We start from the raw sequence: 144,179 nt of genomic DNA, 5'->3' as shown, positions 1-144,179 counted from the left end.
CAAAAGTAATAACAACTAGCGTGTGATTCTTCCCGTGGTGCAAGGTTTGTTCACCAAGTATAATAAGGCCTGATGGTCCACAAAGAACACAAATTTGTGCCAATAGGTAATGTCGATACTTCTTGACTGCATAAACCATGGCCAACCCTTCTCGTTCTATGGTAGTATAATTCACCTACGCATCATTCAATTGGCAACTAGTGAAGTAGACTGGGTAGTCCAATTTAAACTCACCAGGCCATGCCAATATGCATCCAATAGCAAAGCTCGATGCATCGATGTACACATAAAATATAAGGTCCCAATTAGGTGGTCTTAGAATTGGTGCGCTAGCCAACGCTTGCTTCAATCTATCATACACTTCCTGGTATTCTTCAGTCCATTCAAAGAAAATGAGCAACTTATATAATAGCCTAGCAATTTCAGCATAGAATATTATGAAGCCACGGTAATACCCAACGTGGCCCATAAATCTTTGCACACCTTTGTAATTAGTGGGTGGTGGCAGTTCCAAGATCAACCTAACCTTGCTATCATCTGTGGATATACCATTCTTAGAGATAATGTGTCCCAATATCACATCGTGCTTGACCCAAAATTGGCATTTTAAAGGCTTTAAGGATATACGATACAATCGACATCGCTCAAATACCTTTCTCAAGCAAGCCAAATGGTCTGTCCATCAAGAGTGTGCACACAGATCATCAATGAATACCTACAAGTAGTCTTTGAAGGCTGTGCACATTAATCGTTGAAATGTTGCTGTAGCATTGGTGAGACCGAAAGGCATGACTTTATAAGCAAACGTCCCCCACATTGTATTGAAGGTTGTCTTATGCTGATCTTTGGGTGCTATAGACACCTGATTGTAGCCTGAAAATCTATCCAAGAAGCTGTAAGCTTCTTCACCAGCTACTCTCTCCAAAAAGTGTTCTGTAAAGGCAATGGGTAATGGTCCTTCCTAGTAGCTACGTTGACCTTTTTAAGATCGACACATATCCTAAGTTTTCCATTATTCTTTGGCACTATTACGATTGGTGACAACCAGTCCATATGTTCTATCTTGTAGATAAAATCAATGAGTTTATCAATTTCCTCCTTTATAGTTGTCGTATATTTAGGATTCATCTGGTATGGCTTTTGCCTAGCTGGTCTTGATCTATCCATGATTAGGATCGTATGTTGCACCACTTCAGGTGGTACACCCTTCATCTCTTTGTAGTTCCAGGTGAAAAAATCCTTAAACTCTTTAAGGAGAGCAACAAGCTCATTTTCTTCAACCGGAGTCAAGTCCTAAGCGATATAAACAGGTTTGGTTTCCTCCCTTAGTTCTGTAATATTAACTTCCTTGACTTTAGCTGGGCCATCATATGATGTGGACAACCCATCTTTCTTAACTCTTTTTGCCGTCAATTAGACCACCTTTCGTTCATCGATTGTGAAGGTTTTGAAATGGTCTAGTACTGAAAAGTAGGTCTCGTATCCTCATTCTCACTTTTTGTTTTAGCCATAGCTTTCCTGACCTCTTGCTCAACTTCTACCAAAGCTTTGTTTTGTTTTCGACACCTAGCTTTCATAAGCTTAGGCATTTCCAGTTCTCGTGTGTGGAACAAATTAAAGCCTGTAGTAGTATTTGTTGATCTCATGATCAATGGTTTTAATGGGTTGGTGTGGAAACTAATCAAAGATCATAGCATAGTTTAGGGGAAAGCTCAACTTCCAAGGAGGGAAAGAGCAATCGGGATGCAAACTCCTCAGAGGATGAGCAAGAGGAAGACGCTTCGGATGATGACTTAGATGAGGAGTCGGTTTTAGAAAGAATCGGAAGAAGAAAAGCCAAAAGTCAGATACGGTTGAAGAATGATAGGTGGCAACATGGGCTGGTGAACATCTTGGCGATGCTATTAGGGAAGTGCCTTTACTTAGGACTCCCTTGATATACGTTATGTTTGGAGTATTGATATAGTCTAAATGAAGTGTAAATCCACTGGTTTAACATTTGTTATTGTTTTTTTATGCTTTATTTTTCTCACCCTTGATGCAATGGAGCATGGAGCAACCCTTTAAGCTCGATTTGTAATTACAAAGTAAGTGTTCGATTTGTAATTACAAGTGAGAGTTCTATTCAATGTCCTTTGATGTTAGTTTCTTGATGCAATGGAGCATGGAGAAACCCTTCAAGCTCGATTTGTAATTACAAGTAAGTGTTTGATTCAATTTCCTTTGATTTTGGCTAGTTCCTTGATGTGCACAATGAAGCATAGAGCAACCCTTTAGGCTCGATTTGTAATTACAAGTAAGTGTTCGATTCAATTTCCTTTGATTTTAGATAGTTTCTTCTTGCATTTATGATTTTTTAAGTTTTTGTTCACTTTAAGACTTAATCCTATCATTAATCTTTGTAGAACAACCATTAGGTTGCATTGTGCATATCATTAAATAGGTTAGGGAAAGCTAAAGCATTATGCATATCATTAAATAGGTTAGGGAAAGCTAAAGCATGCTATCAAATTAAAAATCTAAAAATATGCACCATTAAGGAGAAATCACAGGGAAAAATATGGATTTTTAGACCAAAACACAGAAAACTGCTCTTTGGTTTATGTGTGTATGTGCTCAACAAGGCATACTTCACAAGTAGAAATGCATGTCCCTAAGTCTGACAGGGAAGATTTGCACAATATTCTCATAAAGGGATGGTCAAATAATATTCTTCCCAATAAATACTCATAATGATTAAAATGGTTGAAAACTGGCCATCACATGACCTTGACTTCCACCACTACAAGTGTGTGTGGCAGACCCGTCAAAATTTTGTACATACATGTCAAAGTGGGAACACATGTTCTCATGTATAAATGTACATCTGTAAGCCCTAGCCACATGCACATTCTTAAGTTTCCTAGACATGCACGTGCACATTCACAAGTTTATTGATTTCACTCAGCCACGCACATTCTCAATTCCCCACACACGTCCCTAATGTTGTGAATGTACGTTTGCAAGTCTAACAAGGACCTAGCCATGCGTGTTTCCAACTCACTTAGCCGCACATGTACTTACTAAGAACACACATAGTTAACTTGTGAACGCACATAGTTAACACACATGTACTTACTAGGAACACACATAGTTAACTTTTGAACGCATGTTCACATGTTTGATTCGCTCCTACCTTTGTTTAATGTAGGGCAGGTGCAAAATCAGCCTGCAAATTAGCCTTTTGGATGAGGCAATTATTGAGGATGTAGTGGATGAGGAGAGAGAAGCCATAGAAGAATCTAGGTGTATGCCAGAATGGCTTGTGCACACATTGAGGGATAGCAAGTTGGCAGCTCCTTTGCCTAGCAGAACTCGTGCAGGTTCTCATCATGCAGATTATTCTCATGTGGATCATGTTCTCATTTCTACTTTATGTAATGAGGAGGAACCTATTTCCTTTGAGGAAGCATAGGATAATGATCATTGGATGCATGCTATGCAGGATGAGTATAACTCTATACTCAAGAATGACACTTGGTATTTGATAGATCTACCTCATGGCAAGAAGGCCATTGGTTAAGTGGGTTTACAAGTTAAAACGTAAAGAAAATGGTAGCATTGATTGCTACAAGGCTAGACTTGTTGCAAAGGAGTATGCTTAGCAAAAGGGCATTGATTATGATGAGACCTTTGCACCCACATCTTGTATGACTACCATTAGGTGTCTCATTACTTTGGTAGCACATCATGGGTGGAATGTACATCAGTTGGACATTAAGATTGCATTCTTGAATGGTGATTTACATGAGGAGGTGTATGTATCGCAGCCTTCTGGTTTTGTTGTTGAAAGGAGAAGAGTTTAAAGTATGCATGTTAAAAAAGGCTCTTTATGGCCTTAAGCAGGCTCCTAGAGCATGGTATGAGAAGATTCATACATACTTGGTTGCAAATGATTTTTACAAAGTCCAATAGAGAGTACCCTCTATGTGAGGAGGAGTAAGGACACATTTTTGGTCATCGTTCTATACGTTGATGACATGCTGCTCATCATAGGACCCGATATAGATCAGATTTCAGCCTTTAAGACTGATTTGCAGTCATCAATTGAGATGTCAAATTTGGGACCGTTGCATTACTACTTGGGGATTTAGTTTATGCAGCGCAATGATGGCATTGTTATGCTGCAGTCCAAATATATACATAAGCTATTGAAGAGGTTTAATCTTGAAGAGTGTGAACCTGTGGAGACAGGTACTCGACTTAGTCTTCAAGATGCAGGAGACTCTTTTGATGCTAGTTTGTATTAGCAAAGGTTGTTGGATCTCTTCTTTATGTATGCAACACGAGTCCAGATATACAGTATGTGGTCTCACAGTTGAGCAGATTTATGCATAGCCCAGGTATGAAGCATTGGCAGGTTGTTAAGTGGGTTTTTTTCTATTTATAGGGCTCTCAATATTTTGGATTGTTTTATCCAAAAGGAGGTTAGTCACAGCTGCATACTTTTAGTGATTTAGATTGGGCTGGATATTATGACACACGAGTGTCCACTAGTGGGTTTTGCTTTTAGTGATTTAGATTGGACTGGATATTATGACACACGAGTGTCCACTAGTGGGTTTTGCTTTTGCCTTGGTGATTCATGTATATCATGGCTCAGTAAAAAGCAGCCTACAGTGGCCACTTCCAGCTATGAAGCTGAGTACATGGTAGCTTTTATAGCTACATTTGAGTGTGTGGCTGAGACATCTTATGGCTGATTTGGGTGTTGGATAGTTGTCTACTAGCACTACAATTTTCATTGATAGCTAGAGCGCATTAAAAGTCGTTGCGAGGAACCCAATGTTTCATGCTCGGACTAAGCACATTTAGTGGGCGCATAAGGCAAGTAGAGAGGAGGAGAATGTGACAACCTTCGAACCTGGCGCTAGCAGCGTAGCCCGCTTCGAACCAGCAGTTCCCGTGCACCCATCTGCCAACAGAGGCCTCGGCACAGACGCAACAGCTACAGAATCGCCACCCAAATTTCAGAATGCTCTCCGCCGCTCTCGCCTGCAAAATCTGGAAAGCGGATCTTGATGACCTGGACGACGCTCAGGTCTTCCACATAGAGACTCCGGAAGGCAGATCCGGGAAGACTGCTGCCCGAGTTGCATTTCGACCTTGGCCACTACAACAGGCTTCTTCTCAGCCACTTCCTTCTTTCTGGCCAGCTTCATCCCGGCTTTGGTAGTCTTGCGAGCATTCTGCTCCACCTCCTCTGCTCTGCAAGGGTAGCTTTCTTGGACTTAGGGACCATTGATACTACACACACCACACGCAACCCTGCACAGCATCTGTTTCCAGAATCCCTAGATCTTTGAGTATGGAGCAAGCCCTGAGTAAGGCGAATAGGGCGGGCCCGTTCTAGGAATTTAAAAGTGGTCGAAAACTCAGAAAACCTACCTCTGTCTATGGAGAAGTCTTGTGAGAGGCAGGAGGGTCTCCATGTGGTTGCCATCCCATTCCCTCTGCAAGGTCGCATAGCACCCATGATGCAGCTTTGCAACATGTTGGGTAACATTCGTGCACTTGGAATTAAAGCTCTCTTGCTTGTTAGCACAATCTTCCACCATAGCATTAGAAGGACCCAACAAGAACATTACTTGTATTATTATCAAAGTACTTAACCTTGTACTTGATCACTTTCATAGAATGTGTGGAATAAAGCAACACGAGCTTAAAACCTTTCTAAATATACAAGCTAATCCTTTTTGGATTGTCAGAAACTCCACAGAAGAAATCTTTAATCTCCCAAACTCTATCTTTCACATCTTCGCTGCGGACATCACACAATGATATGAGAATATCCCACTGTTTGGGGAAACGGGACTCATGAACATACTATACAAAGTATGTACCATGATTTTTGAAAAATGAAAGAAGGAAGGATTTACTAAAATATCCCTTAGCCATAACTGTCCTAGATGGGTTAAAAAACCATCAGCTGAATTCCCGATTACAGTTGATGATATTAAGATACAACATTTTCTCTTTTGGCTCTTTAACCACAATTTTATTCAACTAGGGTCACAAGTCTTTAAACAAACTAAAGGCATTCCTATGGGGTTCTCATGTTCCCCAAAAGTAATAGTATAAGGGGGAGGGCATGGCCGAGTTCACCATGTTTGACATGAGACAACTGTTGTTGTGGGTTAGTGCTTCTTGTGCCTTTTTCTCGGAGGGTTTATGCAGGAGATCATGAGCCTTTAGGATTGTCTGTAGCACTCTGACAACAGCGGAGACTCACTCTATGTCTCTTCACGAATGAAAGGAAATGGGGCACCCACTTACTTTTCTCTTGCTTTGGGAGGCATCCTTCCATAGCCAGTCTGTACCTCCTCTTGCATGGCTCCCCGCTAGTTGAGCTGGCTTTGCTGCATGGATTGTTCAGGAGCCAACATGTCTAGTACTTAGAATGCAGCACTCACCAAGATCAGACTAATCAGAGTGTCCCGATGGGCTAAACTAGCAACCAAGGAGGCTAACCTGATTCCACTGGATCCGAATGCAAGAATTATGCCGAGTTTCTGCTACCCGAGTTGTTGGATGATGTTGATTTGTTCAAAGTCTAGTTCAACATCCAACCCACATTTTGTGAATTCAGCATGTGCTGCAATCAGCATGCTAGAGCTAGGTAAACTTGGTTAATCGATCGGCGAGCATGCAAGAAGTGTGGCAGCAAGAAGCATCGGCTAATGACTGTGTGATCTGCAATAGGTAGTGTGGCCAACATGGCCATTGAACCAAAGACTTCTTATACCATGTATGTAGCCAATGTGGATTCCAAGGTCACAGCTCCCGGGTGTGCCCAAATGCATTGCACAGTTTGAGGATCTGCAACACCGATGGCTCAAGCGGAAGGATGCACGCAATATTGACCGCCTTCCAAAGAGTAAAAGGTACCTAAAGCAATTTCTCAAAGATGCTACCTCAGCCATGGAATGGCATTCCCAACAACCTCGAAGAGGAGACTCTTTGTTGCAAGATATGGCATTCCCAACACCCTCGAAGAGGAGGCTCTTTGTTTCAGGATATGGTATGGATAGTAATAGCATTAGGAAACCTCTTGTCTGATGTCAAGAGGTTTCCCAGAATGTCTTTGAAGAGCATGGTGATGATCAGGCAACAACAACATATTGATTATATTCCCCATGTTAGTAATGGTACATGGCATAAGCTGAATGCGCAGCCTGTCCCTCTTACCGATGAGGATGATGCCATATCACTTCTCTGGAAGAAGCCCATACCAATGATGAAGAATATGTATGGCATATGCTCTCGCCCAGCGGGGCAATAGAGGTTATGAACACTTGGGCTGAGATATTTCCAGATTTAGGCTCTGTACCCCCTATATACTGACATCCACATGATCAATCCGGATTGGGTTTTGGCCTAGCCTTGGAGCAAGTGTTGCCAGGTGGACAATGTTCCAATGTGGTAGATGAAGATCATGTATATGAGGATGCCCATCCTATGCCCAACAATCCGGAGAAGCAAGCTTTTAATGAGTCTCCATCATACACAGTTGATTGGCAAAATTCTTGAATGATCCGGAGGAAGAGGAGGCTCTTGCTGCTGCAGATGCACATGGTGTATGTGGGACAAGTTTGACTTGGGATCTTTTCACTTTCGATGGCGATAACCCGATGGCATTGGTAGCCCACACGGAGATGCCTTGATTGCAAGCAGCAGTGGTAGATGCCCATGATGTGGTTCATGATGATTCCGTTGACCTCGTGGTTCATCCGGTGCATGTGGAGAAGCAAATATGTGGACCGGTGGTATGTGCATGGAAGAGGGAGGAGGATGGAGATGTCCAGGCCACTTCCTTGAATGTGCATTGCCTTCTTGAAACCCCATATTCTCATGTTTAGGCTGCTGTGGATCAGGATGATCTAGTTTCCTGTGATGAGAAGGTTCTCATCAAATGTGGGTTTCTTGCACGCATAAGAGGTGTTTGATACACTGTTAGTCTGAGAGGCATTCTCTCGGAATGCTTTGATCTCTGGATATGATGATAAAGGGCTCAATAAGAAAGCATTGGATTTCTTCAAACAAGTGCAATGTGCCATGATGGTGGAAGGAAGAGCAAAAGACAAAGACAACCTGCAGGGAGATTTCCTGGATGCTATGCTGCCTTGGAGCAACATGATAGGGCAGCATTGCTTGTATGGAATCTTGAACCTGTTGAGGAGTAGCAAGCTCTTTCTGAGATCAAAGATGATGCCGATCTAGATGAGCAAAGGTGGCTGGACATCCCCATGACACCAAAGACAAAGCTCCAAGTGCAACATGGTTACCGAGTGCATGCTCAAATGCAGGAGAAGGATACATACATGATGGATGCTCACAAGAATGAGTAGTATGTTTTCTTTGTGGATGCTCGAATGGATGAGCAGGACGGGTTACAACATGCACCCACCATGGATCAGGTAAAGGGTGAGGCAGTGGAGGAGCTGTGTGGCCGAGAGAGCCCGAGAATGCCCTCACATGACGAGACCCCTTAGACAAATATGCAGGACAGCATGGAGGACGATCTCCAGGATGCTTCGATACATCAGAACAAGGGTAAGCAAGAGGCCACTTACAATTTGTTGTTATCTTCAATACCCCCCAACAAAAAATCAATGTCAATGATGATGTTATGATGGCTATGCTAGCTCCCTTAGGATCCATTTACTGTTTATGATGCTGGTGACGGTTTCCAATTACTTTTTCCAATTATTGTTTACAATGTTGGTGCTCATTTGCCCTAGTTATGATGACATATGTTAGTTTGCCATGTGGATACTAGTTAAGCTTGCAATGCACACATTTATAAGGATAGAGAGGTGGGCCATAGGAAGGTCAAGGTATTTAGCTCAAGGGTGCTTGTGTTCTATGCTCATATGGCCGCTTATAAAGGTTTTTGTTAGTTCAATTGATATGCTAAAGGGCTTATGCAAATGACCCACATAATGTTCAAGATGCCCAAAGTATGCATATGATGTGACCACACCCTTATGCACAACATTTCATACACATTGAAATGTAATAAGGCCATGTTAGGGTTTAACCAAAAACATTAGGTAATAAGCATGAAAAAGAGAAGAGGGCTACATCTTGACGAGATTGAGTGTACACAAGAAAAATAGATGCAATGATAATATTTCCATTAAATTGAAGGCTAGTTATATAGCCATTGATAACATCATTTATCACATCATTGCAATATTCTCTTGACTAGGACCTTGTTCACATGCGATACCTTTTTTTAGCCTCTGACATAATGCCCTTTGTCCCCTTAGGCACTAAGCATGGATTATTTGTTGTTATCTCAAATACTTCTTGCATATAAGAGCCACTTATATTCTTGCAAATGTTGGTCCCAAAAGGTTCTTGAGAGTAGCCACCAATGGTCCATACTCTTCTAAGGTCATGCTTTTGATGAGAAGGATTTCTATTGTATCCTCTTCTTCCATTCGTGCACACCAATGCTTGAAAAGCCAAAATTTGTAAATATTTAAAAATGTACCCCACATTGGATAGGGAGTTTAAGCTATCAAATTAGGAAATTTGAAATAAAGACATAAAAGAATGTAGCAACACCCTAGTTTGAATCCCCACCCTCAATTGTTCACCTCTCTAATTAGCACTAAATGATTAGATAACAAAAATTATTGATTCTAGCCACATTATTATAATAAATATTTGAGAGGTATTTGGAGGAGTTTCACTAAAAATAAAACTTTAAAAACTTTACTTCAAGAAAAACAAGCCTTGTATATCTTGATTTTTCTCCCAAGGACTCGATAGTTGAGTTTAAGATCTCTAAAAGAGGGTAAAAATTAGCACTAAAATTGTTTCCTAGGCTCTTTGCATCATTAAGTAAACAGGGTGATGACAGAAGTGAGGAGTTGTTTGTGATGTAGGGTATGCTCAGTTCCATGACAAGGGATGTATCAAGATAGGGAGATATTTGATATATGGTTTTTTGTGCCTCTATAACCACATGACTAGTCATGGTTTAGAGATATGTAAAAAATGAAAAATGTGGAAACAGGTGATGATATTGCATACCCCATTGTTGGTAAAGTGCCATTGTCTATGCAGGATGGAAAAATAAAGTACCTAGTAGATGTACTTCACGTTTATAATATATTATAAAAAACTTGGTTTTTGTTGTGGACAGATGGTTAAGCAGCAGGGTCTACAAGTGAGGTTCAATCCTCAAGGGTGCTTTATGGAAGACTTCAAAAATCAGGTGCTTGGTTACAAAAGGTAACAAAAATTGCATAATGTCAACATGCGTGAGGTGAAGGCATCAATGTTTACACATGAGACGTGTCATTACAAATATTGACATATGGTATAGGCACATTGGTCATGTGTCATTGCAAATATTGACATATGGTATAAGCACATTGGTCATGTGAATGTATACCATATGTAGTATATGCATGCCTAAAATAATGTTATAAGTTTGCCAAAATTTAAGGTTGATAGTATGCACAAAGTATGTGAAGCATGCTTGGTTGGTAGGCCAAACATGATTTCCCACATGAAAAGCATGTCAATACAAGGCCATTGGATGTTATACATTTTGATGCATGGGGACTAACCAAGACTATAACAATTGTAGAGGTTGCAACAAGTACTATATTACATTCATTGATGATTGATCACACTAGGAAAGTGTGGGTTTACTTTATGAAAGAGAAAAGTGAGGTGTTTTCTCACTTTCAAGATTTAAAGCCTTGGTTGAGAAGGAAAAAGATATGCAGATTAAATGCCAAAGATCAGATGGGTGGGGGAGAATATTTCTCCAATGAGTTTGGCGATTTCTTGAGAAAGCAAAGAATTAAGAGGTAATTCACATGCATGTAAACTCCACCACCAATAGAATATGCTGGATTATTTTTGGGCTAAAGCAATGTGCAACTCTAATATTTACATTATGAAGAGAACTCCCCTGTAGTTATTCATGGCATGATGCCTGAACAAAAGTTTACAAGAATAAACCCACGTGTCTCTCATTTTAAAGAGTTTGGATGTATTATATATGTGTATGCTTTTAATTAAGTGAGAACCAAGCTATACCCAAAGGTGGAGAAACTCATCTTTATTGTGGTTATGCTTTGGAGTAGAAAAGTTATAAATGCTATAACCCTACCACTCATGAGATACAAGTAAGAAAAGATGTCATCTTTGATGAGATGAGTAGCTGGTATCCACCAATGACGGTAATTAAAGATGTAGATGTAAGAAGTAATAATGATGTCGTGCATGTAGAGTAGCAATCATAGGTGCTTAGTGGACTTGGAGAGTTCTCTAACAGTGGATACAATGTTAGTCCATGGTGAGGAAGGCTGAGGATAGATGCAAAGAATGTAGATGCACCATCTCACGAGTAATATAGGTGCTGGAACACATGTATTATGCAAAGGGATGGAAAAGCTACATTAAACTTTTGTGCCTAATCTGCTAGAGCAGGTCACTTATATTTGGATGGTGACTCTAGTGGCTCTGAGTAGAGCCTTTGGTGCACGGAGAGCCAAGATTGTTTCATGGATGCGACCTGGTAGTGATCCAAGTGTATACGTGTCTACTTAGGTTAGATACCATGTTGAGATATGATGGATATGTAGCCTATCACTATGCATACATGGTTAAAGCAAAATATGAGATAGATGGATATATAGCCCATTACTATGTGACATGAGACAAACCCATCACTATGCTTATTGAATTTAGACACTTGATCAATTTTGGAGAACTAAAGTAATGTATTTTTCTGTGTAGGGAAAATGGTGTAATAGATGAGATAGATGGATATACATGCTTCTGAGCCCAAGTTGCTAAAGCCTTTAAGTCAAGTCACTAAGCTAAGCTCGACGAGCCTCTGTTCCATCTCTATCACATGGAGCCTTGTTGGATGCCAGGGGTTGTAGGTGGTGGCATCTCTCGTTTGCCACACGTATAATCCCACATGCTAAATGTTCAATTAAAAAAATGTTAATATAAAGGGTAAATCATCCTTGGGAACCCCTATATCCTTAAACCTTTATGGTTGGATGTCGGGATTGGGAAAGGGGGGCCCCAACCTATTGTGGCTGCTTATGCGCGTTGCGCCTTCTTGTGTTAGAAATCTCACATCTTGTTACCATTGGATTTTAGATATACACAATGCAAAATTTTCACTTTATGTGAAAAACACACATAGAGGGATCATAATATTATCATTTATAGATTTGGGTGAGCTGTGATATTTTCTTGATATAGAGGTGGGGAGATCACTTGATTGCATTTTGTTAATGTTGTCCAAGTATGGTATGACAGGCTGTAATCTTATTTTAGTGTTATTAGAGCATAACACTAAGCTTTCTATAGATATAGATGATATTTTTGAGAACCCCATGATGTACAGGTGCATATTGAGTAGCTTGATCTACATGACCATTACTAAGCCAAATTTGAGCTATGTTGTTAGACTTATGAGTCCGTTTATGTAGGCCCCCAAGAAATCACACTTGGATGTGGCCAGATGGATTTTCAAATATATTGACATATAAGATAGATGAGGGTAGCAAGAAAGTTCACAATCGCCAAAGTGGTGAGTCTATGGCTTGACTAGCCTTAACACTCGGTTCCTTCAGTTTGTCTTTGGATAAGGTTAGGATTAGTGACCTGGGGGTGATCAGGCTCATTGGTGCGAGGCCCTTAGATGATAAAGTAGCCCCTTAGATGATGCTCCTTGATTGGGTTGAGCCCATAGTCCAAGAGTCATGAAGTAAAATAAGAGAAAATGGGAGAGTGAGAGGCCAACATATTGGCCTATGGATCGTGGGCCACATGCTCACCACATGAGTCTAGTGCTTTCCTTTTTAGAGGTTATATTGATGATGGAAGTTCTTGTAAAAACCTTGCATTTTGTGAGCACATCTTCTCATGAGATTATCTTAGCCTTCTATAAGGCATTAGTTTTATCCTTTTTGATGGGTAAGTCATGTAGACCATTGAGGCAAAGGTAGTGGGCAATGTCTTCACTCAATTTAAGTACATGGTCAAGATGAAATAATGGAGTATTTACAAGATCATATTCCAACTCTAGGGGAGGTTCTCCATTGGGTATTGCAAAAGGTGATTAGTGTGAACGTGTATAGAACCTTTCCTCATAGAGAAATCAAATTTCTCTACATCCTTTCTTTGTAGTTATAGAGAAATATTATTTCATGAGAAGTAGTAAACATCTGGTGATTTTCCCAAGGCTTTTAAAGCAATGCTTGATGTTTGGGGCTAGTGTTTATAGAAGTTGTAGTCTCACAAGAATCATCAAGCATGCCAACACCAACAAGAAGTACAAACCCGTCTCCCGGGGGATTCATAAGCCATATATTATGGTATCACGTGACTCTAAGGGAGGGGGTTTTTTGGAAGGGGGGGCTTAAGCTTATAAGTTAGGGGTGATGGGGATTTATGGTGGGGGAGGCAGGCGGGACAAGGGAGCCAGGGAGAATGAAATTAGGGGTTTTGTTTCTTCTTGTAGTTTACAATATGTGATCTAGTGGTGCAGTTTGAAAACTTGATTAGTTAACTAATCTTTTAAGCTAGCCACACATAGAACAATTTTTGGAGAGTACATGTAGGTATTTGTGCTTCTAGCACTTACATCCATGCTACTAACATGGGCTACAACTTGTCACATGTATAAAATCAATATCTATTATTTGATTTTTAAACCTTAAATAGGGAGTATTTGAATTTCATTATTGGGATTTATATGCTTAGAAAGGGGTATAGTTTATTTTAAAGAGAAACTTAAATATTGGGTTTTTATGAGTTTTATACATGTTGGTGATGTCCCCTTTCTATGGAAAGTGAATTCCCCAGGGACCCGTCATACATGTTGGTGATGTCCCCTTTCTATGGAAAGTGAATTCCCCAGGGACCCGTCTACTATAGAGTATTTGCAAGAACGGAAACCTCAAGGGTGGTCAAGCCCTCGAGCTCTACTGAACCAATTCATGGACCTCTCTGTACATGAGGGAGAAGCAATCAAGCTTCCTTTCTACTCACCCCGTCTCTCTCTCTCTCTCTCTCTCTCTCTCTCTCTCTCTCTCTCTCACACACACACACACACTCCACATCTAGCTAGTATCAAGAAAAAATCAAGCAAGCTTACCCCTCAAGCACACTCACTCACTCAAACACTCACACACATGTAAGTAAGAAACTCTACAAGATTTTATAGCCAAAGACAAACATAAACATAAAAGCATGCAAGAATTAAGAAGACATCAAGGCAAGCAAGAATGAAGGAGCTCCTAAATCTTGAACTCAATAGTAGATTGTATTATGAAAAAGTGACCTTACACACTCTCATAAGTCACGTATATACAAGTGGGCTTTGCTCGGCAAACATGTTCTCATTACATATACAAGACTTATATGGCCGACTTTATTACAAAGGTGGGACTTTGGCCATATACAAGTTGAAATATCTAAGCTAGTGTGGGGATGACAAAAGTATATGGAAAAGGAGTAACAACCCCCTGCCTAGCTTCTATCCTCAAAAGAGTTACTGTATAGCCAAGCAGTGTGAGTGAGAAGTTACGAATGGCATCATGTTAAAGTAGAGGATTGATAGAAAAAGGTTAAAATGCCTTTGCCATGCTACACTAGAAACATTTAGTCATGAAACACTCGTCGACGAACATTTAGTCATGAAACACTTGTCGAACATTCAATCGGATGGGAGGTATCGAGGAATTGCTCAAAGTAGCTATATATTTTCTTGAGAGTTAGGCCAGTGACAAAATCGAATGTTAATTTCTATACTTCACTTTCATGATATATGTGCCACCCTTGAGTGCTCCTTACTTCATTGAAACCTTTGAGGCATGTAGCTAATGTGTGAAAGATCTTGCATGTGAGACATGCAGGACTTTGGAATATTTATGCTTTGCCATGAATATGCTCGCATCCATTGTCTGGTGAGGTTCACCTGGTGGCAGAGAGGGTAGCTTCGAAAAGTTGATAAAAAAATAATTTGTTTCCTGTAGCTCAACATATTTCCACCATAAAGAGATTCTTTTGATGTGCATGTATTGCTATGTTGGTGCCTTGGAGTAAGTATCCCTATATTGGTGGTGGCCTTGCAGGAAGTATCCCTGTATTGGTGGTGCCCTCTAGCAAACCATATGAGCCTCCAAGCTAGCTAGTTTTCCTCATGGTGCTTTTGGTGAAAAGTTATCCTTGAGAAGTCTATGGTATTCCGCCGTCTCATGTTTCATGTTTTCCATATTCCACTATTGCCATCTTGACTCCAAGTACTCCTTTAGCAAAGGCAACCGACATTTTGTAGACATTGGACATCGTACGAGACTAAACTCTCCGATGGGCTATGAAATAAATGAAATTGTTATATTTTAGAATCTCTCTTTTATAGATCTAAATTTCTAAGCAGTTCCCCCTCCTCATTCAAGCCTTCTTCTCCTACACTTTTCTCATGTTCTCATGTTCTAGTAATAGTGTGTGCCATGGGATGGAGGACTCTAGCCATTGTTCTTCCTTAAGAATAGCCATTGTTGGAAATGCCTTGAGAATCCTTAATGTTCTTTGATCGGGGTAGTGCTGAGGCCACTCCTTATCTTCACTAATCACTTTTCCAATGACTATTCTTCCTCAAGAACAGGCATTGGAAATGCTATGGGGATGCCTTCAGAATCCTTAATGTTCTTTGATCAGGGCCACTCCTAATCTTCACTAATCACTTTTCCAATATAAAAAACCAGTACAATTAGTGAAATTAGTGAAGATTAAGAGTTTATTATGGTTTTTTGGGATTGTCTTTGATCATTAAGCTAACTAAAATAGATGCTAACACTCTAATCTACATAAATACAACCAAAAACTCATTGGAAGTGTAGAAATTAGCATCTAAAGTCTATGTAAAAAATACAAAAAGACCAAAGCTTTCACTAAAATGCTTTCTAATGCTTAATGTAATGCAAATGATAAATTTTAAGCCTAGATTAACCTATGTAAATACTAACTAAATTATTTAAATCAATATAAACACACAAAAAAGCCAAACTTTAAGCTAAAACATGTTCTTTTTAAAAAAACTTCAAAACAAAAAAAGAGCAAAAAGCACCCAAAATAACCATAAATCTCTACCAAACCAACTTTTTTTTGTGGGAATCCACTACTAGAGAGTATGGAAAATGGTCTATTTATAGATTTAGATAGCAAATAATGAAAAAAGCCAAAGGATTACTCCTTGTTGATAGTGGTGTTAAAAGCCAAAGGATTACTCCTTGATAGTGGTGCTAAAAGCCAAAGGATTACTCCTTGATAGTGGTGCTAAAAATGTTATTGCCCACTTTGGCCTCTCCAAGAGGTTATTGCCCGTTTCCGCCTCTCCAAGAGGTTATTGCCTCTTTCAAGATAGCAAACAATGAAAAAATCCAAAGGATTACTCCTTGACAATGGTGCTAAAAATGTTATTTCCCGCTTCAGCCTTTCTAAGAGGTTATTTCCCGCTTTCGCCTCTCTCAAAAACACATTCACAAGATTTACCTTAGCAAGATGTACCTTTGTGGTGACCTTTCCAATTTTCATGCGCGAGCACACTACTTCAAGAGCTCCTGTGCGCTTTTGCCGCACAGGTCGTAGCTGGGGACTTGCCGGGCACCGTATGCGAGCCACGAATGGCTGCAAGCATACAACCAGGGAAGGAAGCTCAAACAGAATGCCAAAGGGTGTGTCACTCACCGCTCAACCGCTGCCTTGAAGGATTCCCGCGTCGCAGCCGTGAAGAAGGAGCCGCCGTCGCCGCTCTACCGCCTCTCCGCCGCCGTGCCACTACACAGTGCTCAATCGCTCTCACTCTCTCTCTCTCTCTCTCTCTCACATACACGCAGGAGAAGGAAACCAAAGAGATAAGGCAAGAGCACTCTTGTATTCACAACATATGAGAATGAGGATTTTAGGGTTACATTTGACTCTTATAGGTGACTTGGCCGTTCACACTTGGGCGCCCATACATGGTCGGCCGACCCTAACCCTTATCCTACTGATATCCAAGGTGCGCCTCTCATCGGCGATCACCCAATCCCTTTATCCTTAACATATGGTGCCGACAAGCCCGGCCCATGACTCAGAATATTTAAATTAATGACGTAAAACATAGTACGTCTCAATGTCCGCCATGGGTTAACATGCCCCCCTTCCTGATGTAGATTCCGTCCTCGGAAGCTATGGTATGGTAAGCTCGAGAGGGTTGTTGTGGTAGACCGTCTGCAAAACAGGGAAGTAGAGTGAAGGTATGCTGGAATTCAAAAGATATAAAGTGTATAAATTCAAGCATATTAGACCACAATGGATGTTGCTATGAGAACTTAGTTTAAGGGTCACATGAATGAGCTAGTGTAGCAAATTAACAGGAGTTTAAAATTATTGAAAGTAAATCAAGAGTAAGCAAGGTGTCAAAGGTTAATCAAGGTTTATAACTGGCCTAAGTCAAGGAAAATAACCAAGCTTAATAAATAAACACATGACCACACTGTGTCTACTCTAAGAACAAGTTAATACCACAAGCCTAGGGAAACAAGAAACATCAGAGTTACAGGAGCTTTTTGTCTTCTTCTTTTTCTTTTTTTTTTTTGCACGTGACAACTTTTGCACACAATGGCGACCTTCCTAAGGCAAAACTAACATCGATCCTGGTACCATGTTTAACACAAGGCATTATCCAGGAATCTATTAGCTTACTTTAGGCAAGGCTACCCCCTACCAACCAAGGCATCGGTCTGGAGTAGAATACTCCTCGCCTACCAAGTATCAATAAGGCGATAGGCCAACATTAAAGCACATCATAGACTTGTATTGCCATTTATTGTAGGCTTTTTTTTTTAATCTATTTCTTTTTTATCTTCGCTCCTGAACTATAATTTGTCTTGCATCCTTTCGACAAAGGGGTAATAGCTATGTCCTAGAGGTCAACACACACATGGCCAGGTGTCAATCATTAAGATGGTTTGACCCTAGACCTAAGACAATCGTATTCCAAGGTTAACTAAAGACGTCATGCTGCCTAGGAATATTTCCAATAAAGTTAAGCTCATTAATGATTTACACTAGCATGCAAGCAACTTCAAAAACTAAGTAGTATATTGACAATTTCCATGTGGTCATTCATTATAGTTTATGCAATTGATTGAACAGTAAAAATGAAAGAGAGTGGGTATGGAAGAATTACACCTGTAATTGGAGATCTCCTTGATTTGACGAGACAGCTTGCAATTTGATGTAGATATATTTTGATGAACGTTGCGGCAGTCTCAGGACTTGAAAGCGAACCCACCTCAAACTTTTCCACCTGTACAATCAACTAACAAGCACTATACCTCGAGAGGCACATCAGTGTGAAAATTTCAAGACTTGTTTAAGGAATCTAAACTAGAAAAAACTTGAAAACACTAACCTACCTACCAGTCACCACACTACTACTGAGGATACGGTAAGAGGATGTTGTAGAGTCCTGGCTCTAGCCCTAAGGCTAAGCCTCTATCCGCATCATCCAAACAAATAAAGTCAACCTCAGTAGTGCCATGAGTTTCATCCGTCCATTCATCATTGTCAGATATTTCCTTTTCATTTTCCCATCCCCATAAACTCATCAAGAATGTAACCATGCGAGGATAGTCATCTTGTGGAAAAGGAAAGCATTGGGCTAATGGGGATATGTCCTCTACGGAGTAGGGGTCAGTCATGGTCAATAGGCGGATTAGCCATTCTAATTCCTCAACATTTTCTTCTCTGGCTAGTACATCTATATGATCCCATTCAGTTTCAATTACAGGATAGCACATGTGAAATATCTGAGAAAGGTACAGATGATACCTCTCATCAAAGGTGGGAGTGGATGAAGTGTATGATGATCATGCATCTGCCATATCTGCAAACACAGATATAGCATCAGTAGGTTTATGATAGGTCAATCTAGTTCTTGATTGTATACGGATATTTGTCCTCTTTTTGTGCTCTTGCTCTTTTTACTATTTTTTGTTTTTCTTTTGTTTTTTTTTTTTAAATGTATGAAGCTATATATATACATCCCCTTGAATTTGGCAATTACATGGTCAGGGGAGAAGGTTAAGGAGGAAGCATTAGAATGTCGAGCGTGAGTACATGCTCCCCCTTTCCTTGGGTAGATCATATTATTTGCAATGATGTTGCAGCCTCTTGGAACCAATTTGTCCAGCGGGTCATAGGTTGTGATGTGGGCAGATAGCTTTTTATGACCCTTGTGGCCACATCCAATTGCAGAGATGGTAGTGTACGCTCCCATTGACGAATGGAGGAAATGGTTTCTGATGATACTATTACAAGGGGAGACGTAGACTCATCGGTTTTTTGTTGGGTGTTGGCAAGAGTAGGTGTAGAGCATGTAGAAACTTCTATATCAGCGTGTGCTTGGCATGAGGAGCTAGAAGCTTCATGTGGCTCCCCCCTTCCTAAGCTAGGTGGTAATGATCGATATCGTTTGGGAATCCAAACTAACTCTGGAAGAAGTGGTGCGGAGCACTCTGTCACCTTTCCCTTACCACGGTCTTGAATTGTCATTGGGGTGGCAACAATGGGTTTGCAAAGTTTTACAGGTGATGTAGAGGGATTCAGCTTATGTTTAGGGACCCAAATCTGGTCATTCCCCTCGTAGTACCCTTGGGCTACTAATAATTTTTTAGGGATCCATCGTGATGTTACATTGCCCTTTTTCGGGTGGGTAGCTGCTTTCCTTTTACGAGGCTTCTTGGTGGCTGAACGAGATTGAGCTGGGGAAGTAGCTGTTAACGAAGCTTTGGGGACCCATTTGTATGTACTCTTTGGCATAGTAAGCGAAGCTTTAGGGACCACCTTGCCTGTTTCCACTGTTGGCGTTGAAGCGTTAGAGGGGTGGCCAATAATTGAAGATGGTTTTGCCACTGGACTTTGTGATTTTTTATTATCTAATATTTGAGTGGATGACTTAGGTGCGGGATTTTGAGCGGTCAGACCTAGTGTTGGTTCTTGCGTTGTGACTTGTCTGGTTGCCCAATCGATATTGCACTTGGTGGCCATCATCCATTTGCGCCCTAAGATTACAGTCCCTTCCATGGTACCAGCAGGCATAACCAAAAAGCTTTGAATTATGGTTCCCTTGTCATAAGCAACCGGAGTGTGCAGAATTCCTGAGGCAGGGGTTTTCTTCTTGTTGATTCCTTGAACTTGGATAGAACTCTTGGATAAGGGTGGTTTTCCCAGTTGACACCACACGCCATATGATAGCAAATTGTGTTGAGCTCCTGTATCCAATAATGCATTATACAGCACCTCCCCGTAAGGACTCTGTAACTCAATTGGGTATCTTAGAGGTGGGTCAGATTCCAGTGAATCCTCCTCTGCCTCCTCGAAAAATACTTGCGTAATTCCCAAGTTGGCTTCTCGTTGTCGCCTAGCACGCTGTTGACGTTCTTTTGCTTCGACTCTCGCTTGTATCTTTTTAAGCTCAGCTTGTTCTTTGGCTGCCTTCTTTTGATGGATTGCATGTAACTCCTCTTGGCTCAGGGGGTCATAATACCTTTTGAATTTGCTCCCATTAAGGAATCCAATGGTTTCAACTCCGTCGAGAGTCTCCACTCTGATGGTACCTTGTGGGGTAATTTCACATACTCTATATGGTCCCTTACCAGCATATTTGAGCTTCTTCTTTTCGTTTCACACTCCATACATCAGGACTTTATCCCCAACCTTGATGTCCTTGTCCTTTAGATGGCGATCAAACCATTTTTTCCTTCTATCCTTCTCCACAAGGGCATTGTATATAGCCAATTGTCTTTCTTCATTTAGCCGCTCAAGGATATATAGACGCTCTGCTAAGGGATTACCATCCCAACCCTCTTGAGTTGCAACACGAAGACTTGGAATGACAAATTCCCACGGCATGACTGCTTCTTGGCCATATACCATTTTGAATGGTGTGCAATTAATAGCCACTTTGTACACAGTACGATATGCCCATAAAGCTGTCGTAAGCTTTAGATCCCAATCCGTGCGATGAGCTTCAACTGTCTTTGTCAAAATAGAGATTAAAGTCTTGTTGGTACTCTCGGCTTGGCCATTCGCTTGCGGATAGTAAGGAGTAGATTTATGATGGGATATCATGAAATTTGTTGTGAGCTCCTTAATCATTTCATTTATAAAATGTGTACCATTGTCGCTCACAAGTTCAAAAGGACAACCGAAGCGTGTGATTATATTTTCAAAGAGGAACTTGGCTGTTGTCCTTGCATCTGCCTTACGTGTTGCTTTTGCTTCAGCCCATTTGGTCATATAGTCAGTGGCCACAATAATATAGCGAGATTGTGTGTTTCGGGCCGCTGGACTAATTGGACCTACAAAGTCTAAACCCCACTTTTCAAATGGTTGGTTTACTTTGATTGGATGTAGGGGCATCTGATCTTTCCTCTGGGGTTTCTTGTATCGTTGGCATTCATCGCAACCCTTCACAAAGAGTGATGCGTCTTGGAACATAGTGGGCCACCAATACCCTGATTGTAAGATCTTTCGCGCAGTTAAGTCTCCTGAGAAGTGACCACCAGCTACGCCCATATGTGCCTCTTGCAAAATGTATAGATACTCATCCTCTCGGGCACAACGCCTAAGAACGTCATCCTTTCCTCTTTTATAAAGAGTCCCGGCTATCAGGCAATAGGGTTCGCATTCTTTGATCAGCTTTCGAGCTAGATCTTTACGAAGCTCCTTGGGTGGAAAGCCATTAACCAAAAAGTTAACAATCTTCTCACTCCATTCAGGCATTGTCTCCACCATGAACAGGGAAGTGTCAGGTAAGTCATCATCAACCCCCGTAGGAGCCTCACCATTAGGTATGCGAGACAAATGATCAGCCATAACATGTTTTTTGCCAGGTCTCACAACAACAGTGAAATCAAACTCAAGAAGAATCAATAGCCATCGTGTGATTCTTCCTGTGGAGCATGGTTTGTTTACCAGATACAACAATGCTTGATGATCCACATAGAAAACAAACTTGGTGGCAAGGAGGTAATAACGAAATTTCCTTACTGCATATATCATTGCCAACCCTTCTCGCTCCGTAGTGGTGTAGTTCATCTCAGCATCGTTCAACTGGTGACTGGCAAAGCTAATGGGGTAGTCTAGCTTGTGTTCTCCAGGTTGAGTTAACACACACCCAATAGCAAAGTTTGATGCATCAATATGCACATGGAAGAGTAAATCCCAGTTAGGCATTCTCAAGATTGGAGCACTCGCCAAGGCTTTCTTTAATAGCTCATAGGCACGGTCACATTCTTCGGTCCAAATAAACTCGATGAGAAGCTTATACAATGGTCGAGCTATCTCAGCGAAGAAGAGAATAAACCTTCGATAATAACCAACGTGGCCCATAAAGCGTTGGACTCCCTTGTAGTTGGTGGGTGGTGGCAATTCCAGAATGACCTTGATTTTACTCTCGTCCGTGGAAATCCCATTTTTGGACACTATATGCCCTAAGATAACTCCGTGTTTAACCCAGAATTGGCATTTGAAAGGATTCAAGGAGATGCGATATAATCTACACCTTTCAAATATTTTTCGTAAACACATTAAGTGCTCGTCCCAAGAGGAATGAACACAAAGATCATCTAAGAAAGCTTCACAGAAGTCCCTTAGATATTCCTTAAAGGCCGTGTTTATCAATCGTTGGAATGTTGCAGGTGCATTGGTCAAGCCAAAAGCCATGACGCGAAAGGCAAACACTCCAAACTCCGTGATAAATGTTGTTTTAGCTTGGTCCTCGACTGCAATTGTGATCTGATTGTAACCCGAGTACCCATCTAAAAAGCTATATGCCTCCTTGCCTGCCACTCTTTCAAGCACATGTTCAGAATATGGCAAGGGGTAATGATCCCTTCTGGTGGCTGCATTAACCTTTTTGAGATCAACGCACACTCTGAGTTTCCCATTCTTCTTTGGCACGATGACTATCGGAGAAACCCATTCTGAGTGCTCAATTGGGTATATGAATCCACATTTTACCAGCTTTTCAATTTCTTCTTATACAATCTTTGCGTACTTAGGATTCATTGGGTAGGGACGTTGCTGGACTGGTTTAGCAGTGCTAATCATTGGAATCGTGTGTTGCACCACCGAGGGTGGAACACCCTTCATATCATGATATGTCCAAGCAAATATGTCCTTGAATTCTTTGAGAAGCTTCGTAAGTGCAGCTTCTTCTGACTGGGTGAGGTCTTGAGCAATAAAAACTGGTTTAGACTCCTCACCCGGATCTGCTAAGTCTATCTCCTTAACTACCGCAGGGCCATCGTAGACACCGCTACTCCCATTGGTAGGCGTTCGTTGGGCTTTTGTGTAGACCACTTTACGTTCCCCTGTGGTAAATGATTTGAAATGCTCGGGTGCAGGGTGTAAGTCTACTGGTTCTTGTTGTGCCAGGTTTTTTTCTTTCAATTCCGCTTCCTTTTGTTGCTGTGCCAACTCTTGGTTTTGCCGCCTTCTTGCAGTACGACTTAGTTTTGGCTTCTCATCAATTTCTAATTGGGCGACGTCATGAGGTTGCGGAATACACCACATGACACTTTGGAGGTATTGTCCCCAATTATCCGCTATCTTCCGATGAGCATCAATGGCTCCTACATAGCTAAGCCATTCTGCAGTGGATCTTTCCTTGTTTATTGCAGTGCGTACATTGGCTCGATAGCGTTGACGCTTATGTCTCGTTTTCTTCTTACCAAGTTTTTGATTTTTGTTTTTATCAGATTCGGACTCACTTGGTCGATCTTCACTTTCGGATGAACTGCAGGAGGTCACTGTCCTAGGCCTTGAGCACCTTGCTTCCACCTTTGGGTGAATATTTGATTCTTTCCCCCCATCAGGCTCAGGGTCAGTTTCTTCTTGAGATTCAGACTCAGAGTTGCATTGGTCAGAGTCTTCGCTACTTTCAGTGTCAGTGGAGTTTGCCACTTTCTCGCCATCAGGAGTCAAGTGCATAACACCTATCATGTTTATTGGCACTAACGGTGGCATATCCTGCCCCTCAGGTGTTACCCAACTTGTGCCTCTATTTCCCCATGTGTCTATGGTTGCCGCTAGGTGTACCCAATCCACGTTATCCGACTCAGTCATACCCGGTAGGACATCCATATAAGGAGAATCTTTCCCATCATCAGTCTCTTTTTTGCATGTATAGCAATACCTTAATGGGGCGGAGTGAATAGTGGTATCTGATCGATTATCAATGATAACCTTGCTTCCTAAAGGGTGTGCACGACCATTCTCAAGATCAACTCGAATGACAGAGTCCTGGAATTGTAGGTAGACATGGTTTTTCGACCAGTCATGCACCATTTGTGCTTCCCTCATGAAAGGACGTCCTAAGATCATTTGATATGACATAGGATGCTTGGAGAAATCCATTACAATGAAGGTATGTTTTACCTTGTATCCCAGAACCTTGATCTTAAGGTCCCTTAACATTCCAATAGGTTTAGCAATAGTTCCGTTTGCCATCTTAACCACTATGTTTGTGACTTCCAGGTGAGGTCTTCCCATAGACTCCCAACAGTTTTTAGTCACAATGCTCACTCCAGCACCACCATCAAGGATTCCCTTTAGAGTTAATCCCTTGGTAGTAATGGGGAGGGTGGCATTAGATTCGTCACCTTCAAAGTACTGTCCCAACTTGTTCACAGGTATTTCAACGACGGAGTCTTCATCTAGGTTGGGTTGTAGATCCCAATGTCCCCCTTCATCTTGAAGCGTGTCAGGTCTATCCATATTTGCAAATTGTGGTAGCCCTGCCTTTAGTTCTCCATTGAGAAATGCCCGAAGAGCTAAGAATAGCTCAGGATCTCCGTATAATTTGGATATGATTGTGGTTCTGATTTCAGAGGACATGAAATCCATTAGCTTGGACACATTCAACGGTACTTTTCGAGACGTCGCCCCTTGACTAGGGACTGGTGAAGATGGAATCACTTCCTCTTCAATGAGGTCAGGCATTCCCTCACTAAACATTCTTTCAAGCAAAAAGGGTGTTTGCCCACTTCCTGATGTCCTATCCTCACTTTCTTCCCGAATGATACTGGGTATAGCTAATGGTTTATGGTTCCTGTGAGGCTGAACTTGCGTAGGAAACACTGTGTCTGGAATTTTGATTTTTCTCGGGTTTGGCTCTAGTTCTCTTTGTGTTTCTTCCACCAAACCCCTTAAGTGTTGCACTTGTTCAATCTCCTCAACTGGGTTTGGGTAAGTTCCAATCTTTTTCTTGAGGGTTTTTGGCCCACATGGCTTGTCTTGGGGAGTCTCAGTCAGTTTGGGTGGTCGAGAAGGCATTGACTGACTTGGTTGTGGGGCCGAGGAAGTTTCCTTCTGTTTCCCCTTATTTATGTACTCGCTTGATTCTCCTTCATTGAGCTCCCGAGTGGGTTCCTCCCTTAAGGTAGTGGTTTTGGTCCCCATGGTTTCTATTGAATCAGAATCATCTTCAGGATCATTCATATACACGGGGTCGTCTCCTGTCCCTATGGTAGTCTTTGAACTGGGCTTGGAGCTCGTGGCATTAAGCGATCTCTTTCGTCGTGTTTTCTTTTTCTTTGCCTGAGCGATTGAGGCAGTATCCCTCTCTTCAAGAATGTAGTTTTGATTTTGAAGCATTGACCGTGTAACTACATTCGCGGGTACAATGGGTGTGGATCCTCGTGCTTGGTTGGTGACCTCAACCAAATTCAATGGCGTAATCTTGGGTGCATTAGGATTATGTGGACATTGAGCGATCAAATGATCTATGCCACAGCGATTACATGTAAGTACCGGCATTCCCGATGTGCTCCCTTGATTTGGTTGCATTTGAGTAGCGATCTTCTGTAGCCTATTAGGGCACTCCGCTACACGATGTGGTCCACCACACTCGTAGCATTGAAGAGGTGGTCTCCTCGCCAAGGTATTAAGGTTTTGCCCCCTTGTGGCGAGAGCAGCCGCTTGATATACAGGCTTGACTTGCCCGAAATGATCCTCCATGTAGTACTGGGGAATCATTTCAAACGTATCAATCCCATATGGAGCAGTGGGGTCTATCTCCTCTTCATAATCCCCACATGCACTATGTGACTCACAACCCATCTGGTTTATTGGGGTAATCCTTGGGGATGTGGAGGTTGTGGTCCTAGCACTGGCGGTGGTAACGGCACAGACTGGACTACATTTGGATTCCTTGGAACTATGTGCTGTGACGGTTGCTCGATAGGTTGTGCAGGCATTAGCGCGGGTACTTGAGGTGTGTTTGACCAAGCTAGTGGTGCCTGATTTGCCAACATTCGCTTAAGTGTTAGGCAATCTTTAGATTGATGGCCATACTTACCACATGCATTGCAATTCCCATTGAATTTGACTCTGAATGTGGGACATTCACTCGTGCTATGTGGTCCTAAGCACACCGAACACCATTGTTGCTCTCTCCTTGGGTACATATGGCTATTCTGAGGAGCTCGATTACCCCTAAAGTATTCTTGGAGAGCCTTAGTAAGGTCGGTCACAGACATTTCAGATATCTTGGGCTCCTTGGCAATAGGTTTTACCGTTATTAGCTCGTGCCCAGATACTTGCGAACTAACGGATTTTGTTTCTGAAGACACCTTTTTACCTGCAATCATCAAGTTGTCTTCTAATTGGATTGCATTGGCAGTGACTGCTTCCCACGTTGTAAGACCTCTAATGACTAGGCCATTGTAAATGTCCTCGTGGCGCAATCCTCGGATGAATCTATCGAGGAGTTGGTTGTTATTGAAGCGTTCATCGGGAGTGCAGCGAGAATTTAGATGCTTCAATCGACTTATAAAGTCTCTCACTGACTCCCCTTCCTCACGTTCAGCTTTTTGGAGTTGAGATGCTACTCCCCAAAGCACACCCTCGTGTATGTATTCTTTCAAGAACAATCTCTTGAGAGTGGGGTAGTGAGTGCGCTCTTCAACCCTTAAGGTTCGATACCAATCTCCGGCCTTCCCACTCAAGGTTAAGCCTAAGGCTTTACACTTATGCAGCTCATTATGCTCTTCCAAGGAATCACACACGTGTTCAAAGACTTCAATGTGCTTCCTAACATCCTCGTTGCCACTGAAGTTTTGAGTGAGCTTAGCCACTTGTACTGCCTTGCTTCTAGGTTCTCTCTCAAGCATACCCCGCATGTTTTCCGCAATAGATCGTCCAATCGTCTGAGCAAACGCTGCGAGATCACCTAGGTGAGCAGGCATAGCCGGTGGAGGCACTTCTGGGATAGCCTGGCTGATAGGAGTTGGCGTTGGTCTGAGTAGGTTGGCAAATGACGTAGGATATGATATGTGGCTAGGCCTAGCTCCCCTTGGATAATGGTTATGATAAGGTGGTCGTGGAGCATACGCCATTGGCATACTAAGAGGCGTAGGAGCTACATGAGCATGAGTAGCAATAGGTACATAAGGCCGATAGGCACTGCCACGCACTGTTGTAGGTACTGTTCCACTAGGTAGTGGTGTCGTACTAACTACAGTGGTAACAGGTGCGCTTTCTGTCATGCTCATCATTGGGGTAGGCATTGTGGAGTCCTTAATGGAAAGTTGAGCCAAGGTTGGAAAGCTAAAGTTACTACTCGTGGGCTCATCAACCTGCATTGAGACTCCAGGCGAAACAACATACGAAGGGTCTATGGGACTCATCGAGGGAGTCTCCAATTGTGATAGGGTTGGTTGTTTGGCCTTGCCCGTATCCAAAAACCTCATAGGGCCAGTGGAAACTAAGTTCACTCCCCTATTTTGCCTCTCAATTTGGATAATTCTATGAATCACCTCACATATCATGTGTTGTTGCTCCTCTAGATTAGTGGCGCTAGATGTAGATCGTAGGACTTCTAACCAACCCACATGGTATGTGTAACCCGTGTATAGGTCCGTTAGAGTCTCTGTGTGTAGATCATATTCCCAATTTTCATTGAGAAATATGACATCCAGACTTGGTGTGCCAAATGGTTCTCTTGAAGTGGATGCAATGTCACTTCTTAAGGGTTGGCTTCTAGGGACCTCTACTTTAGGAAGAGCATCGGAATGTGGTAGCTCAGTAGGGCCCTCGTTAAACGAAGTGGGTAGAATATCCACATGGACACTCTTTGGGAGGGTAGGGTCTACATAAGATGTGAATGGTGAATCTACTACCCCTCCTTCTTCATTTACTTCGCTTGTGGCATGCTCAGAGCGTGTAGCTCTACTAAAGGTCTCTATTAGACGACTAAACATGCTAGATCCGGGTTGTGGGGCCCACACTGGCATGTTTTGGCTTGTCTCCTCACGGTTCTTGGTAGGGTGCCCTTCAATGGCTTCTGAGTCAGAGGATGAGTCACTATCCACTATTCGTGGATCTTGGGTTGCACTCCCTTGGGTTCCGGCCGAAGGCCAAGATGCCAACGTGGAGGGATGGTGTGAGCCTGCGTAAACTGAAACACTTTCTAGTGGTTCAGGCTCTAGCACCCGACCAGAACGTAGATGCATGAGACGTGGGTACCCTACGTGCGTTGGCAACTACCCTTGAAACTCACACAAGTGGTTTCTTAGGTGTTTCGCACCCCCTTTTTACTTGTTTTTAGATTGTTTTTAACCCGTTTTTGACTCGTTTTTGACCCCCTTACTCACGGTCGACGAACTTGGACTAGGGCGTGTGATAGCTCGAAACGAGCGTATCGTTCAAAGGGTCCTAGTGTGCTTTACAGCACCATGTTCGCCTATCTAGAGCTCTTGTAGTCCTCAAAATAGTCCGTTTCCCTTGGGGGGAAGGGGCAAAAGCCTATTTGCTTGTGGAGGAAAGGGTGAGGGCTTTATCCCACATACTCACTTTACTCCTTGGGGAGTGGACTACATATAGGGCACGACTTCCCATAAGCTCTCACTTGAAAGAAAGCTATGGAGGCTCACTCTCCTATATATATATATCAAACGACCGAGACCGAGACCGAGACCGAGGCCCCGGCCGGGGCCGGGGCTGGGGTCGTGGGTCAATTGGGGTTCTTTCTTTTCAAAAAATTTTTCTCCAATTAGAAAATCTTTCCTCTCTTCCTCTCCACACGTTTGGTTCTTTCTTTAAAAATAAATTTTAATTTTTTTGTTTTTAATTTTTTGTATTTTTTTTAAATTTTTATTTTCTGTTTTTTTTTTCTGAGATAAGTTCTCTAGGGTTTCTAGCCTTGGCCGCGGCGCAGTTCGCGCACACAGCACAGATCTGGGGATTCAGAAACCCCCTCACACGCAGAAAACCAGATAATCGATCGTGCGCCCACACGGGGAGCGAAAAATTAACAAAAGAAACAGAAATGCAGAAGACAAATTGCAGAAACAAAGATTGCAACCACTGAAACACCTCAACAGCAAACACACAGTCGCTTTCTTACAGTGTATATTAAACTTCACGCAGCAGCTGAGCTGCAAACTGGAGCTTGGTGCAGGGCAGCTCCCCGGCAGCGGCGCCAAAAATGTGCGCTTTTGCCGCACAGGTCGTAGCTGGGGACTTGCCGGGCACCGTATGCGAGCCACGAATGGCTGCAAGCATACAACCAGAGAAGGAAGCTCAAACAGAATGCCAAAGGGTGTGTCACTCACCGCTCAACCGCTGCCTTGAAGGATTCCCGCGTCGCAGCCGTGAAGAAGGAGCCGCCGTCGCCGCTCTACCGCCTCTCCGCCGCCGTGCCGCTACACAGTGCTCAATCGCTCTCACTCTCTCTCTCTCTCTCTCTCACATACACGCAGGAGAAGGAAACCAAAGAGATAAGGCAAGAGCACTCTTGTATTCACAACATATGAGAATGAGGATTTTAGGGTTACATTTGACTCTTATAGGTGACTTGGCCGTTCACACTTGGGCGCCCATACATGGCCGACCGACCCTAACCCTTATCCTACTGATATCCAAGGTGCGCCTCTCATCGGCGATCACCCAATCCCTTTATCCTTAACATATGGTGCCGACAAGCCCGGCCCATGACTCAGAATATTTAAATTAATGACGTAAAACATAGTACGTCTCAATGTCCGCCATGGGTTAACAGCTCCACACCTCCTTATGTAGCAATTTCCTTCACCGTTTCCCATGAGCGTTGTCACACCATCGTGCCGCGAGAATACGAGTCCTCATCCATCCTCTCACCACACTCACTAGCATGCATTTAGAGAAGAAGATTAGAGAGAGGATTAGTAAGATCAAGACTAAGTTGCACAATGAGAGAGTATGTTACATTATGAGAGAAAATGACTTATATGCAAGGCTATAATAAGTGTGTACACATACTTATATACAAGGCTATAATAAGTGTCCACACATACTTAAACTGTGTGGTTGGTCAGACATACAAAGCTCAAAGTGGCTTATTGCTTATATGATGCTTAATATCATAATACATGTATGAAGTACATTCAAGGAATCCATTCTAGCTTATTTTCACATAATCTTGGAGTGAGAATCATCATAAATATTATGTCAAACCATTTTCAAAGCACCCATCCAATGAAAACACCCATCCAAGTTGTAGGTTTGGACACCGTTGCTTCATATATTGATGATACATGCTTTGGGTGTCTTCAATTGTTTATTTGATGTAGAATTATAGTGGTAATTATTATTAACCCTAAAATGGGTTAACACAGACTCTATGGATGAATATTTTAATACTACAAGCTATATAATAATGTAAAAGTATAGTGGCAGTTCTTGTTAACCCCAAAATAGGTTAACACAGGCTGTATGGGGATGAGTATTTTAATGTTGCACAGTACAATGATAAGAGTAAGATGGATCTTGTTAGATTAAAGATTATTGGTATGGCCAATTGAGTCTAACTATTTCAATTAGGAGAGCACATAAAAAATTAGTCTAACCTTAGGAAAGGACTTGAAAAATTGCTACCATTAGAGATTTTCTTCCCCTATGTTTCAAGAAGAAAATCAATAAATTCTTAGAGTTATCCTAGGATAGAAAACCTTTTGAAGAATATCACCAATCTTATGTAAGCCTTATTGGATACGCTTCCAATGATAGATGATGTTCTCCATCGGTTTGTTAGAAGAATAGATCCTCCTTTTAGTAAAGAACGTGAAGTCCTCATCTGTAGATGCAGCCCTCATCTATAGATCCTCCTTTTGGTAAAGAATGTGGGTAAAGAATGTGAAACCCTTATCTATAGCTAAAACAATTAAGATGGCTGAGGATTCTGCATAAGTCTTTCCCAAAGTGGTGGCCCAAAAGTAGCCCTTAGAGAGATCCTTCAAGCTTTGGTATGTGCAAGTCAAAAAGGAATAGGGTTTAAGATTGGAGCCAAGTGTTGGAAGCTAGTGGACCTATAGGTCAAGTCTCTTCTCCTCTAATGCCAATAGATTTATAATTCCAGCTCAAAAAAGAATGTAATGCTTTAGATGCTTAGCCAACCAAAAAATTTCATGAATGATTCCAAAAGCATACTATCTCAACCCAAAACCCAAAGTAATCATAGATCTCCACCTTAGAATTAGAGAAACTAGGGAGTCAACCGCTTTAGTGGATGACTAGGAGGAAGAAGAGAGATACACAATCTATGCTATAGTTGAGCACCAAGGATAGTAATTCTGGGTTTTTCAAGCCCCTACTAAATTCTAAGGTAAAGATTTTAAGCTTTTGGTTGATTTAGGTAACACTCATCCTTTCACTTCCCTAGGATGCTTGCAAAAGTTAATAATTGACTAAAAGTAATGTAAACCAATGCAAGTGGAAGCATTCTTTTCACGTGCCATAGATATTGTTGGGCTTTCCTTTGATGGGAACCTGACAAATTTAGATTCAGAGTCTTTTCCTTAGGTGTGTATGATGGAATCCTTGGTATGGATTGACTCACTAGAACCAAGATGATATTCATTATCACAAAGGGACCATCTTCTTCACGAATCTTCACAAGAACAAGGTGCAAGAGATTAGAGTAAGTGGAACTCCCACCCTACAACTACTTACGGCATTAAAGTTATTGAAGGGACTCACGAAAGAAGCAAGTAATATATGTTGTGAAGCTCAATCTTGCATGTAAAGAGTCAGATAGAATGACTAAGTGAACATGCTGACATATTCCCTAAATATTTGGCTAAAATGTCCCTAACTCGTGAAGTTGATCATGAGATAGAGTTGATTTTTAGATCCCACCCAACTACAAAAAAAGCTTACAAGATGGTCGTTCCAAAAGAAATCGAGCTCAAGGAGCAATGAAGGTAACATTTAGACAAGGATTTGTTCAGCCCAGTGTGTCCCCTTGGGCTTTGCCATTTTTTATTTTAAAAAGAAGGATGGGACTCTTAGATTATGCATTGGCTATCATGGGACTCCCAAATTGTGCATTGCTACTATCATGGGAATCTTAGATTATGCATTGGATCATAGGTTGAATCAACTTATTATCAAGAATAAGTATCCTATTCCTAGAATAGATGAGCTATTAGACCATTTATGGAGCCTAGAATGTTCACAAATATTGACTTAAAGTTTAGATAATATTAAATTAATATTAAAGAGAAAGATATTCTTGAGATTGATTTTAATACTCGGTGTGTATTGACATTAGGATTTTGCGATGATGCCATTTAGATTGACAAATGCACTTGCTATCTTTAATTGATTGTTGATGTAGGAAATCTTTAGAGAGAATCTCGATAATTAATTGATTGATGTAGGAAATCTTAAGAGAGAATCTAGATGATTTTATTTTGGTCTTCTTTGATGATTTTTTTATTTACTCCAAGATGTTGCTAGTCATGAGAAGCATGTTGCTAGTCATGAGAAGCATGTGCGAAAGCACAATTGTTTTGCCAAGAAGAGTAAGTGTACCTACTTGATCAACCAAATTAAATATTTAGGGTTCATAGTGTCAACAGATGGTATATTAGCAGATCCCATAAAATAGTGCAAGTTGTTATTAAGGAACAAAAGATGGTAAAGGAAGTTAGAGAATTCCTAGGAAGAACAAAAGATGGTAAAGGAAGCCAAAGAATTCCTAGGATTGATAAGATGGTATCAGATTTTCATTCCTCGATATGCTAAGATAGCTTCTCCATTGAAAACACTTCTTAAGAAGGATATTCCACTCTATTTGTACAATGTGTCAAAGTGCTTTTGATAAGCCAAAGGTTGCTTTGGTGACTAATCTAGTACTGAAGCTACTCGAGTTTGGGAAGCCCAACAAAGTTATTATTGATGCTAGTGGGTTCACTGTTGGAGGATTCCTAATGCAGGAAGGACATCACATAGCCTATGGGTCTCAGAAATTAAGACCATATAAAAGGAACTATGATATTGAGTTGCTTGTAGTAGTGCACACCCTAAAGCTTTAGTGACATCTTCTCAGACTTAATTTTACTTTGGTTATAAATCATAAGAGTTTAAAGTAGTTTTTGATCTTAACATAAGATAGAGATGCTTCAATAAGGTGGATGTAGAGGCTTCAAGTGTTTGATTTTGAAATCAAATTCTGATCAAGTATCAAGGCGAAGATCGGATCACATAAACTCTTTACCCCTGTTACTACATTGCTCAAGCAGGGGAGTAAGCTGACCTAAGAAGTTAAGAAAGTTCAAAGAGCTAGATTTGAAGATGGATGCCTCTTTTTCAATAATCAATTGTGTTGTGTTCTTGAAGATAAAGATCTTTAGAGAAGAATTTTAAATAAATCTTATGATAGCCTTCTAGCAGGACATGCTGGCTATGTGAAGACTTTCATGGATGTAAAGAAGAGTTTCTTTTAGCTTGAACTTAAGAGAGATGTAATGTAGCATGTTCGTCAATGCTTAGTTTACCTAAAGGACAAAAATGCCACGAAAACTACTTCTATTAGATATTTTTACAAATGAAGTGGGAGTACATAAGCATGGATTTCATTACTAGATTATCTTTAGTTAATTCTAGATATAATTCCATCTTAGTTATGGTAGATAGGTTGACCAAGGGAGTTGTATCCATTAGGTATTTTGTAGATGAAGTGGGAGTGTATAAGCATGGAATTTACTACTAGATTACCTTCAGTTAATGTTGGATATATTCCATCTTGGTTATGGTAGATTGATTGAACAAGGTAACTCATATGATTCTAGTGAAAAATACATATACAAGCCCTTGACATTGCTAAATTATTTTTAAAGGAAATATTTAGACTAGATTGCCCAGAAGGATTGTCAGTGAATCGAGACGCAAAGTTTACATCTCATTTTTTAACTGCATTCTTTGATGCTATGTAAACTTCTCTAGATCTTAGTACTGCTTATCATCCAAAAAACTAATGGCTACATAGAGAGAGATGAACTATCAAAGGAGTTCTTTGAGCATTTTGTGGGACAAGAGCCCAAAACATAGATGAACTATCTTCATTTGGTAGAGTTTGCTTATAATGTATCTCATCATCAAAGCATAGGAATGAGTCCGTTTTAAGGCACTTTATAGACAAGATTATGTTACACCCTTGAATTGGTTTGACCCCCCTCACACTGATCAAAACGAAAATGTAGAGTAGATGTTAGAAATGGACCATCAGCAAATGTAGTCGATAAAGAAGGATATTAAAGATGCTTAGGATATACAAAAATAATATGTCGATATTAAAGATGCTTAGGATATTAAAGATGCTTAGGATATACAAAAATAATATGTCGATATGAAGCATACTTCTAGAGAAATTGAGGAAGGTGATATGGTCTTTCTTTAAGTATGACCAAGAGAAGTTTACTCTCCTTGGGAAGGTGCAAGAAACTAGATTGCCCAAATAGAGATCAAGCTTATGAGCTTCTACTGCCTGCTACTTCCTCTATACTTAAAGATCCACTCTTTTATGTGAGCTTATTGAAGAAGTATGTTCCAATCATATAATAGAAAATGAGTAGGTTCCCTTTTCCACTCAAGGCTAAGTGAAACTGGATCCTAAAGTAATTTTGGATATCAAAGAAAAGGAGAAGAAAAGTCCCTTAGAAATCAAATTGTACTTGGATAAAAATGGAAGCTCTTCCTGGTTGGAGATGCTACCTCAAAAAAGGAATAAGATATAGTAAGAGATTATCCCCCATTCATGAGATGAGGATATAGTAAGATATTATTCCCAATTTTCAAGATGAGGATATAGTAAGATATTATTCCTAGTTTACAAGATGAGGATATAGTAAGAGATTATTCCTAGTTTACAAGATGAGGATATAGTAAGAGATTATTCCCAGTTTGGGAGATGAGGACATCTTGGATTTTCAAGTGGGGGAGAATGTAAGATCTCTCTTAGTAAGCAAAAAAATTTAATTGATTATGAAAAATAATTGTGTTAATTATTTTAAGAAAAATGTGTAAATAGTTATATTAAGAAAATTTTAAGGCCTATGTGTAAAAAAAGGGATGACCCCTGGGTACACATATGTAAGTGTGCACAATTACAATTAATTTAGGTCATTGAGGTAGAATGATACATAAATTCTTTATAAATTAATTAAAAAATAAAATAAGCTAGTCTTTAATTAAAGTATTAGAGTAATTAATTAATTACATGGTTTCCCCTTAGAAAAATTAAATTGGTATGCATACCAATGTGTATGTACACATTTATTTAATTAGTTGGACTAAGGGTAATTCTTTAAAGGTTTATAAAACCATGTTTTAGGCAAAAATAAGGTGGATTGGATCAATAGGTGGTGGTTTATAAAACCATGTTTTAGGCAAAAAATAAGGTAGATTGGATTAGTAGGTGGTGGTTTATCTACCCATGGTAAATTGTTCTTGATGGTTTATGATAAGTGAGTTATGCAAAACAAGAGTCGTGCACCTTCACTTTAGATAAATTGCATGCATGTTAGTCTAAGGTTTAGTTTAGCCCCCAATTTCTACAGTGTGCATGATACATATGGCTTGACATTAACTCAAGAGGACTAGTTGCATCATGTGGAGAGACTCTCAACCATTTTCTACTATAAATACCCCCCTTCCTTTATAAGAAATCCATGAACTTTTTCTAGAGGTTTGTGAAGTCTATTCTATAGTTTTATGTGCAGTTACATATCCTAAGCTAGTACAATCCCTTTTCTAGCACTTTAATCTCTTCAAAAGTACCAAAATATTATCGAATTGAGTACTGCAAGACCTAGGAGGGTGTAGAATTTGTTTTGCACTCTAGGCTACTTTGTAGGTCTCCCTCATCCAAATTTGCATTTACATCAAGTATAAAGCAAGACCTAAAAGGTATAGTCTATATTTATATCCCAAATTTGACCTTTTCTGGCATTTATCTTGCTTTTGATCAGTCTAATGTGAATTAATAAATCAAATGCTTTATTATTTAAAAACCTTAAAATTTTGTCTAGACTATAGTTTTTTACATGACTATATGCATAGTTTAATTAAATCAATTATATAAGCACCTTATTAGTCCTAAGGCTTAAAATTGATCTAGGATTAATTTAATCCTTAATAAGCAATGAATATTCTCTATCCCACCTTTAGAAACAAAATATTACTTGACCATAGGAGCTACCTTGGGTTTAATTTATTTAATTGAACTGATGTTAAAGTTAAGTCTAAGGATAGAGCTCTAAATTTAGAGAAATTGAATACTCTGAGGTTGAACCCTAGGTAGGATAGAATAAATGGCTTGATTTTTGGAAGTTAATTAGGGTTAAATCAAGAGGTATTTATGTGTATCCTATGTGGATGCACATAAATGTGCACATGATGTTACATCTATGTACACATTGTGGAATCAAATCCATCCCTCTCAAGAAAACATATTTCTAGAGAGAGAAAGTTTTAGACAACCCTTGAATTAAAAAGTTTGATAGCACTCTAATCAAGAAGAGGGTGTATCCCAAAAGCAAAGCATAGGAAGACTTGAAAAAGGATAGAATTCAGAAACATTTGATAAAGAAATAGGATTTAAATAAGCAAATAGTGTTATGCTAAATTTGAGCAAATATCGTTATGCTTAATTCAAGAAAACCCAATCTTTAAGAAGTACAACAATGGTAAGACTTGAGAGATCAAGATCGAGTTATAAATTAAGGGACTCTTAATGAGGAGTAACCTTAAGACATAGGATTTGGATAAGCAAAGATTGATTGAAGAAGTCCCAATATTTAAGAAGTACAATAATGGTAAGCCCTGAGAAGTCAAGATTGAGTTATAGACTAAGCAACCCTTCAGGAGGAGTAACCTTAAGATCCTCAAGAATTAACTAGAAGAATTATTCATGTGAGATAAGGTGTAAATTCAAGAGCTAGACCATTGATTTTGGAAGGTGAAATCTGAGGGTTAGACTTACCATCCTTGTATGAAAAGGACCTTAAATCAAGTTGGCTGGGTTAGACTTGGAAATAATCCCAAGAAGGGAAGAAATTTCAAAATACTTTTCTAGGATATGTTATGGCTGGAAGAATTCAACTTGTTTGGAGTTTTGACTGAAGAACTGTGACATCTCTTGTCGAGCTTGTGAAGGTGTACTCTGCTTTCAAATGAAATTATGATGCATTTTACTACTAAATTGTTTGAAATGCTATATATTTATATGGTGTTTTTTTTATTAAAATAGTGCTAAATTGTTTGAAATACTACTATATTCATCACACGAAGTCAGCTCCCTCCTAGCACAATTGGTGTGAGGATATGATGCTTAGATCTGGAGTGAAATGAGTAGGGTAGCTCTTGGTGGCTAAGTATGCATGATGCTTCTCTGGAGTGAAACGAGTAGGGTAGTGCCTGGTGGCTAAGTATATATGCTCGTACCAGACCTACATGACTCTTGGCATTGATACCTAGAGTGTTTACTGTACTAATAGAGGCACCTCCTAGGATTATTTTGGTACTAGTGTTGAGGTCTATGTGAGACATGATATGGCTCCTCCAATCATCACGGGCTCCATCATAGGTCCAATGGAGGGAAGAAGGCTAGATTCATGGGATTGGATGGGTCTAGGCGGCTGAGCCTATGGATCTGGTCAATTAAGCACTAGAAAGTGGGTTGGGTGGACTCGAGAAGCGGGTACTTTTCAAAAGGAAACAAATTTGTGTCTTTTTTCCAAAAGAAACTTGGGACAAGTAGTTAGTTGGCAAATTATGAACAAGGATAGATGCATTGCCTTCATAATTGAGGATTGAGGACATTTTGTCAAACATGAAAGGAGCCACTTTGATGTGACTTGCTTGTGAGAATTAGCTTGGAGAAATCATTCACCTTTCCTATGTGTAAGGATTATTCTAGTCAGATTGAGAGGAACTGATAGAATAGCCAAGCATTAGGACATTCTGATATGAGACCCCAAGTGAGTCTCTCTAACCTTAGTCTAAATCTATTACCATAGATAGATGGGTAGGGGTTTCATAGAATATAGGTGTGATTGCATACATTAACATTTAGCATAAACATATCAATCATGTCACCATTTAAACATATGTAGGCCCAAAGCATTATTTACAAATTTATCAAAGTACAAAGTAGGTGGAATAATGCACAAAGCATGCAAAGCATATGCAAACTGTGAAAACAGTCTAAGCATACATATCCATATGATAGGAATGTGAAAATAGTCTAAGCATGCATATCCACATGATAGGAATGTGAGTTAAAGACCATTGGATGTTGTTTCAACATGTCCAATGGCACTCTTTGAAGAACCTTTTGCAAATTATACAAGCAAGTGGCCAGGAACTTTGCTAAACACCTCTTAAGTAAGGTGGTCAAGAAAGGAGGAGATATCACTATTGACTTCCAAGAACTAGAAGACATTGGTGAAGGCATGAAGGTGGAAGAATGGAGAGGTCCACATTTTCAAGTACTTCCTAGGTTATGCCAAAGTCCATGCTCTCAAAGAAAAAAGAAGCTCAAGTATATGAGATCATTGAAGATGATGATGAAGCAACAAAATCCTCAAAAGGGGGAGTTGATGAATTTATGAAGGATTTAGAAGACGTGGAGGTTAGCGAAGTAAAAAAGACTTTAGAGGAAGAAGAAGAAAAAGATGACCCTAAACCAAAAGATGTAGAGGAAGATAATTTATATGGGTCTGATTTAGATATAGTTGATCTGAAGTAACTGGGTGTGGTAGTGGAAAATAGGCAACTCAAATTTCCAAGAAGATTCCAATTCAAGTAACCTAGAAGTAAAGGATTAACAAGCAAAAATCAGGGCCAAGACAAATCAGGAAGAGACCCACCCAAGGGTAGCAACAAAAAGTCAAGCAACAAGGATAAAGAAAAGGAAAAGATGGAGCAAGATAACATAGAAAAGGAAGCCCTAGAAGAACAAATAATCGATAAAAAGAAGATAAGAGAAAATGCAAAGAGAAGCTGGATCATCTTGCAAAAAGCAGTAATTTGAAGAAATGATAGAGGAAGAAAAGTTGTACAAAATCTTTCAGAAGATCAAACAAGGATGGCAATAACATAGGTAGACTACTCGGTACCATATGTGCCATACAAATATTTGAGATGTATACAGCTTTTGGATTCCCAACCGGTATACTGAGTAGTGGAAAATGATAAGGCTCCCTCTTTGGCATTGTCAAGAAACCACGACAGATTTCAAATCAGTCAAGAGTGTGGAGCTACTACTCACATCCCACAGACTAACTAATGAAGTTAAAATATATATAAGAAAGATTGATTAGAATGCAAAGCAAAAAAGGAAAGAGAGATTCAAAAGATCAAACTAGAATGAAATACACCTATGCAGATATTTAAATATGCACATCATATGATTGAGTCCTTGTTGGAGAGTTGAAAGATTTAATGTTATAAGAAAATGAGGTCCTAGAAAAAGTGATCAATCATCTACCACCTCCATAGCAAGTATTGTATGCACTTGGCCTCATGATGATGCTTTGGGTGACTTTTCTTTCATGTTCTTTATCTATGGAGGCATGAGCTAATTGATTTTGAAGAATATTGCTTAATTTTGCAAGGTTTAAAAGATTCGAGAAGAGGGGCCATGACCCTAAAGAATTCAATTGAGCTATACATGGAAGAATTTAGCTCGGGATTACAAAGCGGTAGGAATAGGAATAGCTCGGGATTACAAAGCAGTAGGAATAGGAAGAACAAAACTCGGCGTACAAAATGACTCAAGAAATTGGGCAACAATGGAGAAGTAAAGTTGAGAGCTGATGCGACATATAAACAAACTACTGCAACTAGAAATCAGAGCATCAATAGTTACCCCAAGAACGGTGCAAAGAATGAAATAAGAAAATGAAAGCTGAAGAATTGCTCAAAGCTCTTGAGTAAGGAGCAACCAGCTACTCAAGCGAGTAGGCTAGATGGGTACAGCAAGAGCTTATTTGCGAGAAACCATATCAAGAAGTTCAAGACTACTATTTTGAGTCTACTCGTACAATTTTCAGGAGGAGGTATACTTAAGGATATAAAGACTAGGAAGGCAAGCAGGAAGACCAAGAAGAAAAATAACACAACAAGAAGCACAAACCTAGGTCGAAGTAGTTTATGAGAGAATCCAGAATAGGATCTTGTGTGTAGAAAATGTAACTAATACTAGAATAATGTGGTAAGTTGTTAGTGTGGCACCACCAAGATCCTAGATGGGTATAAAAACCCCATAAACTTTGTAAAAAGGGTTCCAATAGTTCCAATCATTCCTAGTTTATTCAAGTTTATACTATTTAATCTGAGCTCTAGCATTCTTGGTAATAAAGTGTAATCTCTTGACTATTGTAATGCAAGCACTTATCTCTAGAATGGATTTACTCATGAATATAATGGCAAACCTTATTGATCGCATCTTAATTGTATTGAGAGTTAGTGAGAGTGAGGGAGAGTGTGTCTATTAGTGTGTTCTTTAGCTTCCATGAGCAATTATCTCTTTGTAAACATAGTCAGTGTGAGTGAAAAATAAAAGTCCATTAAATTGATATCTATGGTTGTGATATGAACCCAACCCTCTCTCAAGCTGACGAGAGGTGTAGATTGTTGGTGGTAACAACGAGCTGATCCTTGGGCGAACTCTAAGCATCAAGTGTTGAGCATGAATTCTAGTCGAAACTCAAGAAAAAGCTCTAGCACCATTGATGAGGGACCATCTACATATAGAATCTATAACATTTTTCTCAAGGGATTTTCAACATACATTCGAGTTTTCTTCTTGCACATGTATATAGGCAATGTAGCCAAACATTGTCAAGTGTGCCAAATCCGATTTTCTAGTAAACTTTGGTTTAGGCATCATACCATGAACTACTACAATGGGGATTCTATTCATAATGTAAGCTACGATTACTACTGCTTTAGACTAAAAATAATGAAACTCCTAGAATATGTATGTTCTTCCTTTCTACAACCCTATTTTTCTAAAAGGGACATGTTCTCTTTTGGATAATCACTAAATTCATTGGAGAAGTATTCTTCCCCACCATCATGTGCTCTCTTAGATAATTACTAAATTCATTAGAGAAATATTCTCCCCCACCATCTCAAGCATTCTATGTGCATACCTTTGTCTTTCTTAACCATAGCCTTGAAGCTCTAAAAGTGCATAAATACTTCACTTTTTTTTTTATAAAGTATACCCACACTTTCCTAGTGTGGTCATTAATGGATGTAGTGGCATCATTTGATTGATGCTAGCTTTATTGGTCTCTAAACATCAGAATGCACTCTACTCCCATTCAAGGAATTTCACCTTTGTTCTTTTAATATCGGTGCTTCTTGAAGTTATAGTGTCAGTTCCTTATTCCCTTCTCGTAGTTCTAGATTTTGATTTTCTAAAGTTTTTCCTCTTTCTTTCTTGGCCTGCAATTATTTTTAGAGCTCCTTGGCTTCTTTCTATTTAAGCTCAAAAATATTTCTTAGTACCGAGGTATCACTGACAGACCGAGCAAAGTATTGATACTTGTGAGTCTAGCCCTTGGTGAGGCTTCCCTTAGCTATGCAACATTCGGTGTTGATCCGAGCTCAAGCCTAGGTGCTCCACTATTGGAATCCAAGATAAGGTACTCCTTCTGATTTGGGCTGTGCTATTCTGACTCTTTTTTAAAAAAATTACCCTACCTCCTTTAAGGCCTGCTATCGTAGGTGGTCTCTACAGACTATCTCTTCATATCCTTTGGCTCTGATGTAGCTCAACTATGGTTTTTTGGAACTATTTTCCTTTCTAGTTTTCTTTAGCTCTTTTCTTGTGGCCTCTTCCTCTGCTTCATCCTCTTTTCTTGCTCTTATGGCTTCAACTTCAACTCTTTCTCTTTGTAGCCTTTGGTCTTCTTGCACTTTTTAATTTGCTTCCTTTTCTTGCACCTTCTACTATGCTTCTTTCTCCACTTACTTGCCCCCGTGAGCTTTGTTCTCAACTTCTCTCCTCTCTTGTTCTTAGGAATTATCTTTATCCTCCTCCTCTTTTCTATGACTCGCCTTGACCTCTTTGATGATTTGACATTCTAAACTTCTTATTCATATTTGTGCTCGGTCCACTGAGGATTTGGATGTGATCTCTTCTGCTCTATTTTCATCATTTCTTTCTTGATGCAAGGATTTTTACAAATTTTCTCTCGCTTTCTCTCGCTTTTCCTCTCTTTTTTGTCTGATTCTGCTTTTCTGCTTTCTTTTTCTTCAACTTCTCTTCTCCAATTTTCTTCCTCTATTTTGTGCTCTTCCCCTTGTCTTTTCTCTCTTTCTTGAGTTTGTTCTTTTTGTTCTTACATCTCTAGCTTGGCTTTCCTTTTTTCCTACTCCTACTTGGCCTTTCTTTTTTCCTCCTCTCTCCAAGTTTCTTCCTCTATTTTTTTCTCTTCCCCTTGTCTTTTGTCTCTTTCTTGGGTTTGTTCTTCCTGTGTTTAGTTCTCTGGCTTGGCTTTTCTTTTTTCCTCCTCCTGCTTGTCCTTTCTTCTTCCCTCCTCTCTTGTTTTCTTCTCTACTTTTTCTCGGTCTTTCCTTTCTACTTGCTTTCCTTTTTGCCCTCTCGTTTTCTTTCCTTTCCTTGTCCGTTTTCTTTTTCTCAGCCTTCTTGGGTCAGCCTTTTCTTATTCCTTTTTGGACCTCTTTACCTCTCTTTCTTTGGCTACTCTCTTCCCTCCTAGATATCTTTCCTTTTGGGTAAGATTAGACCATACAAATCCATTAACCATGCCAAGAAACAACAAAACCTAGTGTTGCATGCACATTTACAGGGACTTTGCCCATTCTCTTTGATATTTCTCATTTGCATCTCTCAATTTTTGAATAACATCCTAGGAAAGTTGGTTCTATCTCTGAGTTTTAGCCGCATTCCCTTCTTTATGACCTTGAGTGAGATGGTTGGGATCTCATTTTTGAGTAATATCTGAGCACTGATGAATCGATAAAAAAGAAGCCTCTCCTTGATTTTCCATCTTTAAATTAAAATTAATGCCCTAGTGTGAGGCCTTTTATTCCTCTCGATAGGGCTTCTGCCAACATGCTATCATGTATGTCTTCTCTTGTTTCCTCATCCTATAGAGGTAGAGGAAATCCTTGATGTTTTGTGGTGATAGCTCTACTTTTTGCCCTATGATGAGCATGTATTGCCCTTTACAGTTTTAGTTTCTTACTGCTTCTTTATCGATATATTCAATCAAGGGTGAGAACCACTTTAGGTTGTAGAAGTTTTTGAGGTGATGACCTAGGCCAACAAGCCATCCCACCAAATCTTGTTATGATTGATTCATAAATGAACCAGGTTGTGTTTCACTAAGTGATCTGTTAGCAGAGCCTTTGCTTTTGCCCACTTGGTAACATAGTCTGTTTACGAATATGATGTTCTGCCTTGGTGTCACCTTTTTAAAGAGTCCCATATGAAGTTGAGCCCCCACTTCATGAATGATTCTAGTGATTCTACAAGTTGTAGTAGAGACATTATATCACTCGACATGGGTATCTTTTGGCATGGGTCAACACTTGCATGGTGTAAAATCCATAATCACAACCATGATTGTGTAGGGAACACCCATTTGTTGCATTTTCAAAAATCTTAAAAATAAATAAATAAAGAGGCATTGACTCCATAGCTTATTTCCATAGAAAAATTAAGATTTGCACCCCTGAATCATTGGTTTTTGATCGACACCTGTGGAATCATGTCGCCGTGATTTTGCAGTCTGTAAAATCACGACCGTGATTCTTGTTCATGAAGTGATTTTTTGACAAACTCATCCATTTCACAATTTCTAGGATTATGCATTAATAAATGCACCTTATCTTTGCAAGATTCCATCTTATGCAATCACATGATCATGGATAATGAATCACGGCCCATGATTATATCAATCAAGCCCGTGATTGCCACATCATAAATCATGGTTAAAAAATTACGGTGTCCATGATTGAGAGTGACACATCACCAATCACATCACTAAAATCACGGCACGTGATTACCACAGCATGAATCATGAATAATAATCACCCTCGTGATCACCGATCACGTCATGATTACCACGTCACTAATCGCGTCACTAAAAACATGATGCGTGACTGCTATGTCACTAATCACGCAATGACATAAATTGACCATTTGATAAGATAGATATCTGAAATAGTGACTAGAGATATCAAGGAACTCATTTGAATAATCTTTGGACTAGTTTGGGTAAAGACATTGGAGTGATTTTGTAGAGGATCATGGCCATGATTCTCTAACCTTATAAAATCACGTTCACTGATATCCCAAAATCAATAAGAGAAGTGCTGAGGGATGTTTCTAGGAACATTCTGACACTAGCAAAAGTTGTGAGGAGTTGAATATAACCCAAAATTTTTACATGATTTTTGTCACGTGATCACGCCCATGATTTCTAATCACACCATCATGATTCCACGTAGACATCGACCATGCTTGTGTAGAAACCTATCATTTGTAGATTTAATAATTTATGCCCTTTGAAATGGCCAAAATCTACCTAGTGAAAGATCAACCACCCATAGTGCACGGAGGAGGATGACACTTTGTTGACCCAAGGGACTACCTAGCTGCACATGTCACATAGGACTCTAATCTAAGTGGCGTATATGCCCTATCTCCTCAGTGATCATGGCCACCAAATGTGCAAAGAATACATGGCCATACCCAGAGACATTTGCACTGGCCTCAAATGTGGCACGTACTGACCCCAAGTTCATGCTAATCAAAAGGACATGGTCTTGGCACAAATTCATGCACGAAGAAGGCAAAGGGCTTGCTTATAACTTTCCCTGAATTGAAGGCTCCACACCCCTCACCACCATAAAGATGTAGCTCTGAATGAATAAATTTAATGATCTTTACTACACCAAGGTCCTTAACCCTACTATCATTGCCACATGCTGATTCTTCTAGCTCATCATCCTTATCTTGGAGGAGGTGCCAAAGAACTAATGGACAAGAAAAGAGCGGTTAGTCTTCCATCTCAATGAAGGTATCACCTTCCATCAACAACTCGGGCTTTAGGGCATGGTCAAATACTTCCATGACCATAGAGTGGTCACCTTCAAAGACATGTTAAATACAGGGTTAGGGTTTTAGAACCTTATCATGCACTGATCCTGGCTTTCTTGAAAGCCCTTTGTCATGTCTTTCTATGAGATCGGCAACATATTTGGTACTAATGCAGGTTGATAAGTCTCACCCCACACCGAGCCTGGCCTACTTCTTGCCCAATCCTTTTTAGGTCCACTTCCAGTACAAAACCCTTGTCCAAGGGTACCTAACTTTTTTTTTTTAAAGAAAAGAGAAAAAGAGAAGAGAGTTAAAAAAAGCAAATAAATAAGTATCAAATAAAGCAGTGTGCTAGATTTTTTATCGGAAGTGTGATAGAGTTTTTATGGAAAGCGTCAAAGAAAGAAGTATGCTAGAGCTTTTAAGTGATATTGTTTTGTGAGAAATAAGGATTGAATGGAAATTTTGAGTTATGACATCTGTAACCAATAATTGTTTTTCAATGAATTGTTTTAAAAGTTAAAGTTTAAAGAGGAGTGTGTGCGTATCTGTATTCTAAAGCAAAAGTTAAGAAAGGCATTCAATTATGGGTGGGTGAGTACTTGTCTGGTTCTACCAATTCCAGTGGTTGGGCGGTGGTGGGGCTAACCCATGGGCCGGATGGGGTTAGGGTAGAATCAGTAGAGTTTTAGTAATAAAATTGATCAATAGGAATACGCTTAGAACTCGAGTAGTTAATTAAAAGCGTGAAGACTTCTCTGATGAATAGATCAATGGCTGTGCCTGATTCAGTTAGGAAAAAAGCGTTGATTCCTTCAAGTTAAGTCTGTAATAGTTTCCCTTCTATCTGATTTAATCAGATGAAGGTTAGTTCAGTATCTTGACCTCGTTAGAGAAATTCGTTAAGAAAATAAAAATGGTGGAATCATCCCCGTATTTCGGGCAAGGGAAATTTTTTCAGTTTCGATTTTCGGAATGACCACCAGCTTAGTCTTGTGCGCGGACATTCGAGGGCGAGGCCCCGAGTGAGAAACCCTGCCTCGCGCAACAAGAGGAAGCTACTTCCGCTACTACCATCTTAGGGAATCCGGTGCGCAGAGGGGGTAGTGGGATCTCACAGGATGTCTAAAGGTATCAATGGTCATAAAAGATATTAAAAGGTATCAAAAAGTTCAAAGGTACAATAGTCCTAGGGTTGGTGCCTTTTATATTCCCAAGGCCCTCATACCCTAATGTCCCTACTGCCATTCAGACTTACGTTAAAGGAAGAATGGTAGTAATGCCATTTTCAAGGTTTTCCCTTACATTCAAGGCCACCACTTGAAATGGGAGAATGGCACCGTTGCCATTCTCAAGGCCTTACATAGAATGTCCCTAAGCCCCATGTGCCTAGGCCCATCTCCCATGTGCATGTGCATGTGCATCCTAAAATCTCCTTTGTTTTACAAACCCTCCTCTCCTACAATGATTTCATCCTTGAAATCAAAGGGTAGTCATGCATAGAATAGACAAATATAGAAGGCTATATATACAAAGCTAAAAATCACATCCAAAGCTAAATGTCAATGTTGTCATCAAGGGCATTTGATCCCTCTTGGATCACATGTAATGCCAATGAGACAAAGCTAATAATACATCCTCAACGGGGATTCGAATGTGAAACCAAGGAGTCACCTAATCATAGCCATAGATCTCGTACCACCTGGATCAAAATGGTAAGTCATATCACCCCAAGTCATGAGCATGCAACGGCCACCACCTTGATCGAAGTAACAATCCCCCACCATCAAAAGGTGATTGGCATGGAAGCCTAGATCAAATAATAATCCATGAGATATGCCACCAATATCATGGTCTAAATATCCACCAAGGTTGAAGACAAATGTGTTATGATGGCATGCTACATCAATGAGAACAAGACTCTCAAGATGATCTCTAGTATGAACAAAAGTTAATGCCCAATAAACTAAGCCCACATCAATGCATAAGCATCCATGAGCATCACAACAAAATGCCTCATAATCCAAGCCAAGGCCTGGACCAAAGACTAATGTATCATCACAGGTATGGTATGTCTCATAATCTAAGTCAAGGCTTGAACCAAAGACTAATGTATCATCATAGGTATGGTATGCCTCCATAATCACTGGATCTATGAGAATGCCTAAATCAAATGCAAAGATCTCAAAATCCATTTGATCTTAAAGAGAATGTGGGAGAGAGAGAGAGAGAGAGCTTGAGTCCCTTGCAAGAAACACACACACAAAAGAGTGCAAGACATGGATGGCTAAATTTTCTTATATCGTCTTCTCTTCTCTACAACCATATAACTAAAAAATAAGAGTACATACAACATACAAAGTGGTCAGTCTATAGTGTGAACCCGACTATATAAGCTGGCGCTATAATTATGCCATAACTCTAGTACTCCAAAATGGCTATCATATAGCCTGTCATCCACCGGCGGCATATTGACCATAATCTCACCAATCGTGCCAATGACATACATGCAAAAGCTATCACCTAGGAGGGTCATCAATGTTCACCGCGTAGCACTAGTTGAGCTTGATATCTCAACACTCCCCCTCAAGCTCAACTCCACACACCGCACTCTAAGTAAGCTCCTAAACCTATGGGGCTTCTCTGTGCCCAATGCCTTCGTGAAGATGTTAGCCACCTGATCCTCTATGCTGACATATACCATATCTACATCACCTGCTAGAACCATCTCCCTCATCACAAAGTGATAATGCACCTCAATGTGCTTCGTTCTAGCATGGTATATTGTGTTACTAGCCAATTCTATGCTACTCATGTTGTCACAATAAATGACAACTACCCTATCCACGGGCTCACCCATATCACTAAGTTTCTAAAACCAAGCTACTTCACAAGCTGCCATAGTAGCACCCCTGTACTATGCCTCTGTACTCAATAAGGCAACTGTTGGCTGCTTCTTATTGCTCCAACTCACAGCATCACTCCCAAATGAGAACATAAAACCACTGGTAGATCTCCTATCTGCAACACTACCAGCCCAATCAACATTTGTGTACCCATGTAGCCGTATCTCTATACCAGCCTCATAGAAAAGTCCATAGTCAACTGTGGACTTGATGTACCTGAGAATCCGTCTAGCTGCATCCAAGTGTGGCTTCCTAGGGGCCTGCATAAACTGACTCATAAGCCCAACAGCATAACTTTATTTCCAAGTGCTTGCTCAAAACAAGTGGGCTCTAATTCCTATATTGCTTTAACCATGTAAGAATAATGATGGGCTATATATCGATCATATCTCAACGTGTCAATGGGGTACCTAACCCTCCTAGACCTGCGTACACCTAGATCACTTCAAGGTGTCCTCAAAACAGCCCTCGTTTTCCTTACACCAAGAGTAACACAGATGGGATGCCAAGCTCCTCATCAAGGCTCTACTGAGAGCCGCTAAAGTCACCATCCACATATGAGTGACCTGTTGACAGATCAGGCACAGAGGATTTATTTACCTTTTCCTTCCCTTTGCGTGATACATGTGTACCCACGTCTGTTCTCAACCTGCCTGACCATGAGCTAACATTGAATCCACTACTAGAGGACTCTTCACAGATCCACTAAGCACATGTGATTGCTGCTCTACATGTGGTGTAGCATCAACACTTCTTACATTTACATCTTCTATTGCCTTCACTGCTGGTGCATACCACCTACTCATCTCATAAAAAACAACATCTCTACTTACTCGCATCCGCCGACAAGTGGTAGGGTTATAACATCTATAACCTTTCTTCTCCATAGCATAACCAATAAAGATGCATTTCTCTGCCTTTGGATCCAACTTTGTTCTCACTTCATCAGGAACATGCACATATGCAATACACCCAAACACTTTTAAGTGAGACACATCCGGTCTTATGCCTGTAAACTTTTGTTCAGACGTCATACCATGAACAACTGCAGTGGGTGTCCTGTTCATAATGTACATAGCAGTTGCTACTGCCTCTGTCCATAATGTGACGTATTCTTTTCAGCCCTCAAGGCATGTGTCACCTCTGCAATGTGGTTGTTTTTTCTTTCTATACGACACCATTCTGTTGGTAGAGTGCATGTAAACTGTCTCTTAATTCCCTGCTTCCTTAGGAAATTGATGAATTCATTGGAGAAATATTCTCTCCCACCATCTGATCTGAGGCGTTTTATTTGCATGCATTTTTCCTTCTCGACCAAGGCTTTAAATCTCTGAAAGTGAGCAAACACCTCACTTTTCTCCTTCATGAAGTAAACCCATACTTTCCTAGTGTGGTCATCAATGAATGTAACATAAGACCTGCAACCTACAATTGTTGCAGTCTTGGTCGGTCCCCATACATCTGAATGTATGACATCTAATGGCCTTGCACTGACATGCTTTTCATGTGGGAAAGCATGTTTGGCCTACTTACCAAGCTAGCATGCTTCACATACTTTGTGTATACCATCAACCTTAAACTTTGGCAAACCTGAAACAATATTTTAGGCCTACATAGACTTCAGTCGTTGTTCCATGCGCAAACATGGCTTCCTTTACTTTTCAGGCATGTTCACATCCAAAGTAAAAATCCTACCATTTTTGTTACCCTTTGCAACCAAGCAACACTGATTTTTGAAGTCTTCCACAAAACATCCTTAAGGATTAAATCTTACTTGTAGACCCTGCTCAACCATCTATCCAACAAAAACCAGGTTCTTTATAATATTTGGAACATGAAGTACTTCATTTTGCCATCCTACATAGAAAATGGCACTTTATTAACATGCGCAATGGGATGTGTAGTATCATCACCCATTTTTACGTAACCTGATTTTTTCATTTTCTACATGTCTCTAAACCACTCAGTATGACTGGTCATATAGCAGTTCTTTCCCATGTGCCCTAGTTTGCCACAATAATAGCACTCTATGCTGTTTGCATTCTGATTTCTTTGCCAACCACTTCGGCCTCTTTGGCTCTCCCTATCTCTAGACTAGCCTTTTCCACCTGTGTATGATTGTTGCTGGTGAATCATTGGTGGACTGTTATTGTCTAGAATTCTGATTTCCTTGTCGGCCACTACCTTGGCCTCGACCACGACCTCTACCTCTACCTGAATTAGAGTAGAAGGCTTGTTTTGATGTGTTCTTGCTTTGTGAAGAAGATTCATCACCACCTAAAGAATTTTCTTCTATGATCAGCATAGACACCAAGTCCCGAAAGTTGGGAATATTCTCCCTGACTGTAATGGAGGTTTTGAATGGCTTGTACTCTTTGCCAAGCCCATTCAAACAAACACTTGCCAAGTCATCATCTTCCACGGATACATTGATAGACCCAAGGGATTTAACAATGCTCTTGATATTTAAAGCATACTCATTGATTGATATACTTTTCTTTTCCATAGTATGTAGCTCTTGCTTTAGCTGTAATTTCCTTACCTTTATGTTGGTCTAAAACATCTACACCAGATTTTGCCACGCAGCTGTGCTGGAGTGTTAGCATCATGTATGTGTCCTATCATCATGTTTGTGACACTAATTGAAAGCCAATACATGACTTTCCTTGCACCCTGGTTCCAATCCTTGAATGCGTTTATGTCTGCTGGAGTGGCCTTCTCTTCAGGCAACTCAAGAGGCTCCTCATTGTCTCCTTTGACATAGTCCCAAAATCCTTTACCCATAAGGAAATTGGTCATTTTGAACTTTCAAGCATGGAAGTTTCTCTTGTTTAGCTTCTCACACTGACAATCTGATTGATTCTATCAGCTGACATGTTTTCCTGCACAACAATAAAAAAAACTACAACAGACAATTTATGTATGCAACCTATAACACAGCAATATCTTCTGTGAATACTACAACGGTACTTCAGCACAACTAATAGGTCACTAGATCTGACCAAAGTACATGTACATACACCCAATGTCAACAAGACATGTGAAAATTCTATCTGCACTCCCAAAGTGCACTGATGCACTGCAATTACCAGATTTTGACCAGAGACAGTTCTCAACCAAAACTTCTCGAAACTGTCAAAAATACCTTGTAGTGACAGAATGGAGACCGCGACATGCCTGAAATGCGATTCAAACCACACAGGCTCCTCTAAGCGTGTAAAGACAGCTCCTCAATCAAAGATGTGTAGCTCTCGGAGCTACCAAGGGGTGTTATACCTAAACCAAGAAGGGAAAGAGATGGTGATGCTCTTACTCATGTACCGCTTCCTTGTTCTTGCCTCTTGCTTGCCTCCTTAGCTCTCACACTAATCGGAGCTCTGATACCATAAAGAGAATGTGAGGGGGAGAGAGAGAGAGAGAGAGAGAGAGAGAGAGAGAGAGAGAGAGAGAGCTCCTTGCAAGCAAAACACACACACACACCCAAAAGAGTGCAAGACACAAGAGAGATGGATGGCTAAATTTTCTTTTATATTCTTCTCTTCTCTAAAACCATATAACTAAAAGAAAAGAGTACATACATAAAGGGAAAGTACTCTCCTACAACATACAAAGTGGTTGGTCTATAGTGTGAACCCAACTATATGAGCTGGCGCTATAACTATGCCATAACTCTAGTACTCTAAAATGGCTGTCTCACAGAGCGCCTGCCATCCAAACTGGCGGCATATCGACCATAATCTCACCAACTATGCTAGTGACATAAGTGTGGAAGCTATCACCCAAGCGGGTGATAGCTATCACCCAAGCGGGTCATCAATGTCCACCGTAGCACTAGTTGAGCTCGATATCTTAACAGATCTATATGCATACTCATGCCTCACCTACAAGGTCTCACCTCAATGAAGTCATCACTAACCTCATGCACTATGCTTGACTGCTCAAACACATGAACTATATCCAAACACAAATGCTACCAAGTACACTATTAGTGGATTGAACCATACATATCCCCACATGTGAACACTTTAGAGGAATAGCCCAACACATTTAACATAGGAACCTTAGGCTCGAGATCATACCTGCATGATCCATTCACATACAACACCATCATACATCGTCATCATATGTGTGTGCACAATACATCATCATCAATGTCATCATCATCTAAGCTAATGTTGATGTGGTATACATCCTCAGTAATATAATCACGAGTACTAAAGAATGTAGGACAATCAAATAAATGACCATAGGAATCATCCCAACTAAGAAAAATTGACCCATTTGTCTCTAAAAAGTATCTCAATGACCAACAATCAAAGGGTCACCAAATGTGCCAATCTCTCTCATCCTATAGACGATAAAAATGTGTGGACAATAATGTCTACAACTCCATCCTCCATCTATGGCCTGAATGGACTATATCCTCATCACAAGAGGTAGATGATGAAGGATCCAATGGCCGAAGTCTAGATATCTCAAACATATGCACAAAGTTAGTAAAGGTGATGTGTGATATCTAATCTAGTCGAGTAGTTCATGGTACTATGTGCAAAGAATCCCCAATAGAAATCTAGCATCACATGTGTCCCCAATCATCAAGAGTGACAAAACAATGTCGGCGTCATCAAAGGGGGAAAGTACCATGGCAAGTAGAGCAGAAGGATAGTAGTAATAAAAAATGGTTGCACGTAAACACCACCCAAAGCATGTCAAAAACACCAACCAATGCTCAACACAAGCTCCACAACTCACAAAATGCAATCATGTGTGAACAAAATGCAATCATGTGTGAACAAACCCTAAATGATCACCAACCTACACCCAAGGATCTCTTCTGTAGGTTCTCTTCTTCATGGCTCCCTGATTTGCCAAAGAAAGAAACCCTACATTGCTATTGGAGTGCCATGATGCTAGGATGTGTATATCCCCCATGTAGTCCCATCAGTAGCCATGGCATCATTGTCCCTTAGGATTGCCCACATAACATCAGCTTGTAAAGGCGCCATTTAGAAGCTCAAAGAGGCGCCTTTGGATGAACTTGATGACATTGACCCCACAAAACCTATAGATTATAATCCATCCATCTTTGATGCTACATGTCTCCACATAGTGCCACCATGGGAAAAATATTTGTCTCCTCTTGGTGCTTGCTCGAAATCTCAATCTCTTTGAAACCCTAGCCTTGGCTGTGAGATCCTGGAGTTCTTTGAAATGTCATTATTAAGGTCCTCTTAGTACAATAATCCATTGTGATTAGCTCTTTGCCCTTGTTTGATGATGATTTAAGTAGATCTTGATAAGATTAGCATTAGTCTCATGTTGTTAATCTCCTTTCTTGACCAATAACCATCCAAACTATTCTTAATCAATGTGATATTTGTTCATGAATCACCTTGATTAAGTTAAGATCAACCTAATCTTGTACCAAATGTGACCAAATGTCTTGCAATTAACAATTTGTTTCTTTCTCAATTAATTATTGCTCTCCTTTCAAACTATTGCTCTCCTTTCAAACTATTGCATGCTCATCAAGCTTTCTTGCAAGAGCTTCAAGAAATTAAAAAATACAAGAATACTAGAGTAAAGTTTCACTCACTCTTAATAGTCTTCTCAAGATCTAATTTCTACGATCTTGTCTTTAAAAACTTAGAAGTTTGCACCAAGATCCTTGAAATTTTACTCTGCATAGTAAACTTTGCTAAATATGTATAGAACTATTAACTGCACATGAATCGACATAAAATCTTTAACAGAACTATCGTCTTCATAGAACTAATCATAATCTACAGAATCCCTAATTTAAAAATGATTTAGTGCTCTAATCAATCTCAAATTAGAATGCCAAGATTAAAGCCAATAGCTTTGATACCACTGAAAGAAAGCTACATCTAGATTAACTTGGACTAGCTTAGCTTAGTCTAGATTAGAGAGAGAAAGCTAAAGATCTAGGGTGAATGTCATAAAGGGTGTCTAAAGGTATCAAAGGTTTAAAGGTACAATAGTCCTAGGGCTAGTGTCCTTTATAGTCCAAGGTCCTCATACCCTAACACCAGATGTGTAAACGCCCCTAAGCCCCATCCTCCATGTGCATGTGCATGTGCATCCTAAAATCCCCTTTGTTGCATGATTCTTTAAAATATTATTTTCTAAGATAACAAAATATAATTCAGAACGATTGAAAATGCGTGCACATCGTGTTCCCCCACAATAATGTCCAAATTTCACGTAAAACATCAAGTGATTCTTCCTGCAAGTCATCCATCCAACAAGTGTAACCAAATCTATGTGTTAGGGATTCATATATAGGGAAGGCAGTGATAAGATCTTGTAGGTGCACACTAGACTTCCCTAAAGCATAATATACCACTATGGCAATTAAGAGACTTAAAAACTTACTTGGAGGAATGTTGTTAGATTATGTATCTGGCTGCTAGCAGATTGTGAGATTGTGTCAGCCCATGATGGTGTCCTATAGATCGCTGCATCTAAAAAACACAAAGTATTTTCGATGCTACGACATCCGAAACATCCTCCTTTGAGCATAGTCAAAGGCCTTCGAACTCAAGGCTTTTCTATGACAATCATATATCTAATTGATTGTGTCAGCCCATGATGGTGTCCTATAGATTGTTGCATCTTAAAAACCCGAAGTATTTTCGATGCTGCTACATCCGAAGCATCCTCCTTTCGATGCTGCTACATCCAAAGCATAGTCAAAGGCCTTCGAACTCAAGGCTTTTCTATGACAATCATAGATTTATACTCATCCATACCATAATTCATGTAATCTTCAATAAGTGAATCTCTTCTAGACACCATGTCACAAGCTACCTAAAATAAAGTAAAGGTATATTCTTGCATTCACCTTCAATTAATGCATTTTATAGCTTCATCCTTACTAGACCTAACACAAAAAATTGGCACACTTACTAAGGCTTGTCTCTACCACAAGGAATGGCTGGAAGGCCCACATGCTTTAAACAACTGTAATCAGGAGAAGACCCTAGATGTACCCTTATCACCATAGCAAGTAGGCAACAAACATATATGCTTTTTCCTATAGCACTCCTCCCACTAAGGCACATCACAATGTCAAAGTGATGTAAAGTGACATGCATGTGGATAATTACTTTATTGAGGGGCGAGATAAAGTAAACATGGTAATGAATTTATAATAGCTCCCTATCAACATTGGTTATCACTCTTGGCTAGCATAGCAGTGATTGAAGCATTGTTGAGGTGATTTGTAAGCTTCAGAAAAGCCTCTTAGCCATTAACATGGTTGATGGAGCTTGATGTTGGTATACATGGACACTTAGGTTTTGTTGTTGGGATTTCAAAAGGGTTACTGAGGGGAGCTAACAAATTTAGAAGAGATTTAAAAGACAACCGACATTCAGGTTTTCATAAGTGGTGTAGAGGGAGGAAATGGCCTAACCCGGCACGGGTAGAGAAACCCGGCCATTCACAAACGTCACAACTGGCATGGGTTATATTGATGGTGGGCAGTGCTAGATTGTAGTGGTAGTAGGCATTGAACATTCTGAGCTTGAAAGGAATGGGAAGTGATGGATGCATTGGATTCCACATAGCATGGTGTTTACCTATAATGGCGATGGGAATATTATGCCAACGAGAAGGTGACATGTTGGATTCCACACAATATAACATTTACTTGCAAAGGGAATGGAGATATTGTGCCAAAGGAACAACTGTGATGTCCAATTGGCAATAAGAACTTGATGCATATAGCCAACCTATTAATATCCTTGCATATTAATACTTTACATGATGTGTGATTACTCTAGGCATGCTTGTATTGTATTGGTTGTAAACCTACAAATAGCATGTGAGGTACTCAGATTTTTCACATTGACATATAGAATAAAATGGCATGCATCAAAATATTGATAAGACAAATTTAATGTGCAGGTATAATCCTGCACTCAATGGAAATGATTTTTAAAATCATCAAGCCAAGGCTAGGTGAGCAATGAGCATAGTCAAATGTGCATGTACATCTCTTCTCTATCTCTATATATATATTATCCTAAGGAGGTTTGGGTAGAATTTGAATTTGGAGTCTCAAAAAAAGAATTGCCCACTAGTATAATATTATACTATGCATGTGGGTCCTGGGAGCAGTGCTTAAATTTGAAGCCCGTTTTGGGCTTCAATGGCTGTGCAAGGCTTCAAATGAAGCCCTACAATATTCTAAAGGCTTCAACCATGAAGCCCAATTTTTCATGCAAGGCTTCAAATTGAAGCCCTCCTAAATCACCAAGGCTTCAAAAAAATATAGTATATAAATTATAATATATATAGTATATAGTATATATATATAATACTATAGAGTATATATATATATATAGAGAGAGAGAGAGATTATGAATCCCAAAATTTTGTATAAGGTTGCAATTTGAAGCCCATTTGTGGACTCCAAAGCTTCATTTTTTTTTTCCATGAAGCCTTACATTAGGCATCAAATTTAAGGCCTGCCTGGGAGGATATGGCCGGGCCGGACAAAAGGCTGGGCGTAGTCTGCTGCTGCACGGAACGTACGCGTCGACACGGGTTGAAAGCTACGTGCTGTCCGTAGCACACTGGCTGCTGCTGCTGCCTGCAGTTCACATGCATGAAATAACACGCACAACCAGAACCAGCCTTACAACTTACATTTGAAAGGTAAGGCCGCGTACGTACTACGGGCCCCACAGAGTACGGTACTACGGTCACCGGTGTACGCTTCAATGAGGCTTTATCCGACTGTGCACGAGGGTGAATTTGATAAGGTCCCTTTAGTACTTTTTTAAAATTAAGGCTTTTCTTTTCAAGGGTAAAAACCGCAAAATTCTTGGTGCCCTTGGCCCTTGGGCCTCTGTAAAAAAGCCCTGCCCCCACGCCCCCCCCCCCCCCCCCCCCCCCTCCAAAGGGTTTTCACAGTCTTCAAAATTGAGGGCTAGAACTTTATCCAGAAACGTTAAAAGAATTCTTTTTTTTAAGCCTAAGTTTTGAAAAAAAAGAAGAAAATTAGCAATATTTCCTTCCAAACTCTTCACATGGAAGCGGAGGTTTAAAATAAGCCCCTTCAATGAAAATTTAGGGTTTCCCTTAAAATTCAAGGGTTGGCTTGCATTCAGGAAACTACTTTCATTGACCCTTACATTGATCCTATTCACCATGAATTAAAGAAGAGATTCTCATTTTAAATAACTAAACCTTGAAATTTTTGAGGAGGTATTTTTCTTCTCTCATCAATTTGTGAGAAGCGTATTTAAAAATTTCAACAATTTCTGGGCTAAGTTGAACCTATCTTCTCCTAAACCCTTCAAGGTGACCCCATTATTTCGTTTGAAGGGTGAAATCTTAACCATGTTCCTTTGCTTGTATCTGAGAAGGGTATATCAATGGACTTTTTCGAAATTGATTTTTCTTTCAAAGGGCAAAATTTTATATTTCCGTGTGTGAAGAGTAAAATGCTTCAAGAAGGGTTTGAAGAATTGCTCAAAAGTAATGTTCATTTTTAAAGCGATGCTCAAAAATAACCAAGATTTTAGAAGAATAAAAAAAGGGAGACACACACACACAAATACCAAGCTTATAATTAAAATGTACATTTTTTGACTTTTAAACAAAGGTAATGCCAATTTACAATTTTAATTTTTCTGAAGAAATACATGAGAAAAAGGGGTTACTTTTTAGATTTCAATCAGAAGAAATTATTGGATATTTTAGAGTCTAATAAGTGTCCAGTGGTGTGTGGACACCCTCTTATTAAGAGAACATAAGATAAGGCCTTGGTGCCTATATAAAACATTATTGTTGGCTCTCACATCTCTCTCTCTCTCTCTCTCCCTCTTACTCTCTCTATCCCTCTATATAAAACATTATTGTTGGCTCTCACATCTCTCTCCCTCTCTCTCTCCCTCTTACTCTCTCTCCCTCTTACTCTCTCTATCCCTCTTTAAGCACCATCTTCCCGCCCGTCTCCATCTCTCTTTACATAGGATATGCTCCTACACTCACATCATGGATATCTTCTGCCCACCATACCATGAGCTCTGATCCTATGAATACCAACATGGTATTAGAGCCTTGATCTATGATTACTGCCATTAATTGCTTTTCATTAGCAAAAACCCTATTTTTCCTCTTTGGCTAAACACCCCTTGTAAATGTTTCGCTTCGTTCTCCCTCTACAAAGCATCATTCTCTAAGGATTTTAATGGGTTTTGAAGCTAAGACAAAGCTCTATCATCACCTCAAGGGGCTTATCCCAACTCAAAGCAGAGGTGGCAAAAATGTAGCACAAACTGGTGTAAAAACATAAAAAATCTGCCCGTCGGCGGGGGGGAGGGGGCGCTATAGGTCAATTGATCAAATCCTTTTAGGGTATTCTAATTAGTGGTACAAGCCATTCATAGCTCAACTTTGAAGGCAAAACTAAGTAGATCATTAGTTTTAACCCTCCACTAATTATGTGATTAATGCTAATTACCTTGAGTTTTTTGGAATTTTCAGTTCCAAATCATTAATTTATGAGTTGATATTTCTATATTTTAGAAAATCCATATTTCCAAATCATTAATTTTCAAGTTGATATTTCCATATTTTGGAAAACCCCCTTGATTTGATGCTTCAATTGCTTCCTCCAAACTAGACTACATTTTTGCCTCTTATGCTTTTAAGGGGGAGCATTGTATAATCATCATTTGGGCAACTTAGGCTCCATCCACACCACAACTTGCTACCACCAAAGCACAAGTTAATGAAGATGATATGAAAGTCGTCCTATTCACCATCATAGAAGGGATTTCAAAGTACAATAAGATCCTACCAGTACTAAGGATGTCTCATGAGACATAATATGATGAGCTGATAGTAGTTCTTATTGATAAGGATCGTCGTCTTAGAAAGATGGCTGAAGTAACACTTGAGTTAGAGAGAGCCTTCCTCTTCAAGATGAAAGGAGGACCATCAAGTTCCCCTAGTACAAAAAGCTTGGACATACAAAGAAGACAGTTTAAGAAGATGGCCAAAGAGCAATTAAAGGATCGTGCAAACTTGGTGTAAGAGTATGAAGATGAAGATGAAGTTGAAGCATTTACAATAGCCAAGTGTCCCACTTGGCAACGGCATCCAAAGAAGATCTTCATCGACATTGCAGCATGGGGAGATTTTCAAACTTCCAAAATCATCTTCTAATTCTCTGCCCACAGGATGCCCCCCAAAACATGAATATTTTGGATGTCTTTTTAGGCACCTTATTTCTATAAAAGGCTTGGCTCCTTTTTATCTCACTTTCCCTACTTAGAGCCAGGGGGTTATCTATGGGTAGATTGATGCAGGCATTATGTATGGTCAAGCACTTATATCATGCATGACATGAGAGTTTCAGGTGGTGTTGGCATCATTGTGTTCTTTTGTATCAGATAATTACAGTTTAGAGCTTCAAGTCATCATATTGAAGGCCTCTCACTTAGATTATTCTCCTTCACTATGAGAAGGGGGGTTTGATGGCCTAGAGATAGGAATCATAGTGTATCTTTATAGGCCTAGAGACCTAGAGACCCATCGCAGTAAATTATGTAGGTCCATTGTTATAGTCAGTGGCACTACTATTTGCAATGTGTGGACTCTGTGGTCCATTATTATTATCTAACGGTCTACATGTAGCTTGTCTACTAGTGTGTTGGACCTACCAATACCATAGTGTATCTTTATAGGCCTAGAGACCTACCAATACCATAGAGATAGGAATCATAGTGTATCTTTATAGGCCTAGAGACCCATCGCAGTAAATTATGTAGGTCCATTGTTATAGTCAGTGGCACTACTATTTGCAATGTGTGGACTCTGTGGTCCATTATTATTATCTAACGGTCTACATGTAGCTTGTCTACTAGTGTGTTGGACCTACCAATACCATCTAGCAACCAAGGCCATCGTTTGGTATCTAAACCATGCCTATATATCAAGTTGCTCAACCATGGCTTTTGCTCATAATTGGGGCCTTGCAAAATATGAGCTAAGTAAACCCATTAAAAAATAGAGTGAGGGTGGACATTAATATCTAATAACGAGTTGGGTAGAAGGTAGAATGTGAATCACATTCCTTTGCTTTTATTTAAGAATTACATATTAAAAAACTTTTTAAAATGAAGCTTTTTTAAAGGGTAAATCATTTTATACCCTCACATGAATGATAAGTTAAATTCCTCAAGAAGGGCTCTTGAAGTCTTAAGGCTTCAAATTTGAGGGTTGGTTCACAATAGCAAGGAAGGCTTTGGTAGACCATAAATGGCATATACGCATTAGAGAACACTCTAAAACCATGTTGCCTTCTGGGTTAATAATAGGCAAAGGAAGGCTTTGGTGGATCCATTATCCCACACAAGTATGAGATAACAACCCTTCATCTCCTTCCTTTATTCCCATGAGATAACAACCCTCCTTCATCTCCCTCCTTTATTCCCTCTCATGTTTAATGGTTTCTTTTCTCTCTTTCTACTAATTTACCCCACCCTCTCTCTCTCTCTCTCTCTCTCTCTCTCTCTCTCTCTCTCAGGCCAATAATATAATGTATATTATTTTTATCTTTTTTTAAATAAAAATATATATTTCTAGAAATGCTAGCAAAGATGTGTCAAGAAAGTGTAGTTATGAGTATTACGTAGTAGAGTTCCTGCACCTTCTTTACTTTCCATTGATCTAGTTGCTAGTTCTATTCATATTCCTTCTCTCAAGATCCTTCTTTGGAGAACACAAGTACCTTATGTGCAATTGCTTAAGCATATTTTGTTTAAGTTGGAGATCTACAATGGCTTCAAAATTATCTATTCTATCAAGTAGTTTTTATCAACTTCACTATTGTTAAAGTGGACAATAACAAATTTCCCATCAACTTTGGTCTTCAACAATTTGTGCATCATTTAGATGATCTACTTCAAATAGTTGTTCAGTCATCATCCATTGGCTATATTGAATTTGATATCTTGGTGGGGCTCGAGGGCACCAATTTTTCTCATTTACATGATCCACTTCAAATGGTTGTGACCAGTCTACATCCATTGGATATATTGAACTTGATATCTTGGAGGGGCTTTAGAGCACCAAATATTCTCATGTAGACCTACCATGGTTTGTATGCTCCAAGGGAGGCATGGTCTTGTCGACATTTTTGATGGTATCTTCATCAGGACGTGGATTAGTACATTATCCTTCATTAAAAATTTCCTTATGTTTTGTAACCTTTTTGTGAACATTTGAGTCAAGTTGTGTGAGCCATTGCTTGTGGAGAGTCAGTTTAGACTCTTATGATCACTTAGAGCGAGTAATTTGTAAGGGCATGGCTTTGCCCTCTATCAATGTCTACGTATCCTCATTTGAAGTGTCATATTTTTCTGTTGTCATTTGTTTGTGGAGAGTTACTTTAGGCTCTTAGGCTTGTAAGATTTTCCCATTGTCATGTTGGTGGTTAAGGTTTTAAGGAAGGGCCAAATGTGAAGGTGAATTGCTTTCATTGCTCTAACAAATATGGAGTATAGGGGGAGCACATATGAGTGCCAGGGGAATCCATCACTGCAAGAAATTGTTAAAAAATATAGTGGCGGACATTGATCGTGGATCTTTGGTTAGTGTCTCTAGTTATATATATCATGAATTTAAAGGTTGTAAAAGGAAAAAGAGTTAAATAAATGTAAAAGAATGATAAAAAATGTGATTAGCTAGATGGATGATCATATTTATTGTAGTCAAGGTGATGGATGAAATCTAGAGAGTTTTTGTTAGGAATTATATGTAGCATTTGTAATGAGATGATGGCTTTTTTTCAACCATCCATTACACTTGTAACTATGGGACTTTCTCATCAGTTATATGGAAAGATTGAAGGATTAATATAGTGTAGATGTGTAAACCATCATGGCACTTTTAGTGGAAAGATTGAAGGATTAATATAGTGTAGATGTGTTCACCATTACCACCTTTATAGCTAGCTAGATTAATGAGATTAGCTACATTAGTGGGACTACCTACATTAATGGAAACCGATCGCCTATCTTTAAGGTTTACAATAGTGGAAGCAGTCATCACCTACCTTTAAGTTTTATAATAACCTTTGTATTAAACTAATGAAGAAGCTAAGCTATAAGCTCGTATAGTTTATGTAAAGCTCACAAACCTCTTACTTTGTACTTCTCACTTAACATTGTATTATAATAGGGATCTTGTTCAAGTGTTCATACTTTACTCTATTTTGTATACATGCATGATCCTTGTTTTTACAGTGCTTTCTATTGTTTTCTCACAATTACCTCTTGCTTTATACTTCTCACTTAACGTATTGCAATAGAGATCTTGTTCAAGTGCTCTACACTCTGTTCTATTTTGTGTACATGCATGATCCTTGCTACAATGGCATCTATTATTTTCTCACAATTAGCATCACATTAGTTTCCTTCAAAGATCACTAAAGTTTCCTTGAAATTATCCATCAATCGATTCTACAACAAATATACCCACAGTCCTAACACTTATTTAAGGACTAGCCTAAAGAATAATTTTTTTAAATTATAATTTTCTCAGACTTACTATTGAGTTTAAAATGTGCCTATGCTTGAAAACTTGACAAGCCTACCCAAGGAAAGAGTGAGAAATATTTAACAAGTTGCACACATTCACGCATGCGGGGAGAGAGAGAGAGAGAGAGAGAGAGAGAGAGAGAGAGAGAGAGAGAGAGAGAGAGAGAGAGAGAGAGAGAGAGAGAGAGAGAGAGAGAGAGAGAGAGAGAGAGAGAGAGAGGGGCTTATGAGGTAGTTAGACCTACAAATTCAAGATGGTAGTGATTAGTTTTCTTATAACATCGACAAAGTCAAAGGATTTGTTGACCACCATGGAGAAGGCCAAAAAAGGAAGTCCAACCACTTCAAGCTCAAAACAAGATGGCTCTAGGAATGATATTTTTGAAAGGAGACTTCGTAGCTCATTGTTTAGTTGGCCAAGTGAGTTATCATAAATGAACTAACCTAGTAGTTGGTAGGTTTTGAAGTTTAGAAACACCCCCAATAAATAGTTCCTAACAAATGTTAATATTTAAAAATGTCATTTGATTTCTTACACCTTGCAAGTTGGATTAAACTAGAAAATGATGTGTATATGTTTAGTTTTCTAAAAGGACAGTGGTAATAACAAGTTTCTTGTTGGTTGATGAAACTAAAACATGAGATGTGTATGTTTAGTGCAAAAGTGCTCATAATAGCAATTCGCCAAAATTTCCATGATAATATGGAAATATATTTAGTTTGTTATGATCTTTGATGATGGCAAGGCAAAGTTACTACTTTTTTTTGCTTTGTCATGTAGGAACCACAATAATAACTTTTTAGTTACATAAGTTGATGCCAATATGCCAAAGTAATCATTGCTTTAACCAGTATATATACTGCATTATGAAGCCCCTTAATGAATATAATCAATAGTCCTTTTACTTTGATCAATTTATTAGGCCAATCAAGAACATTATAATTCCCCCAACGAGCAAGACTAGATTTAAAGGCTACTAGGATGCACATTAACAACTTTTTACTTATGTAAGTTGATTCCAATATGCCAAAGTAGTTGACATTCCTTTGACCATCATACTACATTATGAAGCCCCCTTGCTAAATATAATCAATAGTCTTTTTACTATTTTAATTTATTGGCCAATCAAGAACATTGTAATTCCCCCAACAAGCAAGACAAGATGTAAAGGCTAACAAGTGCTTTGAGAATGCTTTGAGTTTTAAAGGGGGCATGCAAGACCACGTCCACATAGTAAATACTTGGACTTTCAAAGATATTAATTTTATATATGTGATTAAATAAATATTCAATCAATTTAATCATTGAATTTTACATTAGAAAAAAATCAATAAGTAACATCAAGGTTCATAAAGGAAAACTAGTTTTTTAGTACTTTAGTGACATGCATTTAATATATTTATTAGGAAACGTAGACTCATTCATGAAAAAAAATATTTACAATTTTATTAGGGAAAAAAATATTTACAATTTTATTAGGAAACGTAGACTCATTCATGAAAAAATTATTTTCAATTTTATTATGTAAAATTTTCTTTGAAATAATGAAGAAAAGTAAATTTTTATTTGAAACAATGAAGAAAAGTATCCAAGATGGATCATTGAAATACGTGTATTTTTCAAGTATTCTATTTATAATATAAATTGATAAAAGAATAATAGGTTTGGTAAATGTGGATTCTGAATAATATAGTGTGTGTGTGTGAGCGAGAGAGAGAAGATTCCTTGTGGCCTATAGTTAGCATCACCCCTTTGTCCCATTGCAACATCAATTGTGTATAGTACAATGATCGCTTGTTCCTTTGCAGCATCAATCGTGTATAGTACAATGATCATAAATGTACAAAAGGTCCTTAAAAATAGTTCTTTATAAGGAAGCTTCTCAAGAACGTTCCTACAAATAGATATCTATTTTGTTAGATACATTATGTTGGTTCACCCTCACATCTACATCTATTCTAGGCTTGATTGGTGCATGTGCATGTACAAGTAGAAGAAAGGAAGATATGTGAGGGAAAATCAAGGAGCTCAAGGTTAAAGGAAGAGAAGCCACCATAAAGACCTAAAAGGTGTATATAATGTGGGGATGCGGAGACATAAAAAGGAGGAAGATGAAAGTGGGGATGTGGAGACCTATAAAGCCATAATGTGAGGATGCGACATCAAAAGGAGGAAGATGAATGTGAAGGTTAAGGATTTATGGGGGAGGATAAATTGCTATCAAGCAAATACAAGTAGATGGCCGCAAAAAATGCATGAGTTTTATAGGTTGAGGGTAGTGTCACTTAGTTGGACAAAGTCATATAGATGAGAGTGTAAATGAATGATCAACTCAAAAGTTTCAAGAGTCTTACATGTTGCACATGGTTTTGTTGAAGCATGTCAAAGTGTCTTATATGGAAATTAATACACATATTACTTCTAAATTTGAAATCACGGCCACCTTCGCTCTTACGATTTATTTTGAGTACTTATTTTTATCCAAGGTTTGTGTCCTTCTAAGAAGAAGGCAATGAATGGAATTGAAAACCCCATTTCCTTTGGACACTTTTTGTTTCAACCAAAACTAAAAGAAATTCTATATCCTCGTGCAATTTGAAGTAGAATGACTAGCCTTTCCTAACACTATGATTTCTTACCTTTTCAAACCATATACACTACAATTGAGTAAAGAAATTGAGGATTTGTTTATTAAAACCATGCAATCATTTCAAATAGATTGTATGGAAATATCAATCCCTTCACAACATCATTCATCCCTTGATCTAGACGAAATAATAGGAGGTTTATGGGCATAAAAGGTGCCAAAATTAATCATTATGAACTAAAGATATGTTTTAGTGAAGTCACCAATTTTGAGTTACTAAAAAGTGATGATGAAGAAAACACACACTAAAAGATATGTTTTAGTGAAGTCACCAATTTTGAGTTACTAAAAAGTGATGATGAAGAAAACACACATCAAAATTTATGAGATGGTTTAATGATGCCCCATTACTCTTTATTTGATGAAAGCTCATCAAAAACACCCCTTTGATGAAATATAAATCATTGTGTTTTATTTGCTTTTTTTAAAAATCTTTTTTTTTCCGGATATGGGATGCTTGCATCTTTTCAATGTTAGATATAGAGATTTGCAAAGATTTCATTGAAAATATCCTCTAAAAATATTTTTTATGCCTTTAATATGTCCCATCCAACCTTTATCAGCACACTCTATAGATGGTACTTGATTTAAATTTTATGATTTCATTAGCCTCTTGGATCATTGATAGTGTTTTTGTCATTTGCCATTGTTTTAAGAAGATTCATTGTCATTGGAAGCTTCTTATTTGATTGGCATTGCCATATTGCATGTAATATATGTGTATATATATACATATATACACATATATACATATATAGATATATACACATATATACACATACATACATATACATATATATATATACATATATACATATATACACATATATACATATATACATATATAGAGACTTGAACCCAGGTGGGTTCATGTCATCCAAGGGTGGGTTCATATATATATATATATATATATATAGAGGAAAGCTTATTAGTTCATATTCAAAAAGGTGGCTATATCATGGCAAGAAGGTGGCTATATCATGGCCACTAATCAATCAAACCACTATTATTATTGGAAAGTAAAAAAAAAGGGCTAATAGTAAAACTCTTTGTTCATTTTTTAAAATACTAATTCAAGCTCTGGGAGGGCGGCAGGGAGTTGAATTGTGGAACTAGGTACGTCCAACTCTCATTTAGAAGACAAAGTGCATAAGGTTGCAGCTCAAAGTCGCATGCTTCCCCATCCTCACAAGAAGCAGAGAAAGAGATATACACTCGAAAACAACGAGGTCCTCACGCGAAGTCCTCAACACGTGCGCGCGCCGTGTGTCACTGTGTGTGAAAGAGTGATTCAAGCAGGAGTTTTCATTTTGATATATCTAGCTACAAATATGTTAAATGCCGAATAGCCCAGAAATAGTGTTTTCATTGACTTCCAAGCCCAGGAAGCATGCAAGAAATGATGATTATTGGAGGCTTTTCTGCGTGTTGTAGGTGGCACCAATCTTTTTGTCCAAAAAAAAATCTGCCCAACAGTACACAAGTGCACAAAACACACACGATACTATGTTGAGAGAAAGTTTACACACAATTAGAGTACAGTGCATGCTCAGAACGCCTTGTTGAATGGTTTTGCTATCAGAAAGAGATCAATCTTGAGCTTGTACAGTGCTCAAAAGCCCCTGTGTGTGTGTGTGTGTGTGTTGTTCTGTGTTGCAGCTCACCGCAAATATGGAGTCCTTTGTTCTCCCCCACAAAGAGCCCTCCTTGGAAGACCTCCAGGCATGGAGAAAGAATGTGTTTTCTCTCAACCCATCTCGCAGGTTTCGCCATACAGCCAATCTGGAGAAGAGGCGAGAGGTACAGTTATGGATTTTAAAAAAGTACAATCTGATTAGCATTGGCCCTTGCAAAATTCCTGTAATGGGTGTTGTTGTTGGGGGAAAAATTCTGTAAATTCATGGTTTACACCATTATAGATAACCCTATGTGATTTGGAACTGAGGTGTTTTTTTTATAAAATGCAGGTAAAAGACATGACAGATTTTAAGATTGCTGTTTTAGCAACCCAAGCAGCCCTTCTTTTCATAGGTTTTTTCACCCTCTTCAACAGTACTCTAAACAATACAAATCCATTCTGCTTCCTTCTCCATGTAGACACGTCTCTCACATGCATATCTCATACCTTTCCTGATACCATTCCCTTCGCTTGGTTGCACTCTCTGCAGGGAAGAGGTTTGCTGTCACTGCACAGCAATTGGATGGCATACAAGAGAACGCTGAGCTCTATAGAAGGCTTAATGGTGCAGAAGGTATCGCTGCAAAGCTGGATGTCCACTCTCTTGTGCACGGCATCAATGGGTCAGATGCAGATATACAAGAAAGGATTGAAGAGTTTGGTCCCAATAAGTATGATGAGAAACCCCCACGGGGGTTTCTGCTGTATCTCTGGGAGGCATCTCAAGACTTAACACTAGTTATATTAGCAATTTGTGCAGTGATAGCTTTGGCTGTAGGCATTCCTACTGAGGGTCTATCCGAAGGTTGGTATGATGGCATGGGGATCCTTCTTAGTATTGTAATTGTTGTGTTCATCACGGCAACTAGTGATTACAGGCAATCTCTCCAGTTCCATCTCCTCGAGAATGAAAAGAAGAAGATACAGGTGGAGGTGGTTCGGCGTGGCAACAGAATGAGGGTTTCTATCTATGACCTTGTTGTGGGAGATGTAGTGTACCTTTCAACTGGGGATCAAATTCCTGCGGATGGGCTTTTTTTGTCAGGCTACTCGCTCACAGTTGACCAGTCTAGCTTGACGGGAGAAAGCGAGCCAGTGCATCCAAGTCACGAGAAACCTTTTCTTTTTGCGGGCACCATGGTGCATAATGGGTCGGGAAAGATGTTGGTGACGGTGGTCGGGATGAGAACCGAGTGGGGAAAGCTCATGTCTAAGCTTAGTGAAGGTGGCGACAATGAAACACCATTGCAGGTCCGGCTTAATGGAGTGGCAACCATAGTAGGGAAAATTGGTCTTGTCTTTGCTCTCCTCACGTTCTCTGTGCTCATGATACGCTTCTTAATAGCAAGGTTTGAAGAGGGTTTCAACCAGTGGAGAATGGAGTACCTTCTTGAGATTGTGAATTACTTTGCAATTGCAGTGACGATACTTGTGGTGGCCGTACCTGAGGGGCTTCCACTTGCTGTCACGTTGAGCCTTGCTTATGCCATGAAGCAGATGATGGATGATAAGGCTCTTGTTCGCAACTTGGCAGCATGCGAGACAATGGGCTCAGCTACATGCATTTGCAGTGACAAGACAGGAACTCTAACTACCAACCGAATGGCTGTTGTGAAAATATGCTGTGCTGGACACAATAGCAAGGCTGAAAGTGTGCACACAAATCTCTCGGAAAAGGCTTTGGAGCTCCTCATTGAGAATATGTTCTTGAACACAAGTGGTGATGTTGTGCAGCTTGATGATAAGTATCAGGTATATGGCTCGCCTACAGAAGCTGCAATTCTAGAGCTCGGCTTGTTGTTGGGTGGACGGTTTTCTGAAGTGAGATCAAGGTGTGAAATTGTCAGAGTTGTGCCATTCAGCGCTGTTGAAAAGAAAATGTCTGTTCTAGTGAAGCTGGGAGATGGCAAGTATAGGTCTTTTTGTAAGGGGGCAGCAGAGATTGTCTTGAAGGGGTGCAATCAATGGATGGATGAAACTGGAGTCTCGATCCCTTTGGATTCTTCGAGGATGCAAAACTTGCAGAATGTGATCCAGGCATTTGCACAGGATGCTCTCCGCACTCTATGCCTGGCTTATATAGACCATGAAAGCTTACCTGATGGTGAGCAAGTGGCTCCCATGGACGGCCTTACTTTTGTGTCCATTGTTGGAATCAAGGATCCTATTCGACCAGAAGTAAAAGATGCTGTAAGTCGTTGCTTCAAGGCTGGGATTAGAGTACGCATGGTGACAGGTGATAATCTAGAGACTGCAAAAGCTATTGCTCGTGAGTGCAACATCCTCACCGATGGATTGGCTGTTGAGGGTCCTGTTTTCCGCCAGTGGAGTCTTGCAGAGAGAATGGAGAAGCTTCCAAAAATCCAGGCAAGTCAATAGCTTTTCATGCACATGCCTTCTCTGTTTGAAATATTTTATACTGTTTAGGTCTCCATACAGACCTAACCACAGGCACGACGCATTTCATATGGGAGACTTTTGTGTCGGAACTCAAAGCAAGATTCCTTCCACCCTAGTACACGACCAATTTGGAGGATGAGTTTTACAAACTCTCCTAGAATGGGTCGCCCGAGTTGACTTATTCCAATAAGGTTATCACCATGGCACAACAATTGGGGAAGATGGAAGATGAGAAGCTGAAATAGTTTCTCAGGGGGTTAGATACAAACATCAGGTTTCCTGTTCGCAATTTCAAGTCTTAGTCTTATGACCGGGCTTTGACTCATCAAGTGATGATGTTGAACGGAGGTAAGCCTAAGCAGGTCTAGACCATTCCCAAAACCCAGCAGTAGCAACAACTCTTCATCCCAGCCGGGTAAGGGTACTCAGAATAGTAAAGACATTAAGGACAATAAGTCTCAGAGCACCTTAGGCGCCAAGAAAACCATGGAGGCTAAGCCTAAAAAGACGCCCAAGGATGGCATTACTAGAGGTTATCTCTAGCCAGAGGAGCACAAGCGGTACCAAGATAGAGAATCGTTTTTTTTTGTCATCAAGTAGGCCATGGTAAGGAGTGCACTAAGTTACAGGCTTATAAAGTCACCAAAGTATCCTCCTCTATGAGAACAATGAGTGCTCCAGCCTGTTTTCTCTAAATCCCAGCCAACAATTGTGTTTTCCTTCCTCCAAAATGCAAGGGAGAGGGCTGGAAGTGAGGCGCCTTTCTCACATGCAAAAGATTGGGTGTGGTAGGTGGGGTAGGTGGCCAACCCCCACCCCACATGCTATAAAAGGGTGCCCAGGCCAAAAGAGGGTGCCCACACTTATAAAGTGTCCACCTACTTTTAATGAAGTATGAAACCTGTAAGTTATAAGGCTTATAACTTAAAACTCTTATTTAAATAAGGATTTCCCACCTGTTCACACGCCACAAAACCTGTCAGAAGACAAGGCATTCCACGGCTCACGGGAGGGCGTCCCCGACCCCTGAGCTAGACACACATGTCAGGCATGCAAACGAAACCAGTTCACGCGAAAACATTTCAAAGGCAGGCAAACATGAGTGCACAATGCAACATTGTTAAAGGATAATCTCCGTTCATGTACTTGCACAATACTTGACATTTCCGGGCGCAAACAGGCCCACCGGAAAGTCAATTCCAAGTACACACACAGTGTACAATCCACCCGTCCCTGGCACTACGAATCACGCCGTGCCAGTCCTAGCGGTGGTAATCCAGAAACATACACCGTGTGCAATCCACCCGTCCCTGGCACTACGAATCACGCCGTGCCAGTCCTAGCGATGGAGCACCACTACGGAGTATGCTCATCCAGAGCCCAAAGCTCACACAAGAAGATAAGAGGACCATTAGATAGCTCAATGGTGACAGAGGAACCACCTCCCTCGTGCGCCGCCAGACCCTCTCGTGCGCATCCACCACCTGTGGAGATAATGGGGCACCTGTGAGAAGAGATCGAAAGAAGTCCATGGCGATGACTCATACATGGGGGGGATCTGAGACAATAGCTCCATCTTGGCCACGCAGCCTATGAATGTCGTCTCTCCTCTTGTGGGGGCCGGCTATCTCAAAGAAATCCCCTATGACTCTGTCACCGGCCTGAGAAGCCCCGGCATGATACATGTACTCCACCCTCCTCTCCTCGATGGATCTGATCTCCGTGCGGGCGGCAGCTAGCTGACTCTTGATCCACTAGCTATCTGGGGACCTCTCCGAAGCCGCTGTAAAGAGGCTAGACTCCTCGTCAAACTCCTCTCCTGCTCCCGAAATCTTTCCACTCAGCTATGGGCTGCCTCCTGGAAACTGTTGATCTCCCCTAGGCCCAAGTCCAATGTGCACGCAACAGAGCCTGAGATAAAGCCCAATCCTGCCAATATCTGCTCTATCCTACGGCATATCTCGAGGTCCTCCGACGTGAGTTTTTACTGGCCAACTTGATATTATCCAGTCGTGGGTCCATTCAAGGGCTGTCGGCCCAATTCCTACTGGCCAACTAGCTGCCCCTACTTGTATATATAGCATGTCATCCCCCCACACCAGTTTTGTACCGGATTAAAGCATATATAGCAGAGTTTATACAGCCCTCTCCCTTCTCTTTCATTTCTATACTTCTGTTCTCAGTACTTTGTCTCATTTCCACTGCCCATTTTGAAACACCCATCTGCTTAGTTGTATATCAAGTAAAGTGTTCAGGGATTCGTGATCCTTCCGAAATCTTCCCAAAACATAAATAGAGATAATCACCGAGATAGCTAGTCCCGAGAAATCACATCATGTCAGGCTCCATGAGCCATACATGTACTGTCATGTCAGGCTTCATATGCCATACAAACACACCATATCAGGCTCCACAAGCCATACATGTATGTCATGTCAGACTCCATATGCCACACATAAATAGTACAAAACAGAAGCAATGAGGAATTTTGTGACATTCTCCCCCCCGCTTCTACGCGGCTGACCGCAACTGAAAAGCTTCCAGATAGGCCATCAAAAGTTCCGGATAATCCTGAAAATAATCCTCGTCCATCCATTTTGCATCATAGACGAATAGTTTTTAAATTTCACAAGATACCTGCATACTAGCTTGCCTCCCGCATGCTTACGCTCCTTGTGAAATATTTGCTCAAGTTGCAATACCTCCTCAAGATCATCCACCTCTGATGGATCTTCCAAAACTGGTTACATAGGAGGTGATCCCACATAAGGCCTCGGCAAGCTGACATGAAATGCATTATGTATTTTCCAATGATCGGGTAATACCAATCTATAAACCACTTCATTTATCTTCTGTAAGATCTGGAATGTTCAATGGCCCATAATACCTATTCAAAAGCTTAGGATACCGGCCTTCTTTACCTGGCCTCTTCCGAAGATGTGCTTTCTCGATCGTAACACCCAATCACCTTCCTTGAAAACCTCCTCTCGCATGTGCTTGTCAACTGTCTTTTTATGCTTAGCTTGAGATCTTTCTATGGCTGTCCGAACCTATGCAATCGCAGTATCCAAATCTCGAACATACTCATCTGCTGCAAAGATTTCATATTTTGTTCGTAAGATAGGTGGTAGCACCAGCTTGCCATAAATTATCTCAAACGGAGCCTTGTTAGTTGAAGAATGCACATTATTGTTGTATGCAAACTCAACTAAGGGCAAGTATTTTTCCCAATTTGTTTTCTGCTCAGATACATAACACTTGAGAAAATCAAGTACGGCTGAATTTTCCATCTCACTATGACCATCTGTTTGAGGATGATAAGCTAATGAAAATTGAACTTTGTGCCCGTGTTATCAAACAATGCCCGCCAAAATAACTAGTGGTCCGAGGATCTCTATCCCCCACAATAGATTTGGGCATGCCATGATGTTTGAAAATCTAAGCCAAGAATAGCTTTGCCATGTGCTCTGGCTTGATTGTTTTCCTCACAGGAATAAAATGTGTCTGTTTGCTAAAGCGATCAATGATGGTGCATATAGCATCATTACCATGTACCGATCTCGGGAAATCCATAATGAAATCCATGGCAATGCTTTCCCATGGTTCTTGTGGAATGGGTAAGAACTGAAGCAAATCGGGTGTCTTGTGCTTGTCAAACTTGACTTTCTGACACACTAGGCACTCACGCACATAAGTTCCAATATCCCTCCGTAAAGCTGGCCAAAGAAATATCTTTCCAACGCTGTGTAGTAACCAGAATACCACGATGGCGTGCATATGGAGGAGCATGACACTCTTCCATAACCTTTTGGCGCAATTGCTGGACCACACAAATACGGTTTTGCATCATCAGAAAACCATCTCGAATCGAATAAGATGGGACACACTAACATGCCCTGAGATAATAAAGTCCTTCAACTTTTGGAAAGCTGCTCTTTCTAAATCAGACCAACGGAATACAGCTTTCTTCTTCATTAAATCATGCAATGGAGAAGCCAAGAAAGCAAAGTGTCCAATAAATCTACGACAGTAAGAACATAGGCCAATGAAACTCCTAACTTGATGAACATTTTGAAGCTCTGGCCAGTCCTTTTTAATAGCTTGAATCTTTGCAGGATCCATGTGTACTCCATCTTTCGAAACAATATGCCCCAAATAATGGATCTCTGACAAAAAGAATTCACTCTTCCTTCCATTGATGAAAAGCTTGTGTTTCCTAAGCTCTTCAAACAGAATGGCGAGGTGTTCCTTATACTCAACCTCACTCTTTGAAAAGATAATAATATCATCAAAGAAAGTTCCCGTGAACTTGCGGTGAGGTCTAAAAATTCTATCCATCAAAGAAAGTTCCCATGAACTTGCGGTGAGGTCTAAAAATTCTATCCATCATTCTGTTGAAAGTGGCGGGAGCATTTGTAAGACCAAATGGCACCACTAAATATTCATAGAGCCCAAATGACGTCTTGAAAGCAGTTTTGTATACATCTTGAGGAACCACTCTAATATGATGGTAGTCACTCTTAAGATCAATGTGACTGAAACATGGAGCTCCCTCAAGCTTGTTAAGAATATCATCAATTCTAGGAATCAAAAACTTGTTCTTGATGGTTATCTTGTTAAGGGCACTGTAATCAACACACATTCTGTACGACCCATTCTTTTTCTGTACAAGTAATACAAGAGAACAATAAGGCGAAGAACTCGGTCTAATCAACCCTTTCTCAAGAAGATCATTCACTCGAGTCATAATTTCCTCCTATTGGGTAGCATTCACCCTGTAAGGAGGTCGGTTAACACGGGAGCTACCAGGGATTATGTCAATACAATGATCCTCTAGCCTCTCTGGGGATAACTGACCAAGTAGGGAGTCAGCAAAACAATCAGCAAAATCACTTAAGAAATCAATCTTATCTTGATCTATGGGAGTTACAAAATCATGTTCAAATTATCACGTACAAAGACCAAGTAAGAACAAGCTGATTTCTTATTGCCTTGGAAATAGAAATATGGCTTACAACGGTTATGGTACTCCCAATGATACCCGCATCTATACTAACTTCCCTACCCCTATGTCATATGAGTAAAATTACTTTCTCCTTAAATCTTGGAATCCAAACGATAATGCCAAGGCATCCCAAGTATCACATCACATCCCGTAAGCGGTGCTACCAGGAAGTTTTCATGATCCAAATAACCCTGAATCTGTATACGAAGCTTCCCTACGATGGGAGTGACTAACTTCTTTGCCCTCAAAGGTGGCATCTCCATGAAAATCCATGCCCAACTCCTCGGGCTTTAATCCAAGAGCAGTAGCCATCTGAATGGATAAAAAGTTATCTGTAGAGGAATTATCAAAAAGGAATAAGGCTGTTTGATCCCTCAACTTGCCCCAAGACTTGCATAAAATCCTGCTCTTCGGTTCATGTGTAGTATTACCCTATACATCGGATATAACATTCACGCTTGGTTTTGCATCCTGCACATTATTCTTTTTGACATTCTGGGGGCATTGAGATTTCATGTGATCCTTATTGCCACATAGAAAGCATTTCCCTCTTTCATGCAATCAAAAATATGATGTCTGGACAGCTTGGGATCATCCTTCTTACCCTCCGGCTTCCTTTCAAAGCCCCCTTTTGTATCCTTGGACTCATTGGGCATAAACTTAGCTGGCTGTCCACCCTTTTTCTGCTCATTTCCAGCTCTGAATTTTCCTTTATATGAGCTGAATTCTTGCCTTTTTGATGCTCCCTTACCATGTAGTTCCTCGGAAATAGTAGCTAAATATATCAGCTCCTATAAAGTGCTATGACGGTACACTGCCAAGCTCTTCTGGATGATTCGTTGCATCCCTAACTCGAATTTTCTTTTCTTCTCATCCTCACTAATCGTCATGAAAGGTGTGACCTTGAGAAGAATCTGCCAAAATTTTGAGACATGAAGAAACGGACTCGCCTTCATCCTGTGTCAGCCAATCCCATTCCTTCCATACATCTTTTTCAAAGTGGGGAGGAAGAAACTGATGATAGAATTGCTCCTTAAAAGTACCCCAAGTACAAGCAGTTGTTCTGTCTAAGAGCTTTGCCATCCACCAATAACTCGTAGTCTCTTTAAGATGCATTCCCACATGCCTGAGCATAGATTGCTCTATGAAATCCTCAGTGCAAAAGGCTATTTCAAATTGCCTTATGAATGCAAGTGCCTTAGTGGTGTCCCGCTTTCCATTATAGCTCTCGAATTCGATGTCCTTGTCCCCCGACTTGAATTCTTTGGCCTTCTTGCTATGTCAAGCATCCCATCGCACTTGTTCATCATCTCCTTTGACATGTCTACAATGGCGGCGATGCACAGATCTAGGGTTGTTTTTCCGCGCAAAACCCTCCACTCGGGATAGAACTTTGGGAGCAGGAACATACCTAGAAGGTGGTGATATCACCGACAATGCATTTAGATCTTCCACATCTCTCATATGGGCTGAAAACCCTATATCATCTGCTCGGGCTACATGTTGATATACATCATTCCCTCGGGCTGCATGCCATGTACATCATTTCCTCGGGCTACATTCTCTCTCATATCAGTTGCTTGGGCTGCATGCCCTCTCATAACATCTGTTCGGGCTGCATGCCCACTCACATCACTTGTTCGGGCTGCAGACCCTCTCACAACATCATCAAAATCCCCTTCACAACATTGCCTGCGAGGTTGTCGTGTGAAGACCCACTTGCCCTCATCATCGGAAACAACATCGCCATGGCTTTTCAAATAAGCAATAGCCAACTCTTGCAGTTTCTCAATCCCCATCTGTTGACAATTGCATCAAAAGTGACCACATTTGCCTTAACCTGAGACTCGGACTCAATAACCCTCTCTACATCCGGGTCCCTTTGCAAGGCACGGAGCTCTTCAAGCTCATTCATCAAAGCATCAAGATCTTGCTGATCTTCAGCCCTAGCAGCTAACTGTGAGTCGTTACCTGCCAAAGCCCCAACTTGGTCCCTGTCTCTATCCTCTTCCCGCATGCGGCGAATACGGGTGATAGAATCCTCCACAGATTGATATGAATGGTTGGCCATGATGTATTTACCAGAGTCTTCAGAAAGAAAAGAATTTCCATGCCCCGGAATCGCTCCCTACCGACTTTCCAAGAATGATACTAAATACACTGCAAGGGTACACCGTACAACAATGCCCCTACACGGACAAGAGGGCCACAAAGTCTTTCCACACGCTCATGGCCCCACTTAAACCACAGATAACCTCTTCCGAAGCGCGACAGTAAGACGAGCACTACCTTAGAATCCCAACCTTCTTTCACGGATAATGACTCCTTACAACCATATCCAGCATCATGTATGGCATAATCTTTGTAGAAAACCTGGCTCTAATACCAATGTAACGGAGGGGCAACTATAACACGGAAATCTTATCAATCATGAATATGATCAAACACATGAACATGCCAGATAAGAGAGAGAAGACAACTCTGCACAGTACACCACACAAGGGACCAGAAGATGGGCTGACCCCCCCCCCCTCTTCCTTTATGATTTGATTACCAAAAAGGAGTCTGCTTCAAATACAACCTTGTGGGTACCCAGGGATTCTCCACTAGATAGCACCTGATTCTTCCAACACAAGATGAAAACAAAAGCAAAAAATATGCTGAGTTCGGTGTTCGTTCATAGAACAGGAAAGCTTTCCCGGCTTAGAGCACATGCAGGACAACCATGGACAGCCCACAGCATTCCCACATCAGCCGGGACAGCCCTGTATAACCATCTTCCACCTACCCAGCCCACGAAGCAAATCGACCAGCCTTAAGGGGCTGTTTCAGCAGTCGACCAGCTCTCAAGAGCTTTAGAGGAAGTAGGCCAGCAGAGGTTTACATGCCAGAAGGTAACCGGTCAACAGAGAAGAGTCTCCACACAAATTGACCAGCTCCTTCTGCCCCAAGATGAGTTGGCCAGCATCTTTTCAAGGCTGGTCTTCAGCCGGCCAGCACAAGGGAATGCTTCAAACAGTCAACCAGCACCCAGCAGCCACTTGGATGATACCAAACTTGACGACTAGCAGTAGACAGCTCCAAATCAGGTCGGCCAACTCCTCCATGCACCAGAAAAGCATGCGATCAGCCCAAACACGAGTTCCCTCCGGTAATAGAGCTTGTCCTCCAAAAATATCTCAAGTGTGTGCTTTTTAAGTCCAAGATGGGGCACCTACAAGCAAACAGCCCATAAGTTGTCCAGAGCCTGTCCTTTGGCCGCCACATGTATTAAAATAGTCCTACCCAATGTGTACAACTTATAAGTTGTCCGGTCACTTATAAGTGAGTGTGGACCTGCATCCATAAATATTAGTATGTGAAATCATAAAGCTATAAATTGAGTTTTTAGGGACCTTACCACCTGTAAAACACATGTAGACCACCTGTCAATCCCAAACATGTGTGCACATACACGTCCACAAGGTGCCCCCCGGCCCCATGGACAACAAGCAGTAATCTAAGGCATTGTCCAAGCAAACAAGACAAGTCATCCAAATATAAAATTAAAGTCATGCACACAAATGAGTGCAGCTAGACTGGAAGAAACACCCATCTGCTCAATTTTATCAAGTGTTCAGGGATTCATGATCCTTCCGGAATCTTCCCAAAACATAAATAGAGATAATCACCAGGATAGCTAGTCCTTAAAAATCACATCATGTCAGGCTCCATGAGCCATACATGTACTGTCATGTCAGGCTCCATATGCCATACAAACACATATACCGTCATCATAAGGCTAGATGAATCTGAACTTACGAATAATTTTAAAAGAAAGAAGAGAATAACCAAAAACAAACAAAATTTTTATTTAAAAAAGAGCTTAATAGAAACACCTAAGAAAAAATAATAATAATAATAGTAATAATAACTTGCAAAAATAGACAAATACATAACGAAATCACACACACAAATTCTTTATTGAACCACAACAAAAGAATTTCTAACAAACAAGCTAAACAAATTTTTAATGACTAATTAGCAAAACAAACTTTAAATGACTAATTCACTAACACAAAACAAGTAAAGACAAGAATACAAAAAGTGTGAACTTTCCCTCAAAGATTGTCCAATCATGAAGTATAAGATCATCAACTTCATCATGCATAGCAAGGACTAGGTGCTACAACATCCCTACTCACATCATCAATGCCCCAGAGTAGGTGCCGGTTTACATTTTTAAAAAAATTGTCCTAACCAAGAGGACACAATTTTTATACAGAGACCATGTCAGGCTCCACAAATAGAAAACAGAAGCAATGAGGAATTTTGTGACACACCCCCACATCATTGGGCATCTTCATAGCTGCCATTCTTGACTACTAGCAACACCTTGTGGAGCACCAGGGCACCAATCAGACAACACTTGAACCACAAGGCCCCACCTAGACTATATTGGATGCAGATGCTCCCTTCCCATGAGGAAGACTTTTTCTTGTATTGTATGTTTCAAGTCCTATAGGCCATTTTTGGTCTCGAGAGGACGATGGCACTTTTTCGTTTCTTCTTTTTTTTAGAAAATATATCTATATATAAATATATAGAAAGGGAACTACATACAAAAGTCTCCTTAACAAAGGCACAACCTTATACAATGTAACATGCAGCGGAATTATGCGTAATAAAGGATCCTATCACACAAGTCTCACACCACCTTCTTTATCCTGAGTTTCGCGAGTCTTTAGCAATCCACTTTTAGCACTTCAAACTTTAAGAGATTAGAGAGAGAGAAATGAAATGATATATTAACATCCTCAAAAGGCCAAAATGACCTATGAGACCAAAAAGGTTACAGCAATTGATGGATCTGATACAATGTCTGTGTAAGAAAAGCTAAAACAACTAAACAACTAACTGAAACTGAAACAACAACTATGAGGAAAAGTAAGGTACTAGGAGCTCCTAATGGATAACATCTGGGAAGGAAAACTCCAGCAACAAAGGTAAGCATCATATACATCACTATCCAAAGATGTCTCTCATCGGTCGATGGCGGATATCCTCAATGTCCTCCATGGTGAGTACTCTGACTCGACGTCTCCCATGCCGTGCTAGTATGGTCCTGATCCTCTGTTGTAGTCTCCGCCGGTGTCGAGATAAGCCTGTCATCTTGGGGTGCCTGGACCGCCCCAGCTCTATAGCCCGATCAATCAGTGTATCTCTGGTGTGGCTGTACTCTGGGGCTAGCTGCAATGCCTGCTAGCCTGACTGCTCAATCTCTGGTCGAAAGAAGTCTGTAATCTGCCTCTGTAGGTGTCTCTCCCTCTCTGATCCCCTCCCTCTCAGGAGACCCTCTCTATGTCTACGCAGCTCCAGCAAGTACAATCCGAGGCATCTCTGATCCTGGTATCTCATGACTCTAGAAAGTGGTCCGAAGCCCTCTCTGAACAGGCAGTGAAAGCGGCCTCGTATCTCATAATATATTGGACAGTGACATATGTAATGTAACTCTGTCTCTGGCTCCATCTGGCACAGCTGACAAATCCTGGCCTCAGCTGGTACTCCTCTGAATCTGTCAGTCTCAATCTCTAGCTGGTGTGAGGATGTGCGCATCTGACCAATAGCACACCGTACCCCATGAGAAAGATGAGTATCCATGTAGCTGGGTCTAATCACAAACCCATCCTCCGTGAGCTGGTGGAGAAGATGATCTCTATAGAAAGCCATCTTCGTACCAAGCTCGTGTGTCGGCTGTATCCATGTCCTCCTAGTGTCCAGCTGAGTCAAGTCCTGCCTGATAAGTCTGGTAATCTCTGCCCGTGTGAGAGAGAGGGAGGGTGCATCCAGGGAGTACTGAAATGGAGGTAGCCTGTCCATACTAAAGTCATGCAGCTGGAACCAAGCTGTCATCTGTGCATACCAACATGATCCGTCTCCCTGTGATGCCAACTGTCGTGAAGACTCCAGGGCTAAGCGAGCATATCTGTCTCTAGGGAGAGCCCAAGTGCTATGTATAAAGGAGACTGATCGAGTGAGTGCCTCTACTACCAATGGGGGGGCAGCCATCTCTGCACGGATAATATCATGTGGTACGGAGGCCTTGGCCCTAATCATCCGGGAAATCATAGAAACCAAGGACCTCTCCATACGTCTCCATCCATCGGTGCTGCCAGCTCGGCTGTGGTGATCCACTGAGGGTCCCCATATCTCCACTCCATACAGCATGGCTGAAGTGACCAAAGTGTCAAAGAGTCAGAGCTTTGTTCGAGGTTCCTGAAACTGAACCTACGAACACATCCTCTCTAGTCTCCCCAATGCTGCATAAGCTCTGGTCAATCTGGTCTCCGCTGCTCTCCTCAAGGAAAATAGTGGGCCACTAAAAACCACACCAAGGTAAGTATATGCATCTTGATACTCCACTGTCTCCTGACCATATGTAAAGGTGGGTACTGACCTCCTAACCCACTGTGCCATGGTGTTAAACACCATCACCTTGGTTTTATCAAGGTTAACAGACAATCCACTATCCTGTGCAAACGTGTGCAATGCATCCAAATGACGCTGCATCCCCTCTGGAGAATCTGAGATCAGCACAATATCATCAACATACAATAACAGCGGAATCCATGTCCCTGCTAGCTGTGCCCCTCTGTCACCCTCCCGCTCTACATAGTCCGAAACCTCATCCACATTCATCCCAAATAAGGTGGGAGAAAGGGGGCAGCCCTGTTTCACCCCAATAGTGGAGTGAACCATCTCAGATATACCCTGAGTAGTACGTACCTGCCCCACAACTGTCCTGTATAAAGCCATGTTTCCCCAAATCAGCTCTGTGGGCACTTCCATCTCCTGTAGTCTGCGCATCAGTCTGGCTCTCGGTACTGTGTCAAAAGCTTTGCGGAAATCCACAAAGCAACAATAAATCCTCCTGCCATATAATATGCCCTCCTCAATAATAGCTCTGAGAGTCAAGATATGGTCAAGAGTGGAGAAACCTCTCCTGAACCCTGCCTGCCCTGATGCACGTATGCCCTCTCTCTCTGCCCTCTACTCAACTCCTGCTCAAGAATAGATGCATATAATCTAGCCAATGTGTGACCAATCATGATGGTACGATAATTCCTAGGAAGCATGGGATCCATATTCCAAGTCTCAGGAAAACCCTCACACATGGCTCGGTTAAACATCATAGCAATAAGCTCTGCAAGCATATCTCTGGCATGAATAAAGTGCTCTGCTACCAAACCATCATGATCATATGCTCTCCCAGTCCTCATCCTGTCAATAGCTTTCCTTACCATCTCAGCAGCAAAGAAAGCATGTCTCTGGGCATGGCTCCAATGGCTCTGGCAGGGGCGGCTGTCCTAGTGCTGTGTACAGGGATGCTGCATACTCACCCCAAATCTCTGTGGAGGTAATGGCTTGTGATGGTGAATGCTCATGGAATAGTCTCCATGCCTCGCCTGAGTCCTGACTCATAAATAACTGATACAAATCCCTCTCTAACTGAGCAGGATAAGCCCTCTTCTTCCGTCGCACTAGGCGCCGGAAGGTAATTCGTGACTGTATGTGAGTGGTAACACCCATGAGCACCTCTCTCTGTAATCTGATCCTCATCTCTCTGCACTCCTCATCATACCAGCTGTTCTGGGGCATGTTCCCAGATCGTCTCCGTGTAGGCTGACTATGGGGATATGCCTCTGATGTTGCAGCATGAAGCGTCTCTATCAATATCTGAGTGAGCTCATCTAATGGCCGTCCCGGCTCCTCGTCACATAAGCGTTTGTATATCTCATCCATGTACATAGTGTCAGTCTCCCTCGTAAAGGTATAACGAGTGTGTGTGGAGAACTGTCCCAATGGAGCGGTGCTGAACTGAAATGTGAGAGTGAAGGACAAGATAGCATGATCCACTTCTACTCCAACCGGCCTAGTGCCTACCATAAAATCTTGAAAAGAGGGAATGAGACTGGGCTGAGCCATAACATAGTCCACTGTACTAGCACCATGCCGATGTGGAAAGCTAGTGAAACCGCCCGCTGTCGGGAATCTCTGTAGGCCATTTAGGATGGCCAATCCATGTGCAATCCCCATGTTTATCAAATACCGCCCATACACTGTATGTTCCTCATCCTGTGAGAGTCTAGATAGGCCCTCTCTCCCGCCTCTCTCCCTGTTTGCTGTTCGCCGCGCCCCCCCCCCCTCTCCCGCCTGGGCTAGCCCGTCCCTCTCTCTGTCTCTCTCTCTCTCTCTCTCTCTCATGGGGATATGCCCCTGATGCTGCAGCATCAGGGGCATCCTCGTCACATAAGCGTTTGTATATCTCATCCATGTACATAGTGTCAGTCTCCCTCGTAAAGGTATAACGAGTGTGTGTGGAGAACTGTCCCAATGGAGCGGTGCTGAACTGAAATGTGAGAGTGAAGGACAAGATAGCATGATCCACTTCTACTCCAACCGGCCTAGTGCCTACCATAAAATCTTGAAAAGAGGGAATGAGACTGGGCTGAGCCATAACATAGTCCACTGTACTAGCACCATGCCGATGTGGAAAGCTAGTGAAACCGCCTGCTGTCGGGAATCTCTGTAGGCCATTTAGGATGGCCAATCCATGTGCAATCCCCATGTTTATCAAATACCGCCCATACACTGTATGTTCCTCATCCTGTGAGAGTCTAGATAGGCCCTCTCTCCCGCCTCTCTCCCTGTTTGCTGTTCGCCGCCCCCCCCTCTCCCGCCTGGGCTAGCCCGTCCCTCTCTCTCTCTCTCTCTCTCTCTCTCTCTCTCTCTCATGGGGATATGCCCCTGATGCTGCAGCATCAGAGGCATATCCCCATAGTCAGCCTACACGGAGACGATCTGGGAACATGCCCCAGAACAGTTGGTATGATGAGGAGTGCAAAGAGATGAGGATCAGATTACAGAGAGAGGTGCTCATGGGTGTTACCACTCACAGACAGTCACGGATTACCTTCCGGCACCTAGTGCGACGGAAGAAGAGGGCTTATCTTGCTGAGTTAGAGAGGGATTTGTACGAGTTATTTATGAGTCAGGACTCATGCGAGGCATGGAGACTATTCCATGAGCATTCACCATCACCAGCCATTACCTCCACAGAGATTTGGGGTGAGTATGCAGCATCCCTGTACACAGCACCAGGACAGTCGCCCCTGCCAGACGCATTGGAGCCATGCCCAAAGACATGCTTTCTTTGCTGCTGAGATGGTAAGGAAAGCTATTGACAGGATGAGGACTGGGAGAGCATATGATCATGATGGTTTGGTAGCAGAGCACTTTATTCATGCCAGAGATATGCTTGCAGAGCTTATTGCTATGATGTTTAATCGAGCCATGTGTGAGGGTTTTCCTGAGACTTGGAATATGGATCCCATGCTTCCTGGGAATTATCGTACCATCATGATTGGTCACACATTGGCTAGATTATATGCATTTATTCTTGAGCAGGAGTTGAGTAGATGGGCAGAGAGAGAGAGCATACGTGCATCAGGGCAGGCAGGGTTCAGGAGAGGTTTCTCCACTCTTGACCATATCTTGACACTCAGAGCTATTATTGAGGAGGGCAGATTATATGGCAGGAGGATTTATTGTTGCTTTGTGGATTTCCGCAAAGCTTTTGACACAGTACCGAGAGCCAGACTGATGCGCAGACTACAGGAGATGGGAGTGCCCACAGAGCTGATTTGGGGAATCATGGCTTTATACAGGACAGTTGTGGGGCAGGTACGTACTACTCAGGGTATATCTGAGATGGTTCACTCCACTATTGGGGTGAAACAGGGCTGCCCCCTTTCTCCCACCTTATTTGGGATGAATGTGGATGAGGTTTCAGACTATGTAGAGCGGGAGGGTGACAGAGGGGCACAGCTAGCAGGGACATGGATTCCGCTGTTATTGTATGCTGATGATATTGTGCTAATCTCAGATTCTCCAGAGGGGATGCAGCCTCATTTGGATGCATTGCACACGTTTGCAGAGGACAGTGGATTGTCTGTTAACCTTGGTAAAACCAAGGTGATGGTGTTTAACACCACATCACAGTGGGTTAGGAGGTCAATACCCACCTTTACATATGGTCAGGAGACACTGGAGTATACAGATGCATATACTTACCTTGGTGTGGTTTTTAGTGGCCCACTATTTTCCTTGAGGAGAGCAGCGGAGACCAGATTGACCAGAGCTTATGCAACATTGGGGAGACTAGAGAGGATGTGTTCGTAGGTTCAGTTTCAGGAACCTCGAACAAAGCTCTGACTCTTTGACACTTTGGTCACTTCAGCCATGATGTATGGAGTGGAGATATGGGGACCCTCAGTGGATCACCACAGCCGAGCTGGCAGCACCGATGGATGGAGACGTATGGAGAGGTCCTTGGTTTCTATGATTTCCCGGATGATTAGGGCCAAGGCCTCCGTACCACATGATATTATCCGTGCAGAGATGGCTGCCCCCCCATTGGTAGTAGAGGCACTCACTCGATCAGTCTCCTTTATACATAGCACTTGGGCTCTCCCTAGAGACAGATATGCTCGCTTAGCCCTGGAGTCTTCACGACAGTTGGCATCACAGGGAGACGGATCATGTTGGTATGCACAGATGACAGCTTGGTTCCAGCTGCATGACTTTAGTATGGACAGGCTACCTCCATTTCAGTACTCCCTGGATGCACCCTCCCTCTCTCTCACACGGGCAGAGATTACCAGACTTATCAGGCAGGACTTGACTCAGCTGGACACTAGGAGGACATGGATACAGCCAACACACGAGCTTGGTACGAAGATGGCTTTCTATAGAGATCATCTTCTCCAGCTCACGGAGGATGGGTTTGTGATTAGACCCAGCTACATGGATACTCATCTTTCTCATGGGGTACGGTGTGCTATTGGTCAGATGCGCACATCCTCACACCAGCTAGAGATTGAGACTGACAGATTCAGAGGAGTACCAGCTGAGGCCAGGATTTGTCAGCTGTGCCAGATGGAGCCAGAGACAGAGTTACATTACATATGTCACTGTCCAATATATTATGAGATACAAGGCCGCTTTCACTGCCTGTTCAGAGAGGGCTTCGGACCACTTTCTAGAGTCATGAGATACCAAGATCAGAGATGCCTCGGATTGTACTTGCTGGAGCTGCGTAGACATAGAGAGGGTCTCCTTAGAGGGAGGGGATCAGAAAGGGAGAGACACCTACAGAGGCAGATTACAGACTTCTTTCGACCAGAGATTGAGCAGTCAGGCCAGCAGGCATTGCAGCTAGCCCCAGAGTACAGCCGCACCAGAGATACACTAATTGATCGGGCTATAGAGCTGGGGCGGTCCAGGCACCCCAAGATGACAGGCTTATCTCGACACCGGCGGAGACTACAACAGAGGATCAGGACCATACTAGCACGGCATGGGAGACGTCCAGTCAGAGTACTCACCATGGAGGACATTGAGGATATCCGCCATCGACCGATGAGAGAGTGATGTGTATGATGCTTACCTTTGTTGCTGGAGTTTTCTTCCCAGATGTTATCATTAGGAGCTCCTAGTATAGTACTTTTCCTCATAGTTGTTTCACTTTCAGTTAGTTGTTTAGTTGTTTTTAGCTTTCCTTACACAGACATTGTATCAGATCCACCAATTGTTGTTACCTTTTTGGTCTCTTAGGTCATTTTGGCCTTCTGAAGACGTTAATATTACATTTCATTTCATTTCTCTCTCTCTCTCTCTCTCTCTCTCTCTCTCTCTCTCTCTCATTTTTATGCATAGAAAGATGCATAAAAGATTTTTTTAATTACAAAAGCGTTATTCTTATAAAAATTGATTTTTATGCATAAATAGATGCATAAAGAAATTCTTTTTATTTTAAAAGTGTTATTCCTATTAAATTTGATTTTATGCATAAATAGATGCATAAAGAATTTTTATATCAAAATTAGAATTCTCTTAAATTCTATGAGTATTTGATAAATGAATAATTACATACTCTAAGAGAGAAATTTCTATCTTTTTATATTCACACGGATTGTAAAAAGAAAATTCAAGAAATCTATCGAGATCGAAATATTCAGATAAATGATTATTTTATTCCTCATTGGAATTTGTAACTAATTTAGAAATTAGTTAAGGGAATATTCAAAGAAAGAAATTCAGTAAAATAGTAACTAAATTATCAAACCTTTTCGAGAAAGATAGTTCAAGAAAAATCTTATCCGACTCGAACCTTGAATCAGACTATGACCAAGACCAAACTCTTTTGTCAGTTTCAAGGAAAGAAGATGTGACCAGTTTAGAAAAGTACACTCAAAACTCCTGCCAAATCTACTCTTCGCCCCTGCTCGCCGCCCTCTCTCCTGCCTGGGCTGGCCCGTCCCTCCGCCCCACTCTTCCCACCCACGCTCCCTCCCTTGCCACACACCCTTGCTCAGGCCCCCACAGTAGCAACATAACTCTCTCTCTCTGCTGAATCTCTTCTCTTTTCTCTACATGGCTTGACCCCCCTCCCCCCCCCCCTTTGCTGCTGCTGTTTCGCGCTGCGCGCAGGTGTCATGGATTAATTTCCAGTCCATTGGCTGTGGGAAGTATTGCAAAAAGTCATGGCCAAGACCGGAGTTAAAGAGGAGCTCGTGAAGGTGGAGGACAAGCTCAGCGCAATTATCAAAGAAAACAAGAAGATGGTCGACTCTTCCATTACCACAATCATAAACCGCCTCTCCAAACTCGAGAAGGGATTTGACAAAATCCAAGAGCTCGAAGAGAGAACATCCAAGCAAGAGGCTGAGATTTCAGCCTTAAAGGAGGAACTAGTGGAGACCAAATTGCATGCTAAAAGTCAAGCGGCTAAAATCTCAGCCCTCAAAAAGGAGTTGGAAGCCACTTCACAAGGCAAGCTTGAGGATGGAAAATTTCAGCCCTCCTTTATTGAAGAGCTGAATACCATCAAGAAACAAATGAGGATCATTCTCGAAGAGGAGGAGGAGCAACATAAAGAGAAGACATCTTCATGGGTGGAGGTGATCACAGAGACACAAAAGAAGATGGACGAGGCGGAGAAATGGATCGAGGTCGCCAAGAAAGGGAAAGGTAAAGAATCGCCACCCATCCCCACTCCCACCATCATCAACATGACCCTTGAAGAGGAGCAAAGGAGGAAGACCCGGGCCTTACATGTACGAGTGTCCGGTCTAAAAGATCGTGATGATGCGGAAGGGAAAACCAAAGAGCTCTTCTCTATGATGGGCATTGAAGCCATGCACACAAAGGCATGGAGAGTGGGAAAGAAGAGAGAAGGTAGTGGCGAATCTTCTAAGAAGAGAGCACTTATCATTCGTTTCCCCTCCATGGAAGAGAAGAAGGACTTCTTGAAGAGACGTCCTACACTCAAGAAGACAGGAATATTTCTTGGAGATGACCTCACACTCTCGCAACTTGCCCACATGAAAGAAGTTATGCCCGAGATAAGGACAGCCCGAGAGAAAGGGAAAGTGGCCTTCTATAGAGATGGTAGAGTGGTAATTATGGAGAGGCGCCCTTCATGACGGCGTGAGACCTATGGGACTACACTCAAAGTTGCTACTTGGAATTGTAATGGATCTCTACCTTGATGTAGGGGCTTTTGAGGATAGTTTCACTGGGAGGGACATCATCTTCTACTGTGAGACGCATCAAGCTCCTGGACAATCCATGCCACATGTTAGTGGATACCGATGGGAGACAGCTTGTAGACAGGAGACTCGTTCAGAGCATAGAGGACGGGGCTCAGGAGGAGTGGCAGTATTGTTTAGAGAGGAGCTACAGCCACTGATACATATGGTCCGCAGAGATGAGCAAGCTAGGTACATGTGGGTTAGACTGAGGGCAAAGACGGGCAGATATCTCTACATTGCTATATGCTATTTTGCTCCTAGTACATCAGTGTATGCATCACCTAGCGGGCAGTCTCCCTTTTCTATTTTTGATGATGACATTTGGGAGTTCTCCAGGGATGGTGACATCATTCTCTTGGGGGACTTCAATGCCAGGACCGCCCATAACCAGACAGTAGAGAGAGAGAGAGAGAGAGAGAGAGAGAGAGAGAGAGAGAGAGAGAGAGAGAGAGACCTGTACACCGTATTGGGTCCCAAATTACCCACTGAAGAACCCCCTCCTATTGCTAGGAGTATTTGCTTTATTATCTTTGAAGAGAATGACTAAGAACCGACTTTGGACTCTAGATAAGCAAAACGCAAGACCTTTGAAAGACCAAGAGTCGGACTGAGCTGTACACCGTTGTAGGAAGCACCAATGATGACCGATCTCAAGCCTATGCACTCTTCCAATGGAACGTAGGAAGGCTGCAAATCTGAGACTGAGAGATGGGCAGCTTTGGGACTGTCCTAGGCTGTGAATGAATGCTGAAAATGAATGAATGAATGCATTTTACCTTCACCGGAAGGGCTGTAGCAAAACGATGATGTCATGAATGCTGAAAACGCAAGGTTCTGAAGTGGCTGAATGCTGAATGGTGCTGCGTTTTGATAATGAGGGGCTAGATGCTCAATCGTTGATGCTCCTTGTGCTAAAGGATGAAATGCTTGAAGGCTGATGGCTGAATGATGATGGAATGCAAGAAGCGATGCTATTTATATGGGTATGTTGGCTGGTCGGTTGGTTGGCAGACTGGCCGATTGGTTTAATGAAGCTACACGACTAGATAATACATGAAATAATGGTAATAAATGCTGGAAAATATGGAAAAATGCCAACTAAATAGGATAAAATATTGGATGATATCTTAAGGCTTCTGCAATGTTCTAGATGGTCTATAAAATGCAAACATGTCTTGATGCAAACCCTAAGGCTTCTATGACTTCTATATGCATGAATGATTCTCTCCAAGTGGGTTAAGGGACTTAACAGACCGACTAGCGTTGTGAGGCTAAGGAATGACCTACGTAGCTCGTGCCTGACATATCCTAGAATGAGGATTACAATGGGGTCACGGCGTACGACAAATATCAAATCCTAAAGGGTTCTCCTGCTGTGCAGTGTTGCACTAATGATGAGCCATCTTGTCACCATGCACTACAGTGCAGAGTACATGTGATGTACAAAATTTGCCTCAAGTGTAACATGCAACTTGCTAGATCGTGTTTTGCACAACAAGACCTTCTTTATATCTTTATGTAGTGAGCATGAAGCAATCCACTTAAATCTTTTATACATAGAAGGTAATGAACCTCTAAGAGACCAAATGCGCTCTTCTTTTTGTAAATGTAGATCTTCTTGTCTCGCAAAAGTGGCAAGAGCTTCTCCACATCTCACTCATGCTGCTCTCCTATGGTAGAAAAGGTGAGTATATCGGGTGTGGATCAACTCCTGCCAAATCCCCCGTACAGTCTCTGCTGGTGGCTCCAATCTCCCCTCAAAGGCCGTGAAGCACCGGGCCCTCTAGGTGAACCAGATGTTGAGGCTGCTGAGGAGCTCCCATCGTAAATCCCTCTCCTGTGTCCAGCTGGCGGACGAGAAATCCGGTGCCGGAACCGGGCGAGGCTGGCCCCTAATAAATCTGATGGCCTGATTGCCCTGCTCCATCTCATAGCCCATCGCAGGTCCTGACGAGGTCGACCAAGCAGCGGCACCCCACGTAAACATACCCTCTGGAGAGAGGGGAGCCAGAATACGCAGCATCCGCAGCCAAATCTGCTGCGCTTGAGGGCAATTCCAAAGGCAATGTCTCTGTGTCTCCATAGGGTGGCCGCATCGGACGCAGGCCGCCGGAAGACCCCTGTAAACAAGCCAAGTGCCAACTGCTGAGCCCCTGTGGGCGACCAGCCACTGAAAAGTCGAGATCCTGCGGGCCTGTCGACTAGCCCAGAGCCGAGCCCAAAAATCCTCCAAGAACTCCTGTGAGAGTCCCTGCAGCCGCCAATGCCCCGCTGCCGCTGGAGAGACCGTCCTCCTCGCCGTCAAAATATGCCGCCCCAGCCGAACAGTATACTGAAAAAAGGTAATCTCTGTGGCCTCAAGGGATGCATAAGGATCATGCCACTCGTACTCCCCGGGGTCCCACTGTAGCCGGGCCAAAGGGCGCGCTGCATATGCCCATATGCGCCAATCCGGGAGCACATCTGCAGGGTCGGGGTCAATATGCCACTTCCGAGAAGTGGCGGCCACTACCCGAATCCTCTGAAAGGTGCACTCTGCAACCAAAGTCGACTCCATCTCCACTCTCTGGAGTCTGCCCTCATCGTGAATCTCATAGTAGAGGCAACCGCCATCCTCAGTGCAAGCTCTGACTGCAATCAGGATCTCCAACTGTGTAAAGGCTCCCATCCACCGTGGGGCCACTGGCTCAAGAGGCGTGAACCACTCCTCTGTGAGTGCCTCCTGAATATCATCCCTCATAATCAATCCCCCTCTGAAGTGACTCAGCCTCTCCACCTGGATCTCCTCTGGGAGACTGCAAAAGGTCTGCCAGTCTCCAAAACTACGAGCTGGGCCTGCCGCTAAAGGTCCCCAGGCTAGACGAGGCCGAGAACCCAGCATATGACCCTGCTCCGTGCGAACCGCTGGGCTCCAGATGAGCGGCTGTTTGGCCCGCTCCTCAACACAAGAAGGAGGTCGCTGAGAAAGCCCCGGTCTCAGCAGCTCCCAAGCTCTCAGGATACTCAAAGCAAATCTGTCCTCCCATCCTCTACTGAGGCCTGTCCTCCTCATCTCTATGAAGATCCAGCGAATCTCTGGTGCCCAAGTACCCCTGCTGGGGGTGCCCGAGCCTGCAGCTGCTGCAAGAGGAGCTCTTTCCAAGGCTCAGCGCCTGGAAGCAACCCCCGAACAATAAGCTTCCCCAATAAGGCTCTACTCTGATCGACTGGATCTATAATGCCCAAACCTCCCTGAGCCAACGGAAGTGTAATAACTGCCCATGCAACCTTTGCCCGAGCTGGCTGACCGTCCCGCCCAGACCACAGAAAGTTCCTGATCAGCCTCTGTACCTGGCTGATGCAAGAGCTCGAGAAAATCCAGCAAGACGTAATGTACCACATGGTCGCTAACAGCACCTGATTTGCCACCACCACCCTTCCGGCCAAGGATAGTCGAGCTGTACTCCAATACAAAAGCTTCTTCCGAATGCTCAGAAGAAGCGGGGCAATCTGCTGCTCAGGTGACAAATCTAGGCCAATCTGGCATCCCAAATACCGCACTGCTGTGCCTGGAGGAATCCATCTAAAACCGGGGTCCGGGCTCCATGCCGGAGTGGGAGCACTACTGATCCAAAAGGCCACTGTCTTGCGCCAATTGATCAATGCTCCCGAAGCTGCACTAAAAACCTGGAGCGACTGCTCTGCCCGAAGAAGATTGGCCTCTTGGCCATGCAAAAATAAGCCCGTGTCATCTGCAAACTCAGCATCAAGCAGGTCCTCCCCCCGGATTGGGAGCTGCAGTCCTCTCAAACCAACCTCCTCTGCCGTCAAATACATGCTCATAGCCTCCGCAAAGAAGAGAAAAAGAAAAGGAGCGAGGGGACACCCGTGACGGACTGATCTGGTCAGCTCAAAACTCGGCCCCCGTCCTCCTGCAATCAGCACCTGGCTGCGAGCTGTGGAATACAGAGCCGCTGATCCATCCTGGCTCAAAGCCCAGGCGAAGCATAGTGCCCTCTAAGAAACCCCAATCAACTCTATCGTATGCCTTCTCAAAATCGAGAAGCATCACGACCAAGTCCTCGCCAAGAAATCTAGCTCGGGCCGTCGCCTCCCAGAAAGTAAAGATGTTGTCAAGGATACTGCGCTCCTTGACAAATCCTGTCTGAGTAGCATGAATCAACTCCCCCAGGAAGGGCTGGATCCTCAAACTCAAGGCCTTTGCTAAGACCTTGTAGACAGTATTGAGGATCGTAATAGGCCTCCAATGCCGAATATCATTTGATACTCCTTCCCCCTTGGGGATAAGATAGATCAAGCCCTCTGAAAAGCTCTGCGGCATCACCCAGTGTCCAAAACATGCTGAAAGCCCCTGCGGAGGCCTGGCCCCAAAAGGTCCCAATAGCACATAAAAAAGGCCGGCGTCAGTCCGTCCTCCCCTGGGCAACTATGTCGCGGCAGGACCCTCAAGGCCTCGGCAAGCTCAATCTCTGACAGAGGCGCACCTAGAACTGTACGCATCCGGTCTGTGACCCTCCTCTGCACATGGGCCCACATAGTCTGTCTGCATACATCTCGATCCTCAGTGGCTGGCTCCGCTGAAAGCAGGTCTCTATAAAATGCAGTGGCAATGGCTCTAATCTCCCCAAGCTCAGTAGCTACCGATCCATCCGGTCGACCAAGCTGGCGGACTCCTGCTCGCGCATGACGGGGTCCAGTGATCTCAAAAAACTCTCCAGTCACTCTATCACCAAGCTGCGTCCACTGAGAGGCCTGACGACGATAGTAAAACTCGTGTCTCTGCTCCTCTACCTCTCTAACCTCCTGGCGTGCCTGGCGCAGCTGGGACGCCACCCACTCACATGCAGGCTGCTGCTCCTGAAGGTGCTGTAGCGAAGCAAGGCTGCGTCTCAGCCGATGCTCCCGCTCGCGAATCTCTCCCAGCCGTGTCAAAGCTGCAGCGTGAAGAAAAGAGCTAAGATCGGTGAGTCCCTGGGCACACTGGCCCGCTGCATCCTGGTCAAAGCACTGACTATCATGCCATATCCTCTCAATGTCCTCAGCGAGACTGGGATCTGTAAGTATCCTCTCTGGGATCCTCAACTGCAAGCTGGGCTCCCGTGTCCCCTCCTCCAATGTCAATATAACTGGCGCATGATCTGAAAATGAGGTGCCAGCAAGAATGCCGACGGAGCCCCCTCGCTCCCCTAACCAGTCGCCCACATAAAAGCGATCAATCCGTGATAGATTAGTCCCTCCCTGTCGGCGATCCGACCGAGAGAAACTAAGACTGTCCTGAGACTGGGAGAAAGCCCCATGCTGCCATGCATCAGTGATCCTCAGTGACATGCAAAACCGATCCCAAGCTGCAAGCTCCGTGCCGTGCACTGTAACATGACTGCCTCCCACCCTATCTGCCGGGTCCTCAAGCATGTTGAAGTCTCCCCCGACACACCAATGTGCGGCCTCTGGCAATGCATCCGTAACCTGGGTCCAGAACTCTGCTCTGGCACTAGCATGATTGGGCGCATAGACGTTGAGCACGCCCAATAGCTCATCATGCATCCTCAAAATGACATACTGTGCTCTACCAGGCACAATGATCCCTCGATCCACAATGGCCTGCCGCCATACATCTGCAATGACCATGCATACTCCTCCCTGTCCACCCAAAGGACCAAACCCTGCAGACCAAAAAGTGTCCCATCTACCAGGCATCACCGAACCATATCTCTGGATCCTGCTCTCACCCAAGTGGTGCTCCTGCATCATCAAAATATCAATGCTGCCACCAACCAGGCATCTCTGAAGCTCCTGCCTCAAGCAACCACGATAGTGTATAAAGTGTGCTCCGCCAAGGCCCTGTACATTCCATGAGATGATCCTCATGGATGTCCTACTGAGGTGGATGCTGTCTCAGCCGTGCGGCGGGCCTTCGCAAGCGGCTTGGATGGAGAATAGTCCCCATCCGAGCGGCTGCGAATCTGCCCACCCGGTGTACTACAAGAATCCCGGATCAGGCGCCAGTGGCTGTGGCCCATGGCGACTGCCTCCTGCTCTGACAGAGAAACCTCGTGTATACACACATATCCAGGGTCGCGTGCTAAGTCGGCCACTATGCGCACGACCAAATGCCGAATCCCTGAGGTATCCACACCCCCGGGATCCAAGAAAAAATGAGCCAACTCCCAAAGTTGGCCTATCACATCTGTCACCTCCAGATCGCTCATGTGATGAGAAAACTCAACTGCCTGAGTCTTCAAAGTGCTGAGAGCGAGCTCTAGAGTCCACTCCCAGTCGCAAGGGCCACATAGAGGGAAAGAGAAGGCCACCGCTGAGTCTAGTGCCTCCTCTCCGCGGGCCGGAGGTATCACTACATGAACTCGGATGGGTGCTGGCTCATGGGGGCCCTCTGCTCCAAAAAGCCGTGTGAAAGTATAATCAAAAGCCTCCGAGCGCTGTCTAATGCCAAGGCGACTCAGCCGACTGCGGATAGATGAAATCCGTGAAGCCCTAATCGGCATAGGTCTCCTCTGTGATGCTCGAGCGAGATCAGTGCTCAGCGCTCTCCGGACTGCAGGTGAACGCCAGGGAACCGCCAGGGCCTCCCGGGAGGGAGAGGCGGGCGGAGGGGGAGGAGGGGGAGGCGAGGGGGATGGAGGGGGAGCCGCTGCCGAAACCGGAGCGGAGACGGGAGGAGGCGATGGTGGAAGCGAGGCAGTGGGGGGGGGACGGGGGTGGGGGGGGTGAAGGAGGGGGTGCTGGCATCTCCTGGTCCTCAGTCGTCGCCGCGGGGGTCTCCTCCTCGAGGGGAGAAAAGCTGTTCCTCACGGGAACCCAGTGAGGCTGAGACTGTGGTTGCTGCTGCAGCGGTCTCTGGGCGTGCTGCTGTGGCTGTCTCCCTCGGCGGCGCCCCTGTCCAGGCTGCCACTCCGAGGTCTCTGTGGCCTGAGCAGGTGTCCCGGAGGCAGCCTGCCGAGCCGAATCTGTGGGCGGGCCATCAGTAGCCTGCTGCTGTGGTGAGGGTCGGGGTCTCCTGCGAGGGCAGGCCTTGGCCAGATGACCGACCTGCCTGCAAATGAAGCACTGATTCGGGAGCCCCGAGAACTCCACTCTCTGATCTATCCATCCCCCCCCTATCCTAGGTAGCTGAATGACCTTAGGAAGGGAGGAGATGTCAGGCACCAACACTCTGACCGAAGGTAGCCCAGCTGCTCTGGCCACCACTGAAGCTGCTGAGGGGCCAGTCTCTAGTACCGAGCCCACCAATGCTCCGAGCCTGGAGAGGAGCGGAAGATACTCCCGGCGGAGTCCAGGGAAGCAAACTGTAACATGGAAGAGGCGCTCTCCCTGCTCCGCCGCTGCTGGGTCAAATCCATGCTGCCAAGGTCTTAAGAAAGCCCGAGCACCCCTGATGTCCAAGGGACTCATGGCAAGGACCTTGGCAACGCTCTGGGCGGCCTCGAACTCGATCTGATAATGTCCCCGGCCTAGGAGCTGTACATCCAGGATCTTGCCCACATTTGCAAGAAGGCGGGCCTGAAGAAGATCCCTGATCTCCCCTCTGCTGGGGCGAGTGCCGACTATACGGCAGATGGTGGAATGAGCCTGGAGGCGTTCCACCTCTGCGGTGAGGCTCGCTTCCTCTTCCGGCGAAAGAGAAAGCTTGATGGGGATGTCCTCGGGGGCGGGCGAGGGGGCTGCGGATGAGTCCCTCTGAGGCGAGGCGGGAGGAGTCTCCATCAGAGTCTGAAGCTCAGGCGAAGGCGAGGTGAAAGCGGAAATCCTGCAAGAAACGGGCTGCACACAGAGAGGCGGAAGACCGGAGGAAAAGGAAAAAAAAAACAAAACCCCCTGGGGGTGAAAAACAGCACGAAAGAGGAGGGAGGGGGCGAAAAGTCGAAGGAGAAGCCCTGGGGGGGGGGGGGGGGGGGGGCGGCAGCAACGCGAAAGGGAAGGGGGGCGGGGCGCTGCTGAAGATAGGTGGGCGCGAAAAAAAAGGGGGGGGGGGCGAACAGGCGAAGAGGCTAGGAGGGGGGGGGGGCGAGATGGCGAGGAGGGGGGGGCGCAGCAGTGAGGAAGGGGGGCGCAAGAGGGCGAGTACGCAAGAAGAAGGGGGGGGCGCAATGGCGAGAAGAGGGGGGGAGGCGCAGAAGCGATGGCAGGCGGGGGGGGGGGGAGGGGCGCGAGGGAAGGAAGGCGAGGGGCGAGCAGCGCGAGCGCAGGGGTGAAGGCGGGAGCTTCAGCGAGCAGCGTTCCTATCTGCTCAAACTTTGTAACAAGAGTTGCCGGGCAAGATATTACCCAGCCAACCTTGTATACATTCAGGCAAGATTAATAAAGTCCTGGGACTACCTTTACCCGCAAAATTAGAACATATATTTGTTTATTTGACCTTATTAAAAGAGAAAGCTCTCCTCCCAGCCATACCTCCTTAGGGAGGGGGAGCTGTTAATCGATGTAATGCAGCAGGTTTGTGCTCTGGACCTGGTTGGCCTTATCCAATTCGCTGGCCCCAGTCACAGTTGAAATAATTCTGCGAGTGTGCTTGATTACATTTTTGTGTGTTCAAAATCATGACTTTGGGTGCTGATGATGAGACCTGGTTGGCCTTGTCCAATTCGCTGGCCCCAGTCACAGTTGAAATAATTCTGCAAGTGTTCTTGATTACATTTTTATGTGTTCAAAATCATGACTTTGGGTGCTGATGACAAGACTTGCAGGTGATAGCAAGGTCCTCCCCAAATGATAAGTTCATGCTAGTAAAGTATCTTAAAAATCAAGAAGAAGTTGTTGCCGTCACCGGCGATGGTACAAACGATGCCCCGGCTTTACATGAAGCAGATATTGGACTTGCCATGGGTATATCTGGAACTGAGGTAGGTATTAAATTTACCTTTTCGTACGCTCTCTCCAGCTCACCTGTGGTGAGTCAATCTCACAGGATTATATTGCATGACATAATTGTGATGGGCTTTTATTACAGAAGAATATCGTAGAGCTCTTAACGAGCCCTCTTATGATGCAGGTCGCAAAGTCCAGTGCCGATGTAATTATATTGGATGACAACTTCTCAAGCATTGTCAATGTGGCAAAGTGGGGCCGTTCTGTCTACACCAATATCCAAAAATTTGTGCAGTTTCAGCTCACTGTGAATGTTGTAGCCTTGACGATTAACTTTTTCTCTGCATGCATCACGGGTATGTCAACTTTTTTGTAATATCCTTTCGACTTTAGCTGAAGCAACACCTAATCCATCTCTAAGCGACTGCTCCAGCAGTAGCCATCTGCTGTTTAAACCAGGTATGCAGGGCATTTGGGATTCTCAAACATGGCATTCCTCACAAAGGGGGAAAACATGAGTTATCTAGTACCTGCACAATAACAAGTAGAGGGGGAGCATTATTTTCCAATACCCTTGGTTGGGAAGATCTTGACTCTGTTCTCACATTTTTGGGAAGCCATTGGAGATTCCGTCGAGACTCTTGCATACTAACTTCCCAACCGACTCTTTTTTATGCCTTTGACCATGGTCAATGCTGTTGGAAATGTTGGCTGGCAAGTCGGAAATGCCACATTGGTTAGAATACCACATCAAATTAACCAGCCCCTTGGAAAAATAATCACCTACCTACTTGTCACATGAAATGCTTAAGTACAGCCCCCAGCAGACACCATCCGGTGTTTAAATTGGATCTTCCGGGCATTTGAGCTAGTTGGTACCAGCACAATAAACAGTAGAGAATGGAGCATTGATTTCCAACATCCGTGTCAAATCTTGGAGTTGGAGAAATGCAACCCTGTTCTCACATTTCTACTCATGGGAAGTGACCCTGTTTAGATGCTTGCATCCTAACTTTCCAGCCATTCCCTCTGCAGTTTCTTGACGATTAATTTTTTCTCTGCATGCATCACAGGTATGACAACATTTTTGTAATATCCTTTAAACTCTAGCTGAAGCAACACCTAATCCATCTCTAACCATCTGGCCCCAGCGGTCACCATCATTTAAACTGGGTATGCCAGGCATTTGGGATTCTCAAACATGGCACTCCTCACAAAGGGGGCAAACATGAGTTATCTAGTACCTGCATAATAACAAGTAGAGGGAAAAGCATTGATTGCCAACTGTGGCAAAACTTGGTTGGGAAGATCCCAACCCTGTCTTCATGTTTTCGCTCAGGGGAAGCCATTGCAGATTCCGTTGAGATTCTTGCATACTATTCCCAATTAACTCTTTTATATGCCTTTCACCACATGGTTGGAACTGTTGGTTGGCAAGTTGGAAATGCCAAATTGGTTAGAATACCACATCAAATTAAGCATCCCCTTAGAAAAATAATCAATTTCCTACTTGTCAGTGGGCACCATCCGGTGTTTAAATTGGATCTTCCGGGCATTTGAGCTAGTTGGTACCAGCACAATAACAGTAGAGAATGGAGCATTGATTTCCAACATCCGTGTCAAATCTCGGAGTTGGAGAATTGCAACCCTTTTCTCACATTTCTACTCATGGGAAGTGGTTGTCAACTCTGTTAATGTTAGTAAAACGCACAGCTATGGAAGAGAAGAGGAGAAATGAAATGAAATCTGTATTAACGTCTTAGAAAGGCCAAAATGACCTATGGGACCAAAAGTTACAATAATCTGGTCAGATGAAGTACAAATGTCAGTGGTGTGTAACAGAAAAAAGTGAGAAAAACTTTTGTTTCAATTCATAAATCCCAATTTTTATCTGAAGCGTGTGAAGAGGTGAGCTCGCGCCGCTGATTCCTGCCCCCGCCTCTGTCTCTTCTTTTCCAGACTGCCCCTTCCACCTCTGCCACAGCTGCTTCCGCCTTGCCCCAGCCACCTGTTCTATCCTTTCTGCTCCCGCCTACCCCTTCCGCCTCTGCCCCCGCCTGCCCCTTTGCTGCCCCAGCTGCTCCCGCCCATCTGCTCCAGCCTCTGCCCCACCCACCTCTATTGCTCCTGCATTCTGCTTCCGCCTTGCTGCACCCGCCTTGTCCTCCCCTGTTTCCTTTTTTATTTTAGCAGCATTTTTATTTGGATTCAAGTCGGCCGCCCACACTTTCTCGATTGGCTTTATGGCTTCTTCTGCCGCAGCCAATCTTTCGTCACCCCCATTGGCCAGGAGAATCATCAATTTTTCACAAGACGAGCTCACCTCTCTTCAGCACAACATTGACCTTGAGGTCCAGACTACCCTTATTGCGAGAGTTTATGGTTCTCACCCCTCTTGTTCGCAGGCCCGTGAATGGCTTCTAGTAGCTCTCCCTTCGAAGCTAATTGTGCACTTCCAGGATACTCGTTTGCTCGGTCAAGGCTTTTCTAGGTGGACTTTCACTCTTCAGAAGCTACTTCTCTTTGGCTGGCAGCCCCTTCCCTCTTGGCCCTAGGAAGATTTTCTTCTTTCAGTACCAGGTGGGCTTTGATCCAGTGGCGGAGGATCAGCACCTTACCCCGGTCTCACTGCGGTTCCTAGCTCTTCCTCGGTCCTATTGGAAGCTTTTAGCTTCCATAGGGGCATCCTTTGGCCAGGTTCTAGAGGTACCAGTCCTTCCAAGCTCTCCCGCCTCAACTTCCGCGGCTGTTACCGCCACTCTTGGTGGTGTACCCCAGGTCCTTGTGCTAGTTCTTGATCAATCAATTACAGACGATCATATTATGCTTCAGAGACCCGATGGATCTCATTTCCGCCAAAGAATGGAGATTGCAGGCAGACCTAACCAGTGTCGGATTTGTCGTCAACAAGGCCACATTGCTAGAGATTGTCCCAGATTGAGGGGCCATGCTAGGAGGCGGTGTGGTCCTACCCATTAGATGCCTTCTGCAGTTGCCGAGGCTCCAGTTGCTCCTTTGCCACAACAGACCACATAGCGTTGGCTTGTGGTTAGGGATGGCAGGCACCCTCGGACCCCCGAACCTGCCCCTTCACCCACACCCCTTGTGGAGCACCCTAACCCTTATGCAGCTCTTGCCTCACAGGATGTTGGTCCTTCTTTGGAGGATGAGGCTTTGCAGGCACATGATCTAGATCCTTCATAGGAGGATGTTGCATTACAGTTACAAGATGATTGTACCCTTGAGGATGATGTTGCGCATTCGCATTGTCATGGTACCTCTCCAGTTTTGAGGACTAGTCTTGACTTTTTCCCGGAGTGGGAGAGAGAGGTAAGGTTTAGATCGTCAGATTTTCTCTCCCTTATCTATGCAAGACGTACTGTCACCAGCCTGGACATTTCCCAGTATGAAAGGGGTCTGGTGGACTCCAAGATGTCTAAATATTTGAAAAGTACAAGCTTTGGGAATGGGGGATTATCCTAGAATACAAAGGACCACACTCCTAAAATTTAGGAGAGTTGCTATTTTTGGCCCGACTCCGATGGAAATTCTGTTCGCGTCATTACATCTGGAATTGAGCAGATACCAAGAGTTGGCAAAGTGCCTATGACAGTCCTTGGTTTTCAATTGCAGCAAAGATCTGCCCTCTTTCCTCTTCTACTACATCTGAAATTGTGACTGCTCTGGCTGCTGCAGTCTGAGGTGGAACTCTTTCTCTTTGGTTGCCCCAGTTCTAGGAAGGAGTTTTGAGGTTACTCTGGACAGAGGCAGATGGCTGAGCTGGAGTTCTTCTGGGGTTCCCTTGGCTTGGGCGAGACGGACCCTGATTAGACTGGTACGAAGGGGTTGGTCTCTGAACTCGGGGTCCTTGACTTCCCTGTCTCCTTGACATGGCAGGAGTCGGGCAGTCTTTCAGTTGGTGACCAAAACCTTGGCATCCAAAACATCGGTTTTCACTTCTGAGCTCATCCCTCTGATTTCTTGAAAGAGGTGGGGCTCTTGAGAAAGTATTCTGGGAGAAGGGTCTTCCTTCACTTCGGAATCTTCCTGTATCCTGATTCTGATTCTGGCCTTACTGCCTCTTCGGGGGTGGAAAGTTTGAAGTACTTCCCTGGGCTTGGAATCTTTTAAAGTTAGAGGGTGCAACAGGCTTTGGTGGGACCTTTACTACAAAGGCTTTGGCAAAATCCTTTGCCATTCTTACTGCTTCAGCCATGGACACTGGTTTGGCATTTTTGACCAGTGGTATAGTTCACAGATGAGAATACAAAAGAACGAGGGTCTATTTATAGGTGAGGGAGGCCACTATCTGAGTCCAACCCAGTTGGGATATTTTTAGAGATAAAGTTTATGGAAGGACCCATCTCTTAGATTGGGACATGTGGCAAGAAAGTGGACCAAAGTGAGACAAGTGGCTTGACACTTGTTAGAAAGTGGATCAAAGTGAGACAAGTGGCAAGAAAGTGGACCAAAGTGAGACAAGTGGCCTGACACTTGTTAGAAAGTGGATCAAAGTGAGACAAGTGGCCTCACACTTGTCACTTCAGCTATTGTGTGGCTCTCCACTTGTCATTGTAGCCTTCTCTTGCCATTTTAGCTCATGGGAGGCCCAAATCTATAAATTGGAGCCCTCTCTCTTCATTAATAGAGGCTCTCTTGCTGCACACTAGCCTCTGCCACCACCGTTACAGGCTGCCCTAAGGATGGCTACTCTCTTTCTCTCTCTCTTGAAGGCTGTCCATGAAGAATACCGGCTGTTGGGGACTGTTTTGGAGGCTTCCATCGCGAAGAAATACTGAAGGCAAGGGTATTTAATCATTTATTATGATTTTCAGCTTTTGTACTTGTTGTACCAGCCCTTGTACTTGCTGTACCAGCCACTGTATTGGCTGTACAAGCCCTTGTACCTGCTGTACCAGCCACTGTATTGGTTGTACCAGCCCTTGTACTTGTTGTACCTGCTGCTGCACCACCCATTGAACTGGTTGTACCAGCCATTGTATCCACTGTACCAGCCATTGTACTTGCTGTACCAGCCATTGTACATGCTGTACCAGCATTTGTACTTGCTATACCAACCACCGTACCTACTGTACCAGCCATTGTACCTACTGTACCGGCTGAATGGAGCGTTGTAGTTTCTGTACCAGCTCTATTGCATGAAGACCCGTGGTTTTTGGGGAAGAATCAGTACCCACACGGAGGTATATGGATTATATTGTTGGCTCGGCATTTCTACAGCTTGTGTTCCGGCTCGGTTGCCTCGTGTTGGGTTATGTTATGGCATTTGTATATGGATAATCCGGCATCTCCCGTGGGGAGAGTAAGGCCCTCAAAGCTTGTACATGATATTGTTCTCCTTGGGTAATAAAATACTCCCGGGGGGGGCGGCCCATTCCAGCCTCTATGCGGTGTCACATGTGCAAGCTCCATTTTCAGCATTTGTGGATGTTTTGTCCAGCTTTATGTTTTATGCAAAGTGATGATGAATATGTGTTAAGGCTGTGGCCATGTTTAAATGTTTTAATATGCATTGATGGTATCAACAAGTGTGTCAAAGGCCCTAGTCCCCCGGGCACCGCCGCGAGTTACACGTACTTCTGTCTCTAAAGGGGGTCCTTTGTCGACCACGAGATCTGGTCGTTCATACTCTGAGTCCTTATGAGGATTGTCTCTTGGAACATTCAGGGTCTTTGGGATTTTTTTCCGCGTCGGCGGAAACAAATTGTAAAAACCCAGCTTCATTGTGCAGTTACAGGTGGACCTATGGATGTATTGCTCTTCTAAGAGCATAAACTGGATGCTAGCCAGTGTGGGAGATCAGGCGAGCTTCTCTCAGGACACACCTTTTGATCACCAGCTGTTGGTACCAAGGGTGGTGTTTGTATCTCTGTTTCAGCTTTGATCTTGCCTTGCATCATTGGACATGGTGTCATTTTGCCAACAAGAGGGCAGTGGATCCTGTAGGTACTACACGCATTGGTATTCTCAACCTCTATGCTCCTAACCATAGAGGTGAGAGGACTGTCTTCTGGAAATCTCTCACTACACTGATGCCTCTTGCCAACCATTGGATTATTCGTGGGGATTTTAACATGGTTGAGATGCCAACGGATAAAAGAGGTGGACATGAGGGCTTGGTGCATCCTCTTGAAAGAGCGTCTTGGGAGAGGTTTATACTCTCCATTCATGGCAGAGATTGTTGGCACGAGGATGACATTTCGAGGAGACCATCCACTCTTCTTATTCATGGTCTAATAGGAGAAGGGATGGAGGATGTATTTATGCACGGTTAGACAGATTTTATGCGGATGATTGAGTGCTTGACAGAGGGGGGCATACTTTTGTTGCTACAGGCACCTCTAAATTGGATCATTGCCCAGTGGTTTTATGTATTAGAGATCCGAATTGCCTTGGATTAGCACCCCATGTACGCATCCCTGATCATTTGTTTTCAGATGCAGAGCTATCACGTCGTATGCTTGATATTTGGAGATCTCATGATTTCTCACAGGCCTCTCATAGCCTGGCCTCTGCTCTCTGTGATATTAGTGACTTTTATCACACATGTGCCGTGTCTAAGAGGCAAGAGGCCTTGGATTTAGAAAGGACTATTAGACGTAGATTGGCTGCCTTACAAAAAGAGTACGAGAAACATCCTCATGCTCAATGGGTTGCAGATTCTTTATGAATTGTTAGGGCATAACTTCATCACTCTCTTGAGCAGTGTGGGGAGTACCGTTTCCATGCTTAGGAATCCCTTTGGACACAGATGGGTGGCAAATGCAACAAACATTTCTTTGCTACTCATGGCCCATCTCATGCCAGAGATAGTGTCAGGCAATTTCTGGATTCACATGGCACTCTTCACTTAGATCCTCTTATGGTTAGACAGAGTGCCATTGATTTCTATCGCCAGCTTCTTAGTGCTGAGCCGCACTCTGATTTGAGACACAGGGCACAGAGGAAGGTTTGGAATGCATTGCCACGTTTGATCACTGAGGAGATGTGTGCCGCTCTGGATGTCCCTTTTTCTATGCAGGAGTTCAGTTCATGCCTTACCTCATCATGGTAAGTGTGCAGGGGAGGATGGCCTCTCCCCTGTTTTTTTCATTACTTTTTGGGATGAGATTGGGGCTGAGATTACATCGGCTCTCCAGGAGATGTGGGACAAAGGTTCTATGCCTTCTTCTCTCACTGAGGGGCTTATTTATTGTATTCCTAAGAGTGGGGATACGATATTGATTGGCCAATGGAGACCTATCACCTTACTTGGGACTGCATATAAGATTCTTGCTAAGGCAGTGAGCATCAGATTGCAGCCAATTTTGCAGAGTGGATTCTTACACGGCAGGAGCATCTTTGATAACATTTTCTCGTTTTGGGAGGCCGTCGAAGGGGCTAAAGCGAGCAATCAGCCCTTAGCCATTCTGCTCTTGGATTTTGAGAAGGCCTATGATAGAGTGGATTGGGACTTCCTTGAGGGTACTAATAGTCATATGGGCTTCTCTCAGAGATGGATCAAGGGAGTTTCATGTATGTATTAGCTTCCAGAGCTTTGATGGCTAATTAGGTATTGCTCGCCTCAACTTGGTTTATTGTGTCTTGTTGGTGCTTCTCTCGTGCATGCATTGGTCAATTGCGGAGATTGATCCGCAATTTTCTCCGGTCGGGTTTGGATGGCACCTCAGACACTCGTGCCAAGGTAGCTTGGCTCATAGTTATTCAACCCAAACGAGAGGGGGGGTTGAATATTATCGATCCGGATGTTCAGTGCCAGGCATTGCTCTGCAAACTTGTGGTCAGAGGTTTCCTACCAGGCACTGAGCCTTGGAAGGATTTTTTCTTGTCTCAGATTTCTGGATGTACATCACAGGTCGGGAGAGACTGGATGCCCAGCACACGATTTCTGTTCACAGATGCTGATATCAGGGCACCATCTTCCCCTCTTATTGCAGCCATTGCCAGAGCATGGAGAAGCATGAGATCTTTTTTGCGAGAAAGGCTTCCTAGGTCTTTGGATGAGGCTGACCGACAACCTATTATGTGGAACGAGCTCATCAGGGATGAGGCCGGTCGGCCACTTGGTGCATCTTGTTATATGCAGTGGTCAGGATGGGAGAGATGTGCATACACAATTCTTGCTTGGAAGACCTTTAAGAGTCTTCCGGAGAATCGGAGAGCTACATCCATTCAACATCTTAGGGGCTCTCGCATTCGTATTGATCAGATTGATGCAGCTATTCCGCATGAGTGGCTCTTTGGTACCTTTCATGGAGACTATCATCCGAGTTGGCTGGGAGTCTTTTCGAGGATAGGCATACCTCTGTAGGTCATTGCTCTCCCGGGCCAAGAGACTAAGATTGCATCATTTACTATCATGCCTGGAGGGAGATTGAGATGTAGTATGGAGGAGATCATCCCAGATACTAGGCTTAGTCCAGTGAGGATTGTTGGTCGTTTGGGGAAGCATTGGTTCATTGACCCTTCTCCTTAGATAGTGACTCATGGTTATATGGTGGCAGTCCTATCAAATATCTTCAGTGGGATCGAGGAGAGTGGGAGTGGATTGATGCCTTCGATCCTTTGAAAAGCCTTCCTTTTTTCAGTTTCACAGCCCGGAATGCCAGGCTTCTCCTCACTCGACAGATGCATAGGATCCCTACCCTCAGGCCTCATTGGGAGAGCTATGATATTTCTCCAGTGATATAGCGGAGATATTGGCATAGACTTTGGCACTCATATAGAAGGAGCCAGATCTCTCATTTCTTTTGGTTATTCTTACATGGTGGTCTACCCACCAATCAGTGGAAATCGGTTTTTGGTGTAGCACCTTCTTGCCCTAGGTGTGCGGCAGATTTTGAGACTGTATCCCATTTTTTATGGGGATGCAGCACTGCACAACAGATTTGGGGTTATGTAGCCCAACTTATGGGCAAATTGAGTGGCCGAGCCATGCATGTGACTTGGGGGGCAGTTACTTGGCTCTCCCAGTCCCCGGTCCGCAGCTTTTTTATGAGGGCAGTGGTACAGATGCTGCTATTTTCATTCGTAGAGGTATTGCCCAGCATGGTTTATTGCAGGACGTCTCTCACTCTGATTATACATTCCCCAGACAGAGGATTGACACCAGTTGGGAGATTGTTGCTAGTATTACAGCATGGTAGATCTGGAGAGCTAGATGCATGGAGGCTACTGAGGGTGTCCAGATTTTTGGGTCTCAGTGCATTAGTACTATATGGGGTGATATCATCCATACTCTTATGGCTACTTGGGCTCTTATTCAGGGGTCCTCTCATTCTACGCAGGCAAAGCACGTTATATTTGTGCGGGAGTGGGACCATGGCATTTTCTTTTCCTCTAGTCCCACAGGTCTTTCATGGCATCATGATACTCCTCAGTGGTTGAAATCACCTTACATATTGGGGTGATTCTATTCTTTTCCGGCTTATAGCTGTGATTGTTGTATGTCTTTTTCATACTTAATAGAAGTCTCTTTTTAGAAAAAAAGAAGAAGAGAAAAGATCTAAAGATCTATAGATCAAGAGTAACATGGGAAAATGGGAAACCTAGGAAGCTACTAAGAGGGGACGAAAGTGTCCACACAGAGACATCTCTGGGCGCGTGAGACTCATGAATGTGTGAGGGTATAGACGGGTCCTCAGTGGATTAAATGCCTCATAGGTCGCTAAAGCATGAAGACAACCTCCTCCGGGGTGAACTGCTCGGAGGGTATCTACTGGTGATTTTCAATGATCTCTCTAATCCTCCCATGCCATCTGGATTTGCTACGGATACCCCGAGGTCTAGGGCATCTGTCCCGACATAGCTGAGAGGCATGCTCAAGAGTGACCCCTTTGGATGTGGATGCGGCTATGTCGTGACCCTGCCTCTGCTGTGCTGAAGTGGTGCTCCCCAAGAAATCAGTAAGCTGTCTCTACATAGGACCTGTGTGTGCTACTCCTCCACGTATGAGAGTCTCTCTATGCCGGCGTATCTCTAGTAGAAAAAGTCCTAGGCATCTCTGGTCACTGTAGTCCATCACTGTGGCAAGAGGGCCGAACCCCTCTCTGAAAGGGCAATGGAATCTCCCTCTAATCTCATAGTACACGAGGCATCGAGACAGATGTAGTGCTCCTCCGTCTCTGGCTCTAGCTGACATAGCTGACATATACGCTACTCTATCGGTACTCTTTGTGGTCCATATTTACTTGTCTCAATCCTCAGCTGATGAGAAGAAGTGCAGATCTGACCAATAGTGCATCTGATGCCATGTGACAAATGTATGTCCATGTATCTCGGATGAGTGATGAAACCACCCTCTGTGAGGCGAAGCAGGTGATCTTTGTAAAAAGTCATCTTCGTCCCTAGAGGGCCCGTTGGTGATACCCATGTCCTCTCAGTGTCTAATCTGATTATCATGCCTGATGATTCTGTTCACCTTTGAGTGGTGCAAAGGCAGAGAAGGGGCATCTAAAGAGTACTAAGAAGGTGGCAATCTATCCATCAAGATCCCATGTAGATCAAACCATGTAGTCATCTGTGCATACCACATGTCTCATCTCTCCTTTCTGCAAGCTGTCTCGTGATGACTCCAAAGCGAGCCTAGCATATCTGTGTCGATGGGGAGGAAAGGTATACTAACCTGGTAAGAGCCTCTACTACGAGTGGTGCAACAGCCATCTCTGCTCAAATAATCTCATGTGGGATTGATGGCTTACTGCGTATCATTGTAGCAATCATCATAACAAGAGGTCTCTCCATAGACCCCCATTCATCGGAGAGAGAGAAACACTTGATTGCATGAACACACGCATGCTTACACGAGAGAGAGAAAGAAAGAAAGATATATTAAGCGTCTACTAAAGACCCAATGGGCCTGTGAGACCAAAGTGGTACAATAATGTGCATGGCATATCTCATCATGGAATGGAAAATAAAACAGAATGAAAACATAAATATAGCTATCTCACTGGGGTGATACAAAATTGTCCATGGAAACTCGTCATGGAATACTAAGAACATAAAAACATGGGAGCAACATCAGCTCCGAGTAGATGGTATACCACTCTCCAAAATGTCAAGCATGGGGTTGACGAGTACGGTCGAGAGGTCTCCCTCAGTTATGTCACGTGGAAAGGTAGCTCGATGGCGGTGGAGCATGTCCTGGATCTGGAGCTGATGAGGTGATCGTGGCTGATGGGGGGTTTGAGGGCGTCGGGCACGCTGGAGTGCAGAGGCTCGGTCCGAGGTAACTCCTCTCGGGCGAGGTAGGTCGAGAGAGAGAGAGAGAGAGAGAAAGAGGATATTCAAGGACTTGATTGGAAAGTTTGTGTTTATATTCTTGGATGACATACTGGTATTTTCAGCGACAGTTGAGCAGCATGACATTGATGTGGAGAAAGTCTTGAAGTTGTTGGAAAGCAACGAGCTCTATGTCAATGAGAAGAAGTCGGAGTTTTATTTGTTCGATGTTCACTACCTTGGATACATAATCAGTGCCGAGGTCATCCGACTTGATCCGGCCAAGGTGGTCAATATAGTTAATTGGGAGATACCACAAACTCCATATGACATTAGATTCTTTGTGGGCATATGCCAAGTATATTCCACCCAGATTGATAGATTCTTTGACCTCTCGGCGGATCTTACAGATTTGCTTAAGGGTGTCAAGACTAGAAGGCAGCGGATCCGAATGACTCCACGAGCTTTGGAGGCATTCAAGAACCTTAAGGTGGCTTTGTCAGAAGCTCTTTGTCTAGCGCTGGCCTCGTGGGATGCGCCGTTCTAAGTAATCACCGATGCAAGTAACATTGCAATTGGAACTGTGTTACAACAAAATGGCCAGCCAATAGCTTACATGTTCCGTAAGTTACTTCCCGCGGAAAAGAATTACTCGGTCTACGATCGGGAACTCCTAGCAGTAATTCAGGTCCTAAAACATTGGAAGCATTTCTTGTGTCGCGCATGCTCTCGGAACCACTGGATGTTGAGAATCATGCCACACCCCAGAAGTGGTGAAACAATGAATGTGGCCTTTTGAAGACTTAACTCAATCTGTTGGGCTTTATGAGTGATGTGTGCGCGATACCAGGTGTGAACCTGTCCATGACTAAATTATGAGACACTAATGTACAGCACATCTTCGTAGCCAACTGCGGAGAGATGGTGTCCTCAGAGCTACCCATGTCAAATAGGACAATGAACTGTTGCCGCTTTGCTGTGCCATAAGAGCTTTTGTTTGCCCTTCAGCCTTGCCCTCTTGTGGTTTGCTATCTCGTTGCACTATTTTTTAACTCTTTTGCAGCCTGTTGCTCATCCTTGCACCCTTTGCTTCCCTTTCCTCCCATATGCGCCTTGCTCCCATTTTCTTTAATTTTCTTCTCCTCCCTATACTCCCTTCTTGCTCCTTGCTCCTGCTCCGCCCCATGGTTCTCTTTTCTTCAATTTTCTTCTTCCCCCTTGGGCAATTTTCTTCTTCCCTTCCTTTTGTCCCTTGAACCTCCATCTCCTATCTCGATTCCACGTATGGTGTATGGGGGGAAAATTTTCTAATTTATAGATGCAAAATGTGTGGTTTGCAAGTATTGCGGTGTGTGGTACTCATGTGAGGGCACATTACACTTTGGAGACTAAGCAATGAGTACATGGGGGATTTATCCCTTTAGGTGTTGACATTATACAACTGCCACTAGTGACCATACACTTCAGCTTTGATATATTTTTGGGTTTTGAAGTTTGAATTTTGGACTCTGAAGTATTATGTTTTTGGATTAAGGATTATTAGAAATTAAATTTTAGTTTATGCGCGTGAAATTTCACTATTTAGTCTTTAGACTTTGCATCTTAGAGTCTAGGAGTATATGCTTTGAAGTTTCTATGTTTCAAATTCATGAATCATTGTGTTTAGGGTTTACAACGGCGCATAGTGCACATCACGGACTCAAAAATTGCACATAATGTATGCGTGTATGTCCACATGGCACCCGAGTGCAGGGGTGCACATGAACTTGTTTTTGCTCATGCTGTGCCACTGGCTGGGAATGCCACCAACCCTATGATGTGGCATGCTGACATGGTGTTAGGATATGTTGGGGTGCTTTGAAAATCATGATAGTAAAACAGCTTGCTTTCTTCTCACAGGTGAGGCCCCTCTTACTACAGTCCAACTATTGTGGGTTAATCTCATCATGGATACACTGGGAGCGTTGGCATTAGCAACCGAAGCTCCATATGATGCTTTGATGGAAAGGCCGCCTGTGGGGCGACAAGGAAGCTTTATCACCAATGTTATGTGGAGAAATATATTGGGGCAGGCAGTATATCAACTCATTATTCTATGGATCCTACAGTTCCAAGGAGAAAGGATACTGCACCTTACTGGTAACTCTGCAAGGGATGTCCTTAATACGTTGATATTCAACACGTTTGTTTTCTGTCAGGTGAGATGAGACTATGTGGGTTCTCATGTTAATAATCTCTCTCTCTCTCTCTCTCTCTCTCTAAGTTGCCTCTACTTGGCTGTCTATGTACAGGTTTTTAACGAAATCAACTCACGCGAGATGGAAAAGCTGAATGTGTTTAGTAACATTCTGACCAACACCGTCTTTCTATCGGTTCTTACATTTACTGTAGTTTTTCAAATTATAATAGTGGAGTTTCTGGGGAGGTTTGCAAATACTGTACCCCTGAGTGCTGTGCACTGGGCAATCAGTGTCCTCTTGGGATTTTGCAGCCTTTTTGTTGGAATTGTGGTAAAGCTCATACCTGTGCCTTCCAAGCCTTTCATAGAATACTTCACAAGGGGAACATTGAGGGTAGAAAACAACCTACATGATGGGTATAGAAAACTGCCATCAGGATAGAAAAACCCTTGTTTGTTTGGTAAGAGGCACCTAGCATCTATTTGAAATTATCTCATTCCCCCCCCCCCCCTCAAAACCGCCAAAACCACCAAAAAAAAGAAAAAAGAGAAGGCCACACTCCACCACCCTTAAAAATAAAAAACCCATTGTTTGTTTGGTAAGAGGCATCAAACATTTTTTTTAAAAAAGAGTTAAAGTTTTACTATCAAGATTTCTTTCCAGAGCTTCCATCCTTGATGCATGGAAAGTTTTCTCAAATGTTTCCTTTTTCTTTATGAGAGAGATTATTATATTTATATGCAAGGCTTAGAACCTTTCTTGCAAATTATTAGCAAAATGTTTTTGTATAGTACATGGGTTTGGTGTATGCCAAGTTATCAAGGATGTCTTCAACACTTTGTTTGGGTTCCCTTGATGCTTTGTGTCGTGGGGTTGCACATGTAATGTACACTTGTATGGACAAGTATGAATGTGTTCCAAGTTTGCTTTGCCTAAGTAGGCCAATCTGATGACCTTGTTCGAGGGGTCATGCATGGCACATGAATGAAAGGGACTTGGAATTTAGTATGAAAGAAGTTATTGGCGATCATAAATCTTGCTATTGTATGTAAATTATGTTTAGCTCTTTACAAGATGATAGACAATTCAACAAAGGCCTTGCAAATATTCTCTTTATCAATAAAATCCAAGGTTCTAGTTAAAAATGTTGAATCTTGGTAAAAATCATAAAACTTGTTGCTATTATAAATGCTTCCCATCTCTTCTTCTTTTCAATAAGTAAAATTCTTCCCATGTGGAAGGTTCAGGTTCTAGAGAAGTAGCTTTTAGCAAAAAGAAATATGATTTGGATTGGAATAGTTTCCAAGTCCTATTTTGTAGGGCTACAAATTAAAATATCTTCAAGAGGTTTTAACCATGGCAAGAGATCATCATCACACATCATTGGTAAAAATATGACAGCAATTATACCACTAACTCATTTTGCAAATACACTTGATTTAGCATATCATGACAAGCCATGTTAGAATCGACTATTATTGTATAACATGCACCCAAATAGACAACGCCCTAAAATGAAACATGTCCTATGATAAAGTAGCATAATTCTTTCTCTAAAATTAAACATGTCCTATTATAAAGAAACACAATTCTTGTTGTACTTGATAGTTTTTATTAGTTTGATTAATCACAATTTGACAAAGGTTGGTGGGCTTGGGCACCTATCCGCAGAAAAGGCAAGGCCATGTATTTAACCAAGATGCCTTTGATCCTCTAAGATGCGATAAGAGCAGTAGGTCCTAGTAAGGCCAACACAATTGCCATGAAAGCAAGCCTTCTTCTCTATGCTACTTTAAATCTATCCTAGAATAGGCATAATAACCATTGTTAGCCTAATTAACAACAAATTGACAAAGGTCTATGGGCTTGGGGACACCTATCCATAGGAAAGGCCATATGTTTAAGTAAGATGTCTTTGATCCTCTAAAATGCTAGGAGAGCGAAAGATCCTAACAAGACAAATGAAATTGCCATGAAAAGCAAGCCGCCTTCTTAGTGTTTCTTTAATTACACAAATATATGCTAGTAAAGTTCTCTCCTAGAATAAGCCCAACAATCTTTGAATGAAGGCTTGAGCTAGTTGAAGATTTTTCTTAAAGTGATACTAGTATTGATATTTTTAATGTGGAAAGAGAAAGTTGGTGTGAGATGTCAAAAAAACTTAATAAGACACCTTGTGTGGTAAAACACGTTAATAAGGCAAAAAGCACCCAAATATTATTCTATATCATCAAAGAGCTTTAATTCAACCCAATGACTTCCTTGCTTGAACAAAAACCCATTCAATGTACTTTATCTATACACATTTTCAACTCAATGAATGAACTTCCCATGTGACCCACCACCAAAAGTGAGCAGAATCAGCCTCAGTATCTTTTCTAATGTCCCTATTTGCTTTATGACCTTGTTATCCCATTTTGTGTCACAACAAGTTACCCATCCCATTTGGCTTCCCATTGAAACAAGAATGAAGCCTTGAATTTGTTTTTCACTTTGAAACCAAGAGCAATAATTTGTTTATGAAAGATCTCAACCGGCGGCTGTTTTGAATTTTCAATTAGTCAAAGGTTAAGTTGAGGCACACCTTCCCAACATTGGGAGTTAGTGTAACATTTAGGTCAAGTAAGTATTATCTTTCCCTTCAAATTAGTTTAAGGCCTAATCATTTAGTACCTTAGAGAGAGATCTATGGCAACATCATGAATTGAATGAGCAATCGAGAACACCGCCTTATCATTTGGTACCTTAGAGAGAGATCTATGGTAGCATCATGAATTGAGTGGGCAACCGAGAACACCACTCTTTTTGAAGGGAAAAGTTCTCTCCTTGAGGGGATGCAAAAATACCTTAGGTGCATTTTCTGTTTGACCAAGGCTACAAACAAAGCTATGTTTCACCATTGTGGATGCAACAATCACACACATGTATCCACACAACAATCACACATAGTAGGTATCTACACAACATTCTTACAGACGCTTTGATCATAAGCCTCAAAGGCATAAACAAGGCCCTAGATAGCCATTTGTAGTGAGAGCCAACATCAGCTACACCTTTAGTGCCTGCAGTAAGCCACAAACAGGAGCCAAACCTATCCAACATTAGTGGGTAACAAACATTAGCTATACCACCTTGAGTACACCAGTAAGCAACAAACATGAGGTAGACCTATACAATTTTTTTTCTTTATGAGATGAGGTTTACATGTCACAAAATGTGCCTTGTAAACTTGTAAGGAGAATGCTTTTGTCTCGCTAGTTTCATCCCTCTACTCACACTAGGGAGACTTATCTACTTCCTTATGGTAAGATCCTTGAAGAACCAACGTCGTAAATTGCTTTGGGCATGACATCGAGACCAAGTACTCTTTGTTAGGGATTTCAGGTATCATGGGACTTGTCGACATGCGGCTCAGACCTATATTGTTTGCCTTCTCTCACCTCAATACCATTAGCTTGGAGATATGGTATCCACCCTAGTAAGTGGCATGTTTCTCTCCTCAATAGCAGCACGAGAGAGAGAGAGAGAGAGAGAGAGAGAGAGAGAGAGAGAGAGAGAGAGAGAGAGAGAGAGAGAGAGAGAGAGAGAGAGAGAGAGAGAGAGAGAGATTAAACATTATAAGTCACTTTATTGAATAAAATCCCATGCTGATCATGCTGTATGGCTGTCTTTTAGACCAAACCATGCCAGTAAAATGCTCTAGCTTTCTTCTATGGAAAATCCCTGTTCACACCTTGGATCGGCTCAGTGTGTGAAACACTAGTCAAGACTTGTGAAAGGACCAAATGGTGACATCCCCTCCATCTTATAAAGCAGTTATCCCAACTATATAAACTTGATAACACTGATATATGAATAGCAGATGCACTGCCAATCCGAAATATTTCATAATTCCAACATTAAAGCCATAAATCCTTATCCACGATCCGAAGTCATATACGGGCACAAGAGCAAACTGTAGCCAAAAATTTATCCATATCTCGAGTCAACAGCTCTGATAATAACCAGACACAGGCACAAGATCCAACTGTGTCCCAAAAATCCATAATTCCATTAGCCGGATATTAACTAGACACATGCACAAGAACCGTGTCCTAAATATCCATAAATCTATAAGCCAGATAAGAAGCACTTGGAATGATTTGTTAAGTGAAGAAGTTCCGGCATTATCTTTTGGGCAATAAATTTACTTTTCATGTGGATCATCAAGCTTTGGTGTATTTGGTCAATAAGCCCAATTTATCAGGAAAATTAGCAAGGTGGATGTTGATATTGCAAGAATTTGAATTTACTGTTCGTCATACACCAGGAAATCAACATGCAGTCATCGATTTTCTATCCCACATTGACACTGGAGAAGCTCTGAAAGGTATATCAGATCAGTTCTGGATGCGGATTTATTCTGGATTATTGTAGCTCTAGATTGGTATGACGAAATTCTTATGTTTTTAACAAAAGAAAATTTTCCAGATGATCAGACTTGAGATCTTTGGAAGCAATTAGCTCTCTGAAGTAAAACCTTTTTGGTAATTGTGGGTCAATTATACAAAATGGACATTGATCAAATAATCTGCCGGTGTGTACAAGGACATGAGTAACAAGATGTATTAATGGAAGCACACCAAGGTGCCATTTTTCGGGAGAAGTAATGAGCCATAAAATATTTCAAGCTGGATTATGGTGGCCTATAGTAATTCAAGATGCATGGAAATTTGTTTGAGAATGTGATGTTTATCAGCGCGATTGGGTCAGCCGAGTGCATTAGACCGGATGGCCCACAATCGAGTGCTCCCAATGGAGCCTTTTCAAAAATGGGGTCTGGATTTTGTTGGACCATTTAAACTACTAGCTTAGCAAACCAGCAATAAATATATTTTGGCAGCCACAAATTATTGTACCAAACGGGTGGAAGCTAAAGCATTAAGAGTTAATAAAGCCACTTCTGTAGTAAAATTTTTATATGAAATGATTATGACTAGATTTGGATGCTCTATTGAATTAGTTAGTGATCAGGGTGGACACTTTCAAAATGAAGTAATTAAAAGATTAACTCAACACCATATGATTATTCATAAGAAGTCCACAGTATATTATCCACAAGCCAATGGTTAGGATGAATCCTATTGAGAATCTTGAAGAAAGTGGTCAATGAAAACTAGATAGATTGGGATCAAAAGTTGTGTTCCACACTTTGGGCATTTCAGACAGCTTACAAGTCAGCAACAAGAGAAACACCGTTTTCCATGGTGTCTACGGAGGACTGGAGGCGGTTGTTCCAATGGAATTTGGGGTACCTAGCTTAAGAGTGGTGGTGTATGCCTGATTATTTTTTAACAAATCCAAAGCACACCGATTGGAACAGTTATTGGCCCTGGAAGAAAAGCGACTGTTTTGCAGAGTGTCTGGACATTTGATGTCATCCAGCACCACCAGAGGAAGCTGTATGTCCAAACCTACAACTTGGAAAAGCGCCCATAATGGTGTGATGGAGTATTTATTGCGATTCGCAATTCAGGAGTGTGTGGTAGCAAGTTAGGATGAAGTCCTAAGTGATGTACTTCATGGATATATTATGAGAGTAGCCATTGTAATAGCATTAGGCCTCTTATGAGCCTAAAGTGCTCGGTCGGCCACAGTTTAAGTGAGTGTGAACACTTATGGCCATGTATATAAGTGAATATCTCTCATAATACAACATACTTTCCCATTGTGCAATTGAGTCTTGCTATTGCTAATCCTCTTGCTAATCTCTCTCCCTAATGCATGCTAGTGAGTGTGTGTGAGTAAAGTAAGGTGAGAGAAGGGACGAGTACCTGTAGTGCAACGTAGCAGTGTGACAACGCCCATAATGGTGTGATGGAGTATTTATTGTTGCGATTCGCGATTCAAGAGTGTGTGGTAGCAAGTTAGGATGAAGTCCTAAGTGATGTACTTCATGGATATATTATGAGAGTAGCCATTGTAATAGCATTAGGCCTCTTATGAGCCTAAAGTGCCCGGTCGGCCACAGTTTGAGTGTGAACACTTATGGCCATGTATATAAGTGAATATCTCTCATAATACAACATACTTTCCCATTGTTCAATTGAGTCTTGCTATTGCTAATCCTCTTGCTAATCTCTCTCCCTAATGCATGCTAGTGAGTGTGTGTGAGTGAAGTAAGGTGAGAGAAGGGACGAGTACCTGTAGTGCAACGTAGCAGTGTGACAACGCTCGTGGTGGGAGGCGCGGTGGAATTTCTTCTCAAGGAGTTGAGCTTGGGGACCTCAAGGTTTACGAGCTTGGCCATTGGAAAGATCCTCTCATGACAGTTACAGTTCACCAGGTAATCTCGTATTGGATGTGTTTCAAGGAGGGTTAGGGTGAGCCATAACAGGGATTACTTGATGTCCCTTTCCTATCTTGCAATCACTACTATGCATGCAAGATTTGTACCTCCTCTAATAATCGAGCATGGAGGGAAGTGGCTTGGGACCATGAACCGGGGAGACTTTGAAGCAGTAGAGCATGCCAAATTAGGCCCTCTAATGAGGATTTAGCACAACAGCAACAAAAGGAGCATCCCTTTCCTTCACAAACCTCCTATAGCAAATAAACTTTGATCATTACCATGATTGCATGATTGCCCATCATGCATTTTTAGGAAACCCCATCATCTCAGACAAGAGCAAGAACCTCAACATAATGGATATTTAGATGAAGCAGAATTAGTAGGGATTAGCATAGTAGGGACTCTACAAGTCTTGCCTATGTTATAAAGGAAAGCCCCTTGTCAACTCTATATCCTTATCCCCAAGGCAATCATATTTGGTTTCTCCCCTAGTAGAAATTTGTTATTTTATGCTCTAATCTCCTCCCAATAGGTTGTGAATAGTTTTTGAGAAAGCAGCACACCATATATTATGAAGACAAGTTCCCTCCTACTACTACAGATTTCAATCATGAAATTCTTACCCATGATTAACTTGTGTACTTGGGTGTGACAGAGATGGTGTCACTCTTATACAAGCATGTTCCCCATGATGGTGTCACTCTTATACACAAGCATGTCCCCCATGATGGTTGGATGGTTAAACTCATCCAATCAACATGAAATCTATAGAATAGTTATTGGGTTTGTTGGGTTTGTTGTGGGTGGCCATACAAAAAACCCTATTTTGGAGTAAGGAGAACAAAAAGTGTAGTTGATAGGATAGATCTTTACCTTCTATAGTTCCCTACTATATAAGATTTCAAATATCCTTAACATCAATTATTTTAATTCTATAAAGTTGTAAGAATATGAGACTTGAGATGTATACATATTTGATTGCAAGTCTTGGAGGGAATCATGGAATACATGGTTATGTATCTTCTCTATATTATTCCTATGTGTAACCCAACAAAAAGGGTGCTTGTATATGACAACAAAAATTCGTGTGTGATGTGCTTCCTTTCTCTCCATTTCATGAGATTCAAAAGTGATACTCATTCTATCCATATTTCACCTTTGTTACTTGGAGGTGCCCACACATCCTTCTATACATTGTACAAATGACCACAATGGTATTCACAAATATGTTACACATGCAAAATGTTGAAATGCTACACACACCAGCTCGGCTATTTAATTTCATCCACCTCCACATCTATCCTTGATTATATATACTTATGAATGTGTGACCCTTTGGTGTATCTATCGCGTGACTCCTTAATGTAAGATAATGGCGGTAGCTCTTGTTAAAACTAGGAATGGCGATTGCGTCCTCGTCACCGCGTTGAAGACCCTTGTGTGGGGAGAATAGATAAGCTTTGTTGATGGCATTGATGTTGATTGCACGCTGAATGGTCTTAGTTCATCTGAAAGGAATGAGAAAGGTCAGTTAGTGAATGAAAAGGTTAGTGGTTTATTGGGAATTCCTAAGGGAATGGGGGGTGGGGTTTTTTGTGAGTGATTGCATTTTTATATATTTTTGTGAGCATGTTTTTTTTTTGGCTCACTGTTTTTGGCAATCATAAGCAAGATTACATATGATTTGTGTTAGTGGGGACGCTAAGAGATGTTAATAATGGGAGAGAAGAGAAGAAAGGATCCGAAGGAACGTAGACATAATCATCAGAACAAGATGGTGATTCTCAGTTCCTCATTTGATTCATTGAAGCGACATTCATCACTTGAAGAAACTGGCCTTTGATGATGTCCCTTTGTGTGGAAGGATTCTTGTCAAATGTTGTTGAGTAGGACTTATTCCTGCATGCTTCTTCTAAGTGCTCTTATGAAGCAGATATACATGAAGTACAAGAATTGAGTCATATAGACTCTTATTGAACTGCTCTGTGTTGAAATAGCCACTTGTTGGTGAGGATTGAAAGAATTACGTTGACTTGCGAGATTAATATAGATTTCTTCACTAAGGATTGAAGATCATTGATTTGTGAAGATGGTAGCGTCAATTGGAGAGTTTTAGAATTTGAAAGAAATTTCCAAGCAATGGGGATACCATTGATCAGGCTTTCGCCCACCATGGCTCCTCCATCCACAGATGTACCTAGAAGTTGTCGATGGTGAGGCTTTGGTGCAAATTTTCTCCAGTGCATGAGTATGGATATGTACTCATGGAGCAGCTGCTACATTAATTTATCCAAAAAAATAGTAATCTATAAGCTTAATAAATATATAATGGCTATTGAAGATCGGTGGGAAAGTGTTAATGTTGCGTGAGATGGCTTAATTTGTGATATGGCTTAAATCGTGAAAGTGCAGGTTCTTAAGCTGTGAGATTGTTAATTCGTGAGAGACCTGAACTTGTGAGATTGAAAGTTTTTTGGCCGTGAAGGGATATTTCGTGAAATGGCTTAATTCGGTGAAAGTGTAAGTTTTTTGGTTGTGTGAAGGGATATTCCGTGAAATGGCCTAATCTCGTGAAAGTTAATCCCGTGAAATGGTGTTTCCATGAAAGTGCAGTCCGTGAAAGGGTAATTTTGTGAAATGGAATCTTGTGAAAGTGCAGGCCATGAAAAGGTAATTCCATGAAATGGTCTAAGGCCGTGAAAGTGCAGGCCTTGAAATTGTAGGTTTTGACCCCGTGAAGTTGCAGGTTTTGACCTCGAGAGTTGTTGATTTGAAATGATTCTATGGGTTAGCTAGGGCATGATGTACGAGCAACATATTCTTGTGTACTTATGCTTGACATCCAAAGGGGTGACAAGAGCATTGTGAGTTTGTCTCTAATGCGCTCATAAGTCTCCGTTGTAGACATGAGTATTGATTTTTGAATTTTTGGCTCAAATGTTGTCGAGGCGGTAAGTAAGACTGCTGGTTGGTTACCATTGGGGTTGTTTGAACACATAAGCTCTTATGTAGGTGCTGAATGCACGAGAGTGGTTGAGTTACTTTCGTGGTGTTGCTTGGGTCTCCACTCTTGTTGAACTTTAGGTGAAGCTGTTGGGGTTGAAGTCAGTGGTAATGCTGTCTTCACGTTGTTCGATTTTGGCAACCATATGATGGGATTACCATCATAGTATCCTTGTTGTTGAAGCACATGCATAGGAACCTTATAAATTGGTGGTTAATGCGTTTGGTGCCGAGGTTAATGCGTTTGGTGCCGAGGTTTCCTTCTTTGTGCAAGCATAGAGGGTTTTGTGAAGTGCTTGGGAATCCAAGATTTGGTATTATCTTCGTAGTACCCTTGTGCTTGCAGTAATCTTTTTGGAACCCACACTCGCTGACTTGGTGGAGTTCTTTGAGGAACTCACATAGGCTTTTGTGGTGGATGGTGTTGTAGAGTACTTTTCTTTTTCCTTGGCCTTTGAGTGCTGTGTTAAGGAAGAGGCTTTGACTGTCGAGGAACCCAAATTTGATTGGCACCTTCGTAGTAGCCTTGGGCGATAGTAGCTGCTTTTCCACCCACATTTTGATACCATAAAGATACCTTGATTGTGGTTGTCTTGGTGGAGTTTTCTTTTGGGTTGATGTGGAAGGTTTGGGGCCTTCCTTGACTTTGGTTGGCACTGAGGCTATAGGTTTGAGACTGATGGGCATTGTTGACGATGATGAGGCTAGAGTCTCTTGTGGAGTGGCTGTCGATGATGAGGCTTTCAAGCATGCGCTTGTCTCCTTTGGTGGGGTTTGTCTCAATGAAGAGGCATAGGCTCCGAGGCTTTTCCTTTGAGTTCCTTGTTAGAGATAGATGGTTATGCTGTGGGAACTTCTTCATGAATAGCTGTTGATTGCGAGGTATTGGCATCTAACTTCGTTGGGGTGAGGATGGGGTTGAAGGAGTAGATGCTTTATCAGAGTTGGTTTTTGACGTAGATGGTAGGTCATTGTGTAGAGGGGCTTCTGTGGAAGAGGCTTGTAACCTTTTGCGTTCAGTATCATAGAAATCCATTAAAGTTGGATCCTCTTCCTTGCAATATGGTATTGTCAACTTTTTGTCGTTGACCATCATGATGACTCTATCACTAGCAAAGCACAGTGGTGCTTGGGCAGCAATAGTCCATTTATACCCCAAGATAAAATCTGCTTCCAACACATACTCAACCACAAAAAACTTGCAAGTACGGGGATTAGTTTCAATATACATTGTATGTTCAAAGTACCCCAACATGGCATGTTCAAGTCTTGTGTAAAGGGAATTCTTTCAGGATGAGCCGTGAGTGTCAGTTGACCTAACAAATCCCATAACTCGAGGGTCATGAGATTGTGGTCTTGTGTTGGATAAAGTTGTGCTTGAGTTGTGGTGATTTTATTTAAAATTTCCAATCCAACAAAAATCCTAGGAATCTTTTCAGTAAGATATGTTGGAAGTTCTAGCTCCTCTATGGTCTCGTTCTCCCATAATAGCAATTGTAGAATTGCAAGACTATTGTCTGTAGGGATGAGTTTAGGTTGTCCCAATGACACCCAAGTGTCTATTCTCATGATGTTATGACTAGCTCAAGGGCTAATCAATGCGCTTGCACTTAATATCATTGCATGTATAGGGAAATCTAACCATACCATGATAGAATCTTCTAGAGGAACCATGGATGTTTCAGCTTCGGATCCTTTTTTTGTTTCATATTCCCACTCACTTTCATCCTCTTTTTGGCTCTCAGCTTTTTCAAGAGTAGCCAATGTGTACACTGGCACACTTGGCCCTCTGACAATTCTAAATGAGGTATGTTTGGAAACTTGCGAATCCTCATAATCTTGTTCTATGGAGCTCTTTATGTCTTGGTATAACTCATGTTGAGCCCTTAGAGGTGCATGTGCTGATGTTATGCTGGCTTCACCACCCATGAGAGAAGAGTATTCCTCCAAATGAGGTTTTGAGAGTCTGCTTTAGTTTTGTAAGGGAATTATCGAATTCCTTACGTGCTTTCTCAACCACATAACTGGTTGCTTTTAGGTTTGGCATTATTAGGCTCAATCACAACTGGTGATCCTGTAAGACATTCAACCAAGCTAAGCATGCTCTCCTGAGCTTGCTTTTTGCATTCCGCATATGTCATGTGATCATGATTTTCAATTTGGGGTGGTTGGGTGGGTTCTAGTTTCTTGATTAGTCTAAGAGGTGCACTGAGTGAAGAGTCTGAACTTGTTTCATCCTCACTACTAAGAGACGTACTAAAACTTGTTTTATCTTTTGACTTTCTTTGGATTGTCAGGTTTTCTTTATGTATTCCCACGACGGGATCAAATATTCTTTTGGGATTTTGTATCCTGTGTCGCACATATAGGTTTTGTGGTTTGTGTGGTGGCTTTTGATGTGGATGCTTCTACATCATGTGTAGCTTTTTACCCTTTTGGGTTTATGTCTCCCTTTTGGGTTTATGACCTCCATTGTCTTTCCCTATCCTTTAATTCAAGTTTGGATTCAATAGTTTGTTGTCTCTTGTTTTTCTTGGATTTAGAAGGTTTTGTTTTCTATTTTGGGTTTTGCTTTAAAGCATGTTGTAAGATTCTTCCCTCCAACTTTTGAGATGTAAAGGTGTAAGAACCTCCCCTCTCTGTTCTTGTAATTATTCCCCTCTCTAAAATAGAAGAAAGATTTTGTTTTACCCTGTTTTGGCCTAGAGAGAGAAAATATCTAGAGAGAGATAATCCTAAATTGAGATATCTTTGGATATAAAAATCCTCCTAGTATCTAAAAGGTATTCCCTTGAAACAAAATGAACTTTCCAATGTGCATTAGGAAATAATTGAAAATGGTATAAGGGACCTTAGCCTAAGGGTCTACATTTTCAGAAATTTTTGGATTATGGTCCAATTAAGGTTCCAATGGGCTAATTGGATTAATCCAAGTGTTGGGATGAGATAAATCCAAAGAATAAAAGAAAATACCCAAAAATGAGTAAATTCTCACATAAGATGAAGAGTTGATTGAGTACAAGGTTTATTAGTTAAAAATTATGAGTTATTACTAAAAAAATGAGATATTTTAGAATAATGATGCAAAAAAAATGTGATTATTTTATCTCTCCTCTCTTTGGTCCAAATCTTGTTCAAATTGAGTCAAATTGGACCTGGAAAATTCTAGAACCCAGTTGGACTTGGTTAGTGGCCTCCCTAACCTATAAATAGACCTTCAGTCATTTGTAATTGAATATTGCTGCTATACTATGCCAGTGTTATATTAAAATGATTATATTTTCTATTATCCTTTAAATTTTTCTCTCTCTCTTGGAGCTTGGAGCTCTCTCTCTCTACAACAACTCTTGGAGTTGCTCTTCTCCTCTTGGTGGACCAATTTATTGGTCAGGGGCTTCATTGCAATTAGAGAATCAAGCCAAACTTGGAGGTAAAATCAAATTTATGTTTTTTTTTCCAATTTTCTCAATAACTTTCTTCTTCTCAATCCCTCTCAAGCTTGAGAAGCTTTCTAAATGATTATTTTAATTAAAATCAAGCTTTTCCTTAAAGTCTTAATACTTAATTAAGAGAAATTTAATCTTTATGCTTATTTGTAATGCTTTCTTTAAGTAAATCTCTCTCTCTAAAAGAATAACCATCTTTATGGCTAAATCCCTTGAAAAAGGATGCTTCTCAATGATACTCTCTTAATTCAAAGCTAAACTCTAGGCTTGATAAGCTAGAGATTAAGAAAATGGTATTTTTATGATTTTGTGTTAACAAAATAATGGTTATTTCTTTTAGATTATTTATAAGTAGTTAAAAACTACTTTGATTGATTCTAAATGAGAAATAGATTATCCTATCAATTTGGAAAAAGAGAAATAATGGAATTAGCTTAATCTAGTGGGATAATCATAATTAGGTTTATGATTATGGTTAAAATTATGATTTTAATTCATAGTTTGATTTTAAGCATAAAAGAAGAACTACTATCATATTTTCATTACAAGCTTTTATTCTTTAGAAAAAAATTAAGAATTATCAGTAATAGCAGGCGAAACTATGGTAAAATTTTCAGAAAATAATACATATCTTATTTTTATGCTAAAAGAGGACTTCCTACCATATTCTAGGATTGGACATCCTATGCAAAAAGAATGATTTTCATCATATTCATGAGAAATAATTTTTTTGTAATTATGCATAATTAATTGATTATGAGAAAAGAGTAAATTTTGGTAAATTTATTTTTATGCAAAAGAGGAATTTCCATGATATTTGAGATCCAAGTAATTAAATGGTAAAAGAGGAATTTTTGGCATAATTCAAATTATGAGTATTTATCAAAAGTGAAATTTTGAGCATTATTAATTTTATTGGGAAATATGGGTAGAATTGATTTTTGTAAATCCCATGAATCTTTTACTTAAAAAGAAGGATATGGAATATATTTCACTTGAAAAAATTTGAGAAAGAATATGAAAATATCCATTGAGAAAAAGTACCTTTAACTAGGCCAAGCAATTGGCAGAAACTTAGAAAAGTCTCATCGGTATCGAAAGCAGAAAACGGTACTAATTGTGAATGTGATGTGAATAAGTTGTGAATAGTTGTGAATGCGATGTGAATAAGATGTGAATGCGATGTGATAAGATGTGAATGCAATGTGATAAGATGTGATTGGATGTGATGAGATGTGATGTGATGTAAATGGATGTGGATGTGGATGTGATGAGATGTGGAGGATGAGATGTGATGTGATGTAAATGGATATGGATGTGGATGTGATGAGATGCGAATAAAATGTGATGATATGTGAAAGGATGTGATGTGATGTAAATGGATGAGAATGAGATGTGATGTGATAGATATGCATGTGAATGAATGAATGGATGTGGATAGATGTGAATTTAAATAAACAAATGGATGTGGATGAATGTGATGAGCTGTGAATGGATGTGGTGTGATATGGATAGATGTGGATGTGATGTAATGTGGATGGAATGAATAAGATATGATGTGGATGGATGTGAACAAGATGTGATAAGATGAGGATGGATGTGAATGAATGTGGGATGTGAATGGGTGTGATGGATGTGAATGGATGTGATGAGATGTGAGTGGATGTGGTGAGATGTGAATGTGATGTAATGAGATGTGAATGGATGTGATGAGATGTGAGTGGATGTGGTGAGATGTGAATGTGAATGTAATGAGATGTGAATGGATGTGACGTGATGTGGATCTGGTTAGATATGAATAGATGAGATATGATGTGGATAGATGAGATGTGATGTGATGTGGACTTGGGTAGATGTGAATGGATGTGAAGTGATGTAAATAGATGTGAACATGATGTGATGATATGTGGATGTGATGTGGATCTAAATGAATGTAGATGGATGTGATGTGATATGAATGGATGAGATGAAATGTAGATATGTTGTGATGTGATGTGATGAGGATAGATGTGATGAGATGTAATATGATGTGATGAGAATGGATGAAAGACAATGGGAATACATATGACTGGATGTGGAATAAGCAATCTGAATTGATGTAGAAGAATGTGGAATAACGAGAAATAATGTGGAACAATGTGGAAAGATGAGAGTTTGTTAGAAACTGTATTTATGAGACCTGCTTTTAAATGATTGTTTTATGTCAAGAATGCTGGGGAAGCATTTTGACCATCTTATGAATGAGATCGTGGTGGAGACCTAAGTGATAAAGTTGCAACAGTTGACGAAGAGTCAATGGAGGACGTCTCGCGTAGCAAGGTCGGCCGAGGTCTTGACCAACCTCGGTTCAATTTAAATGGTGAGCTTCCAATACGGTGGATGAGGGACCAAGGAAGCGGCGTATGAGTGAAGTGCTAGGTGACTTTGCGAAAAGGAGCCTAGAGGGTGCTGACCATACGGTGCTTGGGCTCTGGGTTGCCAAGAAGATACCCACACATGCATCGAGGAAGAAAATGGAATAAGGAGTTAGAGTTGTTTTCTGAACTTGGGTATGGATCTGGTTGATTGGCCTTGCTGGTCCTCAAAACGGACGAGTCCATGGCTCTTCTATATGGATCTGTTGGTTGATTTTGCTGATCTTCAATGGAGAGTCCATCTGGATTTTTTTTATGTGATTATATTTTCGGGTACTATGAGCTAGGAACTATTGAAAAGGCCCCTGAGTGAATAGGTGGTGAGCGTTCTAGTTACCAATGATGTCATAGGTACACCGATGAAGGAATGATTGCAAATTGGAACTCAAGCTAGATATTTTTGGAGTTGCTTGAAGCGCTGTCTAGGGGGCCTGGAAACTCTTTTCCTTGGTACCCGGGACAAAACATAACCAAATTCCTAAATGGATCCTATCACTACAGTGATTGGGCAGTTGGATAACCCATGGGATTGGATGGGGTTAGGCTGGACTGATGGAGCCCTAAAATGAGACTCAATTCTGTTATGTTACGATAGATGAAGTAAATCCCGAATAGTCCTTGTTCTATGGAAAAGAATCAAGGGCTGTGCCTCTTGACAAGGAAAAAAGCGTTGGTCTCTATGATCCAAGTGCAAGTCTCTTCCTTGATCTGACCATTAGAATTATGGGTTTGGTCGGATCAATTTGGTTAGTGAAGACCTTGACTACATTAGAATAAAATATCCTGGAGGAATCGCCTATGTCTGCTGGGCGAGGAAAGTTTTTCCGGGTTTGGTTTTGGAAGAACCAAGGGATTAGTCTCTTGTGTTCGGATATCTGTGGGCGAGGCCCCGAGTGAGAGACTCTACCATGCACAAGCGTTGCTAGCACCCCCGAATTCATTGCGCACGGAGGGGGTAGGGATCTTTCACATGTTCTTCTACCCATGTTGAGGTATTGTCTTTTTCATTCTTTTTGACCATTTCATGTGCCTTGGCTTGTAAGTGTGTAAGCACATTCAAGGGTATCGTGAACAATTGCATGTTTTGTACACTTAAGATGTTAAGAGTTGTATTTTGTGAGAGAAGTTGTATTGAAGCAACTCGTCTTGGGCAATCTTGGAACATGTGATCAATGCCACATCATTCACACATGGGTCGCAAGGTGTTAGTGACTATGGGCATGGAAGTATTCCAAATTGTGCAGTCTGCCATTTTGTGAGGTCCACTTTGTGAGGTCCACGACAATAGAAACACTGAAGTGTTTGATTAACCACTTCCTGAGCAGTTTCTACCCTTTATTTGTGTTTAGTACACAGGAGATGTAGGTTTTGAGTCAATTGTTGATGACTTGGGACACTTTGTACTATCATGATCAAAGGTTTTACAATATATGTAGTACAAAAAAACAGGTACCTTGTATGCACAATGGGGATTGGGATGGTCATAGTGATTGCAGTTAACACAAGGCATTTTGTTTCTCACTTGTAGAGGCATTAAGGATGTTTGGTTTTTGAAGGATCTCATCCTCTCTTATAGATGTTGGTTGTAAGCTTTTAAAAGCAAAGCTGCATAGAATTCGGGGAATGATAATTCCGAGATCGATCTTTCTTTTGCCATTGCTTCACTTGGTTTAGATGTGAGGAACAATTTGTAGCATGATCATCTTCCAGCATGTTGTCATCTAAATGTACTGCTTCTTTACAACATTGATTAAATGTTTCCGGGTTGGAAACAATGATCAAGTTGTGTAAGCTGTTTTTCTTTAAGCCCGTCATGAAACATCTTTTCAATTAAAAATCGTTTAATTTCTCCCATGACTCACATCATGAGTCTAAGAGTTTTATCCGTACGCTCAATTATGAATAGAGTTATTTTGGTGCACTCCACCGATCACCTTATTTGGAAAAGCCATGGATAAAGGCTGTTTTCAGGTTCTGAAATTGGTCTTGATTGCTGACATCAATGTGATGAACCATCGACTAGGATTTCCATCTAAACATAGGTTCAACGCATGTACCTTCCAAAGGCATCACATCTCTATTCAAACATTTGAATGAATTGAACAAGGTCTATTGTTCCGTTGTATTTTCCCATAATTTTGAAAATCTGTACGACTGCATTTCTGTATGTCATTGAGGCCGTATGTAAATGCTTTTGGTGGGAGAGACTCACTGAGTCCTTGGGCTACCCCCCTTCCTAGACTAGTCAGTATGTCCAAGGTGTGGGCATCGAGAAAAGGGTTGGTACCTATAGGATTTATGGGAATGTTAGGTAAGGGACCAAAGCCCCGGTGGGATCGAAGTGACAGGTGGTGTAAAACCCGAAGACATTCTTGTTATAAGCATGGCCAATGATATTGGGAGGTACATTTGCAGCATAGATCTCAATGGCTCGAAGATGTTAACCACCATTGGGTTTAGTCCTTGTGTGATGCTTGGCAATTCCTCTATCATTGCCATGTTTGATTTTGTAATTACTCCTTAATGAGCAAGCACACATGTTTTTTCTTTTTTTGCTTTTTATATTTTCTTACAGTCTATTTTACAGCCTCAAGAGGCCTGGTGTTCTCTTCGTTGGGTCAAATAGGTGTCCGTTTGCCCTAATTAGCTTAGGTGCTATATGCATGTGAACGACCTTAGAGATATTTTTCTGGAAAAAGTGCATGCTAGTAACTTCCCAGATGGAAGAGGAGATCCTAAAACCCATTTGCCATCACTGTCTAAAATTTTTCTTGGGATTTATTTCCATGTTTTGCTGCATGTTTTTAAGGGTGTTCCAAAAGGAATTTTGGAACACACTTGTATGAGAGAGTTGTAGTATTTTTGGAGTACTACAACTTTGTTTCCTTGAGTCGTTCGTATTTTTGTCATTTAGACTCTAAAAAAGTAGCCCGAATATGGTTTGACGTCATTTTCGTGCTGTTTTTTTATGATTTTTTGTGCTTTTAAGGTTATTTTTTGCCTTGATTTTCGGGTCGAATTTTGAGACTGTCGGTTGGAGGCCAAAACGATTGATTTTGACTTCGGATGGCCACATGCAAAGTTGAAGAGCTCGATGTCAGCTTTTTGATGAGTCCTAGAGCGCCTTCATCGGATATATGGTTTAGAAGATATGGACCTCTAAACAGGGGTGTTTTTTATTTTTATTTTTTTGGTCGGCAGACCTCCTTTCACGTCGTGAACTAGCAGGGTGTAGTTCACGGCGTGAAGCAGACCACGAATTTTAACAATTTTGATTTTGATTTTGATTTTTTGCCATGTGAACGAAGGGTTTCATGCCGTGAAGTCCCTCGACTTTATGAAAAAAATTAATTCATTTTTTAAACCGCATGAACGAAGGGTTTCACGCTGTGAAACCTTAACGCTTCACACCGCGTGAAGTGAACTTCATGGAAAAGTTAAATTGGATTTTTTCTCTCGCGGGGGCGTGAACGAAGTGTTTCAAGCCGTGAAACCTTAGGGTTTCACGCTGTGAAGCGGACTTCAGGGAAAAGTTAAATTCGATTTGTTTTTTTGCATGGACTCCTAGGACGTGAAACCATAGGCCGTGAAAGTGCAAAAATGGTTCATAGCGTGAACTATTTTTTATTTTAATTTTTTTTTGGACACGGACTCCTAGGACGAAACCTTAGGTCGTGAAAGTGCAAAAATGGTTCATAGCGTGAACTATTTCTCAAAATTATTTTTTGGGCATGGACTCCTAGGGCGTGAAACCTTAGGCCATGAAAGTACAGAAATGGTTCACGACGTGAACCATTTTTTGTTTTTGTTTTTTGACGTAGACTTCTAGGGTGTGAAACCTTAGGCCGTGAAAGTGCAGAAATGGTTCACGGCGTGAACCATTTCTTGATTTTTTTTTTGGAGTCTAGTGGAAAATACGAATTACACCCCTTACACCCTTCATAAATGACCCCCAAAATGGACAATTTGACAACTCAAGCATCTACTCATTGAATACTCATTAGCCTTAATGAGTTATGTAAAAAAGTGATTAAAAATTAATGAAAGATTAATTATTTCACTAATCTTTTTCTCTTATACTAATCAAGGACTCTAATTAACCACTAATCCTTAATTAATTCACACAATTGAGCACATCATTGGATAGAGCAAGGCAATGCTAATCTATGTGCATCAACAAATGTGTAAATTAATCTAAAATAGGATATTAATTAGACTCTTAATTTTGGTCTCCTCTATTAAGGTAAAATTAAGCAAAGAGAGTCAAATTCCTCCAATTAATGAAGAAATTGATGTAATTAGGTGTTTTGATGCATCTAGATGCTCTCAAAACACTCAAAAACACTAATTTTGACTACTCATATGATCAATTTAGACCCCAATTAACACATTTTCTAAATTTTTTACCTCTTGAATAAGATTAATCACCCTTAATGATAAAAACCAGTCCATTAAGAGAAATTAGTCGAATTCAAGGATTTTTTGATGGTTTTAAGAATTGTTTAAAAATATTAAGCTACTCCTAATGCTTTCTAACACTCCAATGCAAACAATTTCAACAAAATACACACACAATTAAACTAAAATTAATATTTTTAGTTCTATGTTTAACACAAGAGAGCTAACATTCACTAAAAATTGCATTCTATTGCATTGTTTGATGCAATGGATGCAAACTAAGCCTAATACAAACTATGTGCAAGCCCTAAGAACATGAAAAACCACAATAATAAAAACAAAAATAATAAATTAAGCAAAAAGCATTCTTTACTGTAGCATTATATGGTATGTGTGTGAACACACTTAGGACCAGCGGGGCACTTTTTCCCTCACTAGGTGGTTTTTTTCTCCTGTGCGTATGTACACCCTTGTATCTACTCGTTTTGGGGTGTGTACTTATCTTTTGTATTTGTTGGCACACATTGGTTAATTCTAATCTAGTGAGTTTGTGTGCTCTCAAGCTTCTCTATCTTGTGTGTGCATTGTTGCAACCCTAACCCTAATTCCAACAATTAGTATCAGAGCTAGCTTCCTTGACACTTGATCTACTAGTTTGCCTCCCTCCTCATGGACCTTGTTTTTATGTCTTCGATTGAGATACCCTCTTAGGAGAAGAAGGTATACATTGTAGTGTGTTGTATACTAAGTATACTCTGTTTTTGGAGTTTGCGGTTCAATTCAGGCGTGTTTTGGGCACTGTAAGGTTTTTGTAAATGTTCTAGAGAGGTGTCATTTTGGTTTGGTTTTGCTCGATTTTGGGTGTTTGGGCTCTGTATAGCAGCAAAGATTTGGTGTGCAGTAGTATCTACAGTGTCTTCAACAACATCGACCATCATACTTGTAACACTCTATTCTCTACTCTGTGTTATTTTTCATACACTTTGCAGGTGATTCAGTCAGTTGGCAACTTGCTGCAATGTGTTGAAAGATTTTGCATTTGGTAGAAAGTCATGGCTCCCAGTAGTGATGTATTCAACATGTTGTCTACTGAGGACAAACTTGATGGGGCTAACTACCCATTGTGGTCCTATATGATGAGGCATCACCAGTACCAGTAGCCTTTGGAATGTGGTCAGTGGTGGTAGTGAAACTTGTCTTGTTTCACAAGTACCAGTGCAACCAAGTGCTGTAGGTACATCTGAAGTAGAATCTGATACAAATGTGGCTCCTCCACATGCACCACCAGTACCTCCCACTGCTGCTCAAACGAGATGGGATAGAAGAGATGCACAGGCACATGCATCACTTGCACTTTCTGTGAAGCGAAGCATTATTCCTCATATTCGATCATGTAAGACTTCAAAACAGGCATGGGATGCACTTGCTGCATTATACCAGGTGCCCAATGAAGCACGTGTTGCATATCTACGTAAACAGTTGGAGTTTGAGCACATGAATGAGGGAGACTCAATGGACAACTTCTTGACCAAGATCAAAGATTTTAAGGAGCAGCTTGCTAGTGTGGATGAGATATATCCTGATAGTACATTGGTGCCCACAGTTCTCAATGCATTGCTGGATTCTTATTAGAGTTTTGCCTCTACCCTTAGACTCATGATGAAGGGAAATCCAAATGCCCTTACATTTGATGAGCTAGTTTCAGTACGCTTGCAAGAAGAGCAGTCTAGGCAAAACAGATCTATTATGCGAGTTGGTGGCCAAGCTTTTGTTGCCAATCAGAAGGGCAAAGGTAAAGGTTCTTTGCATGGTGGCTATAAGCAAAAATCAGAATCCACAGGTAAGGATGCAGAGAAAGAAGGTGATAAGCCTAAAAAGAAGGGCAAGTGTCACTATTGTAGGAAACGAGGGCACTGCATAAATGAGTGCAAGAAAAGGCTAGAGAAGAAATCGGGCATGGTTGATGCATCTGCACCAAGTCCAGAGAAGAAGGAATCTATAAGTTTTGCTTAAGATGATTGGGTGCATGGAATGTACATTGCAGTTATGACCCTTCTGTTCATGATATGTATGCATGTCAGAGGTAGAATCGGATGCTTGGTACTTTGACAGTGGTGCTAGTAAGCACATTACTTCATAAAAAAATTTGTTCTCATCTTTGGAATCTATCCCAAGTGTAGGAACCATCACATATGCAAGTGGTTCCTTATATCCTATCAAAGGAGTTGGTAGAGTTGTGTGCACTACTACAAATGGGGGTGCATTTACTCTTTAAAGTTTTATATGTGCCAGGCATTAAGAAGAACTTACTGTTAGTTTTAGCCTTAGCCTTGTCAGGCTTGACGGTGAAATTTGTGGATGACAGATGTACAGAGTTCAGTATAGAAATGATGGCTATTCTATCATTGCCTCAATTGTTTCATGGCCTATACAAGATGGATGTATTTGAGAAGTTGCAGCATGATGCTTGCTCAGTCTCTATGACTCGTGCTATGAGTGATGCAAAATCACTTGCTCATTACATTATTCACGTGCTCCCAAGTAACCCTCGCACACCAACATGGGCGACATGGTTCCTGCGAGAGCAATTATTCCTGGAGGGGTCTAGAACTCCGAACATCACTCACCCACTTCTTGAGGACTACTAAGTGGGTCCCCAGTTCCCTCATCCTCGGTGTGGTGGTGACGTTGTGAAGGGAGGCGGAGAGACACGGAACACCTCTATAGCAATGCCTTTCCACAGTTCGGAGTACACACCAACATCAAGAAAAAGGGGCACCAGTCAACTTCTCAATGAGCTGACACAACATTTAACCTCTCAAGCATGAGACTTTGTCTCTACCCTCATTCAATTTTTCAAGCAACTGGGGGAAGCCTACATACATTTGATCAAGACATGCAAGGGGAGATGGGCACATCAACATCTGCCACCCTTTACTCAATTGATACATATGCATATAGGGGTGCACCCTTATTATGAAATAGGCTCTCGGCCATAAGCAAAATGATCACCACAGAGAAATGGTGATAGGACCACTTGACATAAACAAGGTTACATTCCATCAAGTATGAGCTTTCTGCAAAACTTCAGTTTCCCAAGAAAAGACAACATCAATAAGGAACTTCCATTCCCCCAACCTAGCAAGCAGTGTGTGATTAGGAGGCACAATCACTTTATGGTCTTCAGTCTATCTGTTGAAGAAGCATACCACCATACATACATATTCTCTCAAGCAAAACCAGAGAACTGTCTTTCTCATACACATGAGCTTTCCACAAAATCAGAGAACTGGTTATCATATACATGGGTTTTCCAAAGCCACAAATTGGTGATTCCTCATATATATATGAGTTTTTTTCACAAAAAGAGAACAAAAAAACTGGCCAGCCGTCACTTACATTGCATGGGTTGTCATCGTAACAGAGAACCGCTTTCTTTATGCGTGGCACCTTCTCTTCATTCATACAAGTGGCGTTGCATCTTCTCCTCCCCTCCCAAACTGGAATGCCGTGGGCTGTTCTGAGGGTACTTCTCTTCAAAGAAAACGAGCTCGTCTCCTTTCTCTCTCAAACACAGAGAGCAGCTTCTTACTCATAAGGAAAAAAAACACACGGCTTTCACACCTTGAAGACGGTGCCTTCTCACACAAGGCTACGCTTCTCCCCTTACTCACATGGGCTGCAGAAGGTTACGTTTCCTCCTCTCTACAAGCATGGGATGCACACGGGTACTGCGCTCTCAAAGAGAAACCAGAACACATGCTCTCCCTTACACACGTGCTATGCAACCTCTCTGAGCTTTAGAGTCATGAATTCTCCCCCACACCCACTCTGCGCTACAGCTACACTTCCTCTTTCCTACTCAATGAGCTGCGCACATGTACTGCGCAGCTCTCCATAGGGTCTTAGAAAAGCTGAGCTCTCCCTTTCACTCTTTGAAAACACTGAGAGCCTTCTACATACTCATAGAGAGTGCAGCGCAGCTCTCTGAAAACCTTAGAGCTGAGCTCTCCCTCACACACTATAAAAACTATAGCAGCGCTCTTCCACGCCCATGGGCTGCGCCTAGAGCATTGAAGCTGCGGGTAACATCTCTACCACCCATCAGCTGTGCAGCGTTTCTAAGCATTTAAGAGGCGAGCTCTCCACACACTGAAAACTACGCTGCGCCTTCTCATTTCTACACACCTGGCCTGCGTTTTAGAGCATTAGAATGGCAAGATTTTCCTACTACAGCTCCCCTTGTACACATTAGCTGCGCCTCTCTCTGAGAGCTACAGAACACACAGCTCTCCCCACGCTCTTTAAACACTATAGCCACGCAGCTTCCTCACACAATGGGCTGCGCTCTTTTTCATTAGAGCTGCGAGTACTACCTCTCTTTTTTGAGCTTGCTCCCCTCCTCTCTTTATACACCAACGTGCGCTGCCCATTCAACCCAAGAGTATTATATTATTCATAATACTCCAACGTATGTCAGAGAGCTCACCCCACCTTCACGCGGCACCCTCTTGAATTTTGAGGCTAGTTGAGGAATTTTTGAAACCATCCAAGGCCACCTTCTATTTTTAGCAAGCCTTGTATTTAATTCCATGGTGACTCTTGCATTCAAGGAAGACCTTGCACCTTTTTAATAACATCTTGTGGACCACAAATACCTTGTTTCCCATGAAATGCCAAGGACCGGTACTGTAGCTGACCTCCTCTAACGGGTCCCTATCCATTTTTTAAAGAAATGGAGCTTTTGCATGCTCACATTATTTGTCAACATCCTTGTCCACATATGATAGTGCTAAAACCTGCCTTGTGAAACTGATTCTCATCTCACACTCCTTCCATTTCTTATTTATCAAGGTAAACCAATAACTAACTGTACACATAACATATTTTGTTAGATCCGTTCACATGTGGCCTTATACCCCCTTTGGCCCTTGGAGATGGACACCCTTTATTTGTAATTGCCATGCATGAGTGTGTACATATGCCAAGAAAATATTACCAAAAAATACCTAACAACGTTTTAATCTCAGAGCCTCCACTGAGTCCCACTTGCCCCCTCGAGGGGTGTGCCCCTTAGTTGGCTTTTATTTGCACCACTTGTCCCTCGCACCACCCAGAAGCAAGCAACTCATCCACCTAGATGGGTCCAACGCCGAGCATCTAGTGGTTTGTTCCCCTAAAGCAGGAGGATAGCTTTAGGGTGGACCGGTGACAACCGATCGATTGGTGACAACTGATCAATTGGTGACAACCAATCAAACGTTATAAGATCGGCGATAACCGATCGATTTGTGGTAACAACTAACAAAACAAGAGAAAATACAATCCCATCACATTCACAGTAAACAAGAGAAAACAATCTTTTCAACTTGAGATTGGGATGATAAGACATTCTTTATTAAAGCATTTACCATTTTTATATGCTCTTCTTGTTCTTTTCGAGGTAATTTTTTTGTGTAGGAATTCCTAATCTTACTAGGTCACGTAATTCAATTTTCTATGCAAAAATTAAAGAGTGTTTTTAACCTGGACGATATTGATGGCGGTGGGCGGCAGTGCCTGCACAGTGGCATTACTTAGTCCAGTAGAGACGTTGCTTGGTTTGGCGGAGACATTGCTTGGTCTCGCGATGTTACTCACATCCTTAACTCCACGTAATTACAACAACTCTTTACTTGAGGCTACTTGCTACTTCTTATAGTTTCCCTGTGTAGAGACCCTGACAGAACCAACAAATTGTTTTGGCCATAACTCTCTGATAAAAACTCAAAATATAGTCATGTAGCCAGTCAAAAGAACCACAAGGCATTTGGTCTACAAGCTAACGTGGGTAAAAAAGTCTATATATATCCACAAATTTGCCATCTTTAGAAACATGTTGCTTTTCCATATTTTTAGTGTGCATGGACTCTGAATATGTAAAAGTAATCTAAATATTACCTCCTATCACCTAAATTTAAAATTCTTTTTTTTGGAGATATTTATCTCTTAATAGATTTAATCTTATCTTCTTATTTCTTTTTAGATTTTTGAAACTAATATTTTTATTCTATCACTTTCTTAATGTTTCTAGCCTTATAGTGTCTCTTGATGTACACTCTCTTTTTTCTTGAAACCTATATTAAAAGAGAATCATTACATGACTTGGGAGGGATCTTACATTGCAAGATGGGTATAGATGCGAGCATGTTCTTTAAATTATGAAATGCTTTCTAGCATCCTCTAGACATTAGATCATAGTTGGGTTGTTGCAAGATGGATATAGATGCGAGCATATTCTTTAGATTATGAAATTCTTTTTGGCATCCTTGAGACCAACTATACTCCGTGTTCAATAGTTGTATTGTAACATCCATTAAGAATCTCAGGAACTTGCTTTGACACTTAAACTATATTCCGTGTATAGTAGTTGCATTGCAACATCTGTTAAGAATGTCAGGAACTTTCTTCGACACTTGAACTAGCCCATAAATATGGATGGCTCCTTGATGATCCTTGGTGCTTGTAGCTTCACGATCACCTCCACTTTGGCTGGGTCTATTGCCAGGACCCTTGTTTGCTGAAACATGGCCTAGTAGGGATAGCTTTAGGTGATGCCGATGCTCAATCTTCTTTCCAAATACACTGAAATCATCAATGAACACCCTCATGAATGTGGTGACATATTCATCAAATATTTTTTGCAAGTTGCAAATTGATGCAAATTCTTGAGACCAAAAGTAATTATATTTGATACAAATTCCCCCCATTTTGTGATGAATGTAGTCTTCTCTTGGTCTTCTAGAGCTATCTAGACCTAATTTTACCCACTAAATCCATCCAAGAAGAATTACATCTCAAGAGTATATCTCATGTCCTGTTACCACATCCGGAAGTGAATCTATGAATGACAACATGAGCAGAAGGGGTTTGCATTCGTGGTTGCATTTAATTTTTTGTAATCAATGATGTAGACTCTTGACTTTCCATTTTTCTTTAATACTATTACAATGGGTGACAACTATTCTACCTTGTCACAATAATGGGATAAATGAACCCTACCTTCAACAATTTGTCTATTTCTTCCTTTACTTGCCTTGCATAATTTGCCTATTTCTTCCTTTACTTGTCTTACATAATTTGGGTTCATTCTATACCTGTTTTGCATGAAAGGAATTGTATATTCTTTGAGGTTGATCTTATACTGATAGAAGCTTGGATCAATGCCCTTCATATCTATATAGTGTTCGGAAAACACATCCATGTATATTGTAAACAATTATTGCAGTTCATCTTTTAGTTCCTACCCTAGATTTTGTAAGATTCCTCCCTCTATCTTTTGAGGTGTACAGGTATAAGAACCCCCCCCCTTCTGATCTTGTAATTATTCTCCTCTTTGAAATAAAAGAAAGATTTTATTTTACCCTGTTTTGGCCTAGGGAGAGAAAATATCTAGAGAGAGATAATCCAAAATTGAGATATTTTTGGATATAAAAATCCTCCTAGTGTCTAAAATGGTTTCCCCTGAAACAAAAATTTGAAAAGAACTTTCCAATGTGCATTTTGAATTAATTGAAAAGGAGTATAAAGGACCCTAGCCTAAGGGTCTAGATTTTTAGAAATTTTGGAGTCCAATTAAGGTTCCTATATGGGCCAATCGGATCAATCCAAGTGTGGGGAGGAGATAAACCCAATTTATAAAAGAAAAACCCCCAAAAATGAGTAAATTCTCACATAAGACGAAGAGTTGACTAAGGACAAGGTTTATTAGTAAAAAACTATGAGTATTACTAAAAAAATGAGATTTTTAGGTATAATGATTCAATTTTGACACCTTGGTAAGGAGAAGGGAGCTCTTCAAGGAGGTGCCTATTTCACATGTGTGGTGGAGTTTTAAACTCAAAAATATTGTGATATTTTTATCTCTCCTCAATCCTAGATCAAACCAAATCAAAAGGGAGCCAAACTAGGTCCAAATCTTGTCCAAATTCAGCCAAACTGAACCTGGAAAATTCTAGAAAATAGTTGGACTTGGTTAGAGGCCTCCCTCACCTATAAATAGATCCTTATCCCTTTGTAAAAAAAAAAATATGAGAACTATACCATGCCAGTATTATACTGAAATAATGATAATTTCTATTATCCTCTAAAAATCCTCTACAAATTGAAGAGATTAGAGCTTCTCTCTCTCTTCAATCTTCCTTGGAAACTTCATCAACATACCAAACCAATTGATTGGTTGGGGGCCTCTACTGTGATCAAAGAATCAAGTAATTTAGGAGGTAAAGTGTGGATTATTGTCTTCTTTTTCTTAAATCTCCATTTATGCTTAATTTATAATGGTTTTTAAGCATTTCTCTCTCTCCCCCAAAGCATGGTCATTCCTATGACCTATTCTCAATTCGAATGAAGCTTCTCATGAAGCATTTCTCTAATCTAAAAGTAATTTCTATGCTTGTCTAATTGGAGGCCAAAATAATGGCTTTTTAATACTTTTATGCTATTAAATTTATCGTGAAATTAAGAATCAATCTATAATTGGATAATGATTTAAATAGTGGTTATTCTAATCACATGAATAATACTAAACTTTATTCTTTCAAATTTATGCTATTAAATTTATCGTGAAATTAAGAATCAATCCATAATTGGATAATGATTTAAATAGTGGTTATTCTAATCACATGAATAATACTAAACTTTATTCTTTCAAATTTATTGAGAATTATCAGTAATAGCAGCGGAGCTATGGCAAAATTTTTGAAAAACAAACCCATAAATCATTTTCATTTATATTATGAAAAGAGGACTTCCTACCATATTCTAGGATTAATAATCCTAGATTAATTGAATGATTCTTATTATAATCATGAAAAATTTAAATTTTAGGTCTATACATAAATAGTTAAATACGAATAGTAATCCATTTTTATGTTAAAAGAGTAATCCCCAACCATGACAATGGAAATCCATGTATTCCAATGAACTAAGAGAAAAATTATGATGCTAAAATAATGTATATTTTTTAAAAAAAATTAAAGAAGGATTCTAGTTAAATTTATCTTTTTGTATGGATAAGTTTAAATGATGAAAGAGGAATTCCCACCATATTGCAATTCAAATATTTAAATGAGGAAAGTGTAATTCCTAGTGTAAAGGAATTAATGGCTAAATTTTAAGAGAAAATTTAGTTAAATTTATCTTTTTCCTTAGATAAGTTTAAATGGTAAAAGAGGAATTCCTATGACATTTGGAATTCCATCATTTAGATGGGAAAAGAGAAATTCCTAGCATATTGGAATTAATGAGTATTGTATTTAAATTCAAAGATAAATTTTAGATAAATTTATTTTATCTATGAGAAATATTTAAATGTTAAAAGAGGAATTCCTATGACATTTGGATATCCATCATTTAGATGGAAAAGAGAAATTCCTAGCATATTGAGTTAATGGGTATTTTATTTTAGATGAAATTACTTTATGAGAAATATTTGATGATAAAAGAGAAATACCCATGACATTGGAATGCAATTAATTAAATGCAAAAAGAGGAATTCCCATGGTATTTGAGATCCAAGAAATTAAATGAGAAGAAGAGGAATTTTGTATAATTCAATTTATGATTATTTATCAAAAGTGAAAATATGGGTAGAATTGATTTCTGTAAATCCCATGAATTCTTTTATTCAAAAGAGGAATATTGAATATAATTCATTTAAGAAATTGTGAATGAATATGAAAATAGTCATCGAGAAAAAGAACCTTTAATTAGGCCAAGCAATTGGTAGAAATTTAGAAAAAGTTCCATTATTGGGATCAACATAGAAAAAGCTATTAAATGGGAATAGCATGTGAATGGATGAGATAAGGTGAAAATAGGATGTGATAAGATGTGTATGGGATGTGATAGGATGTGATAAGATGTAAACAGGATGATATAGGATAAGAATGGATGTGATAAGAGGTGTATGGGATGTGATAGGATGTGATAAGATGTGATGTAATGAGAATGAATGTGGATGTGTATGTGGAAGAATGGATGTGGATGTGTATGTGGAAGAATGAATGTGCATGTGTATGAGGAAGAATGGATGTGGATGTGTATGTGGAAAATAGGTTTTCTGGGCAGGAAAATCAAGGATCAAGATTCGAGACTCCAGCTCCTTCCTTCCAGAGTAATCAGGTTTCTTTCTGCCAAAATCAGAGAAATCCCAAAGGTAGACCATCTAACCAACCCGCAGTTTTAATCCAAAGTAATGCAAGACCTCTGTCTCAGAATAGGGGAAGTCAAAGAGAGATGTTCCCAAATCGGTCGTCCACTTCCAAGGCAGTAATGCTGGAAGTGATTGAAGAAGAAGAAGATGAAAGAGACCATACTCCACCTACGAGATGAGGACATCTCGTGTTTTTTAAGTGGGGTAGGATGTAAGATTCCTCCCTCCAGCTTTTGAGGTGTACAGGTGTAAGAATCTCCCCTTATGATCTTGTAATTATTTCCCTCTTTGAAATAAAAGAAAGATTCTGTTTTACCCTATTTTGGCCTAGAGAGAGAAAATATCTAGAGAGAGATAATCCAAAATTGAGATATTTTTTGGATATAAAAATCCTCCTAGTGTCTAAAATGGTTTCCCCTAAGACAGAAATTTAAAAAGAACTTTCCAATGTGCATTTGGAATTAATTGAAAAGGAGTATAAAGGATTTTAGCCTAAGGGTCTAGATTTTCAAAAAAAATTGGATTATGGTCCAATTAAGGTTCCTATGGGCCAATCAGATCAATCCAAGTGTGGGGAGGAGATAAATCCAATTTATAAAATAAAAACCCCCCAAAATGAGTAAATGCTCACATAAGATGAAGAGTTGACTAAGAACAAGGTTTATTATTAAAAAACTATGAGTATTATTTAAAAAATGAGATATTTTGGGTATAATGATTCAATTTTGACACCTTGGTAGTAAGGAGAAGGGAGCTCTTCAAGGAGGCACCTATGGTGGAGTTTTAATCTGAAAAATATTGTGATATTTTTATCTCTCCTCTCTCCTAGATCAAACCAAATCAAAAGGGAGCCAAACTAGGTCCAAATGTTGGCCAAATTCAACCAAATTGAACCTGGAAAATTCTAGAAAATAGTTGGACTTGGTTAGAGGCCTCCCTCACCTATAAATAGATCCTTAGCCCTTTGTAAAAAAATATATGAGAACTATATCATGCCAGTATTATACTGAAATAATGATAATTTTTCTTTAAAAATCCTCTACAAATTGAAGAGATTGGAGCTTTTCTCTCTCTTCAATCTTCCTTGGAGACTTCATCAACATACCAAACCAATTGATTGGTTGGGGGCCTCTACTATGATCAAAGAATCAAGTAATTTAGGAGGTAAAGTGTGGATTATTGTCTTCTTTTTCTTAAATCTCCAAATGTTTCTCTTCTCGACCCCTCTCAAGCTTGAGAAGCATTAATTTGAATGGCTTTTGAATACTATTGAAGTTCTTTAATGTATTGTAATGAGAAACACATAAATTTTCATTTATGCTTAATTTATAATGATTTTTAAGCATTTCTCTCTCTCCCCCAAAGAATGGTCATTCCTATGACCTATTCTCAATTCGAATGAAGCTTCTCATGAAGCATTTCTCTAATCTAAAAGTAATTTCTATGCTTGTCTAATTGGAGGCTAAAATAATAGTTTTTTAATACTTTTATGCTATTTAATTTATGGTAAAATTAAGAATCAATCCATAATTGGATAATGATCCAATTAGTGGTTATTCTAATCACATGAATAATACTAAACTTTATTCTTTAAAATTTATTGAGAATTATCAATAATAGCAGCGGAGCTATGGTAAAATTTCTGAAAAATAAACACATAAATCATTTTTATTTATATTATGAAAAGAGGACTTCCTACCATATTCTAGGATTAATCATCCTAGATTAATTGAATGATTCTCATTATAATCATGGAAAATTTAATTTTTAGGTTTATACATAAATAGTTAAATACAAAAAAGAGAAATTTCTAGTAATCCATTTTTATGTTAAAAGAGTAATCCCCATGACAATGGAAATCCATGTATTCCAATGAACTAAGAGAAAAATTATGATGCTAAAATAATGTATATTTTTAAAAAAAATTAAAGAAGGACTCAAGTTAAATTTATCTTTTTGTATAGATAAGTTTAAATGATGAAAGAGGAATTTCCACCATATTGGAATTCAAATATTTAAATGAGAAAGTGCAATTCCTAGTGTAAAGAAATTAATGGTGATTTTTATTTAAATTTTAAGAGAAAAATTAGTTAAATTTATCTTTTTACTTAGATAAGTTTAAATGGTAAAAGAGGAATTCCTATGACATTTGGAATTCCATCATTTAGATGGGAAAAGAGAAATTCCTAGCATATTGGAATTAATGAGTATTGTATTTAAATTCAAAGATGAATTTTGGATAAATTTATTTTATCTGTGAGAAATATTTAAATGTTAAAAGAGGAATTCCTATGACATTTGGATATCCATCATTTAGATGGGAAAAGAGAAATTCCTAGCATATTGAGGTACACCGATGAAGGAATGATTGGAAATTACGATTCAACCAGATATTTTGGAGGATTATGATCAGTGACACTATGGTTTCATTAAATGATTGTTTTAAAGATAGCTGACTCTGTGAAAAAGGTAATTTCATTAAATGATTGTTTTAAAGATAGCTGACTCTATGAAAAAGGCAATTTCATATTGGGTGTGTAATTGGTGTGACTGGCGTTAAATTTGCATGAATATCTAGCTAAGGGCCTGGGAACTATTTGCATGAATATCTAGCTAAGGGCCTGGGAACTCTTTTCCCTGGTACCCAGGACAAAACCTAACCAAATTCCTAATTGGATCCCATCACTACAGTGGTTGGGGCGGTTGGCTAACCCATGGGACTGGATGGGTTGGACTGATGGATCTGTGGGCGAGGCCTCGAGTGAGGGATCCTGCCCCATGCAAGGAGTGCTACTTCCACTGCTCGTGCCCCCGAATCTATTTCGCGGAGGGAGCAAGGATCTTTCAGCTGGTGTCAGAGTGAATTGGCTAAAGTGGATCAACTAAAAAGCCAAAAATGTCAAAAATTTGTGAAGTAACAGTAAAAAGTTATAATTATGTGATAAAATTCACACAGATTGATATTCAGAATGAAGATTCATAAAATTGAAAGTGGGTCTTCAGATGAAGTACCGCAATTGTATGGAAATCCCTGACTTGCTTGAGGCCTAGTCATGATGGTATTTACCTTATAATTCCAAGGACCGTGACTACCCGTATATAGCGAGGGTATAACTGCAACTCTTTACTGACAGTATATAACGAGTAAATCCAAGACCTTGAAATTATAAGTAAAAATGCTATCCAGATGATGAATTCGAATATGGTTGATATGATTTTAAAACACTGGTTGAGAACTGATGAGTTGATTTGGATTCTGATTGAAAAATGATTATTCTTGAATTTTGGTTGAAAAGCGATAAGTTGAGCTAAGTCACAATGAGGATGAATGGGACGAGTCCCTGTGATGATGTTCCTAATTGGGATGATGATAATGACTTCAACAAATCACTATGAGATTAGTGGATTGTGCTGTCAGATTGCTACTGTTAACACTTGACCCGGTGGATCAAGTTAAGGGATGACAAATTAAAAACCTGCATAACTGAAACTTCCATGGAGGAATGTTCATATGGAATTTTCGGTCTGATGGACCATTATTGTGTTAAGAATATGAATGATATGTTCTAAATGAATTGTTATCTGATAATGTGTTCTATATAAGGGATCTTTATCCCATGATTCTGTGGAGAGATGACCAATCTAAAGAACCCCAAAATCAGTTGGATCTAAAGTCGGATTTGAATTGTAAATAAAAGAACTTAACAAGAATTTTCGTATTGATAGGATCATGGATCGAGGTCGTCGTCGTGGTAGGAATGATAACCCCCAACTCGATGAGGAAGAGCTCGACTTGGATGTC

General features: G+C 41.4%; 1 protein-coding gene across 4 annotated transcripts; it reads left to right on the top strand.

Moving 5' to 3' along the window:
• Positions 1-66,597: 66,597 nt before the first annotated feature.
• LOC147629731 (putative calcium-transporting ATPase 11, plasma membrane-type) lies at positions 66,598-111,250 on the top strand. Of its 4 annotated transcripts, none has more exons than XM_086811277.1 (8): positions 66,598-66,742; positions 67,286-67,426; positions 67,594-67,657; positions 67,795-69,671; positions 97,046-97,201; positions 97,351-97,522; positions 110,310-110,608; positions 110,702-111,250. In XM_086811277.1, the coding sequence occupies exons 2-8, from the start codon at positions 67,298-67,300 to the stop codon at positions 111,029-111,031; spliced, it is 3,027 nt and encodes a 1,008-aa protein (XP_086667403.1). In that variant the 5' UTR covers positions 66,598-66,742; positions 67,286-67,297; the 3' UTR covers positions 111,032-111,250. The 4 variants fall into 4 exon arrangements, with proteins under 4 accessions (XP_086667403.1, XP_086667402.1, XP_086667400.1 ...); XM_086811274.1 differs by lacking the exon at positions 66,598-66,742 and adding an exon at positions 66,770-66,900; XM_086811275.1 differs by lacking the exon at positions 66,598-66,742 and adding an exon at positions 66,837-66,855.
• The last annotated feature ends 32,929 nt before the right edge of the window (positions 111,251-144,179 follow it).

Source organism: Cibotium barometz, chromosome 17, assembly GCF_041138505.1.
Source record: "Cibotium barometz isolate CiBa-2024 chromosome 17, ASM4113850v1, whole genome shotgun sequence".
NCBI classification, from domain to species: Eukaryota; Viridiplantae; Streptophyta; class Polypodiopsida; order Cyatheales; family Cibotiaceae; genus Cibotium; species Cibotium barometz.
Note: the sequence above shows the minus strand (reverse complement) of the source record. Positions and strands in the feature narration are given on the sequence as shown.

Coding starts and splice junctions, on each gene's coding strand:
- LOC147629731 (XM_086811274.1), top strand. CDS start 66,799: ATGCTTCCCCATCCTCACAAGAAGCAGAGAAAGAGATATACACTCGAA. Junction 66,901..67,285: donor TGCGCGCGCCGTGTGTCACT/GTGTGTGAAAGA, acceptor TCTGTGTTGCAG/CTCACCGCAAATATGGAGTC. Junction 110,609..110,701: donor ACACGTTTGTTTTCTGTCAG/GTGAGATGAGAC, acceptor GTCTATGTACAG/GTTTTTAACGAAATCAACTC.